General features: G+C 37.7%; 6 protein-coding genes and 1 pseudogene across 15 annotated transcripts; 6 read left to right on the top strand and 1 right to left on the bottom strand.

Annotated features, from left to right (window-relative positions):
* Nucleotides 1-746: 746 nt before the first annotated feature.
* LOC306877847 (G protein-activated inward rectifier potassium channel 4-like) lies at nucleotides 747-10,176 on the top strand (the record flags this gene model as incomplete). The annotated part of the gene is made up of 3 exons (XM_079429840.1): nucleotides 747-824; nucleotides 1,545-2,421; nucleotides 9,833-10,176. 3 exons carry the CDS (start codon nucleotides 747-749, stop codon nucleotides 10,174-10,176), a joined length of 1,299 nt encoding a protein of 432 aa, XP_079285966.1.
* A 4,199-nt stretch (nucleotides 10,177-14,375) lies between these two features.
* Nucleotides 14,376-19,441, top strand: LOC306878110 (rRNA 2'-O-methyltransferase fibrillarin-like). 2 transcript variants are annotated; one of them, XM_079430233.1, is made up of 10 exons: nucleotides 14,458-14,527; nucleotides 15,318-15,335; nucleotides 15,453-15,479; nucleotides 16,718-16,849; nucleotides 16,927-17,021; nucleotides 17,114-17,284; nucleotides 17,866-17,998; nucleotides 18,080-18,192; nucleotides 18,284-18,429; nucleotides 18,623-19,440. In XM_079430233.1, exons 1-10 carry the CDS (start codon nucleotides 14,518-14,520, stop codon nucleotides 18,645-18,647), a joined length of 870 nt encoding a protein of 289 aa, XP_079286359.1. In that variant the 5' UTR covers nucleotides 14,458-14,517; the 3' UTR covers nucleotides 18,648-19,440. The 2 variants fall into 2 exon arrangements, with proteins under 2 accessions (XP_079286358.1, XP_079286359.1); XM_079430232.1 differs by having other exon boundaries at nucleotides 14,376-14,527; nucleotides 15,318-15,479; nucleotides 18,623-19,441.
* On the top strand, nucleotides 19,394-26,292 carry LOC306878109 (tRNA (carboxymethyluridine(34)-5-O)-methyltransferase ALKBH8-like). Of its 2 annotated transcripts, XM_079430231.1 has the most exons (12): nucleotides 19,394-20,049; nucleotides 21,290-21,524; nucleotides 21,610-21,741; nucleotides 21,917-22,012; nucleotides 22,482-22,586; nucleotides 22,664-22,734; nucleotides 23,028-23,134; nucleotides 23,380-23,531; nucleotides 23,870-24,126; nucleotides 24,282-24,431; nucleotides 25,633-25,960; nucleotides 26,065-26,288. In XM_079430231.1, exons 1-12 carry the CDS (start codon nucleotides 19,915-19,917, stop codon nucleotides 26,106-26,108), a joined length of 1,812 nt encoding a protein of 603 aa, XP_079286357.1. In that variant the 5' UTR covers nucleotides 19,394-19,914; the 3' UTR covers nucleotides 26,109-26,288. The 2 variants fall into 2 exon arrangements, with proteins under 2 accessions (XP_079286357.1, XP_079286356.1); XM_079430230.1 differs by having other exon boundaries at nucleotides 25,633-26,292.
* A 2,302-nt stretch (nucleotides 26,293-28,594) lies between these two features.
* On the top strand, nucleotides 28,595-72,898 carry LOC306878164 (dual specificity tyrosine-phosphorylation-regulated kinase 1B-like). Of its 2 annotated transcripts, none has more exons than XM_079430329.1 (11): nucleotides 28,595-29,381; nucleotides 59,416-59,561; nucleotides 62,045-62,164; nucleotides 62,284-62,472; nucleotides 63,217-63,364; nucleotides 63,639-63,925; nucleotides 64,342-64,488; nucleotides 65,565-65,705; nucleotides 68,470-68,773; nucleotides 69,689-69,792; nucleotides 69,875-72,898. In XM_079430329.1, exons 2-11 carry the CDS (start codon nucleotides 59,499-59,501, stop codon nucleotides 70,601-70,603), a joined length of 2,232 nt encoding a protein of 743 aa, XP_079286455.1. In that variant the 5' UTR covers nucleotides 28,595-29,381; nucleotides 59,416-59,498; the 3' UTR covers nucleotides 70,604-72,898. The 2 variants fall into 2 exon arrangements, with proteins under 2 accessions (XP_079286455.1, XP_079286454.1); XM_079430328.1 differs by lacking the exon at nucleotides 28,595-29,381 and adding an exon at nucleotides 47,953-50,031.
* A 1,455-nt stretch (nucleotides 72,899-74,353) lies between these two features.
* LOC306878575 (zona pellucida sperm-binding protein 3-like) lies at nucleotides 74,354-78,724 on the top strand (the record flags this gene model as incomplete). Its single annotated transcript, XM_079431000.1, has 9 exons — nucleotides 74,354-75,000; nucleotides 76,256-76,371; nucleotides 76,451-76,554; nucleotides 76,653-76,827; nucleotides 76,920-77,031; nucleotides 77,562-77,650; nucleotides 77,741-77,811; nucleotides 77,891-78,468; nucleotides 78,716-78,724. Exons 1-9 carry the CDS (start codon nucleotides 74,446-74,448, stop codon nucleotides 78,722-78,724), a joined length of 1,809 nt encoding a protein of 602 aa, XP_079287126.1. The 5' UTR covers nucleotides 74,354-74,445.
* Nucleotides 78,725-98,056: 19,332 nt separating this feature from the next.
* Nucleotides 98,057-101,992, top strand: LOC306878574 (annotated as a pseudogene). The gene is made up of 5 exons: nucleotides 98,057-98,523; nucleotides 99,839-99,954; nucleotides 100,468-100,571; nucleotides 100,653-100,824; nucleotides 101,752-101,992. The product of its transcript is annotated as an uncharacterized misc_RNA (transcript).
* Nucleotides 101,993-102,355: 363 nt separating this feature from the next.
* Nucleotides 102,356-116,099, bottom strand: LOC306877778 (retroviral integration site protein Fli-1 homolog). 6 transcript variants are annotated; one of them, XM_079429741.1, is made up of 10 exons: nucleotides 115,918-116,099; nucleotides 109,649-109,854; nucleotides 108,776-108,945; nucleotides 105,886-106,089; nucleotides 105,612-105,683; nucleotides 104,587-104,655; nucleotides 104,428-104,490; nucleotides 104,287-104,334; nucleotides 103,476-103,559; nucleotides 102,356-103,342 (listed from the first exon to the last, which is right to left on the bottom strand). In XM_079429741.1, the coding sequence occupies exons 1-10, from the start codon at nucleotides 115,933-115,935 to the stop codon at nucleotides 102,819-102,821; spliced, it is 1,458 nt and encodes a 485-aa protein (XP_079285867.1). In that variant the 5' UTR covers nucleotides 115,936-116,099; the 3' UTR covers nucleotides 102,356-102,818. The 6 variants fall into 6 exon arrangements, with proteins under 6 accessions (XP_079285867.1, XP_079285870.1, XP_079285866.1 ...); XM_079429744.1 differs by lacking the exon at nucleotides 115,918-116,099 and adding an exon at nucleotides 115,667-115,833; XM_079429740.1 differs by lacking the exon at nucleotides 115,918-116,099 and adding an exon at nucleotides 115,417-115,789.
* Nucleotides 116,100-117,557: the final 1,458 nt, after the last annotated feature.

Raw genomic sequence — 117,557 nt, 5'->3', positions numbered from 1 at the left:
TGTTTTTTTAAATAAAGCAGATTACTGGAGCATGTTTTAGAAGTAAATAATATTTCAGTCTTTCAAAATACTAACGTATAGCTAATGTTCAGTGAGTTACTTGTCGTTCTTTGTAATTATTTGTAAAATTTATTAACAATTTCTGGGTTTTTTTGTTTGTTTTTTCAGAAAGTAATCTTTTTAGTGTCCTGGTCTTTTATACAAATGTAAATAAAATCCAAATGATAGATTTATTTTATAAATAGGTAATATCTAGCTTTTGAAGTAAAATGTGTGATTAACATTTTTAAGTCAAGGGCTTTTGGTTTATTTGGCTTATTAAAATTATTGCAAACCAATAAAATCATTTTTTATCACGTTTTAATACATTAATTCCAGTTTCTGTGAATTTATACAAATAACAGAGCTGACTAGGGGAAAACTAACTTTTTTAGTGATGACACTTGCCTTTTAATTCATTATGTATTCAGTGCTGTAACAACTGCACTGATTTGTAAAACAGATTCAGAGACTAATTGTGTAAATGTGGTGTGCAGGTAAGCAAACACTGTATAGCAACATAATTTAACACTCTGATTTTAATTAAGACTGCTTGCAGGCACATTTATCTCACTGTTTGTGGTAAATTACTCTCTAAGCTTTGCTCTCCATTATGAGTTTCACCTACTAGCTTTCGTGTGTTTTCTTCTAATAGTTGGAGAGCTCCAGCTACTGTTGGATCAGGCTACATCTACGGCTTCCGGGCCATGAGTAGTTTTAAGGGCCAGGATGTGGAAAAACAAGGCATCAAGCTGCCAAAAAAATGGATTGATTCCAATGAAAAAGTAAGTTTAGTTTCACATTTACTCTTCTTTTATGATTTTTTTTATACATGTATGAATTTTGGAGAAGCTACTTTGCAACTGTAACTTGTTAAGCAACTGCTCGTAGTTTACAATAGATTAGTTGCATTCACGATAACCAGTAAAAAAAGTAGCTAAATACAATGGGGTCAGTAAGATTTTGAAAGAAGTCTCTGCTCACCAAGGCTGTATTTATTTAATTTAAAAAAAGTAAGTAAGTTCAGTAATATTGTGAAATATTATTACAGTTTAATATATTTTTAAATGTAATTTATTCTTGTGATGCAAAGCTGGATTTTCAGAATCTTTTCGCTCTAATCTTCAGTCACATGATCCTTCAGAAACCATTCTAATGTGCTGATTAATATGAATGTTGAAAACAGTTGTGCTGCTTAATACTTTTGTGGAAACAATGATAATTCCTTTTTTTCCAGGATTCTTTGATGAATAGAAAGTTCAAAAGTTTTTATTTTGAATGGAAATCTTTTGTAACATTATAAAATTTAATGGCAAACTTGGAAATATAAATTTAGTGTTTAGTGAAAAGTGTTTGATTATTGCTTCAGCTGCTGGAAAGCTTGTCCTTCTTTTAGTAAGTTTTGTTTACAATAGTGATGATGTTAACTGCTATTGTTTTATGTTTTCTTTTAGCCAAACTTGAAATGTTTCTTTTCTGACTTCTTTTTCCATTCTTGTCGGTAGATCCCCACAGACCGTACGATGGTTGTCAGGGGAGTTGTGGGAAGAGGAGATGCTTTTGATCCCCCAGGAGGTCACTTGAGAAAACGGCGTCAGCGCTATGTGGAAAAGGATGGCAAGTGTAACGTCCACCACGGAAATGTGCGCGAAACCTACCGTTACCTGACGGACATCTTCACCACGCTCGTGGACTTAAAGTGGCGCTTGAATCTGCTGGTTTTCACGCTGGTCTACACCACCACCTGGGTGTTTTTTGGCTTAATTTGGTGGCTCATCGCCTACACCCGTGGAGACCTGGACCACACTGATGACAACGAGTGGACGCCGTGTGTCAATAACCTCAATGGCTTCGTCTCAGCCTTCCTTTTTTCCATTGAGACCGAGACCACCATTGGTTATGGGTACCGTGTCATAACAGACAAATGCCCAGAGGGCATCATCTTGCTTCTGGTGCAGGCCATCTTGGGCTCCATCGTTAATGCCTTCATGGTGGGCTGCATGTTTGTGAAAATCTCACAACCAAATAAACGTGCCGAAACACTCATGTTTTCCAACACAGCTGTGATATCCATACGGGACAGCAAGTTGTGTTTGATGTTCCGCGTTGGTGACTTGCGTAACTCACACATTGTGGAGGCCTCGATCAGGGCAAAGCTCATCCGCTCTAAGCAGACCAAGGAAGGAGAGTTCATCCCTCTAAACCAGACGGACATCAACGTGGGCTTTGACACGGGGGACGATCGACTGTTCCTGGTGTCACCGCTGATCATTTGCCATGAGATCAACAAGAACAGCCCCTTCTGGGACATCTCTCAGGAGCAACTGGCGCGAGAAGAGTTTGAAATAGTGGTCATTCTGGAAGGAATGGTGGAGGCTACAGGTGAGAGTAGATCATGGAGAATGAGTGCTGGGAAATGCCATAATTACACTAGTTATGTTGGCAAAAACATTTCTCCATTGACTGCCATTCAACAGGTGACATATATTTTGGTAAAATAATAATAATTGGTTATTCAAATATATCTTTAACCAATGCTCAGTTTAAAAATGTAAACATAAACTTCTCCCTTGACTGCTATTAAGGGATATTACAGTTACCAAATTTATGTTTATATCCATGTATTTACAAATGTATGTATATTTAGTTAAATAAAAGAGATGTTAACTGAAATAAAATACAATAAAAAACTTATTTCGCCTACTTTCCAAGGCATAGCATTTCTAGTTTTCATATAGTTTAACTTGATGAAATAAAATAACTAAAATTAATAAATATTACCAAAAACTATATAGACATATTTAAAAGCAACAAAAACTAATAAAAATGACAAAAACACACAACAAAATTATTAAAACTTTAACTAAACTTAACATGAAAGCAGGAAATAAAATCTAATTCAGAATATTGACAAAAACTGTAGTAGGATCTCAGTGATACTAAAATAACACTGCTGCCATTCAAAAGTAGACATTTAGTTAGAAAGCAAAACTGTTATCTATCTATCTATATATCTATCTATCTATATATCTATATATATTTTTTTTTTTGCTTATTTCTCACTTAAATGATTCAGATCATCAAAGTCAAACAAATTTCAATATTACACAAAGATAACCCGAGTAAATACAAAATGCAGTTTTGAAATAATGATTTCATTTATCAAGGGAAAAAAGCTGTCCAAACCTGCCTGGCACTACGTGAAAAAGTAATTGCCCCCTAAATCTAATAACTGGTTGTGCCACCCTTTGCAGCAACAACTGCAATCAAGCTTTTGTGATAACTAGCAATGAGTCTTTCACATCGCTGAGGAGGAATTTTGGCCCACTCTTCTTTGCAGAATTGTTTTAATTCAGCCACATTGGAGGGTTTTCGAGCATGAATGAACTGTTTAAGGTCATGCCACAGCATCTCAATCGGATTTAAGTCTGGACTTTGACTTGGCCACTCCAAAACCTTAATTTAGTTTTTCTTGAGCCATTCATAGGTGGACTTGCTGGTGTGTTTGGGATCATTGTCCTGCTGCATAACCCAAGTGCGCTTGAGCTTGAGGTCGCAAACTGATGGCCGGACATTCTCCTTCAGGATTTTCTGATAGAGTGCAGAATTCTTGTTTCCATCAATTATGGCAATTCGTCCAGGTCCTGAAGCTGCAAAGCAGCCCCAGACCATCACACCTCCTCCACCATGTTTGGCTGTAGGTATGATGTTCTTTTTATGAAATGCTGTGGTGGTTTTACGCCAAATGTAACGGGACACACACCTTCCAAAAAGTTAAACTTTTGTTGCATCAGTCCACAGAATATTTGCCCAAAAGCCTTGGGGATAATCAAATGTTGTTGTTTTTTTGGCAAATATGAAACGAGTCTTTGTGTTCTTTTTGGTCAGCAGTGGCTTTTGCCTTGGAACTCTGTGGTAAATCACAGTTATTTCATGATTTAACATTAATTTTTCACGTAGGGCCAGGCAGGTTTGGACAGCTTTTTTCCCTTAATAAATGAAATCATCATTTAAAAACTGCATTTTGTATTTACTTGCATTATCTTTATGTAATATTGAAATTTGTTTTATTGTCTGAATCTTTTAAGGTATATATAGATAGACAGACAGACAAATAGGTAGATAGAAATAGATATAGATATAGATATGTATGTATGAACTCACTGATCTGGTTGCAAAGGTTAAATGCTATCATATAAACTCAGATGACCTGGAATATAGCACACAAGTCACTTTTATGATACTATTACCGTGCTTTTGGGTCTTTCAAACAGCTTGACAGGCCTAGTCCACATTTACTTTCATTATACTGAAAGGGGTTCCCAGAATCTTCTTTAAAAATTCTCATTTTGTATTCCATGGTAGAAAAAAAGGTCATAGAGTTTGGAGCAACATGACTGTGCGTAAATGTTTTCTGAAGTGTTGCTGGATGCACCGGCCAAGTTACTGCCATTGAGATAAATGGGAATGGGCTCTCTCCAGGTATATTAGAGCTCTTTGGATGAGTCAGGAGTATTTAAATGGGTGTTGCCTGCAAGTCAAACATGGAAAGTGACCAGATTTACCACAGTTCCCCTGGTATCTGAATGCTGACAGCAGGGCGTGATGTGGTATTTTCATGGGATTCTCTAATTATATTGACAGTGAATTCATGTGACAGCAATTACACTATGCTAATTAGCTTTTGCATTGTGCTCTGTGTCAGTATAGACAGATATTGCTGCCTGCATGGAGCAGAAGGATGGAGGACTCTTGAGATGTCTCTCAGTAAGACAAGCTCATGGCCTGTCAATAGGACCGCCTCAGGGAAATTAGCGAGCAGAAGACAATTGAAAGAACTATAAAGAAATTCACTCTCACGCACACATAAATACACACACGCAGTCACAAACACACTCTCTCCTACATCTAAAATAATGAATCATTGCTCAGGAGTGGGATGCAGTGAGTAGCTTGATTCAGTCCACAATCATCACTTGTTCAGTGCAGTTATACTTTTTTTTGTCTCACATCTGACTTTCAAGAGCATCCCACTTTCAGTCGATGTAGGTTTAACCAAACTATTATTAGACAAAAAGCAGGATAACAGTAAAAGAATCAGTATCAGAAAAAGATACCAAACTATTCAGGTCAGGATTTTACCTCAAGGCCTAACGAAATTGGAAAATTATATAAGAATAATTATTGATTTACTAAATAAAGTCCTTTTTGGGCCTTTCAAGTGATAAGTAATGGAGGTTTAGGATTGGTAGCTCATGGCCAATCAGAGTAATACCATCAGGGAGACAAGAGTAATGAACAGAGAGTCCAAGTCTAATAACAAATATAATTGTTCTCATAGCAATTCTAGTTTGAGTCTCAACCTGAGCAACAATGGGTTTTTGGTTAAATACTAGAAATGCCAGATATTTTCACATTTTACTCTACAACATAAAAATACAACAGTGAATTTTACAGCTTTTACATGTCTTTAAATAATGTAGTTTCTAACAAGTGGCTGAGCGGGACTACAGAGGTTGTCATGGACATTTAGACATCATCACGCTAAACAGAAAAATATAATCTACTCACTAGTCCACTTTCACATCATCATTGTGGTTATAAACTCCCTCTTGCAAACTATTCTAATTCAAACTTTCAGGAAAAACTGAAGATAGCAATGTGCTGAAACATCTGCTTGCTTGCTCGTGTCCATCTGTTTTTAATTCACATGCACTTTGCACTTTTTGCATGATGCAATTTTTTTAATAAAAAAATATGTTTTTGTAGACTTTTTCAGTCTTGAGTGGGTCAGTGTGCAGTTAGCCACCCTCTTGTTCATTTTCAGGAAAAACGTTTTTAAAATAAAGACAGAAAGAGTTGATGGAAGCTACTGGTGAAGGTGTTGAAGTTGATAGTTTTTTTATAGAGTATGCTTAGGTTTTTACTTCTGCCAATTGTATTTAGGCTTCAAAATTTATAAAAGTTGTGTTCATTTGTGAAGATCATCATAAAAAAATCTGTAAGAATCAAGAACTTTTGTTGGTCACAGAGCTTATTTTATGCAGTAGTCTAAAAGCAGATGGAAAAATCCTATTGGGTTTTTGTCAAAGGAACCAGGGTGATGCTAACTTCTGGTTTAGCCTAAAAATATGCCATCACTATTGCACTGGGACCAAAAGGCTAAAATACACTCTGTTTCCTAAGTAAAACCAAAAACTTAAACATTGTATCTATAAAGTGTGATAAAAGTGCTTATTAATCTTGTCTATGCAAAGTTCCTGTCATGACCAAACAGAAGAAACGACTTAAGTAACCATAGGTTCATCCACCTACAGTCGTGGTCAGAATTATTGGCACCCTTGGTAAATATGATCAAAGAAGGCTCTGAAAATAAACCTGCATTATTAATCCTTTTGATATTTTATTTTTTAAAAATCACAAAAATCTAACCTTTCATTGAACTAAAACAATTAAAAATGGGGGAGAATCTCATTATGAAATAAATGTTTTCCTCAAATACACGTTGGACACAATTATTGGTATCCCTAGAAATTCTTATGAGTAAAATATCTCTGAAGTATATTCCCATTCATATTCACAATTTTGAGCACTCCAGGGTGATTATGAACATGAAATTATCCAGCCATGGCTTCCTGTTTCACAGAAATAATAGGAGGGAAAACAAAGCCTAAATTCCCTTAATCATCCATCACAATGAGATAAACCAAAGAATATTTTTCTGATGTGCAGCAAAAGATAATTGAGCTTCACAAATTAGTGAAGTGGCTTTAAGAAAAGGAAATTTCCATTTCCACCATCAGGGCAATAATTAAGAATTTCCAATCACCATAAAATGTTACGAAACTGCCTGGACGAGGATGTGTGTCTATATCGTTCTAATGCACGGTGAGAAGGAGAGTTTGAGTGGCTAAAGACTCTCCAAGGACCACAGCTGGAGAATTGCAGAAAATAGTTGAGTCTCGGGGTCAGAAAACCTTAAAAAAACTATTGTCAAACAGCACCTACATCACCTCATGTTGTTTGGGAGGGTTTCAAGAAAAATTCTCCTAGCTCATCCAAAAACAAACTCCAGCATATTCAGTTATCAGACACGACTGGAACTTCAAATGGGACTGGCTTCTATGGTCAGATGAAACTAAAAAATGAGCTTTTTAGCAGCAAACACTCAAGATGGGTTTGGTGAACACAGGGATAAAAAGTACCCCATGTGTACAATGAAATATACTGCTGTGTTTTTGATGTTGTGGGCCTATATTTCTGCTGGAGGTCCTGGACATCTTATTTAGACACATGGCATCATGGATTCTGTCAAATACCAACAGATAAAAAAATCAGTAAGTGACTGACTCTGTTAGAAATCTTATAATGGGCCATGTTTGGATCTTCCAACCATACAATAATCCAAACACAAACCTCAAAAACAACACAAAAATGGGTCACTGAGCACAAAACCAAGCTTCTGCTATGGCCATTCCAGTCCTCTGACCTGAACCCTGTAGAAAATGAGTGGGGTAAACTGAAGAGAAGAAGCACAGTCATGGAGCTGGGAATCTAAAGGGTCTGGAGTGATTCTGGATGAAGGAATGGTCTCTGATCTCATGTCAGATGTTCTCTAACCTCATCAGGCATTATAGGAGAAAATTTAGAGCTGTTAAACAAATGGAGGTTTCAAAAAGTATTGAATAAAAGGGTGCCGTTAATTGTGGCCAATGTGTATTAGAGAAATACATTTATTTCATAATGATATTTCCCCCCATTTAAAATTCTTATTATCCAATGAAAGGATAGATTTTTGTGAATTTTTTTAAGTAAAAGATCAAAAGGATTGAAAATTTTCACAGCCTTCTTTGATCATATTTACCAAGGGTGCCAATAATTCTAACCACGACTGTAGAACAATAGTGTCACCACTAAAAAGATGATTCAGACAGCTTTAATAACCTATCTGTATGGAAGAATTAATGTAAGTGCTTTAATAAAAAATTCAAGCTGCACATTTCGGCTTTTAAACCCTGTGGAATTAATTGCACCATAGACTTCCTTTATTTTAAACATGTTTTCTTATAAACTCGCGGAAGACATGATTGTCTGTGGTATTGAATATCATGGCACAGATGCTTAAATAAAGCCGTTTAAACTGCCCACGGGGTACTGCACTTAGCAGGACCTGTTTGGTGCAGCCATCAGAGGCTTTGAGATGTTTTAAAACCTCTTTCCATTAATAAATTAAGGCTTCAGTACCAGTGAGGCTTTGGGTGTTCTTCTGCTTGGGTTCTAGAATACTTTAATGCTTTAGATTTTCCCTGGGTGGCTAACAAAGCATTTTGTTCACAGTGAAATAGTTTTAAATGTACAGTTTAAAATGTCTGTATGGAGGTGTTTAAGTCAATTGCAGAGCGTTATCAGTGAAAGAGAAGCTTCTCTTGCAGTAGCATTCATTGATTATATAGTTCGATGCATACCCTGTGTGGTTATTGAACTACTGTACACTGGGAATCTCATGAATTTTGATGTGTTTGATGAATGATATCTGCTGAGTTTCCTAGATGTCATTTATATTCATTATAACAGCCTCTATATATCACTGTGTGTTTTGTGTGTGTTTGAAAGTGTTTGTAAAAGAGATGCTTGTTGAAAGTGTATTTGTTGCTCTGTTTGTCACTGCACGTCCCTGGAGTAATTGATGCGGTTATTCGAGGTTCACTTAAGCAGATGATGAGAAAGCTTGTATTCTATTTTTAGGCACTGTGCCCATAAATATTCAGCGGTGCATGTGCATGCATGTCTGTGCGTTTCATGGCAAACATGATATTCTTAATTAATTAAGCTTAAGTACATTCCTATTGGCATATTGAAAGGATCATTACTAACTTTCAAAGGTCAAAAGCACAATTAAACAGTGACCTTTAGATATTTGAAAAAGACATAATGGAACAGTTAGTTCTTCAGCAACTTTTATAAAAGTGGTTTTAATATGTAGCCAATACTGAACTAATCAAGATAAAAAACTATGCACTACAGTCTTATCTCTATATTATTAGCTCATACAACTGCCCCAAAAAGTAATTAGAAACTTAAGAATTTTGTACTGAACTCTATCTATCTATATCTATCTATCTATCTATCTATCTATCTATCTATCTATCTATCTATCTATCTATCTACAACTATTTGAAAATCTGAGGATGCAAAAAAAATCTAAATATTGAGAAAATCGCCTTTAAAGTTGTCCAAATGAAGTTCTAGCAATGCATATTGCTAATCAAAAATGTGTAAGTTTTGACATATTTACAGTAGGAAATTTACAAAATATCTTCATGGAACATGATCTTTACTTAATATCCTAATGATTTTTGGCATTAAAGAAAAATCGTTAATTTTGACCCATACAATGTATTTTTGGCTATTGCTGCAAATATACCCCAGCGACTTAAGACTGGTTTTGGGGTCCAGGGTCACATATTTTTAATCTAATACAAAGCTATTTATACATTATACATACATTTATTAGTAGGCCTATGCCTTAAGCATCTCAGTTCGTTTTGGGACCACTATATATTCATGTATCACTCTAAATAATGAACATTCCAACTTTTGCTTTTTGTCCTACTTTGGATTGAATTCATCAAGAGTCCCACTCCTTCATGTCTCTCATTTTTCGTGTCATGCATAAACTATTCATGATTGTTCACACCATAGTCATTTGGAATCAGCCTCCTCTCTTTTCACTGTTATTTTTGTTGACTTTTCTGTGCTCACAACTGCTTTCCTCTGTCTTTTTTCCCCGCAGGAATGACATGTCAAGCCCGCAGCTCATACCTGAACTCAGAGGTGCTTTGGGGAGAACGTTTCACCCCTGTGCTCTCGCTGGAGGAGGGATTTTACGAGGTGGATTATGACACATTCCACGACACCTACCCCACACCAACCCCTTCCTGCTCCGCTAAGGAGCTTGCAGAACTGGCAAAGAAAGGGGAAGCTATCCCTTTGCCCCCTATTTCTCCTCCAGCAACCCTGGGAGAGCCCCCAAGCCCAGAGGAGATGCCTGAGGAGGAGAACAAGGCAGAACAAGAAGACGCAGAAGAGACTGTTAGCAATGGTGATGTGAACAGAATGGAGTGTGTGCAAGAATGAGTTCATGCATTGCAATCTCCAGTCTTTTGCTGCCCCTGTGTGGCAGATGGAAATATACGGAGAGACAAAAACTCACTTCAGCTGCATAAATGCCACATAAACCGAGGAATTGTTACAAATCTATAGGCCTATAGGTCTACATTTTGTCATTGACCCCACACTGGTACTGTTATTAACTGTTTTCAAGAATAGAACAAAGTGCATATGGTAAAGTTTTTGGTAAAACTTTACAATAAGGTTCATTAGTTAACATAAACTAAGAATGAACAATACTTCTACAGCATTTTTTAAATCTTAGTTAATGTTAATTTCAGCATTTACTAAAGCATTATTAAAATCACAAGTTTTGTTTGTTAACATTAGTTAATGCACTGTGAACTAACATGAACAAACAATGAATGAACAACTGTATTTTTATTAACTAACATTAACAAAGATTAATAAAGGGTGTAATAAATGTAGTGTTCGTTGTTTGTTCATGTTAATTAATACATTAACTAATGTTAACAAATGACACCTTATTGTAAAGTGTTAACAAGTTTTAAACTTTAGGCGCAAAAATGCTTAAAACCTATTTCAGCTTTGAATTAATAAGATGTATGTATTTGCAGCTTTGTACTGTGATTGCTTAACCTGCTACTGAGCTTGCATTATTGCTTTTAAGTATTAAGTATTTAAGTATGCATTAAGTATTTCTGAATCCAGTTTATAGAGATTAAGATTTGTTTCAGATGGTGCTTACACTAGCATTTTATGAAAGCTTGTTTCTGCCACAGGATGACAAAAAATGGGGAATTGCGACTTTATCTCACAACTGTTGCAATTCTGAGAAAAAAGTATGAATTGTGAGATTCTGAGGAAATGAAGTAATTAACAATAGTTGCAAATAACTTTATTTTTATTCCGTGAAAAAAAATGTTTGAATGGAAGCTGGTTTCTGCCACGGGAAAGGTAATTGTGACTTTTTATCTCATAATTGTAACTTTTTTCTGACAATACTGAATATAAACTGCGAATTGCAAGAAAAAAGGATCGAGGTGCAATTACATTTTGTATTTTATATTTCATGGTTGAAAAAAAAAACAGAATTGCGAGATGTAAACTCAGAATTGAAAGACATAAACTCTGAATTGCAAGAAAGAAAAAAAAATAATATATATATATATATTGTGACGAGTCGGCTGCCTCCCCCCTTATCATCATCACCACCCCGTCCCGTATTCGCCGCCCTTCACCAGGCTCCCGACGGGAGTGGTGAAGCGCACCTGATGTGAATAGAGCCTCGTCACCGCCGCCGTTTAAATGCCGAGCGCGCCTCTCCTCGGGAGACCGGTCTCTTCCCCGTGCGTGCACGCTGGTGTCCTCGTGGGTCCAGGAAGGGCGCGTCGAGTAGGAGGACTGCCGCACCCGTTAGACGGCTGACTTGGCCAGGATGCCGGGCCGTCGAGTCCCCCAGAAGCTCCGGGGGCCTAGGAGTAGGATGACGCAGCTGGAAGAAGCCGCCGCCACTCGCTCCCGGACTCGATAGGGGAGCGCGTGCGGCCACTCCGCCCCTTCCCTGGACCCTTCCCTCCTGAACACTGCCCTCCTTCACAAGCCCCGTAGCACGACGAGGACACGAGATCCCCCTGTTTATTTTGGGACACTTTTTCCCCTTGAGACACTATTTTTGTTGATTATTGTTTAATAAAAACCTCTCCGAGGCCTGACACCACGCCCACTGTGTCTGTCGTTTGCTCCTCCCGCCACTATATATATATTTATTCATTTCTCACAATTATGACTTTTTCCTCAGAATTCCAAGAAAATAAGTCTAAATTTTGAGATAAAAGCTGCAAGTTCCTGTATTTATTTATTTAGCATTTTTTATCTCATGGCAGAAACAAGCTTCCCTAACATTTCCTGTGTGAAACTGCTGATTAAAAAAACAAACACGTTTTTTATTTCATTAATGAAGGACATTGCATTCCCTATAAAGGGTTGAATATGCATAGAATACGCTTAAAATTCCACATCATGTATGAAACTATACACACATGCTGTATAGAATATAATTTCTCTAACAAGTAGATTTTCTGTGTTAGCCAACAATGACCTCTGAGGTTAGCGGACCTCTCAAACGACCATACAGAATGATTGAGTTTTGCCAAAGGGTTAATGGTGGGAAATAATTATTTAATTTCTTTGAATGACAGATATGTAACACAAACACTAAAAGTTGGATATTAACACCCAACAAACAGAACGCACAATGTAATTGTTGCTTGTTCATTTTATTTGAAATGTAGCTTATAGGCTATTTGGTCATTTGGCTAATTTAGTCATTTTCCATATATTCTGTCTATCATTAATATTTCTGCTTGAGAAACACCCACACTGTTATTTATAGCTCTTCTTTAGTTTTTTTGTTTGTTTTGATCGTTTTTTTTAACACCAGATTTAATAAATAATGTTTTATTTTACAATAAGTGAATAATAAAGTGAGTAAAATAAAAGATTATGCTTCTCGCTATGCGCTGTTCTGAGTTTCTATGAGAATATGAAATAAGAATTATAATGTGAAACAGCATCTACAACCCCTTTGAAAAAAAAGAAGATTTAAACCAGTTTGTCTTAATCCAGCTCTATCTACAATGTATTTTGTCAACTGTTAAACCTGATATTATTATATGCAATGGTATAAGCAACTAAAGCAAGTCCTGTTGGGTTCATTGTTTAATGCAAGACAGAGTATAAACAATGTTTTCTAATCACATCCCCTAGGACTTCCAGAAAAAAAGTTTTGAAGAGTGAGATTAACTGCTCTCCATGGCCTCTAAACTACTAGAACTGAATTTTAAAGGAATAGTGAATAATGCAAAGAACATTCGCCGACATAGTTCCTCCCTCAAACAATTTCCCAGTGACCTTCATGAAAAAACTCAGGAAACGAGAATTTTTCCTGAAAAATTAGTTAATAAGCAACTGCACACATGGGCATAATATTGAAACAAATGTTTCGTTGTCTATTTAATTGCAGAATTCAGCATGAAGTTATAGTCACCACCGTTGCCTTTATTGTATTTCTTTCCTATCGTCCCTCTTTATAAAGTGATTCCTTGTTAATTATGAGTCCTTTGAGTTCTGGTTTAAAGAATGTGGAGACTGACTTGTTCTATTTGTCTGTCCAAAAGCAAAGTATCATTTCAGTTGTAATATGTACATATAGGCTACACTGCCAGTCAAGTTTTTGAACAGTAAGACTTTTAATGTTTTGAAAGAATTCTCTTCTGCTCACCAAGCCTGCATTTATTTGATCCAAAATACAGCAAAATCAGTAATATTGTGAAATATTTTTACTATTTAAAATAACTGCTTTCTATTTGAATATATTTTTTAATGTAATTTATTCCTGTGATCAAAGCTAAATTTTCATCATCGTTGCTCCAGACTTCAGTGGCACATTATCCTTCAGAAATCAGTCTAATATGCTGATTTGCTGATGAAGAAACATTTATTATTATTATCAAAATTTAATACCGTTGAGTACATTTTTGTAAGCTTGGAGTCAGTATATATATATATATATATATTTATTTATTTATTTTTTATTTAAATTTTTTGGGGGGTGGGGGCAATTTAGCAATGCTTTAAATTGATCAAAGGTGATAATAAAGACATTTATAATGTTATAAAAGAGTTCTATATCAGATAAATGCTGTTCTTCTGAACTTTCTATTCATCAAAGAAACCTGAAAAAGTTATACTCAGCTGTTTTCAACATAATAATAATAAAAAATGTTTTTTGGAGCTGCAAATGAGAATATTAGAATGATTTCTGAAGGATCGTGTGAGTAATGATGCTAAGTGGATCGTGTGAGTAATGATGCTAAAAAAAGATCACAGGAATAAATTACATTTTAAAAATTACATTTTAAAATATATTCAAATAGAAATAGTTAAATAGTACAAATATTTCAAAGTTTTTGCAGTACTTTGGATCAAATAAATGCAGGCTTGGTGAGCAGAAGAGACCTCTTTTTAAAAAAATAAAAATAAAAAATCTTACTGTTCAAAAAAAGTCTTGCCTACGCTGTAATAAAGGTATTTTCCTTGAAACACTGCCTGTCACTTGAATGACTAAGTTGCATGATTTTATTGTAGTTGCGGAGTCTCCCACTAGATGGCGGAATAAAGGAGCAAGAGCCACGTTTTTTGGAGGTGCATTATGGGAAAAGACGTTCGACGCACATGTGGCCGCCTGATCAGTGCTGAACGTGTCTGGAGCAAAAGCAGCGGGCTTGTGTTAGTGGCTATTATTTGTATAAGTAAAGCAGGATTAGCCATACATAATAAAGTAAAATGAAACCAGGTAAGTTATTAATAGCATTTTTTAATGCATATAAGGTTGTTTTCATTGTCGGGCGATAAACTATTAATGTTTAGAAGACGTGCTGGTTTTTCTCGCGTGTATGCATGCCACGCGCTTAAACTTTTAATGCACGAAACGCTCTTTCTTTGAAATGTAATGACATTGTTTATTTTATTAATAAGTTATCTTTAAACATATTAGTGTGGTCTTATGAAAACGTTGCTGTGCATAACATTGCGCGTGTTTGAGAACCCGAGCCATGCTGCGCACGCGGAGCGGAAGCCTCTTCACTAGTTAAGCTATTGTTTTTAAAGTCAGACTAGTTTATTAAGTTATTTTTTTTTTCTTTATTGAAATTTCATACACTTGATTTTGTCTGAACATTGTGCACAGGATTGTATTCATAGTCGAGCTTCCATACATTGTTGAGGACCACATGTGTTTAGGAAATTACCTTGTCTGCCGGACCATGTTCACGTGGAAAGCGAATAGTTTTGGTTTAGTTGACAACCTGAAATCAAGAAATATTACTCACACAACCTTCAGTTACCAGTGAATGGATTTGAACTTTGTTTACAGTTAGTTGTGGAGGCTAGTGGTTGAGGATATTTGAACACCAGGGATCTGTTGCTGTCCTTGGTTCTAATAATATGGTCTCTAATGGCACTTTTTGTGAGAACAATCATATCTAAAGGTTTTTCTAATATAAGATGTTAGTTGAAGCCGACTACAGTTTGGAGTTTTACTTTGATCCATTCAGTGAATTAATATATTTGACTCCTTTTGACAGGATTCAGCCCAAGAGGAGGTGAACGAGGAGGAGGCTTTGGAGGAAGAGGAGGAGGCTTTGGAGGAAGAGGAGGCGGCTTTGGAGGAAGAGGAGGATTTGGAGGAAGAGGAGGAGGAGACCGGGGTGGAAGAGGAGGATTTCGAGGGGGCAGAGGTGGTGGCGGTAAGCAAGTTCCTTTATATTATATATATATATATATATATATATATATATATATAATTCTGGTGTTGTATGTTACTGCTTAATGCTGAATAAATAAGCTTTCCATTGATGTTTGGTTTGTTAGGATAGGGCAATATTTGGCTGAGATACAACTATTTGAAAATCTGGAATCTGAGGGTGCAAATAAATCTAAATACTGAGAAAATTGCCTTTAAAGTTGGAGTCCTTCGCAATGCATATTACTAATCAAAAATTACATTTTAATATATTTACAGTAGGAAATTTACAAAATACCTTCATGGAACATGATCTTTTCTTAATATCCTAATGATGTTTGCCATAAAAGAAAAATCTATAATTTTGACCCATACAGTGTATTGTTGGCTATTTCTATAAATATACCCATGCTACTTTTGATTGTTTTTGTGGTGCTGGGTCACATATACACATACATACATACACACTGCCATTGAAAAGTTTAGGATCAGTACGATTTGCAAGGTTTTCTAAAATACTTGTTTTTTTATTTTATTTTAATTTACTTTAAAATATAATGTATTCCTGTGATGCAAAGCTGAATTTTCAGCATCATTATTCCAGTCTTCAGTGTCACATGATCCTTCAGAAATCATTCTAATATGCCGATTTATTTTCAGTATTGGAAACAGTTGTGATGCTTTTTTTCAGGATTCTTTGATGAATAAAAAGATAAAAAATCAGCATTTATTTAAAATAGAAATCTTTTGTAACAATATACAATACTGTTCAAAACTTTGGGGTCATGATTTTTTCCCTTTTTTTTTTTTTTTTAAGAAATAATAAAATACTTTAATTCGGCAAGGATTTGTTAAATTTATACAAAGTATTAGTAAAGACTTATATTGTTAGAAAAGATTTCTGTTTTGAACAAATGCTGTTCTTTGTAACTTCAACAAAAAAAAACCATCCTGAAAAAAGTATCCAAAAAATATGAAGCATCGCAACTGTTTCCAACATTGATAATAAATCGGCACATTTATAATGATTTCTGAAGGATCACGTGACACTGAAGACTGGAGTAATTAATGATAATGACTAGAAAACTAAAGTTTATTTAAAGCACTGAATTATTGACTATACAAATATTTAAATATCATGTGTAGTCAATATTTCAGTGCTTTAATAAACTTTAGTTTTCTCGTTTCATATGCAAGAAAATTTGACACTGTATTTCCATGAATTTTCATTTCTGTATCTAGGATTCAGGTCCCCTGGAGGTGATGGTGGCTTCCGTGGACGAGGGGGCGGACGTGGCACTCCTAGAGGCAGAGGAGGACGAGGAGGGTTCAGAGGGGGCAGACAGGTGACTGTGGAGCCCCATAGACATGAAGGTGGGTCATCAACGTCACATTTTTGAGTTGCTGTTGTTTTTGAGAATGTGTTAACCATGTTCTGTTTAAAAATTCAGGAGTTTTTATCTGCCGTGGTAGAGAGGACGCCCTGGTCACAAAGAACATGGTGATTGGAGACTCTGTGTATGGAGAAAAGAGAATAAATGTTGAGGTGAGCCTATAGAAGCATGTCTTTAATGATCACTAGAGCACTTCTAGAAAGCACTGCATTCATTACGTGTTCTTTTTTTTTTCTAATGTAAGGAGGGAGAAACTAAAATTGAATACAGAGCATGGAATCCTTTCCGGTCGAAGCTGGCCGCAGCCATTTTAGGAGGTGTTGACCAGATCCACATTAAGCCAGGATCAAAGGTCATGTACTTAGGAGCCGCATCAGGAACTACTGTATCTCATGTTTCTGACATTGTTGGACCGGTATGTGTATATCTTTTTATAATTTATAATTTATAATTGTTGGTCTGCACTGAAACATTAAAGTGTGTATTTTCTGCATAATACTGTGTATTGTAATAATGTAGTTGTCTAAATTTAAAGCTGGGGTGGCATTTTACACATTTATCTCAAATAACAGAAGCAATTTACAGTTATTCCAATAACTTGTGTGTGTGTGTGTATGTATATATATATATATATATATATATATATATATATATATATATATATATATATATATATGCTGCTATAGCATTTCATAATATTTTGATATATTATATTTTCAGTTCGTTTTAATTTATTTGAAGTTTGTTTTGTTTTGTCATTTTTGTTCTTTTTTTGTGGTTATTTGGCTTGTATTTATTTTTCCAGTTATAGTTTTGGTAATTTGCATTGACACTTATTTAATTTCAGTTGTAATCTGTTGTATTCTAGCTTTTTCAGTTACTGAATTATTTTGTTTAGTTGACAATGCTGTTTAATAAAGTATTAATTTGAATTAAGTTTAATTTCTGGAAGCATCGATTGACATTTTCTGTTTTTTATTCATTTTCTCCTCGTAGGAGGGATTGGTGTATGCTGTTGAGTTCTCCCACAGATCAGGCAGAGACTTGCTGAATGTGGCGAAAAAGAGAACCAACATTATTCCCATCATTGAAGATGCACGACACCCGCATAAATACCGCATGCTTGTTGGTAAGTTCCTGTGATGTGAACATACAAAAGGTAAAGAATGCACATTGCAAGGCAGTTTGATAAAGCACTGCTTTCTTTCAGGTATGGTGGACGTCATCTTTGCCGACGTTGCTCAGCCTGACCAAACAAGAATAGTCGCCCTCAATGCACACAATTTCCTGAAGAATGGAGGACATTTTGTTATTTCCATCAAGGTAAAATAAGTATAATGCTGCTGTTTACAAATTTTTTCTGCAAGTATTCATGAGTCTTCAGGTGTTAACTTTGTCATCTTTTCTTCCTCAGGCTAACTGCATTGATTCAACAGCCGCTCCAGAGGCAGTGTTTGCATCAGAGGTCAAGAAGATGAGCTCTGAGAACATGAAACCTCAGGAGCAGCTGACACTCGAGCCGTATGAGAGAGATCACGCAGTTGTTGTGGGAATCTACAGGTGAATCTTGATGCATGCACTCAAAAGATCTATGCAGGAACTTTCATAATTCTAGAAAGCATGTTTTGCCCAATCAAGTGGCCGCTGGTTTGTGCAGCTTCTTATTTATGTCTGAATAGCAGCTTCACCTTCTGGTCTGAAATGTTTCTTTTATAACTGAGTTGTGCTAAAAGTTTCTTTTATTTTTTTGCAGACCGCCACCCAAGCAGAAGAAGTGAGGTTTATCACAATTCACATCCTCCTTTCTCCTGAAATGACTGCTTCTGCCACTAGATGGACCCACAGTTTGCAGATGACTAAAGACTGATATAAGTGAACCATTTTCTTGTGTCCACCGGGTTGGGAGTGTATCCCTTTATACCTGATTGGCACAGGCAACATATTCTTTGTTGAGAGTAACCCTGCTCCCGTTTTTTCCTTTGTATGATCATCCTCTGTCATGTAATAATATACTGTACTGAGAGATGAATTTTGTGTTTTGCTTGTAAGAATTATTGGAAGCTAAATGTGTTATGTTAACTAAATCAACAGTTTTCTAAAGCATATGTTTATTGTTTCTTTGAATATTTTTAGTGAATTTAACAATCAATTTTTATTCTTTCTGTATTTTGTTTGTACCTCAAAGAATGTTAATTCAAAACTTCTTGTGACGCTGTTTCAGAAGTATTAGTATAAACCCATATCACCAACTCTAAAAAAAGGCTTTTTATACTAATACTTGTTAAACCAGTCTAAGCTTGTTTGCTGTTGTTTTTTTTCTGGTTTTCTCAGCCTGATCATCTGATAAGTACCCATAACCCCCTTCTGAAACGAGTAGATACTCCAGCAAACTAGTTTATGATGAGTTAAATTCCTTTTTTCTTGCAAGGCGCACCGTGTGAGGCATATCTTTTTTACGGAAATTGTTAGTAATCTGAATGAAAGGTTCAGATGCTTAATTGTCCAGAAGTTCTGTGATCACAAACAGGTCATTTAAAACTTGAACATTTCTGTGAATAAATATTCAAAATCAAGTTTGTTCAGTTCATTGCTTGAAAATGAAGTTTGAAATGTATAGGATTTATCATAATCTCAAATAGAATATAATCTTAATTCCCATGCACATTAATATGCCTGTTGATGGCCAAAATCAAGCTATATCTACACCTCCGTTGATCAAAGGCCTTAAATAATTGTTTACACACTGATAATGCTACATTTAGATTTTACAAAGTCCTGTAAGAATGAAATGGTACATATGGTTTGATATAATCTCTAAAAAATTAGCAAATGGAAACATGAAATTATTCCTCACGTGTTGCAACGTAAAGAAAGACTGATTTTCTGTCGCGTTCTTTTTAAAAGATACGTGTTTATTTTGTGTAGAAATCGTGGCTGCAGAAAGGAAACGACAGAACTAAAATTTCAGAAAAATAATAGGAACCTACGCCTCTAGGAACCAAGTATGAAGATCTGGCGAGAGGGGGACAAATATGCGGTTGCACAATGGAGAGCAGCATGGACGGCACAAGAAGTCTCAGAAGAGCTAAAGAGGAGAAAAAACTGCTTCGAAGGCAGATTAAAGCCAGTCACACATTATTGAAACACGAGGGCATAAGCACAGTTTCGCATCCCACAAAGGTACTTACGAAGCTTCTTTTGATGAATTGTCAGTAGAATATATGGATTGACCAAATGACATGATTGAGTTTGAATAGCCAGTACTGCTGTTTGTTATTTATGTCATCATTATGTTTGTGCATCTGACAGTGTTGGGCTAGTTACTCAAATATATTACTCATTGCTAGTTACTCCTTTCAAAAGTCATATTGTTACTTATTACTTGGCAACAGTAATTATTTACATTGCTCGTTACATTACTGTTTCTTCAGAAGTTGTAACTGTGTATCTTCCACATAAAATTCTTCTAGAATGTTACTAAGAACATATTTCTGCCTCGTCATTTGACCAAAATCCACATTGGATCACAGCCAGAAGTTCAAGATCACTTACATTCAAGTAAAAGTGTTGTATTAATCTAATTAATTGTCATGTGTAAGCCAATTGTAATTTCTCCGATACCCATATACGACTATATTTCATTATGTATTTTATTAAATCACATAAGTTTTTAAAGAAACTGTTTAATTTTCCAAAAAGATTTTTAATTATAGTAAAATAATGTACCACATGCTGATCAGAGGATGTGGGTGGGATGTAATGCCAGAGTAAAGTAAAGCCACAACTTACCCCACAGTGTTCAGATCATCTTTGTTCCTGACAAAATCAATATAATACAATATTTCTATCTGCTGAATGTAAGCTTTTCCCTATTCCAAGCTTGCCTGCTGCACCGGGGACATCACATGCATGTGCGAGTCGTGAAAATTATGAAAATAATTCTAGGAATTATTTGATTGTTGAATTTTAAGGGTTGAGGCATCAAAAGTTGTTTTATGGGTGGTAATTGTAATATTATTACTGAAATATTATTAGTAATTAGTTACACTACTAGTTACTGCAAAAAGTAATATTATTACAGTAAGTTACTAGTAACTAGTTACTGCCCAACACTGGTATCTTAATACTAAATACGCTTATTACAGTATAAGATGCTACTGAATCTACTTACTCTTTTGTAAATAAATGCAATAAAATTGATGGTAAACAGTTATGAAAGATATAAATGATTTGTGGTTTTCCCAGTCCCACCATCAGTAATTGTGAATTAATAATGGATACAGTACCAAGTCTCTTGAAGTTTGTCAAATGTATAAATGCCCCATTCTTTCAAATGGTGAAACATGCAGTTCATTGCTTTGCATAAATAGCTCATAAAAGCAGTCAGTAATGTGTATATTCATGGTTGTCTGTTATGTAGCATCTGGTGGTGTCTAATGGAGGTTTGGGGAATGGAGTGAGCAGAGAGTCGCTGCTGGAGGTTCTTAAAGAGGGAGGAACTGTCGAGTCTCTCCTCACCCCTTCAGCAAAACCATATGCGTTTGTAACATATTCTTCAACTGAAGCAGGCCAGAATGCATATACACTCCTCAATGGACGAGCACTGCAGTGTCACGATCAAAGTGTGGCGCTTTATTTCAGTTATGTTGAGAAAGGTGTGTCACTTGAGTCATATTTATAATCCTATTCAATGAGCCTTAAAACAAAGTGTTTCTAATCGATCTCGACTTTGTTTGTCAGTGGAGAGTGACAGGAGTGTGTCCTGTGCTTTGCCTCCTGGTCTGTCTGTGTTGGAGGATTTTGTGTCTCCAGAGGAGGAGCTGCAGCTGCTGCAGGCTGTTGATTGGACGCCACATACTGATGATGTCACAGGTAAGAAATACTTGACAGCCTCAGTTAGAATTATTTTTTACATACAAAAAAAATATTGTCACATTATTTAATCCTCTTTGTCACATATTCATATATAGCAGACTTATATTAATTTGCTAAAGGCAAACCTTATTTAATAGTAATAATATTAATAATGTTTATTTTTGTATTACAGTGCAGAAAGCTTTAAAACACAGAAGAGTGAAGCATTATGGGTATGAGTTTCGGTACGATAATAATAATGTTGACAAAGACAAGCCCTTACCAGGTGGTAAGTATGAAAATTCCCCATTTTTTGCATCACTTGTTTATGTCTGTCTATGTGTGAGTGTTTTTGAAATCTTTTTAAAGAAGTCTCTATTACTCACTTGTTACTTAATAAAAACACAGTAATATTGTGAAATATAACATGTAATACAACATATATTTTAATGTTTTAAAATGTAATTTATTCATGTAATGTCTGAATTTCTAGTCTCTTATTTATATTTTTATCGATGTTGAAAACAGTTGTGCTGCTTAATATTTTAGTGGAAATCATGGTAAAAAAAAATTCAGGATTCTTTGATTTAAAATAGCAAAATAGTGTCTTTGTTCCTTTTGATCAATATAATGCATCATTGCTGAATAAAAGTAGTAATTTTCTCCAAATATTTGAATGGTAGTGTATATATTTACACATAATCTAAGTATTATGTATCTAATTAATTCTAAAATTGAATAGACACCTGTCATTTCAGGCCTGCCGGCAGAATGTGATGCTTTATTACAAAGATGTTTGGCTGATGGCCACATAAGTGTCCTTCCAGACCAGCTCACTGTAAACCAATACCAAAGTGGACAAGGTAGTACATCATGTTTTTGTGCAGCTGAGGGGAGATTTATGTCTGCTTATAGGACTAAATGTTATTGTCTGGTACAGGGATTCCCCCACATGTGGACACTCACTCTGCCTTTGAGGATACCATCCTTTCCTTGAGTCTCGGAGCAAAGGTATGAATAAATGAAGCACTAAAATGGTTACAATTATGGATTGTAAGAATATGTTTATTTTTTGGGATATGTTTGCAAGGGTATGTTTCTGTTTGCATTTTTCATACATCAGTATAATTAGTGGGTCAGGGTGTTCTGTTTCACCAGACCTGTTTGTAGCCTTATTGATTGGTTATGGTGCAGCAACATTATTGATTATTTGATTTTCCTTGGTTAAAACAAAGATGGAGATGGAAAATGAACCTCATGATTTTCTTATGGATAAATATAAACATCTTGCTAATTTCCTCTAGACAGTAATGGACTTTAAACATCCTGACGGACGTTCTGTCGCTGTAGTGCTGCCAGAGCAGAGTTTGCTAGTGATGAAAGGAGAGAGCCGTTATCTGTGGACTCATGGGTGAGAAACTACCCTTTTTTTTTGTACATATACATTAAATACAATATATGTCCAAACATATGCAGACAACCAAAAGACTAAACACATATATGTTCTTTGGATTTTTGCTTGATTTTGTGTTTCATAATTATAAATATTATTTAATGAATATTATCATTCAAGATGTACGAAAAGTATATTATATTATATTATAAATCCTTTGTTCTAGGGAGAGATAAACATCTTTTGTGTATGTTTCATGTCAGCATAACACCCCGGAAATTTGATGTGGTACCAGTGACGGAGGTTGAAGGTTCAGGGGTCATGACCTCTGACATGAGTAATCTGACCCTGAGCCGGCGTGGTACAAGGACATCGCTGACGTTCCGCAAAATCAGGCATACACCCTGCAACTGTGGTGAGTATTTGAAGTTTCTATGTTCTAATACACATTGGCCATAATTTCTAGGGGTGCCAATAATTGTGTCCAACGTGTATAAGAGAAAAACATTTATTTCATAATGATATTTCCCCCCATTTTAAATGAAAGGTTAGATTTTTGTGAATTTTTTAAATAAAAGATCAAAAGGATGAACAATTCAAATTAATTTTCACAGCCTTCTTTGGTCATATTTACCAAGGGTGCTGATATTTTTGGCCATGACTGTATATTAAGGTCACTCTGCATTTGTGTATTTTTGTAGATATAAAAATGATGTACATTCATGACAAGAATCATTTTATTTCCTGTTGTAGCTTATCCGTCTGTATGTGACAGCCAGCAGCTGCCTTCTCCACCTACTGTGCCTGTTGTTGAAGGCGACGCGTGTCGTTTGGAGGAGCAGTATGTTCATCAGGTCTATGAAGAGATTTCCTCCCACTTCAGCAGCACACGACACTCACCGTGGCCCCACGTGCGAGATTTCCTACTGTCGCTGCCACCTGGAAGTATTCTGGCAGACATCGGATGCGGCAATGGCAAATACCTGGGGATCAACCCTGAAGTTATATCAGTAAGTAATATACCCCAGCAGAGTTTACCCAGAAGTAAGATGGACTTGGTTGGACATGTCATGGTTATTAGTTACAATTATGATGATTTCCATTACTTAAAATCTTTCACTAATGGAGAACTCTGATGTAACCTCTACTGTCTGCCCATTTGTAGGTGGGCTGTGACCGCAGTGCTAATCTGGTGCAGATCTGTGTTGAGCGGGGTTATGAGGCATTTGTGTCAGATGCTCTGTCTGTCCCCCTGCGCAGTGACAGCTGTGATGCCTGCATCTCTATTGCAGTCATACATCATTTCTCCACACAGGTGAGCATACTATGTAATTAAGGGTAAAAAAACTTATTTTAATATTATTTGTGAGCCAGGACCACAAAACCAGTCTTAAGTAGCATGGATATATTTGTAGCAATAGCCAAAAATACATTGTGTGGGTCAAAATATACATTTTTCTTTTATGCCAAAAATCATTAGGATATTAAGTAAAGATCATGTTCCATGAAGATATTTTGTAAATTTCTTACCATAAATATATCAAAACTTAATTTTTGATTAGTAATATGCATTGCTAAGGATTTCATTTGCACAACTTTAAAGGCGATTTTCTCAATATTTAGATTTTTTGCACCCTCAGATTGCAGATTTTCAAATACGTAGTTGTATCAGCCAAATATTGGCCGATCCTAACAAACCAAACATCAATGGAAAGCTTATTTATTCTGCTTCTTATGTATTCTATTCAGATGTATAAATCTCAATTTCTCAAAATTGACCCTTATGACTGGTTTTGTGGTCCAGGGTCACCTTTGAACTTCCTCTGAAGTCCACTTGCACTGTAATAATTTTATTTGTCAAATAACTGTCATAATTTAGTTTTCACAACCATTTTCCACCTACTTTGTGACATGAAACATGCCTTTTTGATGCTGTGAGAGAAATAAGTTATAACACCTTTATTTGGACATTGAGCAGCTGTGCTTTGGTCCACTAACGTAAAGTTTGGCTTTCTGGTCCAAAGGCTATAGCTTATATATAGGCTATATTTTTTTATTATACATTTTTTATACTTTTTTCAGCAAGGATTCAGCATTAAATGGATCAAATGTGACAGTAAAGAGCTGTTACAAAAGATTTCAGTTTCAAATAAATTGTTCTTTTGAACCTTTTTGGAAGAAAAAAAAAACAATGTATCATGATTTCCACAAAAATAAAATATTAATTGAAAAATTAGTTTTCAACATTATAAGAAATGTTTCTTGAGCAGCAAATAAGTGATTTCTGAAAGATAATTTGCCATCACAGAAATACATTTTACATTTTAAAATGTATTCAAATAGAAAAGTTATTTTAAATAGTAATATTTTTATAAAATAGATGCAGTAAGACTTCTTTAAAAAACTAAAAAATCCCCAAACTTTTAAACAGTAGTGTGTGTTTAACAAACTTTACAACTTTTACATTTAATCAGCAAGTCTGTACATGATGCTGAACAAAGTGCATGTGTTCTTAGGAGAGAAGACAGGCTGCTGTCAGAGAGCTGGTCCGGTTATTAAAGGTGGGAGGAAGAGCTCTGATCTACGTTTGGGCCATGGAGCAGGAATACAACAACCAGAAATCAAAATATCTGAAAGAAAGAACAACTGGAGCTAGTGTGGAGAGCAGCGATGAGCTTACAACAGAAGAAAACATGTTCAACCAACAGGAGGAGCATAAGAGTAAAATTAGTTCAGACATGAAATGCACAGAGGAGCAGAATGTGACTCAGCCCAGAATCCACATCCATACTAACCGCACAGCTTTCCTTTCCCAAGATCTCCTGGTGCCGTGGCACTTAAAAGGTAATGCGCATAAGAACAAGGGAGCACGGAGTGGAGGCACAAACGGCCCCTTGGAGAACATGAGTCAGGGGCCTGTATTTCACCGCTATTATCATGTCTTCCAGCAGGGAGAGCTGGAGGAGATGTGTTGTGGTGTGACAGGTGTTAAAGTGCTTAGGAGCTACCATGATCAGGGTAACTGGTGTGTGGAACTGGAGAAGAGACATGGTGACTCTTCATAGAATAGTATTCCATAGGAAAAATAAATTCTAGTTTATTGAATAAATGCAATTTTAAAATAAAATTTTCATGCATGCGGTGAGAGCTAATAAAGCATTGAAGACTCGTCACTGAATATGTTGATTCGTTTTTGTACAAAATGTTGCTTTATATTCTTTCTGGAATTGCTTTTTATATGCCTGGATGGTTTTATCACTTAAGTGAAAGTGACGTGGCCAAGTATGGTGACCCATACTCGGAATTTGTGCTCTGCAATTAACCCATGCAAAGTGCACACACACAGCAGTGAACACACACACACCGTGAACACACACCCGGAGCAGTGGGCAGCCATTTATGCTGCGGCGCCTGAGGAGCAGTTGGGGGTTCGGTGCCTTGCTCAAGGACACCTCAATCGTGGTATTGAAGGTGGAGAAAGCACCTGTACATTCACTCCCCCCACCTACAATTCCTGCCGGACCTGAGACTCGAACTTCACAACCTTTAGGTTACGAGTCCGACTCTAACCATTAGGCCACACTCCCCTTAACAACCTCTACAGTAAAGCAATGTAAGCACCATAAATAGGTATGTCAATACATTAATATGGTACTTTGTGCATGTAATTAGTGCCCAGACTTAAAATGCAACCTTACGATTTTCTGCTAAATGCAAACAGGGGTACCCAGCTCTCTCTCTCAACAGTACTGTTGCATTTTCTTTTATCTTTTTTTATCAAAAAATACAGTGAAATTATTTCAATTTAAAATAACTTTTCTATTTTAATATATTTTAAGTTATTTCAGATGGCAAAGCTGAATTTTCAGCATCATTACTCCAGTCTTCAGTGTCACATGATCCTTCAGAAATCATTCTAATATACTGATTTGGCCCTCAAGAAACATTTCTTCTTATGATCAACGATGAAAACAGATTTTCTGCTTAATATTTTTGTGTTTGAAACAGCAATAATTTTTTTCAGGATTCTTTAATGAATAGAATGTTTTATTGATGCCTTTAAATGTCACTTTTGATCAATTGAACGCATCTTGCTTAATATAAGTATTAATTTCTTCAAAAATAATATATTTACTGGCCGTTTGAACAGTAGTTTACTTGACCTGAAAAGATTGTTTTTGGTTTTGAACGCTGTTGAACTCACTAGTGTTTGTGTGCACCACTAGATGGCGTCGGATAGGAATGTAATGCAGAGGTAAAGGTATGAACTTTCACCTTGAATTTGATGACGAACTTCCTGCATGTTTAAATTTTAGTAACCTAGGTTGACCTGGCGGCCCAATTCATTTATATCCGATTTGAAAATATACTTTTGCGTTTTGTCATAAACTACGGTAGGTCTCAGGCATGAAGAAAGCACAGAGAGAGGGGACGGAAGGGTCAATTCATGACAGACGTGTGAATGTTAAAGCCTACTAGATTATGAACAAAGACAGCTATAAATATGTTTGGTGTGAATGTCTTGCGTGGGGGGAATTGGTCCCATTGGCACATGACACATTAAATGGTGCCCTCGGCCTGGAACAATGAGGAATTCATGTAATGGTGATGAAAGAGGATGTATATGAACTTAATCAGCTTCACATCCACTACACGACCAAGATAAAACTTCCTTGAAGAAGTACCCCATTATTCGGATTAAATGCGCGTTCACGACGCGACTGTTTAGTGACTTGAATCACTAGAAATTAACCAAATATCGCAAAAAGACAATGATTTCATGCAAGAAATTAATTATACAATATATTTGCGGTGGTATAATATGCTTTAGTACGTTTGTTTTATCGGTTATCATCCCGTAAAGCCTCTAACCGAACTTTACAGCAAGTTGTGCTTTGTATCATTCAAAGTATTTAAAAAATATATAACAATATTGGGCACTATTCAACAGAAACATAATAGCTTAACTTAATAGTTTGTAGGTTTAAACTTGTCTCTTGTTACCAAGCTGGTCTGCCTAGTTAAAAAAAGCCCCAAACATCGCTAAAAACCATCGAGATGAATAGTTTTATGGGGTTTTTTTTTTTTGGGGGGGGGGGGGGGGGGGGTGTGTGTAACTTAACGTAATAACCGACGAAAACAACATTTGTGGAAAACTTCCTGAGTAATTAAATCACAGCATTGTCTTGCCCCACATCGGTTGTGCTGAAATATAAACGATGAGCTAAATTAAGATAAAAAGCTTTCTTAGTCATAACCATGTATGGCTGCAGATTAGCTCTCGAAGTAAGCTGCTTCACATCTCCATAGCCTGGGTTTCAAGCTACCTTTCACTTTCTAATAGCTGGAAACGGGCAAAAAGGCACTCCAGCGAGCGTTTTCTAAATCATCGTTCCCGTAAAAGCATCGTTTTCCTCCCCTGCACGGGCAAATGCCGAGGCAAATCGCGCTAACAGCCGCTGGGCGCAGCCCGTTGTAGGGTTTGTTTAGGCGGCCATTTTGTGAACACTGCACACACACCGAGGCGAGCGCGCTTTGTAGCGGGGACGCGCTTTACCGTGCAGACCCTCTCTAAGCGACAAGCAGCCGCGGAGCCGATCCGAGATTAACGGCAGTGAGGGGGGGTCCCTGGCGAATGCACATCGCTAATTGTAGCGGTGCGACGAAGAAACCCCGGTTTTAGTTCACCCGTTTTTCTTTCCTTTTTTTCATTTAATCACTCTTCTTCTCACCCCTCCACCCGTCGCTGCTGCTGCAAACCACCGTGAGCGACGCGCTACTTCACTGCCGCTGCTGGGCGATGTGATCGCGGTTAGCCTGAGCGCTAGCCGCCGAGACCCACAAACCACCACCACCGTTACTACCAGCGATTTTTTTTCCCCACGTCGAAGCGGACTAACGTGGAGCACCGAGAGGCGGTTGTCACGGTTGCATGTGCCGCTGCACACCGGATTGGCGGTTGGCCGCGCCGGGGGTTTGAAGACGCTCCTGCCGCGCTCATTTGTGCTTTTGGGGAACTGAAAAGAAAGACAAATGTGCTGAAAAGGGATTGTAAAGCAACGACAAGACGATAGCCTGCGCGTTTCGTCTTTTTTTCGGGAGACGGTCGCAGAAACCCGTCCGAAGGGGTGGCGGTTCGGGGGGAGGGGGTCGTTTTGCCGGTTTTTCGGTCCGCCCCGGTAACGTTACCTGTGTGGCGGAGGTTCGGACGGTAGAGGGGGAATCCTGGTAATGGCTGCTTCGGGAAGCTGGACACAAAGCTGAGGTAAGACTACAGTTGGTTTCTTAACACGCAAAAACACTACTAGCGTCTGTTTTCCGCAGATGCTCTTAGCCTTTTCCCTCCTTATTCCTCGCAAGACACCGTGTTCCCAAAGATGCCTGATGCACAGGCCAGGGCTTTGGGGAGGGAGTGGGAACATATTCGGTTTGTTACTTCATGTAAACTGGGTCAGATGCAAAAGACCACGAGCAGGTATTTAAACGTTATCCTCCTGTGCAGTCCAGAGAGCAGAGGCTCAACTCACGGCAACCAGGCTGCTTGCTTGTCAGTGGATGTGATTTGCAATGATTAAAACCGTGCAATATATGTTCCCCGATCTCTTTTCAACCATTTCGAGTATAAAACTGCTCATTCTGTGCGATATGTACAAAATAAGCATCAATCAAATCCATTGCATGACTCGCGTTTGCAGCCATGCACCCATGAACATGTTCGATTACGAGACCTTCAATGCATCTTTCGATGATCGCTTTTCATTACTCAGATTGATGAGTCAGGTTAGCCCATCACGTTTGTTTTAGACACCCAGTCGTCATGTAATGGTTGTTAAAAAAAAAGAAATGTAAAATAAAAATCCCAGAGCATCAGCTCGGCCACAATTACATTAATGCAAAACTGCGGTGTTGCATGGGATGCAAATCTTGTGCACAGAATGCCTGAAAGCTATCGAAATTTGACGGATATCTGGTTGGTTTTAACGCATTGGTTAACGTATTTACCGTTTAACAAAACATATGACCGTACTAATGTCACTATTTTGTGAATAAAAGCTCGACTTTATTCCAATGATCTCAATATATAGGGTGACGTTACAATTTTCCTTATAATGTTCATACGTGCACAAGCGTGTTGCTTGGAGGGAAATATATGGCCGATTCTTATTACAATCCACTTCTGTAATGCATTTGGATGTGGCACATTTACCCAGGTCTCTATTTAGCCCAGTGTGTGGATAGATCTAGCTGTGCCTACACCCCTCATCTCCATAGCGTTTTCTGCAAGGCTTCTGCTGTGGTGCTGAAGTAGCAATGCCGGTTCAAAATGGACACACTTCTGCTCTTCTTTTGCATGTTGCCATCTCGATCAGCCTTTATACTGCATCCTTAGACGTTGTCATCTTTAGGAATGGTTTAAACGTGCATCTTGTTGTCACTGTGGTAGTTAGGATTCATGCTTTGGTTATTTTTCAGAACCAACATGGGTGGAATCATTTAGGCTGCTTTGAGGTGGGGAGAAAAAAAAATAATGATAGGAAATTGTCTCTTTTGATACATCTTTTTTGATGCACAGTTCTTTAAGGTGCAATGCAGGAGCCACCTTCCCTTAAAATAGTGACTCTTTTATCTCCCTTTCCCCGAATCATTTAAACTTTTACATGCTTTTTTGTGCTCTTGAGAATGAATTAGTCAACCCTCTCTAGTTTCTTTTTGTGTTTTGGCCACATTATTTTTAATGTGTGACAAGCTCTGTTTTTGGATTTCTTTTGGTGTCCGTGGCAGAGTGACACGGGGCTCTGAATAGACTAACTAACTTCATTGTACGAAATCTTGCGACGACTGTAAATGTACTGTGGGTTATTTTAAAGGGGAATTTTTTTGCCAAAAAGCATTTGTATTAAACTCATTCCATTTAAAGCTATAGCCAGTGATTTTACTTGTAATATTAGGTATTTTGCAAGGTCATGCATGGCTCGTTCTCTTAACTTTTAAACTTTAGAACTACATCAAGCCTCAAACTTAAATTTTACCATGTTACCTCAAATTGCCACAATACTGTACTTTATATAACAAACAACTTTCAGATGTGTATTCTGCGAGAACATCCTAGACAGGATTGTAGTTGCCATTAATTTATTGTAGCTGACATAAATCAAACTGGGATGGACACAAGCTTGTTAGTCTTTTCGAAGACCACCTGCGGCAGTATTCCCCATTCATCTCGCAACATAGGCCTACTACTAAATTTGATTGTTCTGGAAGGAGAGAACACACATGCTCTTACAAATACACAGTTTATCTAGACTTGTTTGAGCGTATTAACCTGCATTTAGGCCTTTCTTGCTCTTCTTTCTGTAAACTCACGATGAAAGCTAGAGTAGAAAGTGCTGTTTTTTTCCCATAGCCCATGTCCCTATCAGGATTTCAGTCCGTCTGTCCCTGTGTGACTTTGCCCTTACTCTATCAGGACAAATCCCATCACTCATCAGATGGCATATAGCCTAACACATCGATTTGGATGTGACTCCTAACAAGCTTTTCCTCTAAAGCATGGCTTGCGTTTGGGGTCAACATGTGGCTCTGTGGATGAAAATAGTTTATAGTGAAGTACGTTCTCCATTGAGATTGTCGAGGCTGTTTTGAAAGTGTTTTGTAAGTTCTTCACATCTTGCTCCTGTTGCCCGTCACCATCTAAACTGCCAGCCGAGCAAAGGGTTTGGTGACCTGGGTCAAGTTTTTTTCATTGACTTGGAATCGAAGACCAGAAGTAGGTTCATTTGAGGAGATCCACAGAAATGTAATTCATTTACATATCAAATTGAGGCATTACAGGGAAATTGCATCGGGAAATGGAGCAGCGTTTACAGCCTCCATCTTAAACGTTAATTGCTTTGTCTTGTAATGGATCATAGTTAAAACCATTTCCCACCGTTTCTGCAAACTCATTCAACCTCTAAGTGTTGTCAGTTTGGTAACCTGTCCATTTGGAAGTAAAGGTCACTTTGAGGTATATTCATTCTTGAATTTAGAAGAAAAAAAAATCACATAGACATGAGCCAGTCCTACATAGGCTGCAAAACCAGTGTGTGTACAAGTTTAATTGGACAGTTTTGGGAATTATATAGACTCTTTAACGTGATTCATGAGTTGTCAGCATAAGTTGAATGGATCTCTCATGGTGTCATTTGCTAACCACATGAGGGATGGATTGATTTTTTTCATGTTTTTAGATTCAACCCTACAGTTCATAGTCACATTGCAGGACCATAATTTAATTCAGGTCTTTGTGACTTTGCGTTTTAGCAAAAAATTTGCCACCCATAAAAAAAATCACACAAAGAGCAGACTTCCGGTCAAGCGCATCTTAGCTGGCTTTCTCCCAGCTTCCTTCCATAAGCTGTTGCCGCCTGTGCCTTCCTAATGTAGTTTTCTTCCAGCTTCCCATTGGCTCATAAATTGGTAATGAAAAGCACACAGTGGCTTTGTAGATGTTGAACTGGCTTGATGGATATCTAGGGTACAAGAGAGGCTAGTAGCTGTAATTTAGCCAGGTGTTGGTGACTTGATGGAGGTAGGGAGAAAGTTAGATCATAAAAGCACAGATGGTACTCTTATGGAAATCACACAGGACATCTCTTGTATCCAGACCAACTTATCTCTTTTGCAACCGTATGGATGATACTTTTTCTCAGTCTGGCTTGGTGCAGGTTGTGATGAGGACATTTTTTCCTGTAGGGAGAGTTTCAGTGTTTATGTCCTTTACTGTCTGTCCGCTCTTTCTTGACCACTGCATGCCCATATCAAAGAGTAGCCTGCCTTGCTGAGGTACACCCCTTAGCAGCAGTAATGTGTGTGTGTGTGTGTGTGTGTGTGTGTGAGAGAGTGTGAGTCATTCTGGTCTAGTCCCCACCTCTACATGATGCAGTCTTGGTCAGTGTTTGAGCCCAGAAACCCTGTAAGTTTCAGCAGTGCACTTCATTGACCAGATGAGTTTTTTTCCATCTAGACTGTGGAGTTAAGCTAATTATTTGTAGAACATAATTAATGGTGCTTGCTAAAGCACAACCCCCTAACAGTAAGTATTACAGTATTGTATGTGCCATGGACATAAATTATTATACCTCACATTATTTGACTTTATGAGATGTATGCTACTATATTTCTAAGTGATTTAAGTTTAGATTTTTACACTAACTGATGTTCTCAAGCTTATCTAGAATGCAGTAGGCCTTATCCACACATGCAGCAAAAATGTTTTTTTAATATTATTTATATATGTGACTCATGTCCATTTTTTGTAACCTTAACAGGACAAAAAATGAACATGAAACCAGACTTTCTCATTCACCTTTGTAAATACATAGTGAATCTAGACTATTTAGTTTTGTCAGTAAGGCCAGGCCTGCTAGCAGTTTGAACAGAAGAACTCAGTTCTAGCCGTATATAGGATGCAGAACTGTCGTAAAAATATATACATCCAACTAATCCTTTTTTTTTTTTTTTTTTGTAGCCTGAATAGAACAAAAATCAAATTATATTTTTCAATTTACCCTTGTAAATGGTAAATCTACACAACTTTGTCTTGTTCGTGAAACATCATTGTGGATGTTCTAGGAAAAACGACTGGTCTGAACAGGGGGAAAGAAAATCAGATTCGTCATGCAATTTGAAATATTTTTTTTTTGTATTGTGAATGGGACAAAAAAAATCATGAAACCTGATTTTCTGATTCACCTTCATAAATGGTCTGTCTACACAATTTCCTGTAAGACAACTAAGAAAGACAACTGCAGTTTGAACAAAAAAATATCAGATATGGCCATGTATGGCCATATATTTAAAAAATCAGGTTTAAGATAAATAAAATCAGATTTCCCCTGCATTGTATGAACAAAGCCATAGAGACTTGTGGGGACTGTTTTGACTCGGGCCTGCAAGTGTGCACCTAGCAACAACTCAGAACACCTTAGCAACTGCATGGCAACATGCTAAAAATGGTTTATAATGCTTTAGCAACTCCCTGGCAAGTTTTGCTCACACCCCTACTGATCTGAGTAGACATCCACAAAAGTTTTCCGACAACATACGTGGGTCCCTTCATATACTATATTGTTCAGAAGAGAGCCGTCCATGCACGGTAGTTGTGGAAGCAAACTTGTAAAAGCTAGACCTTTTTGCTGTAATCTAAGCCTTCAGTTTGCTTTGTGTGGAGATATAAAGTTATTGTGATGCATGTGTGAGTTTGGTCAGAATACATGTATGTTTTAGCATTCTCTGTGCATGTGTGCGATAAGAGGGAGCTGCTCATCTTCGTGGTGGTCTTTTTCCCTCTCAGCATCCCTGCCTTGCTGACCTGCTTAACGCATCTCTGAGATGGAGAGAGAGTGAGGGTGAATGAGTTTAAACGCATGGAGGAGCGAGTCTGGAAGACGGGAAAGGTAAAAAGGAGGTAGAATAAACTGGGAGAGAAAAGATCTCGATAAATCAAGATAAATGGCTCTCCTATTCAGTCGAAAGACTAAAAGGAAAGGTGTAGAGATGGATGTGTGTCAGAGAGAGAGAGCGCAAGAAAGTCATTGGTGGAGCCGGATGGGATAAAGATGTTATGAGCTGCTCCCAAAATAGACTTTTCTTCATCATTTTAGTAATCTTTATCCATCCTGTGCAAATCCCTGCACCATGAGAGAATAGTCATTTAAAGTCAAGTGCGTGACATGACCACAACATAGAATTCATTTGTTAGTTCCCAAGGTGAAAAAGGCATCGTTGTATTGTTGTTGTATATATTAAAACTGAATGTAAACAAACTATTATAACTGTTGGGATGTACTACAATTTCTAGTCTGCTATTGTGAGTTGAATTATATACTGTATGATTCTATGTCTATATATTTTATAGATGGAGAGTTGGAACCGGATGTTTGATTCGAACCAGCATCTTCTGCATGAGCAGCACCATTGCTTAAGATATAGCATTTGTTATATGCTAGGCCTCATCTCCAGCTTCTGTACATTCCAACCTGTTCATGCCCATCAAGTCAATAACAGGTCAAAATATATCTTAAATTTTCATTACCACCTTTACTGTCATCTAGTTTAGAAAGGAGACAACATACTAGCCTGAACTCAGTCTTGATAGACTGATGTACAATCCCTTGGTCAGGTTATTTAGATTATATTCAAAATGATCAGCCAATAACTGTGCCTGATTGGCCAATTAATGTAGCCTAGTATCCACCTCAAAATCAAACAATTATATTCACAAGTTTTTATAGAATTTTGAAAAGATGTTGTAAAATAAATAACTGATTTTATGCACATCTTATCTGCCGTTATTAAATTGCATTATGATTTATCAGCCACTTGCCATTACATATAAATTGACCGCTAATTCATAAGGCAATGAACATACATAAATACGCTACCATTTATTTTATTTTATTTTTTAAAGAAATTAAAAAATTATACAGCAATGATTCATTATATTGATTAAAAAAATTGTTTATAATTGTTTTCATCACTGATAAAAAATAAGAAATGTTTCTTGGGCACCACATGAGCATATTAGAATGATTTCTTAAGGACCATGTGACCCTGAAGACTGGAATAATGGCTGAAATTTCAACTTTGCATCACAGTAATAAATTGTAATATTCTTTCACAATATTGTAGTTTACATAATTTTTTGATGTAATAACTGCAGCCTTACTGAACACGAGGCATCTTATGTATGTTGAAGAATCTTGCTGTTTATTTTGAGTATGTGTGAGAGACGCATGCAGTCCTACTCCTGAATTTCCCCAGTTCAACTTCCTCACATTATTTATCATGTATCTCTAGGCAGATACTAGTTGAAGTGCAAAAAGCCCGTTTGGATAGGAGATGAACTTGGTCATTTGAGCTAGAGCTATATGTAGCTATAGTTTAGTAATAATAGTTATTTTTGTGATGACATCCATGTTTTATCCTGCCACACCCCGGTGCTGTGATTGAATTCACCATGGTATCAGGTTTACTAGTACTGCATTTACTGCAGACTAGACGTTAGAAGTTAAGCTTTCTTGACCAGCTCTATGATGGTCCAACAGCTGTCACTGTAGGGCGTTGTCAAAAAAAATGCTTGTTTTTATATTTAGATACTTTGTTTTATACTTGTGTGTGACATGGTTTACCTCACTATCTATGAACTAATGAGAGAAAATTGCATTTATTATGGCCAGAGTTTTGTGAATAAGTTAAATAAGTAAATCTCACTTGCTCTTCCTCTATCGTATACACAGGCTTTAGAAATGGCATGGCAGCACTCAATAGGCTTGTTTGTCGTGGAATATGGGATGTATTTACATGGCCCATGTCTCTATGGATACGGTGACGTGGGGGTAGTGCGGGGCAGAACAGTATAGGATCCTCATCAGGGACATTGCTGGGTCACTCTCTCTTCAAAGGGAGATGAAAGTGGGTCAGGACTGGGGGAAGAGATGAGAGGAGAAACGAGGAGAAGGAAGGAAATCAGGAGCAACTGAGAACATGCCACACAGTTTTATTTTAGTGTGTTGCACCAGTGTTGATTAGTCAAACTTGTTTAGTGCTTATTCTGTAATTATGGCAGGATGTAGCGTTAGTTGGTTTTATTTGATGGGGTGACAGTAGTCCTGGGCAACACAGTTGAACCACAATTTAAAGGGATAGTTCAACGAAAATTAAAATTTAATAATTTACTCACCTTTATGTCCTTCTAAACTCATTTGACTTACTTTCTTTTGTGGAACACAAAAGAAGATACTTAAAAAGTCAATGGGGTCCAAAAAACATTGGATCCTATCATCATGGTGAGTAAAGGCCCGTTTACACCTAGAAACATAATTGAATTACCATCCACATCAACACATGATATAACGTTCTGTTTATAATAAGCACACACTGCAGATATGTCACCTGCCACTTTAAATGCTTGAGCTCTTTAAAGCTGAATGGATTCTGATTGGCTGTCTTTGAGAGATGAGTTTTTAATCATTCATTAACATGGGAAAAAAATGTTTTGAAAGTGACATTATCTTTCCTTTGTGCCGTTATTGTTATAGTCGTGGTATGGACTCTGCTATTCCTTTAGTTTTAGAACTGTTTTTAAAATGATAACTTTATCGTCATTATAGTTAAGATCCTTAATGTGAGTGGGCCTTAAATCATAACAGAATTTTTATTTTGGGGTGAACTAGCACTTGAATGCTCTTACAGCCTTGTAAATGGAGAAACTTTTAAGACATGTTGTGGTCAGTGATATTTTGGAGTTTATATGCTGTAATAGTTTTTTTTCCCTATTCAGTTCTATTATAGCTGAAGTTTTGTAATTTTGTTATATGCTTTTGTCATTTTTATTATTTTGACATTTCTATTTAGCTTTTTTTTTTCCCAGTTTTAGGAATTTAAGTACTTGAACTTATTTTATATCTATTAGTTACCAAGTCAACTGTTCTAATTTTAATTTAAAAGGATAGTTCACCTAAAAATGAAAATTCTGTCATTAATTACTCGCCCTCATGCCGTTCCTAATCTGTAAGACCTTTGTTCATGTTCAGAACACAATTTAATATATTTTTGATGAAATCTGAGAGCTTTCTGACCCTTCATAGACCGCAATGCAATGGAAACATTCAAGGCCCAGAAAGGTAGTAAGGACAACCATAAAATAGTCCATGTGACATCAGTGGTTCAACCGTAATGTTATGAAGCTACAAGAATACTTTTTGTGCACAAAAACAATTACTTTATTCAACAATTTCTTCTCTTACATGTTAGTCTCCACTGTGAGTACCATGACACATACAGTGGGGGAAGAAATTATTTGATCCCCTGCTGATTTTGTACGTTTGCCCACTGACAAAGAAATTATCCGTCTTTAATTTTAATGGTAGGTTTATTTGAACAGTGAGAGACAGAATAACAACAAAAAAATATAGAAAAATGCATTTCAAAAAAGTTATAAATTGATTTGCATTTTAATGAGTCAATAAGTATTTGATCCCCTATCAATCAGCAATATTTCTGGCTCACAGGTGTCTTTTATACAGGTAAGGAGCTGAGATTAGGAGCACTCTCTTAAAGGGAGTCTCAGCTTGTTACCTGTATAAAAGACAACCTGTCCACAGAAGCAATCAATCAATCAGATTCCAAACTCTCCACCATGGCCAAGACCAAAGAGCTGTCCAAGGATGTCAGGGACAAGATTGTAGACCTACACAAGGCTGAAATGGGCTACAAGACCATCACCAAGCAGCTTGGTGAGAAGGTGACAACAGTTGGTGCGATTATTCACAAAAGGAAGAAACACAAAATAACTGTCAATCTACTTCGGACTGGGGCTCCATGCAAGATCTCACCTCGTGGAGTTTTAATGATCATGAGAACGGTGAGGAAACAGCCCAGAACTACATGGGAGGATCTTGTCAATGATTTCAAGGTAGCTGGGACCATATTCACCAAGAAAACAATTGATAACGCACTACGCTGTGAAGGACCGAAATCCTGCAGCGCCCGCAAGGTCCCCATGTACCATCAGGGCCAGGGCATTGAAGCCAACCATGACAATGATCCAAAACACACGGCCAAGGCAATAAAGGAGTGGCTCAAGAAGCACATTAAGGTCCTGGAGTGGCCTAGCCAATCTCCAGACCGTAAACCTATAGAAAATCTGTGGAGGGAGCTGAAGTTTTGAGTTGCCAAACGTCAGCCTCGAAACCTTGGAGAAGATCTGCAAAGAGGAGTGGGACAAAATCCCTCCTGAGATGTGAGCAAACCTGGTGGCCAACTACAAGAAACGTACAAAATCAGCAAGGCATCAAATATTTTTTTCCCCCACTGTATGTTGAAAACGAGCTGCAGCGCATCCGGGTTTACATCAGAATGCCGGCTCCTGCGTCAGCAGTGCCACACACATGCATCATGGTATTCTCATTAACACTTGCCAGAGACAGACATGGAAGAGAAGAAATTGTTTAAATAAAGTTATTTTTGTTTTCTTTGTGCACAAAGTATTTTAGTAGCTTCATAACATTATGGTTGAACCACTGACGTCACATGGACTATTTTAACAATGTCCTTGCTACCTTTCTAGGCCCTGAACATTTCAGTTGCGTTGCTGTCTATGAAGGGTCAGAAATTTCTCACATTTCATCAAAAATATCTTAATTTGAGTTCCGAAGAGGAACAAAGGTCTTACAGGTTTGGAACATGTGTGGGTATTATACATTTTTTTTAATTGTATTTTTTGTGGTATAATGTTTAGGTTTTATTTTATTTCAGTTAACGAAACTTTTAATAACCGTTTTAGTGGTTAGTTAACAATAAAAACACTAGTCTTGTCCAAAGACAGCTCATGCATGCAATCAGTGTAACGTTTGCCATCAGGTTGAACACCATCTTATGCAAATCTCCAGCTGTCTTTTGGGGCTGCTTTTGCCAATAATAACAATTTTAAATGTTGCAAACATAAAGGTGATTCGGCAATTCAGAAACTCTGTTTATTTTACATTTCAGGAAAGCTGTAGTTGGAAACCCTAACCCCAAGGCAATGGACGTAGAGTTGAGGTGATCGTAGTCTCACATGCTGGCCCACCTATAGACATCCAGCATCCATCCGGATTGCCCTAGATAACCGTACTGCATACATGGGTTCCACAAATTGTCAAATTGAATACAAACAAGCTTGTTAGTCTGCTTCATCACTTGACTGCAAGAGGCTGGCTGGCTGGCTGTGCACATGCATGCATCTCTAGATGTGTGCTTGTGCCTGTCCTTAAATATCTATCTGTATGTGCGTTTTGGTAGCCTTTATTTGAAACATGCCTGTTTCAAAGCCCATGGTTGGTAAACTGCATGTGTCCATGTAAAAGGCTCTGTTGTTACCATGGGAGTGCGAGACTGCTTCATGCACTGACTGTGACAGCCAAAGTGCCTGTCTGTGTGCCTGCATGCCTGCACACACCCCTTGCCAGGCTCCATGACTGCTCTAAGCTGGCACAGCAAGAATTAAATAGCCAGAGCTTCTAGAGATTATGCCTGGCTTAACAGAAGCTTAATCACATCGTATGTGCAGTATAGGAGGAATGGGACAGACAGATGGAAGAGGAAGAAGAGAAGGAGAGGTGGCAGAGGGGCATGTGGACCGAGGTCTGAGGATTGCTGTTTTAACAGTTCAAATGTCATATTTGTCATTTGTCATAGCTGTCAACTTTATGGTCCTTGTATCTTCAGTAGAACTACTTTTGAAAACCACCTGTATGATAACTTTGGAAATCTTAGAACTTGATGTTTTAAATCTTCAGCTACCAATGACTATTCGACTTTGTCTAAATTAATAATACATATATTATGTTTGGATGGATATTACCCAAAACAAGCTATATCCAGACATCATATCCAAGTATAACTCGGCATTTGCAAACAAGTTTACTTGTACAATGTGAATGTAAGTATGATAAAATGCTGCTTAAATGCTATTTGGCTATTGATCAGGATTATTTTATCCACCGATATTAATATTAAGAAAATACCTAGGGTTTAGATTTAATGTATTTTGATACAGGCTGTAATTTGATAACATTACAGTTTAACATATTTTGTAAAGCGTATTCAAATAGTTGTTTTAATCTGAGGGTGAATCAGGTTGGGATGCTCTACAGGACTGTTTGAAATTTGTTTATGCTAATATTTTTGTGTGGATGGTAAGTCATCGGACTAATTGCTAAATCTTTAAAAATAGTATAAAATGTATGTAAAGTATGTAAAACATTTTAGCCTAAATGTTTTTTAGATTATACTGTATATGAGGTAGGGAAAGAAAAATCACAAGGTATTTGGATTCCTTGAATGTTGGGTTTTGGCTGTATTAAAGGAATAGTCCCGCCCAAAATAAAAGTTTGCTGATTATTTACTTGCCCTCAGGCCATACAAGATGTAGATGAGTCTTAATCAGAAAAGATTTGGAGAAGTTTAACATTGCATCACTTGCTCGCCAATGGATCCTCTGCAGTGAATGGGTGCCGTCAAAATGAGTTCAGACATCTCATAAAAACATCACAATAATCCACAAGTTACTCCAGTCCATCAGTTAATATCTTAAGTGAAAAGCCTTGTTTGTAATAACCCATAATATTGCTTTCTCTAGTGCAAAAGTTGCTAGCGGGGGAAGGGAATAATGAAGAACCATTATGATGCATTATGGACTCGTATTTTGGTCAAAAGTGAAATCTAAACATTAAAATGCCTTATGATGGATTTGTTACTTACAAACAGCTTTTCACTTCATAAAACGTTAACTGATGAAGTGGAGTCGTGTGGATTACTTTTGGATTATTGTGATGTTTTTATCAGCTGTTTGGACTCTTATTCTGACGGCACCCATTCACTGCAGAGGATCCATTGGTGAGCAGAAATAAACTAATCTACATCTTGGATAGCATAAGGATGAGTACATTTTAAGCAACTTTTCATTTTTGAGTGAACTATTCCTTTAAAAGGAAAAGATACCTGCAGCATGCATGGACTGCTCCTTATTTTACCATGCACTGTCCTTCTGCTTAGCCGCTACATCTATGAAACAAGACAAATAGCCAACAATGTCCTTTTAACTAGTGTGACTGAAAAAGTATTGACTCAATTGGGCAAGAGAACTTAGAAGAGTAAGAAGTCCCAGAAATCACCCTAGACTTTACAGTGATGTGAGCAATAATAGTTGAAGCTACTGAGTGTAAGCCTTTTCATCAATTACATAATAATTGAACATTGATGTCTTTGTTATGGAGGGTGATGTTGACCCTGTCATCTGTTATTGTTCAGCTGATCAAAGGATATAACATATATGGATGCCACCCTGAAACATGTCAATTAGACACATCAATCACTTTTTGTAACTAGCGGTTTGATTTGCTTTGCAAATTACATTGAATAAATTTGTCAACTCTCAAAGATTTGGCTGCTGACATCTAAACAGAGGTAAAAGACAAAGCAGTTGAACTTTTATAGGTTTTTCGGCAATGTTCACATTGGACATCGTTTCGTCTCAAATTGATTGTCTATAACACTCATGCCTTGTAATGGGGAGATATATTTGACGTGTTTTACATTGATTTGTTTTAATGGTTTGTCCTTCGGCAAGTGCAGTGGCCTTAGTTTATTCCAGTTCTGCCATTAGATCACATTCAACAACTCCTGTGTCTATGTAAAGTGCAAAGCTGGTATTTTTGGTTTTGTAAACCTTTGATGCTACGTAGTCTTGAAAAAAGGTGCCAGATAAAAAAACGACTAGTTTGCACGGCTAGATTACTGCCATAACTTTTTATAAAGAGATTTTAAGTCTGTTTGTAAATGATAGTTCGGTGTACATTTGTTTTCAGGTGATCCAAAGCCTGTCTTGCATTCTCCATCTTAAACTTTGTATTATTAGATATGTATATACTATTACAGTATTTATTAATATTCAGATTTTTTTTAGATTATTAATTCTGTTAGGTGATTTTGTCATTTCTATATTAATATCTCACTATTTCTATTTAACTTTAATATATTTTTATTACAGTTTTAATTTTACTATTGTGTTGCAATAATATATATTACATCAAGACCCACTTTTTACTGCTCATTCCTTCAGTTTTTTCTTTAAAGACTTCTGGAATTCCAAAAAATGAAAGTTTACCAAGAGTTATGTATGTATTGAGGCTGCTATAGCTAGTTGTAAAAATCAGATTTAATAATGCTACATTGAAAACATTGAAGATTTATATATATATATATATATATATATATATATATATATATATATATATATATATATATATATAATTATTATTTTTATTTTATTTTTTTCTTAGAAACAAGGCATCTGGTGAAAAAAATACCCAACCTGTCCTTAATTCACTAGATTCACCAAGTGCTGATATAAAAAGGCTTTTTCTCTCCCACTGACAGAGCTTCTCCATTCCTGCAGTGATTTGGCTTGGCCACTAGAGGCAGTAGAGGAGGGATCACCAGTACCTTCTCAATTATCAGAGCTTTATGCATGCTTTTTTTTCTTTTAATCCCAGGTAAAGCATTAATATCACCATATAGTGTTATAAGTTGTTTTTTGTTTGTTTTAGTATAGTTTATGTAACTTGATTTTTGGTTTGTTTTATTTCTGTGTAAAATTACTGCTTATTGTTATGTCACCCCAAGGCTTCCAGTGGCACCTGTAGGAATGACCCATGAGCAACCGGATCTCTCTTATAAACTCTCCCTGACCTCTTAAGAGAGAAAATAAGCCCTAATCCCTCTATTGTTGCCCATGCCATTATATCTAGAAACCCTAATGCATACATTAATCATTGTAGGTAAAAAATCACCCCAGATAAATAATTGTAGATTAATTGCATCAAAAAGAGGTGACACTGGTGTGGTCTTGATGACAGCGCCCTTGCTGTTTCTCTCATTGACTGTCTGTGTAAGTGTTAGATATGTGGTTTTCAGGTGAAAGGTCGTGCTGCGGAAGGGAGGACAGGGTGGGGGGAAGGCTCATCAGGGATTAACAGTGGGGATTCTCCTGCGTCTCGCTCCACGAAAGGGTCTGGCGTAAGTGCACTGACACGTGTGGACAGATACTGTCAAGCTTTGTCTCTTCCTGATCATCATGTACATGGGTGTATTATTACAGAACATATTTAATTTAGAATGATGTGCCTGTAGTAATCACTTCATCATTATGTCTGTAAATCCATTGAAATAAACTTTTTTTCCACACAAAAAATGAACAGAAAAATGTGCACATCTAACAGGCAAAAAACCTCAATGAGGGTGCTCATTCTGCTCAACTATTGTAAACAATAGGAAAAAAGAAAGGTTGGTACACCACAGCTCCAAAAATGGGAAAATGTTTATTTCATGTTCTCACCACAGGTTATGTTTCGAGCCGTGTGGCTCTTCATCAGACAAACAGAATAAAAGAAAAACTCCCCCCTCCGTTATTCTTACGTTAATTGTGTTAGAATACTATACTGAAGTTGCAACAAACTTTTTGAACTTCAGTAATGCATTATTTTTTGCAGTAATGACTGGTTGATATTTACATTTACATTATCTCTTATTACATAGTTACATTGAAAAATTGGAAAAAGTTGGTGAAATTGTCTCTCAGAAATTGCTTGTAAATTTCAAAATGAATTACAAAGAAACGCCAAATGACACATTGACTTAAACTTGAATTTTTTAATTAGAAAAATGAATGTTTTCCTGTAAAACATATTCCAGTAATCTTTGTTTTATTTACAACTTTGAAAAATTGCTTTTTACAGTGTACTCAAATAAATGCATGAACGGAAATTATTAATTTGAGTTTTAATTATTTTATCTTGTTTGTGAAGAGTGCAGAGAGTCAGTACATTACAACTTTGTAGGAAATTGTTTTTTTTCGGATGACCAATCATTTATACAATGATGCCATGGTTGGAGGCCAATATTCAGAAATATTTGACTGAAATTCTGCGATTGCTCTGTTTTTATTAATGTCTGTCAAATAAAAAGAAATGGAAGATATTGTTTTTGTAGTTACAGAAGTATTTTAATTCCTGCTGTGACTTCATAGAGTGCTGGTACCATGTCCTAAGTGTTGGACATCTTTAGCGTTTGTATCCATAACTGTTCAAGCATGGCACCTCATGCAACCTATTTATGGATGAAACTTCAAACTTCTGTAATGGTAAACTTGACCCTACCCCATCTTAGGTTTCTTGGCAGAACTTCCATGGCACTAGCAACATTGGGCCATTTTTGTCGCAGGTAACTTTAGTGTAATGAGGACAACTGTTCTGTTTGGAAACAAGTTTTTACAGCTTGCACATGTGCTTTCATACCCTGCTATAGAGTGGCATCACTAAACCACTTGTAGGATATCTAAAACTTAGTTTACTGTTAACATAAGGATCCTGAATTAAATGTTTATTTATTGTCAGTGGTCACTTCTTTGCCATTTGAATGTCAGAGAGCACTTTGCGATCCTAGCTAGATGTTCTAAGTGTTCGTTCCATAATTGGCATGTTTTGTTATACTGCTCTTGGATATACAGAATCGACATGGTCCAAAGAAAGCACACACTTTAGGTGGCTATTTTAAATATTTAGGGACTAGGAGGTCAGCTTTACTTAGTTGTAAATATCTCACTGTTGGTGGACAAGCCAGTTGCCAATGGGAAGTGTTTGCTGGGAGTGCTGTGATGTATATCTGGCCGTTCTGCCTGTCAATAAGGAGGTTGGAAATAAAGCACTGAAGAGTATATGATTTGTTTTGGTCAGCATGCTGTCCTCATCTTCTGCTCCTAGTGGAAAGCACATTTTTGTTGCCTTATTTAACTTGCAACAAATGTAACACTGTAATGCACACTTTAAAATGGAGAAAAAACCCATCTCTGGCGTGAGCAGAGCTGAAACACAACCCCGGCAACCTCCCCGCAGTGTAATTGTAATTCGCTGCTGTGTTACCCCGCCGTTCCTTTTGCGCTTGCTAGCTTCTTCAGTGAAGTTCGACCACCGTATCTTCCCACTGCATCATGTTTACCTAGCAACACGCATCACCCGCTGCCGGCCCTCCCATTGGTCATTTCAAAACGCACCCGGGACCAATGGCAGGGCTGTTACCATGGTACAATGTGTAGTTGCCGGGTGGAATTTTGCTGCAAGGCACGTGAGTCCCGGAATCTTCGCCTTGCGTTTTTAATCTCGGGCGTCTGGGAGCTTTGCAAAGGTGATTTATTGGAACCGAGTCACATTTCCTCTCAAGAACCAGCTCACTTATACACGTAGACGTTTATTTGTACATTTGTGCTTTACAAACCAAAATAATAATGTGACATAAGGGGCTGCCGCAGCTGTCAGGCGCACTGCTGTAGCGGGGGAGAGAAAAGAGGAAAGTTGAATTTTCTTCAAGTTTAAATGAAGACAGCAAACTATAATAAAATCCTAAAAACGTTTTTATTTTTTTCAAAAGTATTGCAGTTTTGTATGAATTTAGCAAGCTAATAACGTTAAGAAATAATATTAAAACATATTTTGTTTACACAGAAATGATACATTTAATTCATTAAGTGCTACTTAACAGTTTATTAGCTTAATTTATTATTTGTTCTTTTTTACGAAAATGTATATTACATATGTTGTATATTTTAATACATGATAATTTAATATCTAAAAAGATTATACACTTAAACATGACTTTTTAAAATAGTCATATCCTTCATTTTCAGCGAGAGATAATAGGCGAAAAGATGCATATAAACGGGCTTCTGTGGAGTCATGGAGGATGAATGACGGCATGGTTAACCTCGTTTTGCACCTTATATAATATTTACATGTTTTAATCAAGCATGATTTTTTTTTATCCTCACAAATCCCAATTTAGTACAAATGCGGGCAAACTGAGACTGTAAAGAGTAGCTTAAACAGTATGTGAGGCCATTTTTTACCTTAAAAAGTTTTCTTTATTAGTTTAAGAATTTTTAGACTATTCAGAAGTTATTCCAATTGTTATTAGAGCTTATATACTCTCAACTTCTCGCTGTTGTCTCTCTCTCTCTCTCTCTCCATATCAATCTACCTGAAGTCTTGTGTTATTTCCGCGGGCACGTCATCCTGTTTCCGCGGCGTATTTTGGAGGGGAAAGGGCAGTCTCTCGTCTCTTCTCCGCCCACATACCAAGCTGACCAATAAAAACAGCCACGGGGATCACTTCTGACCAATCGCGTGTAAGCTGCCGCGGCGTCGGATAGCAACAGACCCTACGCACGCGCACACAGGGGGTGGAGAGTGCGCGCGCGCGCGCGAGTAGAAGGAGGGAGGGAGATTTGAGGAGCAGCTCTATGGAAAGGAACATTGCGTGTGCGCGCGCTTTAGCACAGAAAAGTTTGATGAAACTTAAAGGGCACAGAAAAATAACTTATTTATCATGTGCACACAATGTTGCCAAAGCTTTGTTACAAATATATAATTAAATGTTTCAAATCATGTCAGTGACATCAGTCTATGAATTCTAGGTAGGATTTTTTTTTAAACCAGGGCCGACCTTGTCTTGTTTGTAAATGTTCTCAGCGCAAAATATTGCAGTTCGTGAATGTATTATTAAATTACTTTTAAGAAGTCAGCTACTGCTTTGTCAGGAATTTAATGGGCGCAATAAGTTTTTTTTTAGCTATATTAATGATGTTGTTAAACAAACTCTTGTGATATATATACATAGCATAGTAACAGCAGCTTTATCTATATCTATCTATTTCTTTTGGCAAGCTTTTAGTATGTTTTGTGCTTACTAAAACCTATATAAGTTATAGTTATATATAGAAAGATTAGACATAATTTTAAGACCTTGACCCTCTTTTGTTTGACCTCCAATAACTTTGGTTACAGCTGTTTTTGTTTGATATAGCCTACAATTGATCGTGAAAATAAGAGCATTGTAATTGTGTTTAGTGGTTTGCTTCTAATGATTCCAGGGGTCTATATATATATATATATATATATGTATATGTGCGCTGTGTGAATTTCTATATCTGCGGAGCTACTATAAATGGAGAGAAGCGGCTTGGTGGCGCTACTAAACTGGAAAGGGGGATGCTAGGTCTTTTAAATGCTCGTGAACGTGTGTTTTGTGGTGCAGCCTTGTTTGATCTGAGGAAATCTGGGTAAATAAGCACATGCGTCACTCCTTTTGAAACGTGTTTCGTGGTTCTCATGGCAGCCCTCCGCTTTTGGTGTTTAAACATTGGGGAGCTGCGTCAACTGAGCTCCTCCACAGAGCGGCTCTTCTACACCCCCCTGCACTTGAATGTGGATGGAACAGTCCTGATTGCAGGGTGTGGATCCAGCGCCGGCCAGAGAGAGGCTCGACAACAAGGAGTAATAACGGGCAAGCAGAGAGTATGACTTAAGACTGGCTGGAAAATAACGACTTTTCGGAGGAAAATAAAATATCGTGGAGAAGCTTTAAAACGAAAGGAGCGTTACGGTTGAGGGTCGATATCCAAAAGCGGGACTTACGACGGCAAATGAATCTGTGAAAGTGGACGCGGAAGCCCAACTACACTGCACGCGATCGCGGTGACAGCTCAGGATGGAAATAACGTCAAATTGTTCTCCAGCTGATGTTTTTCACGAAAACACTTGCTGACGCTTTGAGATCTATTTTTATGGTCGACGGAAAGTTGAAAATTGTCAGTCGCGAAATAAACGGCGACTTCACCATTATAATCCTAACTTTTGACTGCATTCTCACAGCTTGACCAGACGCTTGGATTGTTTGGACTTATTTCTGGATATCTTTTCGTTTTCTTTTTAAATGCCAAGCACATTCACGCCACCAAAACGTCTCTTTACAGAACTGAAGGTTGTGCGATTGGAAGCGCCGTCTATTCGTTTGACGCTCTCGCGCTATAATTGAGACTAAATTCTATTCTCACCCTCATTGTGTTGTGAAAAAGTATCATAGTGAAAGCGGCAAGTTTTTATTCCCCTCTCCTGTAGTTGTGCATTTTTTTGTGCCTGTAACTTGCACTTCTGCACTTTGACTCGTCGTAGTTGTTTGTGCGTGCATGTGTTTGTTTTGATCCTGCAGCCCATGAAAACATTTATCACAGGCTATAGATTGTTGTCACCCGTGTCTTGAGCTTCTGGCTCCCTCCTCCCCTCTTTTTTTATTTGCCTGCGAATAAGGTCGTCTGTACACCTGCAGACTTTGCCAGTTGCATCCAAGGGGGAAGGGTAACTCGTTTTTTTCCAGAAGGAATTCACTGATACCTTTCTTACCTCGAGCTGCATTTATTCGCTTATCAGGATTCAGATTATAACTGAAGAAAGTGGCAGCACAGCCATTGTTGCCGAGCGCACCTGCCTTCTTTGACTAATTTAAGCTACTGTAGGATACCTAGACAGAATATAAGAAACGCCTGCTATTTTTAGCGAGAGTGATGGGGTAAATGGTGTTGAAAATTGAGACCCCCACCCTTAAGGCTACCAACACTTCCAGGTTTAGCTCTGGTTTCCTTGTCAGCTGCTGAATTATCTGGCTTGGAAAATTGAAGTGGGGGGGTCCTGTCTCAACAAGGATCTCAGTCTTATCCCACTATTTTGAACCGTTTCTCCAAAAATTATTGCAGTTTTGTTCAATGGAATCCACTCAGTATTGTGGGACAATGAATCTAGATAGAGTACAAGTAAAACAAACTTTAGTAACCAAATAAGATCATCCCCGTATAAATAGAGAAATATATCTATGTGTGTGTGTGAGTGTTGCAGAGTGTATATATATAGCTCTATAAAGTATATAAGACATACATAGTTTGAATATGTATATTTTTATGCCAAAAGTGGGCATTGTTGCCTGAAACCCAATCCATTGCCTTAGAATATTATAGTAATAAAGGGAATAGCAAGGACAGAACTGAAACGGTGTTTGAAATAACTTAATGGTGCCTTTTTCGTTCATCAGTTTCTTCTGTCTGTCACTTCAGGATTTCGCAAGTAATTGAAAGATATTTTTGTGCATAAATTTAAATCCTAATCTTTATAACTTGCCTTCACGGTTCAAACTTGAGTTTAGTTACCATTGGATGTACCCTACTGGATTATTTACTGAAATTATAGGCATGTGCGAAGGATTATTCTATACTTGATGTCAGCGACTTTTTCAGTACTTTTTGGGATCCCCAACAAACTTGATTAGAGTCATTCTTTGGATATCACGGGCCAACGCATAAGCATTTCAGATGGTGATCACTTCGTCTGTGGAGGAGAAGCCGCAGCCTTCTAACAGAATGGTCGCAAACTTGCCGACCGAATCCTGGATTGGCAGCCCAGATCAGAATCGGTTCTTACCCCAGTCACACCTGCTACGGAAGCCTGCAAGAAGTTAGTACAACCTCTCTTTGCACCTATAACAAATTTACCACAGTTCATGTGCTGCGCAAGAGAGTGAACATGCACGGATGTTGGGAAATCTGTGTCCCTTCATACATGATTTCATCCTATAGCAATAATGTTCTGTTAAAGGAAGTAAAAAGGAAAGGCATTCATTCAAGTCAGGTCTATTGGGTAATGAAGTCACATACAGTTATTTGTCAAACATTAGTTGCTGTTGAAGTTCATATTTTCCCTTGGCCAATGGTAAACGTTAGAAATCCTAGCTTAAATACAGTTTGTCCTTGACGGCATGAATCCAGTCAACAACACCAAAAACTGCATGGAATGTTGAGGAAAAAGCAAGCGAATTGTGGTGATGACAGGGCTTTGGAATTTGAGGAAGTACATTAGCTTTTAGTTGGGTTTTGAGAATGTAAATACAGTTTGGTCAAAACATTGGAAGCCATCAGTGCTTTTAATTGACTATGTTTTGTCAGTGAAAGTAGTTAAGCCTTGGCACAATGTACATCATTTAATATGATCAACTACTAAAAATCAGTACAATGCTATGTTTATTTATGAATTTTGGGTTATCCAAGGTGGAAAATTAGCCCACCCAGGGACATTTCCCTTTTAGACCGGACATAAATTAGTCAAATGTTTCACACACTTCAGATACCCCTACAGAACTGCACTCCTTTTCCCTATCATTGTTTTAACATAACTTGTTCAAACAATAGTGGGAATAGGCGCATTCTCAAACAATTTCAGAGGCTGCTTGATCTTTGCGTCACTTCTGCGTGGTAATTTGTGCTGTGTGCTATGGGAGCTCTACGTGAGGTGTGAGCTCACAGTGATCGCTCTGTTGCTGGGAATCTTAGAGCTGCAGCAGAATGCTGTTCTGTAGACCAGCATGTACTGTATTGTGCACAACGTATGTCACAAATGGCTTTTCTTGGTTTGTTAGTCATATTTTAAGACCTTATGATAAAGATAAGTGTGACTCTGACTTATGACACAAGAAAAGGCTGTTGTCATGGCAGATTATTTTTATTTCTGCTTTTATTCCACTGGTAGTGGTATCAGTTTGCTGTACTGTAATTTTTTGTTTTGTTCTTTACATGGATTCAGTTTTTCAGAATATGAATTATGTCAAAGACTATTGTTGCATTTGATGATTTTATAGAATAAGGGCTTAATTATCGTCTAGTAAACTATTTTGCTCACATAAAAGCAAACCATATTGAAAATAAAAGAACTCACTGTAAGTGATAATTGGTTGATGAAACAAGATGGCAGTGTTACAGTGGTTCTGAATATTTTTGGAGGTAGGTGCAGTGATCAGCTCATTGTTTGGTTATATACCAGTGTACAGTGGCAGTTGGTTTGTTAGACATAGGCTTGTTTAGCTCAACCTACATTATTTGTCATCCCTCCCATTCTCTGTCAGTTCAGGATTGGAATTAAAGGACTCAATTATCCATCAAGCATTAAGCTGCTTAATGCAGTTACGATATAATTGCTTAATTGGCCCATTTCAAGGAAGTTTCCAAACAAGTAATCTACAGACGCTGCAAAGTACTAACCCCACACCACACAAATTTGGATTTAGCTTCAAACTCCAATGTTCATTTTAAATTTGGGCACAAAGTTGATGCCATGAACCATCCATAAACTGGTCGTTTGATAGCTTTTGAGTCTTGTTATGATAGTGATAAACCATTTTCCACTAAATGACTCAAAACAAGAGTCCAAAAATCCAAAGTTTGCAATGAAAATTCATACACTTGTTGCACAGTAGGCTTGATAGAGACTAAAGATGAATAGTCGTAGAATGTCATGTTTTGCTGCCTCGACTTTAACCTCAATCTCCTTCCAATTGAATGATTGTTTATATGTGTTATTGTTGATGCAATGGTTAAAAGATTTTGGGATGAGCAGTAACAGAATCGTTTGAATGTTAAGAGTGTTTTTGCATTTTCTGTTTTAAAGTTGTATTTTTATCTGTGTATCCAGCTGACTTTTCTCCTGTTGCTATTCCTGTCCCCCCCACCCCAGTCTGGCGTGTCAAGCACTGTGTGTATATCTGCCTTTCAGAAGCCTGAGTAACTCTTTTAAAGATAGATATAACTGCAGGTAACCCATTGGGTTCAGGGAAAGCTGCAGGAATAATTCTGTTCTGTGGATCCACTTATATGAGACAAAGAAAAGAGCTGATAGGTCATCTGAAGACATCATATCAGAAGAGAGTCACAGCCCAGAATCAAGGTGCATGGAGTTTGGACTGTGAAGAGAGAATGACAGTCACAGCATTCACACAAACAACGCGTCCTCTCCTAGCCCTTTGCCCCCTTCCCTCACGCTGCCTTTCATGTTTGTTTGCTCGCTGGTTTTCAGTCTAAAGGTGAAACGCATGATTTTGCCACATGGAATCCATTGAAATCCAGAATTATGTCTTTTGGGTAAATATAAAGTTTCATTAAACACAGAATATAGGATGTTGCTGATAATATCGCATATGGATATAGCAGTTTTTTTTCTGATGTTATAATATTCACGCTCTTAAAAATAAAGGTTACTTAAAGGGGTTTTTGCCTAAAAGGCGATGTCATAGAACAACCATTTTGGGTTCCCCAAAGAATTTTTGTGAACAGTCCTTAAAATAACTATTTTTCGTAGTTTGAACACAATTACAAATCTAAAGAATCTTTTTCCACTATAAAGAACCTTTTGTGGAATGGAAAGGTTGCGTGCATTTCAAAGGTCCTTCATGGAACCAAAGATGCCAATAAAGAAAAGTTTTCCTTTTAAGTTAAATGATAAATTGATTTCTTTTGGTTCTAACAGTATGTATTTGATGAAAACATTTAGATGTTTAGCTCTTGATTCAGATCAGTGAATTTACTTTTCCAGACATCCTCTGAGCATTTAAAGCCGTTTATTTAGCAATACAAACTTACTTTTTTGTGGCTTAATCATAACCACAAATAATTCTACTCAATGCTCCTATTATTCTAGTCTTAGTAAACTCACCTATACTAGTGCACGAGCCATTGTGGAAAAATGTCTGCCTATAGTTTTCATCTTTGTGTGCCGATAAAATCTGTTGTTTCACATATTCAGAGGAAAAAGTGACACATGCCCTTCATGCTCATTGGCACTTCATCTCCCCGTCTCCTGCTGGATTAGCAGTGGGCCTGAATCAGAACAAAAACATGTTATTGTTCACTAGATGCACACACAGTGTACCTGCACGTCCAGAGCAGCAATCCTACCTCATCCATCTACCATCTACCCCCCACACATACAAGTTCAAGTTTATTTGTATAGCGCTTTTTACGATACAAATCGTTGCGAAGCAGCTCTACAGGAAATTAAGTTTCCACAATATATGTATATATTGCAGAACCTTAATATATATAACTTGTGGCAAAATTTGGTAATTCTGTATGTTGTCTGAGCGTTGGCATCCTCTGAGGGGTTGGCATCATCTTTTCTCAGGTGTTCGGTCATCTCAGATCATTTAAGGGTTGGATCCAGACTGAAGCTTCTGTAATTCCTAGTTACCATGGGATGTTAATCCTGTGGCAGAAACAGAAACAAATAGAGACAAAATTAGCATAGCTGCTGGTCCTTCTAAGCAAAAATGATTTGTTCAACCCAAGCTAAAGAATAATAATAATGTACATTTGATCAGATATAACTGCAGTACAAGATTATAAGATGCATTATGTGAATGCTTGGCTAAAGAGATGTCTTTAATCTAGATTTAAACAGACTGTATCTGAACCCCGAACGTTATCAGGAAGGCTATTCCAGAGTTTGGGAGCCAAATGTGAAAAAGCTCTACCTCCTTTAGTGGACTTTGCTATCCTAGGTACTACCAAAAGTCCAGAGTTTTGCGACCTTAGGGAGCGGGTTGGATTGTAGCGTGGTAGAAGACGAGTTAGGTACGCAGGAGCTAAACCATTTAGGGCCTTATAGGCAAGTAATAATATTTTGTAAATGATACGGAACTTAATAGGTAGCCAGTGCAAAGACCGTAAAATTGGGGTAATATGATCATATTTTCTTGACCTGGTAAGAAATCTAGCCGCTGCATTTTGGACTATCTGTAGCTTGTTTATTGAAGATAGAGGACAACCAGCTAGCAGTGCATTACAATAGTATCCTTGAGTTTTAAACACGAGCCACGGGACTCTAAGGAGCTTACGTGCTGATCTATGAGTATGTCATCACACACACCACCACCAGCTCAGCTTCATCAAAGGCAACACATTAAACATTGAAGCAACTTTTCCTTCTGAATGTTCCCAATATCCCTGTTCGTCGATGCTCACATACACTTTTGTTCAGGTATTCACATTTCTGGTTCTGTCTGTATTTGTGTTTCCTGACTCTCACATCATCCTTGCTGTGCTCTTTCCAAGAAAGAAAGTAAACAACATGAATAGGCCTACACTCCTCGCTCTGTGTCAACATCCACCTCCACTGGAGCAAGTGGCTCTTTACTCAAGGGGCGCTTGATTAGTGCTGGTCACTTTAGATTAGCCAGTCTGGTGTTAACGTGAGCTCGCAGTCGCCTTGAGCTGTGAAGGTGCAGTCTCACCGAGAGATCAGCACGTAAGCTCCTTAGAGTCCCGTGGCTCGTGTTTAAAACTCAAGGATAAAGAGGGGTGGAGATTCAGCATTGTTCATGACAGCAGTCGGCGTGCATCTGTTTACGACAAGTGAACTTAAAACTTAATGGTGATAGCAAGAAATGGTAACTTTTTTTTTTTTAAAGATTTTTTTTGGTGCTTTTGCCTTTATTGTGACAGGAAGCGAAGTGGGAGAGAGAGAGGGGGGTGGGATCGGAAAAGGTCCTCGAGCCGGTATTCGAACTCAGGACGCCCATAGCGCAATGGCACTATGTCGGCGCGATGCCCATGAGGCTATTGGTGCCGACAAATTGCAACTTTTTTAGTGGTTGACTGATATAATAGCCTTTCCTTTAATATCATTATTGATTTTTTGGCCATTTTCAGATCACATTTTGACGATAAACATCTCTGATTGGCCAAAAATTTTGACTTCTGCAAAATCTGTTGACGGCCAGATGTGTTTAGTGAATTTAGAAGCAATTGAAAATCCCATGTCAGCATTGGTCGGATATCAACGTTCAGACAGTAATGTGCTCGTTTTAGTGTTGGCTGTTGCTGTGGACAGTCGTCGTACATCTATAGCTATTTTGAGGTGGGGGATTTATTTTATTTTTAATGCCCTGTGTGAGCTCTCAGTTTACCAGTGTCACTGTATGAGGCGTCCACCCAGATGGCTTTTTATTAATAGTGTGGAGTCTGACTCAGCTATGGGGGCCTGACTGTTTAAAGTACTCCGTGGTACTGTTTGGGATTTGGCCGCCAAGGAAAGGTTGGACAGGGTTATATCGCATAACACGGTGAGAGGTGCTGAACTTAGTGGAAAGGTTGAAAATTTTGCAGAAGGCCCACTGAGGATGATGTCCTCTTGCAAATGAGGGAGTTCTGAGAATCAGAAGTGGAGATGACCAGTGGGAGCTTCTGGGAGGTGGCGGCACAAGATCATTCAGTCCTTAAATGAATAATCTTTCGACAAACTTGAATTTGGGAAGACTTAAGTATGACCCCCAGTGCAATCGATGCATGCGTGTTCCTTCCTCCCATGTTTTTTCCTAGTTAAATGTAGTGGTGGGAAGTGATAAGTATCTTTTTAAATGACAGTTGTTTGCACATATGAACGAGATTGCAAACTATCCCATTGAATGTTGGGAGATATGGCCCAGTCAGTAATGTCTGCATAATTTTCTAAAGTTGCAGTCACATTTACCATTGTTTGGCAAATATTTGTTGGTGAAATCCAGTCATTTCAATAGGAACCCACTCGATTTTAAACCTCATTTGAGAGCAAAAGATATCGCAAATGGTCAAGTTCTGCAATATTGACAAAAGAAAAAAAAAATTGCTTGCAAAATGTGACCGCACATTAATTATTTCAGGTTCTGTGAGATAGGAGATCCCATACCTGCTCTCAACTACCCATAATATTGTTGGGCGGAGTTTCAGAGCTTCTGAAACCTGAAGTCCTCTAATGTGGGGCATGACATCCATGTAACCCTGCCATCTGCGGGCACGCAAACACACGTTAGACAGGGGGCATGATGTGACGCACACATCCTTGCCTTATTCACCTCTATGTACTGAATGTCTACAATGTCCTTATTCTGACACTCGCCCAGGCAACACCAGCTTGTTGCTTCATACTAAGGTCAAGTTTTCCCTCCTGCACTGGATACTTGATTTTATGATGCACAGGAATTACGGAGCCTCTCGAGTCACTGTTTACGGTGGTCATTTAAAATGTTTTTCTTTTTTCAGATAATTTGCAGATAATACCCTGAGTTTCCTCCCTGTCCTCTTTTCCCTTCATGCCAATCATGGTGTGTCCAACTTTGGCTCAGTAGCACCAGCGTTCCCATTACCCTAACAGGGAATAAGATAGGGGGTCAGTACGAACATGGGAAGGGTGAGGTGGGAGTGATAGGGAGGGCTGTTCAGCTGTTCGCATGCACACACAACCATCCTCTTCCTGTGCCTTAGAGACAGGGAGTAGGCTGGTCTGTTGCTATGGCGACACTGTGATTGGCAGCTGTGTTTGGTCAGCTGTGGGGATGTGGAATGAGTTGGTGAAGGGGGGGGGGGGGGGGGTTCTTTGCATGGTTAATTGCAGTGGATGATTACTTCATACACCACCCGATATATTTAACTGCTGCGATGTGACACTTGCATATGTGACAATAAATTCTACCCAGGCACCTGTGTGTCTATAGAGGAGCATGTGTCCTGTTATATTTTATTAATATTCGCTCCCTTCGGGGATGGCGTTTATGCGAGCGCTACGGCCAGATCAGTGTAGATTGAGAGCGAGAAGAGGGGAAAAGAAGAGAGGTAACAGGCAGGGAAAGGGAGGGCGAGAGCGGCATTGTGGGAAGGGTTGCTGATACAGCACAAGCTACCAGGTTTATTTATAGAGACCTCGCCGCCCAGCCCTTGGATACCAGCAGCCAATCGGGAAGGAGAGAGGGAGGGGGCATCTGCCAATCAGAGCGGAGGAAGGGGGGTGTCACACTCAGGAAGTTCTCAATGTGTTCATTTCAGCATTTAAAGGCACAGTGTGACATTTTTCCTGGTGCTCAGCAGATCGCGCTCTTTTAGTCATCGTTTCCTTCTTAAAACGAGGAGGAGGAATTGAATTGAAATTAATAAGAGCGTGTTTTTGCAGGGTGTTATAAAAGTGATTTTTACAAAGATAAATCTTTGTGTGGGTTTTTGTTGCACAAGTTGTTTTGTTAGATGAATTGTAAATGTTTTGCAATGCTGGGCTTTGATTGAGTTATCTTGTCACTTGCAACAGGGTCTGAGCAAATAGAAAGCAGTTGGAGATGAGTCACATATGTATATCCAGGCAGGTTTCCTGTCAGTGAGTTGGTGCTGGGACTCCTCCTATGGGCATGTAACAGCAATGCTTGCCGTCACTCCTTGGGATTGATGGTGGTCAGATGTGTCGTTTTGCACTTTGTTTAAGCTACGGCCATTGATCGGCCGGCTATTTCAAGTTGTAATGTGTCATTGATAAATTTCACCCCCATTACTCCTCACCTGTCAGCCCCTGAAAGCAGCAATAAAAGCATTCACTGTGGAATATCTCATCCATTTCATATCCCCCCGTTAGACGTTCACGTCCCTGCTTCCGCACTCAGGAATCTTACTTAATTACTGTACTCGGCACGTTCTCGCCTCTTTCCCGGGATGTCCGTTACTTCCTTTGTGCATTATGAATGTTCAATGTGCTAATGGATTATTGTGTGCAAAAAAATTGCATCCTGCATTTAAAATTTCAGTCCATCAAATTTGGGACAGCATTAATTTTTTATAAGCCTGTAGTTTAGTGCTCCGTTAGTCCCTTGGTCTTTTTGTACTCATAACTAGCTCCAAAAACTTATCTGGCCTACATTGTGAAAGGTTTCATGTTAATATATGAGGTTCATGTACACAGGTTTTATGCTCTGGTCTAGATTTCTTGGTTAGGGGCTCAATATTAATTTATAAGGGTGAATCACACAAAACCGGGCTAGAAAATGTTATAAAAATTAGAAACCATATTTTGCAAATAGACAATTAAGCCTGTTTTTAAGATGTTACATTTTGGATTGTGATATTACTTCCATGAAAACTAAGCACATTTCCCCCCAAAATCTAATTTATTTAATGCAAACAACTTTCTTTCTCATTACATAAATTGCTATAAAGTATTGATTCACTATTGTAATATTCATTTTATTGTATTGCCATTTATATTAAAATTGTAAAATTCTTTAATATAATACAATGTAGATTATTTATATATTATTTTGTGTATGTATATATACACACACACACACACACACACGCCACACACAGTATTGCACTAATAAAATAAGTCACCACTGTAAGTGATGGGAATACACTCAAAAGTAAAAATTTCAGGCCACATTACAGGGGAAATTGTGGTTAATTATTATGAAAATAATGCAAAGTTGAAAAGGCATTATGGACCTAAAAAAATATACAAAATATATTTTCTTATTTTCTTGGGGATTTTGAGTTGAAATATGACATTTTCACCATGATTCACCTGTAATTTGAGGTCAGCACAATAGCAGGCAACCTTATGTGCAGCCTTTATTTGATCGTAATAGCTGCAGCATATTTTTGGCCAACGAGTGGCAGCACAGGACCATGGATAGCTCTGCTTGCCTCCCAGTCACTCCCATCATCCACAGAGATTTTGGTTTGCAATGTTATACGGCAGTTTTTCTTTGTTCCACCGGTTTGGCAGTGACATACAGTACAGTGATTTTCTGGCGTTTGCGTATTGTCCGCCCGTAGCTGTCGGAAAAACACATGCTGCTCAGAAAGTTGAGAGAATTATTCAGATTTGTAAACCATTCTCAGGTCTTTGAAGGTGTATAGCAGTGTATTCCCACCTCCAACGCACACTTGTCATGCTGACCTGAGGAACGGTGCTGTAATTTCTCAGCCAAAATGAACTGGAGTATCTTGAGAGGATAACCGATCATTCTTATCACTATTCCATCTTATTGTAGGAGATTTCAAAGATCTCTTAGCTGGAGGCTCTGAAAATGCCTTCAGTTTGACTTCCAATATGGTGTGTGTGTGTGAGGATGTGTGAGGATGTGTGTTCATATTTCTACTTCCCCCTGCAGTGCAGTGTTTCTCCCCACACCCATGTCAGTATTTGCTTGGCGTGTGTGATGCACTTTAGCAATGTGTCTTCTGAAACCTCTCTCGTTTTTTTTCCCTTTTCTCTATGAAGGTGGAAGCAGCTCAGGATGCAAGCCCCCCTCCTCTACCCTCTGCCAGCCTGCCGCCTTGGGCTTCTCCCCCGCTGAGCCAACCATGTCGAGCCAGCACAGCCACCCCTCCTTCGGTAACATCCACTCCATGGCCGACCAGCAGCAGGTACCAGAAACATCCCTTGCAATTAAATTCTATGATATAACCCATATGCAAAGCATCATTGTTATCGTGTGGTTGGATGTCAATAGTCATAGTTACGAAAAATATGATTTTGTGACTTGTCCTCACCATATTTTATTTAAAAGATTGCGGTCAAATAAACACAATTACATGGTGATTAATCATTCAATTGCAATTGCATACACTGTGTTTAAAAATGTGCTGAGAAAGGCCTCAAATGAAGATGACATTATTGTGTTTGACTACTAAATCATTGCATAGACATTACAACAAGTGACTATAGAAAGCAGTATATGGTTTTATTTCAATAAAATTGCCTGTTACTGGCCTGCAGCCCACCGTTACATTATGCATTTGAGTTTATCTATCTGACTGAGGTAGAGTAATGAATTGTTTACCCAGGACAGGTTCTTATATTCTGGAATGTTTTATTATTAGTCTATGTATACATCCATATTGACGTCATTAGCTATTTCCATCACTATTGCATGGAGGTTGGAGAATCCCTGGTTACAGTTTGCATGTACAGTTCAGGGGGAAGATAAATAATCTGCTGCTTTTTATTGCAATAGTTTATTTATAATTAATCACACTAATTGAATGCATTAAACGAATAGCCCTATTTATTAGTTAACTTTGCATATTTGAATTTACATTCTGAAGATTTTACAAATTTTCATATATATATATATATATATATATATATATATATATATATATATATATATATATATATATATATATATATATATACACACAGACAGTGGTGTGAAAAAGTGTTGGCCCCTTCCTAATTTTATTTTTTTGCATGTTTGTCACACTTTAATGTTTCAGATCATCAAACAAATTTAAATATTAATCAAAAATAACACAAGTAAACACAACATGCCGTTTTTGAATGAAGTTTTTTATTATGAAGGGAAAACAAAATCCAAACCCACATGGCCCTGTGTGAAAAAGTGCTTGCCCCCTAAACCTAATCACTGGTTGGGCCACCCTTAGCAGCAACAACTGCAATCAAGCATTTGCGATAACTTGCAATGAGTCCGTTACAGCGCTGTGGAGGAATTTTGGCCCACTCATCTTGGCAGAATTGTTGTAATTCAGCCACATTGGAGGGTTTTCGAGCATGAACCGCCTTTTTAAGGTCATGCCACAGCATCGCAATAGGATTCAGGTCAGGACTTTGACTAGGCCACTCCAAAGTCTTCATTTTGTTTTTCTTCAGCCATTCAGAGGTGGATTTGCTGGTGTGTTTTGGATCATTGTCCTGCTGCAGAACCCAAGTTTGCTTCAGCTTGAGGTCACGAACAGATGGCCGGGCATTGTCCTTCAGGATTTTTTGGTAGACAGCTGAATTCATGGTTCCATTTATCAGAGCAAGTCTTCCAGGTCCTGAAGCAGCAAAACAGCCCCAGACCATCACACTACCACCACCATATTTTACTGTTGGTATGATATTCTTTTTCTGAAATGCTGTGTTACTTTTACGCCAGATGTAATGGGACACACATCTTCCAAAAAGTTAAACTTTTGTCTCATCAGTCCACAGAGTATTTTCCCAAAAGTCTCGGGGATCATCAAGATGTTTTCTGGCAAAACTGAGACGAGCCTTTATGTTCTTTTTGCTCAGCAGCGGTTTTCGTCTTGGAACTCTGCCATGCAGGCCATTTTTGCCCAGTCTCTTTCTTATGGTGGAGTCATGAACACTGACCTTAACTGAGGCAAGTGAGGCCTGCAGTTCTTTAGATGTTGTTGTGGGGTCTTTTGTGACCCCCTGGATGAGTCGTTGCTGCGCTCTTGGGGTAATTTTGGTCGGCCAGCCACTCCTGGGAAGATTCACCACTGTTCCATGTTTTCGCCATTTGTGGATAATGGCTCTCACTGTGGTTCGCTGGAGTCCCAAAGCTTTAGAAATGGCTTTATAACCTTCTCCGGGCTGATAGATCTCAATTACTTTCTTTCTCATTTGTTCCTGATTTTATTTGAATCTCAACATGATGTGTAGCTTTTGAGGATATTTTGGTCTACTTCTCTTTGTCAGGCAGGTCCTATTTAAGTGATTTCTTGCTTGCGAACAGGTGTGGCAGTAATCAGGCCTGGATGTGGCTAGAGAAACTGAACTCAGGTGTGATAAACCACAGTTATGTTTTAACGTGGGGGGCAAACACTTTTTCACACAGGGCCATGTGGGTTTGGATTTTGTTTTCCCTTCATAAAAAAACAAACCTTCATTTAAAAACTGCATGTTGTGTTTACTTGTGTTATCTTTGATTAATATTTAAATTTGTTTGATGATCTGAAACATTAAAGTGTGACAAACATGCAAAAAAAGGGGGCCAACATTTTTTCACACCACTGTATATATATGTCCTTTAACCTTGTGGTTTTTCTTATGGTGCTTCCTCAGTTGCCCCTCCTTTTTCTTACAGTTGGCTTTGTGCCACTTTCTTTTTTTTTCCCAGGTGCTGTCAGATATGACCATCCTGCAGAGGAGGATTCCCCCGAGTTTTCGAGATCCCGCCAGCGCCCCGCTACGAAAACTCTCAGTCGATCTCATCAAGACATACAAGCACATCAATGAGGTGAGCCAACATGGGCCTTTTCATATTTGCACTCACAATAAGACCAGTCATACAAACTCTCCAGTGATTAGCGAAGTAGCAACAGAGGTGCAAATATTAAGTCTTTGCTTGCCTTCCAGGTATATTATACAAAGAAGAAACGGCGAGCCCAGCAGGTTCCCCCTGAGGACTCTAGCACCAAAAAAGAACGCAAGGTGTACAACGACGGCTACGACGACGACAACTATGACTACATTGTGAAGAACGGGGAGAAGTGGCTGGACCGCTACGAGATCGACTCGCTTATTGGCAAGGGCTCCTTCGGCCAGGTTAGCATAACTCTGAAGATGAGATGAGAATTGGCTAAGGCTGCACGATTTGGTCAAACATCTCATTGCTGCTGCTTAGATATCAAGTCTAAAAGAATACAGGCATAAAATCAAACCGAAACAATGCTGCTCATGTTCAATAGGGTGCATTAAAAACTGCAGACTAGCTAGTGATGTTTTGTCTCCAAACTAACTGGACCCAGAAGTGAACTAAGCGTGACTATTTTGCATTGTATCTGGATTTGAGAGTAGATCTGGGTGGTGTTAGCTGTGCCATCAGTTACTTTTTGCATTCACACAGACAACTCAAGTATGATAATATTGTAATACAATTTTGAGGTATCATTATTTTCATTATTTTAATATTCATTAGTGAAGATTCATCTCTCAGGACTTTTTGGTGGAAAACAGATGATGGATTCTGTATAAATCTCATAAATGTAAGCCCTGGTGATGTTTCGTTACATTAGATTTTAATAGAAAAGAGTGTTAGAATAATGTAATTATTAAAAATAATGTAAGCTGCTTTGTGTTCTTGATTCATGCATTTTTATAAGCAAAACCACACTATAGACTCTAAAGATCTAATAAATGGCAGAATAAGAATTCTTTTACAGTGAATGTGAAGAATTTAAAGCTCTGTACAGAAACTCATGCATTTTTGAAATGTCAAGTTTTATTCATGAAATATGTTGATACGCTCATTTACTGTTGTAAAACCATAACATCGTCCTATGTGTGTAGGTGGTGAAAGCATATGACCACCACGAGCAGGAGTGGGTGGCCATCAAGATTATCAAGAACAAGAAAGCCTTCCTGAACCAGGCCCAGATTGAGCTGCGGCTTCTTGAGCTCATGAACAAACACGACACTGAGATGAAGTACTACATAGGTAAAAACCAGACACAAGAATAAATATAAGCAGCTGTTACTCTACTTTTAGTCTTCTGTAGTAAAACCCTGACCTAATGGCAAGAGAATGTCCTCCCACCATAAAGCAACAAGTAAATAAGACTAAAAGTAGCACATGAGGCTATTTCACAGATAGAAAGCGAAGCATAATGAATGATCTGGATCTCATGGATATCTAGTTGACCTGGCTACAAACTGCCTTTTGCCAACTGCTACAATAATACATCTTCTCTATCTTACTCTTGTTTCCTCAGTCCACTTAAAGAGGCACTTCATGTTCCGTAACCACCTGTGCCTGGTGTTCGAGCTTCTCTCCTACAACCTGTACGACCTCCTGCGTAACACCAACTTCCGCGGCGTCTCGCTCAACCTGACACGCAAGTTCGCTCAGCAGCTGTGCACGGCGCTGCTCTTCCTGGCCACGCCCGAGCTCAGTGTCATCCACTGCGACCTCAAGCCTGAGAACATCCTTCTTTGCAATCCCAAGCGCAGTGCTATCAAGATTGTGGATTTTGGCAGTTCCTGCCAGCTAGGACAGAGGGTGAGATGGCATCTCAGGCCCATTGATGTCATTGTTTGTTAATGGCAGGCTGATATGAGATCACGCTCAGTAGTAATTAGTGAACTTGCATTTAAACAAACCAAATTGACATGCAGTGGTGAACATTTAATGGTTAAATGCATCTGTAAGAGAGAAGAAAACGCAGTGGTCTTAGTTGATGGGATGTGCATTCAGAGCACATTCTAGAGGACTTTCCCACTGCTGAAATGGATTGTACTGCTTGAGATTCCTAGTGGAGGTGCTGCACCCTTCTTAACTTGTAGATTTTGCTGCCCCCTAGTGGGGAAAAGTGTAAATGTACTCAATGGTCACAATGAGAGCTCAGTCTGCTTGGTAGAAACTTGTGCATGCTTTGTTTGTGCATGTCATTCATTCCTGTCTTCTTTCTGTATTAGATTTACCAGTACATCCAGAGTCGGTTTTACCGCTCTCCTGAGGTGTTGCTGGGCATGCCATATGACCTGGCTATAGACATGTGGTCCCTGGGCTGTATCCTGGTGGAGATGCACACGGGCGAACCACTCTTCAGCGGCTCCAATGAGGTACGGCTCGGGGATTAGTCACACAATGACTGTGCAAAGCTTTGTGACGTACTATGTACGTCTTTTTTTGACATTCATCCACTTGTAAGAATTGCACTTTAACAGACATACAAACAGGATATAAGACATTTTATTATTCTCAGGCTTGACAGCATTTATGCACTATTAAAATATTATAATTATTTTAAAGACATTAGCAGATACACTTGCTAATGTAAATATTCCAAATGGGAGATGCTCCAGCTTATTCTGATTGGTCCATCATTTCATTTTTGTTAATTGAACTAAAGCTGAATTTAAATATGAATAACCTAAAAACGAAATGCATTGAAGTACAAAAATCACAAAAAAATTAATTCAAGCTAAACAGTATTTGAAAAATTACTAAAACTTAAAAAACTCTATTTTATTTTTTTATTCTAGTTTATTTTTAACGCCATGTCAGCTTCTGTGGCTGTTTATGGCGAGAGCCAGGTTTAGTTATTCGAAAATAATAAACTGAAATTAAAATGTAAAATGAAATTATGCAAATAAATGATACATAATGCAAAAGTATATAAATAATTATAAATTAACACTGGTCTGGACACAAGATCCCTGTGTATACGGACTTTAATTAACTCCTTTAAGGGGTTAGTTCACCCAAAAATGAAAATTATGTCATTAATTACTCAACCTCAAGTCTTTCGTTCATCTTCAGAACACAAATTAGGATATTTTTGATGAAATTCGAGAGCTTTCTAACCCATCATAGACTGCAACGCAACTGAAACATTCAAGGCCCAGAAAGGTAGTAAGGACATCATTAAAATAGTCCATGTGACATCAGTGGTTCAACCTTAATGTTATGAAGCTACGAAAATACTTTTTGTGCGCAAAGAAACAAAATAACGACTTTATTCAACAATTTCTTCTCTTCTGCATTTGTCATTTTTGGGTGAACTTTAATGCATTTCAAAATGTATTGATCTGTTATATGTATGATATCTAATGAATCAGACACATAGTTGCCAAAATGACAGTTACAGCAAAGTCCATATGGATCTTGTTCTAATGCTGTACTGTATCTTTCTCAGGTGGACCAGATGAATAAAATAGTGGAGGTGCTGGGGGTCCCGCCCAACCATATGCTGGATCAGGCCCCTAAAGCACGCAAGTACTTCGACAAGCTGTCCGACGGCCTGTGGACCGTCAAGAAGAACAAGGACATTAAGAAGGTACTTTATCCTTCGGCCTCTGTGAGTAAAACTCTGCTTCTACTTAACCTTCGCCCTCCTCCCAAAGACCCCCCTCCCTCACAGTCACCTGCTCCGCACCGCCATTCACCTTATCCTCAGGGAGAGGGGATGAGAGAAAACTGGGGCTAAAATGGAGGAGGGTGGAGTGGGTGGAGAAAAAGGTTGGGGATGCAATTGAAGCAAGGCTAATGTGTGCTAGTGAACCTCCTCCTCTCTCCGCTGACCCACCTCTGCTTGCAGAGGCACGAGGTCGATCAAAACCCCAAACTACAGCATCCGTTCTCCTCATCATTGCATCATAACAATCATTTTCACAACCATCCTCATTCTGTCGCTAAGATACTAGGTAGAAACAGGCATGTTAATTGTGCTTATAGTACAGTATACATCAAGATATGCAAAGTAAAAGGCCAACAATATATGGAAACCCATTTTTAAATATTATATACAACAGCATATAATCCTAGAAAACTGGACCACCTAGTGGTTTTGAAATTAAATCCACATTAAGTACACATCCGGATTGGGTGTCCAGATACTTTTGGCCATAAACTACCATTCAAAACTTTGGGGTCGGTATAAATATTTTGTGGAACAAGATAAAACAAATAATACTTTATATTCCGATGCAATATTAATACACTAAAGTGAGAGTGGGCGTACAAAAGATTTTGATTACAAAAATGCTGTTTTATTGAGCTTTTTATTCATCAAAAAATCCTGAAAAATGTATACTTTTCCACAGAAATACTAATTTCTATTTTCAATGTTGATAATAGAAATATTTCTTGAGTACCAAATAAGTATAATAGATTGATTTCTGAAGGATCATGGTGACACTGAAGACTGGAGTAATGGCTGCTGAAAATTATACTAAATTGCATGTTAAAATGTTAAATAAAACATTAAAATAGAAAACAGTAATTTAACATTGTAATATTATTTCATAATATTGAAATACAGTTAATTTAACTGTATTTTTGATCATATAAATGAACCTTTGGTGAACATAAGACATTCAAAAAAGTCTATATCAATATAAAAACATACAAATATCTTACTGACCCAAAAAGATTGAACAATAGTGTAAAAAAAAAGGGGAATTTATAGTGAGGTCCCATTTGTTTAATAATTTGTTAAAGCAATTAGCTAATATGATTTAATAATGAACATTTTTCTACATTTATTAATCTTTGTTAATGTTAATTAAAAGTTAATTTGTGTTAGTTAATAGTGCATCAACTTGCATGTTAACAGATGGAGCCTAATTGTAAAGTGCTGCTAAAATAACAAAGAAGATTTAAAATATAGATGTAATGTTGCATGAAAAGAGTCGCTATATATTGATATGTATATATTGCATTGCTGTTAGCAGCTCTTAGTCTAGTCAGTGACACACATTGGGTCACAGGTTAAGTGAGTGCAGCCAGTAGCTAGAATGACCCTGTTTCCAGTGAAGATAAGTGAAAGTAGCTTCAGGTTAAGACTGTAGAAAGTGTGTGTGGTTAAGGTGATAGTAGGTGGAGGGTAAAAGTCTGGATGAGGTCCTAATGCACTTTGTTTTACAGGATTAATGTCTGGCACTTCCTGCCAACTCATCCAGAGACTAGCCTCAAATGCTCCAGCATGCATTTTGTGTTTCTTTGTGTACAATAGAAAAAAAGGTTAAAACATTTGAAAGCTTTGTACTCTTTTACAGTGGAGGTGCTGGAACATTTAAGTCTTTTTATAGTATTTATGGACCATGATGCAGTGTAAAATGGCACAGATGAGGATCAGTGTCAAAGGGTCTGTACTGTGTTTATGACAGGGTTCAACAATTCAATTTTTTTTTTTTTTTTTGGTCACCAGGACAACAATCTCAATGGACAACGATCCATTGATGTGGATTTTGTCTCACAAAAATGTTTACATTAATATTTCAGGGACAAAAAGAAAATGAGTTTACTACAATAATACATTAGTTATTAAACATTCTATGCTTTTATTTTGCATTAATATCTAGAAATTATGGAGATGTGTGATTGTGTGTAGTTCTTTCAACTAAAATACTTTTGAAAAATCTCATTGTTGAACCCTTTATGACACTGAGAGCTCCTTTGCAACCGTCATTATTCCCTCAAAACCACAAACATCTCTCACTTTCAGCCCCCCTTCACCTGCATTCAGTAATGATTTCTGAGGCTGATTAGTTTCCTATTAAAGTCAACATGAAATCAAAATTGCAATACACGTGTGTGCTCAGTGTATTAATGCACAGAGAGGAAAAATGTTTGTTTTCCTAATTTCAGGAATGTTTTAAGTATGTATGTACTACTACAACTTTCTTCTAGCTAACATGGTAATCTAATGCTGGTTAATGTTAGCGTGAACAAACTTGGATTCACATCATACTCCATTTCGGTATGTAACTTTCATTAAAAATGTGGAACCCACTTTTCATGTTCTAGTCATTTCCCAATGGATGAAAATCAAGCTGAACACTACGTTTTACAAATAAATATTATATAAAAGTTTTTCTCAGAAGTGGGTTGCAAATGTCATTTCATGTTGACTTTATAGTATTAAAGTAATAATATTAGTAGATTTATGTATTTATTAATCCTTAAATTGGTTGTTACTAATGTAATATGTTTCTAGACTGGTAGTTTATCACCCTTTGTCTTTAAATGTTTAAAAATTATACAGTTTGTACTATTATCTGTCTATGATTTATATTATATACTATAATTTGTCCCTCCAGGAATATAAACCACCTGCCACGCGACGACTGCACGAGATCCTGGGGGTGGAGACGGGAGGTCCAGGGGGGAGGCGAGCTGGAGAACAGGGTCACGCACCCTGCGACTACCTGAAGTTCAAGGACCTGATCCTGCGCATGCTGGACTATGATCCCAAGACGCGCATCACGCCCTTTTACGCGCTGCAGCACAACTTCTTCAAGAAGACGACAGATGAGGGCACCAACACCAGCAGCTCCACCTCCACCAGCCCTGCCATGGACCACAGCCACTCCACCTCCACCACTAGCTCCGTCTCCAGCTCTGGTAAGTGTGTGTAATGCGGCGGTCACACTAGAGTTTGATCATGCAAAATTTCTACAAACGCTGCAATGTCACACTCTGTGGCATCTATTATAAAAACATATAATAGGGGTATAACAATTAATTGTCACAATATATTGCAATACAAAAATGCAACAATATCTAGTGCGGATAGCGATTATATGTATTGCATATGGTTCAATCAAAAGTAGAAATATTTCATTTTGCATCAGATATGGTAATGGGACATCAACTAACGTAATCTCAGAAGGTCGCACATTTGAGCTACCATGTTTAGTAATTATTATCAAATGAAAATTTAAACACATTTTGTAAATGTATGTAGTCTGGGAAAAAGTATGTGTAAATATTTAGTCAGAATCATGAATTTTCTGTGCATGGGGGAAAAGGACTATTCATGTCAATTTCTGATATAATACCAAATTTAGCATTTTTATAAGCAGTGCTTTTTACTAACTGTTATAGACATGTATGTCTACCATATGTGTTAGAATACATTTTTAAAATAATATATTTTAAAATATTGTGGATCAAACCGAATCGTGACATGAGTGTAATGTTACACCCCTAAAGCATCCAAAATGTAAAAATATGCAGTCTACGGTTTGCTGCAAAGCTGCAGATTTAAAGTTTACTTTCTTTAAATTCAGCTAAGAGGTCACGCCATGACATATCGGTCTTCTATTGGTCACACTTCTTCATGTGATACAAATTCACCAAACTTGAACTTTGGAACGTAAATTCATATAATCTTGCGTTTCCTGTCTCCTGTATATGCATACATATGAATGGAATGAAAAGTGTAGTGTGATCACACCTTAAACCTGTTACTTAGGGATAGTAAAACCAGAAAAGGACTCGTTTTACATCAGTTCTTTGTCCTTGCTCCCAATCCAGGTGGATCTAGCGGTTCTTCCAATGACAACCGAAATTACCGGTACAGCAACCGGTACTACAACAGCGCAGTCTCTCACACGGACTACGAGATGCAGAGCCCACAAGTAAGAAATCGTTGCAGAGCTCCACACAGCTCCTCGGTATCATGTCGAAATGACTCATGTTGATCGCCTCTTCTCTCTTCAGGCTCCGTCTCAACAGCAGTTGCGCATCTGGCCAGGAGGGGACAGCAGCATGGGTCAGCTGTCCAACAGCGGCAGCAGCGACTCCTACCCGCAGCTGCTGTTGCACAAGCCGGCGGCCACGCAGCACTCGCGCCACTTCCTGGGCAACATGGGGGGCATGATGGAGCCGCACCATCCCCACCCCATCTACGGCAGCCACCACAGCAATGGCAGACAGCTCCGGCAACAGCAGCAGCAGCAGAACCAGCCGCAGGGCCAGGCGCTGATGCCCGTCTCCTCCCCGCAGATGCAGGACAGCATCGAGCTCAGCCTCACCCACCACCACCACCTGGGTCAGTCTTCCATCATGCAGCCGCCCCCGTCGAGCTTGGACTCCAGTCAGTACGGCTCCTCCAACCTCCACCTGGGCCTCTCTGCCTTTCGGACTAGGACAGTCATGGCCCCCCAGCAGCCCCCTTCCGCTTCCCAGCAACAGTTGCCCCAGGCCCCAGCCTCCCAGGACAGCATGGTCGCTGCCTCCGGTTTGGGATACATCCCTCCGTGCTATGCCGGCAGCAACAACAATAACAACCCGCCGCAGGGAAGCGTCGGAGTGGGGGGGATGCTCACTGGGGGGCCTCCGCCCAGAGGAGTCGGGGGAGCTGGGGGGCGCCCGGACTCTGAGGAGTCCGCCATGATGGCAGTGTGTGGCAGCGGGAGTGGGAGCGGTCAGAGTGCAGCCAACTCTTGATAAATCTTGAACAAATTCCAAAAGCCATACGAAAATTTTAACGACAACATAACAGTGACAAAAGCGCCACACGTACACACACACACACGCGACACGTAGTAAACGTACAAAACACATACATGCGCGCGTGGCCACACGTAACAGAATCACAGAGAAATACTTGTGAAATATCACAGTCGGTTTCGTTTTTTCCTTTCGTTGTTTTGGTTTTGCATGGGGACAAGGTCAAGGGAGGGATTTGAAACTATTTTTATCGTTATTTTTCAGTTTGTTTGTTTTTCTTTCATTGAAGGAGAAGGGCGGCAGGCGAAGTAGTTGCAACAGAAGGTTTCAGAACGTTTGTTTTTACCATTCTTATATTGTTATTTGATTTTATGTGATTTCAGGACAGGTTTGCAGCGAGAGATTTTTATTGAGGCGTGGAGAGGAGAGTTTTGGGTTGAAAAAATTGAATGTTTTTGTCCAAATGACAGCAGCAGGAGAGAGTACCTTATGCTTTTTTATTTTTGGTTTGTTTTGTTTTGTTTTTTTCCTGAGGTTTTGCCGTAATTGTATATTTTTAATTTATTAAGAATCACTACATAAGGAGAGAGACAGGAGAGGGGTTAGAAAGAGATCTAAATTGAGAGGTGGGTATTTTGGGGGTTTATTTATTCAATGTTTTATTTATACCGTTTTTTTTTTGTCAGACATGATACTTATGCATAGAAAACAACAAGCAAACAAACAAACTGGGTTTGAGGTTTTTTGTTTTCTTTCTCGGCTTCATTTTGTTGTTTTTGGTTGCTTTTTTCTAGTTGAGCATAACCCACACACACATATAAACAAACACACAGGCAAGACATACACAAACACATTTTTGTTACTTTTTTTTAATGTTTCCAGTCTTTATCTCGCTTGACACACTGGCTTATATATCTCAAACTATGAAACAAATCCTACGAATGAAATAAAGCAAATGACAGACTGTTTTAGTCGCCACACAGTGAGCAACACCAACTAACAACTAGAGGAGGAGGCTGAACCATGAGCCGCTTTCACGAGCAGAGGGAAACGTAACTCGACTTCACATAAAGGAGGAAGTGATACAGGAAAGTCTTGAAAAACAACAAAACATTTTGCCAGAAGGAAAACCAAAATGCTTCCCTGTTGTTCGTTTCAAAAAAATAGTCTGCCTTCTTCACCATCTCACTAGACTCTCTCACCCCTCTCTCTTACTTTGGTTCCTGTCTCTTTCTTTTTTCTAACCTTCTTTGTTTTGGACAGAAAACTATGAAAGCGTTAACACATTTGTATTAACTATGGATATGCTAAGCCAAATCTTGCTGTAGCTCTCTCTCTCTCTCTCTCTTTATTTTCGTACTTACCCCATGTTTCTGTTGGAAGGAAGAGTCTGGGGTGAGATTTAGCAGGAGGGCGGAATACTTCGGTACGAAGGGACACTGTCACGCCCTCCTGACTGCGGCCCCTCCCATGCCCTCCTGACTGCGGCCCCTCCCACTCTGACTTCATTTCCTGCCTCTCATTTTGCTTTCTCTCCTGTCTTTATTCTCCCCTTCCTCCTTCACAACACTCTGTGAGTGCTGTTTGCCATCAAGTCAAAAAAGTGAACTACTTCTCTCTCGGCTGCTATCTCCACTCTCAACCATGTTCGGATTGCTGCTAAAGAAAACAGACAGATAAATAAATAAATGAATAAATAAATAAATAAAAATGAGAACTTTTTAACCCTCCTGCTTCAGAAAAATGAAAAATAAACCACTGCATCTCATGTATTTATTACTATTTAACAAGGAAAAAAGACAAATCTGTTTTCTGCTGTTTTTTTGTTTGCTTTCTTTCTTGGTACAGGTTAAAGCTTGACATTTATATTATGTAACGGAAACATGGTATTAAACAAGTGCCTCGATTTATTGGTCAGCCACTGGACAGAACTGAACAGAAGAGGATTATAGGAGTTTGATCAAGGTTTATTATATGTATAGCTAAAATTCAAGCCTCATGCAACTGTGTAGAAATCCACGACAATTCAAACATCATGTGAGAACTTCATTCAGTATGACTGACCAATACCATATATTTAATTAACTGATGGCATCTTCATCCATTGTAATCTGTGTACATAGCATCCATGCATCATCCAGCTAACATTAAAGCAATGTTAGGGTGAAATGTCATTTTCGAGGTTAATTCTAATGACTGGGATTCGAACCTGCAAACTACCTTATTCTGCTCAGATCAGTGATGATAACTGCTGTCCTTTATGTTCTTAATAACCAGTTAAAACTTGTAATTGGCCTCACTGGCTTCTTTACTTTGTCATTTTTTTCAACACCATCCTTCATGAAAACATAATGTCTGAAGTATTATGATATCATCGGTTTTGGTTTCTCTATTAAAGAGAGAGTTGCCTCTGTAGGTCCTCCAATCTTATGTTTAGCAGACCTTGGTCACCATATAAATGTCACACTCACCATGCACTGATAAACTTTGAAAATGCAGATGTTTCCAAGCTGCTTATAACACAAATACAGATTTTTGTGTCTATTCAGTCATTATTGAAGAGTAGAGGAAATATGTATATCTATCTAGAAAAGGAGGGGTTGCGGGGGACAGTATCCGGGACAAATTGTTGCTCTGTCACCTCTCAATAAATCTTGAAAACCCTCACACAAACAATACCTCTGTTGAAGTGGAGGAGCATCTAAAGGGATATTTTTCACTTTTTTTTTTTTTTTTTTTTTATTGTAATAATCACAAGATCAGCCAGATTATTTTACTTCCATTCCATAGGGAAAGCTAATTCAGATGTTATTGGGAACGTCCTGGTATATATAACCATAATAGCTTATAGTCACAAGCTGGCTAATGCCATTTTTACTGGCTGTACTGCAAGTCAGAAGTTGCACCTGGTCTTTTTTTAATTAATTAGACTTAATGTAAGATATTTTGTTGAAGTAGACTCGTGTATTTCTGGTCTCACAGCAAGAATCGTTGTGTATGGGAAAACAAAAACTATTCTTTTAGTTTAAGTCAGTCAAAAAGTCCCGCAATGCTGTTTAAGATCTTAAATGTGCATGCTTCTAACTAAAGTTATAAACCAAATGTGTTAAATCTGAAAACAATAGCAAACTTTAGCCTAATGCAGGAACCCGAAACTGAATTTATTTAAAGAAACATCAAATGAATTTGAGAGCATACTCGTCTTTTAACAGCGTTCTTTTGTTTTTGTTATTGAGTCGAATCTTTTACTGAATCGAATCTTGCGATTGTCGAATGGAACCGACTCAGTGAATCATAAATTGGTCGTACCGAGGACCGGGCAAAAAGTAAGTTAATTTAACAAATAACAATCGAATAGCAAACATGTAACGGATAAAAACTGTTTTATCCGCTCATATAGGAAATAAACTCGTTTTAAATAAACATCTAGAACAGCCAAATAAAGTTAACGAATTTCAGTATTGTAGGCCTAAATCCATTTTACACAGGCAATATATTTATGAGCTAAATCATGGCGGGTGGTTACACCCTTTTTTTATATATATAGGCCTATTTAATTACAAGTAAACATTTTTCAATTAAAAAGTAATCGATGAAACCACATAATAAGCAGCAATACATGCTTACATAATGAAACATTTCGAGAATATACGTGATGACGTTATTTTATTTTACTTAATTTTATTTTATCCGGTTCATTGACAAGCTATTCAAAAGTACTTAATAATTAGTAGTCGTCACGTCATCAATCAACAGGTGGCTGCGGCGCGCGTCTTGCGTTCTTCTCAGCTGCGTTTTATTCACTTGCTCCATGTAACATTTAAGACTTAATAGTGAGCATGGAGCGAAAGAGTTTGTATTTTTGTTGTTCTTTGTACTTCCTTGGCATGCTGCACATCACCAGAGCGTACACTTATGGGACCGGGGCTCATCTAGAATATAGCAATGTCTTATCCACGGAGCAGAAAGTCCATGACATGCAGGCCATGCCAGGCGCGGTCAGGCCGTGGACAGGAGACGGCGAGTTTATAAGGAACCCTGCGGTTATGCGACCATACCACGTTTTCCCAATGTTCCAGCATGCTCCTGTTCCTCTCGCTGACATGGAGCTGTTCAGACCTGTGTCCGGGAGGAGACAGTTACCAAACCGTTTGACTAGCCTTCTAATTCCTCAAATGACCCCTCAGCTCATCCAGGTGTCTCCAGTGCGTAATGCTCGTGGTGTGGAGGTGTGGTGTGGCTACAGTAAGATCTCCGTGCGCGTTAATACGAGTCTGCTGGGCTTCAGAAGTGCACCGTTTTCATTTCACCTGGGAACATGTCCTGTCTCTCGCTCAGACGAGAACTTTCTGTATTTTCATTACGACCTCAATGACTGCGAGAGCTCGTTAACGGTAAGTAGTTATGTAAGATAAGCCCAGTCTTAAATCAGGGGTTTATCAATTTTCAACCCACCATATTGTCAGATGTATAATAAAATGAAAAGCATAAAACTGTAAAATATTTAAAATTGACTGTAAACTATATTTGATTAATGATTCTTGAAAGGAGAGTGAAATCAGAATTGTATTATTCATTTTAATTTTATTTCTACTGTGAATAAGTTAACCCTGTAAAGTTTAACATGAAATAATAGTCATAGTATATTTTAAGAGTTCAGATGCAAAAGCCTATTAGTGCCATTTGAAATTTTCTTCTAAAATGAGCTTTTTTTTTTTTCTCAGACTTCTGTGTAGGTTCAGTCATTTCACTTTAATGGCAACGAATAGGTTCTTTTCATTGCCATTAAAGTGAAATAACTGAACAGAAACAAAGGAGCCTGAAGAAAAATGCTCATTTTAGAAGAAAATTTCAAATGGCATTAAGAGGCCTGAACTCTTCATTTTTTGAACATTTAACCATTTTTATTTTATTTTTTAGATTATTTATCTTTGGATGATCACATTTGATACATCAGGCTTTATGGCTCCTTAAAAAACCGCTCACTTTTATTTAGAGGCCCAAACTGAGCAAAAATATGCAATTTGTGCAGTTGCTGATATTTGTGGCCAAAAAGGAAGATAAAATTCGAATAGCTTGTAACAGTATAGCAGACGACAATGCATATGCATAGCAGTTATCACTCTATATTTCCCAATAATATATACTAGTAAGGTGATATTTAAATGTTTAGTTATATAATCAAAAGTCTACGGTTATTGTGAGGGCCAAAACATACAGTATAATGCATCTTTTTTTTTTTTTTTTTGATATTTTGATAATCAAGTAAACCTAAGTTGCTTCATTTCACTACATGTTTATCTTTATAAGAATATATTTTATATTTTTAGTAATGGTTACTTCATAAAAATCAGTCACAAAGATTGTCACAGCAAAAATGTATACTAAAAGATCTTTACTTGGTAAAAAGTATAAATTATGAATCACACAACAGAAGGCGTGTAGTAGGTTTATCAGCAAAGAAGCCTTCGAAACTTGTGTATCAAAAATAATTCAGTAGGCTTTAAAGGGGTCGTTCATATCGATAATCCACACATTTTTGGATACCATTATTATCGGCCATCCACTAAAACATGAACAAAATAACTTGGTGCACTTTCAACGTGTTTATATTGATTTTGCTACCATATAACGTTTGATCCTCCTCAGATGATGAAAGGCCAGATCATGTATTCCAACACGTTGCACTATACTCCAGCAGAGCCTCCAGGGACAGTCATCCGAGCTGTGCCCCTTAAATTAAACATCCAGTGCCTATACGATAGGTAAGCCATCAATCTGGACAGGGGTTAGGACTTGAAGATAAAATGCACCTCATCCATTTTTTTTTTTTTTTTTTTCTAGATTTCATTATTCCTACAAAATGGGCTTCCTGCCTGTGGTGAGGGAGCACGTGTTTCACAAGATTTTTGAACGCAGGGTCAAGTTTAGTCTTTATGTGTGTAATGGTAAGCTTGTCCTCTCCTTCTGTGTAATTTCCTGTTTTGTTTGATCTTTCATATGGTGTTGGTGCCCATCGGTCTATTAAATTGTGTGTGAACTCTAGAACGCTGGGAAAGACTCGAGGGAAATGGGAGTTTTGTGCTTGGCGAGCCCATGTATTTTGAAGTCAGTGCTGCTTATATATCCGAGGACGAAAGGATTTTTGTTGACTCCTGCTATGTAACAGCATCAACAGACCCAAAGTCTATTCCACAACATGATGTTATTTGTAATTATGGGTAAGTGGTTTGGAGGACTCTGCTTTTATTAACATGAATACACTTTTGATGGGGAGAAAAACAAATATTAACAGCAAACACTGCAATTGCAGGTGTATGGAGGACAGCAGAAGACAAGCAAGCCTCTCACGCTTTCTCCAAAGACAGTCTAACATCATAAGGTTTTCAGTTGATGCCTTTTTACTCCCCAAAGTTACTGGCACGGTAATGTTTTCATTCTTAAATGTCAATATAAAGGAAAGAACAGGGCTAGTTGTCACATTTTTTTTTTAACTCCCGGAAATATTGGGTGAGTTTGGGTTTGAAGTTGGGTTTACAAAATGTCTTGACTGCACATAACTTGAGGAATATATCATTTTTGCATGGAATAATGAACCTTTCTATAATTAATGCCCTGGGGAAAAAGAAAAAAAAACTATAAAGGGAACCTGCTGTTTATTGACTTCGAGAAAAATAATTTCCAGAATATTTATCTAAAATAAAGCCATCCTCCATAACACATCAGATGATTTAATGACTTTTTATTTTTTTTAAATCGCAACAAAGTGAAATGTTTTAAAAAATGTATGAAACTGCAAAAATGTAGAAGGTAACATACAAAATGATTAAACCACTGCAGAAATAGTTTTTAATGTGTAGAAATGACACGTGACAACGTGACAACCTTCCCCTGTCTAATGTGTTTATATATATTATGCATATGAATGAATGTGTTGATTTATTCATTTCTACAGCACTTTTACCTACATTGCACTGTATCAGTTCACAGTGCCACTACAAGTGCCATAGCAAAGTCATGTACCTATAACAATGTAGAGAGAAGGTAAATTATTGTATTTCACACATATATGCAACATAGTGTGTAAATGCGGAGAAGCTGCATTCACTCCTAGTTCTTATTCTGTACCAACAGGTGGGAGGAACTCTACACCGATGCATCTGTTTGTGCTTGTTGTGATTCCACGTGTGAAATTGAATCATCTTGTAAGTAGAAAATATCAAATGAGACTCAGATGAAAACACTAAGTCACACATCAGTGTTTTGTTCTTGCTTCCATAACAGCTTCTTTGCCCCATGTGACACAATCTATAACAAGCAAACCCTGGATTTTGGACCAAAACGAACAATCTTTAATCCAGACTATGGAAGGGTGGGTCAAAGTTCACGAGGACACAGAAGAGATGAAGTTCAAGAGCACAGAAGGAATCGATGAAGAGGAAGAAGATGGTCACACTGTGGAGATTGTGACTGATACTGAAGAACAAAGAGAAGCAATAGAGAAACATAAAAAGATGCCCATGAATGATTTGGATGAGGATGTTGAAGTAATTGTTGGGACAGTGGAAACAACTGCGACAGAGTTAAAGGATAAAAAGGGTGATCGTTCTGGAAAAGTAATGCTTGTTAGGGAGTGGAAGAACAGGGTTGTAAAGGTTGGAGAGGATGCTGGGAGACGCAAGAGTGCAAGTAGAACTGATATTGTTAAACGGCCTGGTGTTCAGTTGATAGAAGAGCTTTTGGAAGATGTGAATAATGACCAAGCATCCAGAAAGAGTGGAGCACAAGAAATGATTAACATTACCAGAGAAGAACTGTCCGAAGATAAAATACAGCCTGAAGATTCTGAGAAGAACATGCAAGTACAAAGTACAATAGGTCCATCACAAATAGTGATGGATGAAGATCTATTTTTAAATGGCAAACATGAACCAGTGGAGTGGAATAAAGATAAACACTAACTATCCTGATGTGGGAGAAATGGAGGACTGACTTTTGAGATTGTTCCAGGGTCTACAAGGTATGACCGTTTAATTCATTTATAATGAATTTAGCCATCACTTTATAACAGATTCTTTATATTTTCAAGTGTTTTTATTTCTGTTTTAGGTTCCTTGAATGACCTTTTTTGGAGTTGCATCTGTGGGGCAAAAGATCTATCATTCCTTAAGGATTCATATGAATACAACAAAATATAAGTAGTCGCATTTTCTGTATTTGTATTTAAAAGTATGCATTCTTTAAAGTACTGTGCTAACATTCACTGTAATGTCATCAGAATATTAAAACATTTTTGATTGATCATTCGTTTTCTTTTTCTAATGTCCTCTGACCTCATTGATGCCTCAGTGACTGTGAAATGCATAAAGAAAATTCAACTGATTTATGACAATTAAGTGTTGTTTGTTAGTTAGTTATTTGCATCATGATCTTGTCTAAATTTCATAAATCACAGGAATAAAACCTCAACAGAATACCCTGATGAGATTAGACACTTTAAATGAGTCCACCCCCCAAGATTACTGCTATAAAAATGAGCCATGTCCGAAAGGTAAAGGGGGAGGTGTTGCTACAATTTATAGCAATATTCTCAGTATTTCTCAGAGGGCAGGCTTTAAGTATAACTCTTTTGAAGTTATGGTGCTGCGTATAACATTATCTAGAGAAACACGTGTTAGTGATAAATCCCCTGTGATGTTTGTACTGGCTACTGTATACAGGCCACCAGGTCACCACACAGACTTTATTAAAGAATTTGCTGATTTTCTATCTGAGTTAGTTCTGGCTGCAGATAAAGTCTTAATTGTTGGCGATTTTAATATCCATGTCGATAATGAAAAAGATGCATTAGGATCAGCATTCATAGACATTCTGAACTCTATTGGGGTTAGACAACACGTTTCAGGACCTACTCATTGTCGAAATCATACTCTAGATTTAATACTGTCACATGGAATTGATGTTAGTGGTGTTGAAATTCTGCAGCAAAGCGATGATATCTCAGATCATTATCTAGTCTTGTGTAAACTCCATATAGCTAAAACTCTAAATTCTACACCTTGTACCAAAGTATGGTAGAACCATCACCTCTACCACAAAAGACTGCTTTGTAAGTAATCTTCCTGATTTATCTCAATTCCTCAGCATATCCAACAGCGCAGAAAAACTTGATGTAACAGAAACTATGGACACTCTCTTTTCTAGCACTTTAGATACAGTTGCTCCTTTACGCTTAAGGAAGATCAAAGAAAACAGTCCGACTCCGTGGTATAAAGAGCGCACACGCACCTTAAAAAGAGCAGCCCGGAAAATGGAGCGCAGATGGAGGAAAACAAAACTAGAGGTATTTCGTATAGCCTGACGGGAAAATACCCTATCCTACAGAAAAGTATTAAAAACTGCTAGATCTGATTACTTTTTGTCTCTTCTAGAAGAAAACAAACATAACCCCCGGTATTTCTTCAATACAGTCACTAAATTAATGAAAAATAAAGCATCAACAGGTGTTGGCATTTCCCGAAAGCACAGCAGTAATGACTTTATGAACTACTTTACTTCCCAGATCGATTCTATCAGAGATAAAATTGTAACCATGCAGCCGTCAGCTGCAATATCGCATCAGTGCACTATAGATCCCCTGAGGAACAATTCCACTCATTCTCTACTATAGGAGAGGAAGAATTGTATAAATTTGTTAAATCATCTAAACCAACAACACGTATGTTAGACCCTTTAACATCTAAGCTCCTAAAAGAGGACCTTCCAGAAGTCATCCCAGCAGGCACCGGACGTCAATATGACGTCAGATTGACGTTGGACCCCAACGTCGGAGAGACGTTGTATTTTGGTTGAAAGTGAAAATCGGGTTGACGTCAGAACCCAACGTCAGATTGACGTCAGAACCCAACGTCAGATTGACGTCGGAACCCAACGTCAGATTGACGTCGGAACCCAACGTCGGAGAGACGTTGTATTTTGGTTGAAAGTGAAAATCGGGTTGACGTCAGAACCCAACGTCAGATTGACGTCAGAACCCAACGTCGGAGAGACGTTGTATTTTGGTTGAAAGTGAAAATCGGGTTGACGTCAGAACCCAACGTCAAATTGACGTCAGAACCCAACGTCAGATTGACGTCAGAACCCAACGTCAGATTGACGTCGGAACCCAACGTCAGATTGATGTCAATCTCCAACGTTGGACAGACGTTGTATTTTGGTTGAAAGTGAAAATCGGGTTGACGTCAGAACCCAACGTCAGATTGACGTCAGAACCCAACGTCGGAGAGACGTTGTATTTTGGTTGAAAGTGAAAATCGGGTTGACGTCAGAACCCAACGTCAAATTGACGTCGGAACCCAACGTCAGATTGACGTCGGAACCCAACGTCAGATTGACGTCAATCTCCGACGTTGGACAGACGTTGCATTTTGGTTGAAAATGAAAATCGGGTTGACGTCAGAACCCAACGTCAGATTGACGTCAATCTCCGACGTTGGACAGACGTTGCATTTTGGTTGAAAATGAAAATCGGGTTGACGTCACAACCCAACGTCAGAATGATGTCAGAACCCAACGTCAGATTGACGTCAATCTCCAACGTTGGACAGACGTTGTATTTTGGTTGAAAATGAAAATCGGGTTGACGTCAGAACCCAACGTCAGATTGACGTCAATCTCCAACGTTGGACAGACGTTGCATTTTGGTTGAAAATGAAAATCGGGTTGACGTCAGAACCCAACGTCAGGCTGATGTCAGAACCCAACGTCAGATTGACGTCAATCTCCGACGTTGGACAGACGTTGTATTTTGGTTGAAAATGAAAATCGGGTTGACGTCAGAATCCAACGTCAGACTGATGTCAAAACCCAACGTCAATCTCCGACGTTGGACAGACGTTGTATTTTGGTTGAAAATGAAAATCGGGTTGACGTCAGAACCCAACGTCAGATTGATGTCAGAACCCAACGTCAGAACCCAACGTTGGACAGACGTTGTATTTTGGTTGAAAATGAAAATCAGGTTGACGTCAGAACCCAACGTCAGAATGATGTCAGAACCCAACGTCAGATTGACGTCAATCTCCAACGTTGGACAGACGTTGTATTTTGGTTGAAAATGAAAATCGGGTTGACGTCAGAATCCAACGTCAGATTGACGTCAATCTCCAACGTTGGACAGACGTTGCATTTTGGTTGAAAATGAAAATCGGGTTGACGTCAGAACCCAACGTCAGGCTGATGTCAGAACCCAACGTCAGATTGACGTCAATCTCCGACGTTGGACAGACGTTGTATTTTGGTTGAAAATGAAAATTGGGTTGACGTCAGAATCCAACGTCAGACTGATGTCAAAACCCAACGTCAAATTGACGTCAATCTCCGACGTTGGACAGACGTTGTATTTTGGTTGAAAATGAAAATCGGGTTGACGTCAGAACCCAACGTCAGATTGACGTCAGAACCCAACGTTGGACAGACGTTGTATTTTGGTTGAAAATGAAAATCAGGTTGACGTCAGAACCCAACGTCAGATTGACGTCAGAACCCAACGTTGGACAGACGTTGTATTTTGGTTGAAAATGAAAATCAGGTTGACGTCAGAACCCAACGTCAAATTGATGTCAGAACCCAACGTCAGATTGACGTCAGAACCCAACGTTGGACAGATGTTGTATTTTGGGTGAAAATGAAAAATGCAACATCTATCCAACATTAGAGGTTGACGTCAATCTTACATTAAGTTCTGATGTCAACCTGATTTTTGTCAGCCTCCAACAGTGGACAAACACTGCATTACATCCCTATCGAAACTGGCCATTACCACATTTGTTATCAACCTGTGAATACAAAAGGAAGAGGAGTTAAATGTCCAAATAATTAATTATACATAACACATTATGAACCGCTTGTTATAGTTTGTGTTAGGTTTGTCATATCTAATGTAGATGTCACATTGGTTGTACTGTGGTGCTAGATGGAAGATCATGGGCCCACCCAAATTGCTATGCTTTTATCTTCTGAAGACAAAACTGATATTGCGAAACCTAAAACCTTCCTGGTGTTAATGCTAAAAGGCAGTGAGGAAAAATCTCTAATCATTCACTTGGGTCTGTTGTATGTACACAAAAGTGAGAGAACAAACAACTGACTGAGCAAATTATGACTCTTATATGGTACCAAAAGCAATGTTTTGGGATATTTCACAGTATGAGTTCAGTAATATCAGCAGTCTGTCATTATTTTGTAAGTTGGCAATATTAGCACACATTTGCAAACAAGGCTTGACATTAACATAGAATCATCCCGTATTTAAGGCATATGAATGGTATTCCACATTACATCAATATGAGCGTGGTTTGTCCCATTTTTTTATTTACTTCAGTTTTATGTTTTTTGTTTGGCAACCATTACTGCCAGTCATTTGACCGTTTCTTTATTTTTTTAACAGTGTAAAACTTACTTTATGGATTTTTTACTGACCAATTAAATAAAGTGATATCACTAAACCGTGTACAGAGGAACACTGTCCTTTCACAGATTTTCCTAGATTATTATGATCAAACGCATTCAATAAAGTGCTAAAAGTAAAATACTAGCCTAAACGTTCTACAGAGAAACACTTCTTATTTTACAGCTTATTAAAAAACAAAAAATTATAGTGTTAAAGGATGCTGACAATTGTAAATTAATAAAAGTTTTATTTTGAAAGACAAAATACAAAGTCTCTACATATACTGTACAAAACTGAAAATGCAATCATTCAGTTTTTGAAGTAAAACAGTGCAAATTTGAAAGGAAATACATTTCAACATTTAAAATACTGTACCAATTAACAGAACAGTTTGATGAGAAGTTAATGAGTTGAATTAAATATTCTCAGCACAAGAAATACAAAACATCTACAAGTTTCAAACGACTATTAATTCTAAAGGCTGGATTACACTACATGACTTTTCAAATCTGAACAGATTTTTAAAACACTAGGCATCATACATACAGTCAGGTCCATAAATATTGGGACATCGACACAATTCTAACATTTTTGGCTCTATACACCACCACAATGGATTTCAAATGAAACGAACAAGATGTGCTTTAACTGCAGACTGTCAGCTTTAATTTGAGGGTATTTACATCCAAATCAGGTGAACAGTGTAGGAATTACAACAGTTTGCATATGTGCCTCCCACTTGTTAAGGGACCAAAAGTAATGGGACAATTGGCTTCTCAGCTGTTCCATGGCCAGGTGTGTGTTACTCCCTCACTATCCCAATTACAATGAGCAGATAAAATGTCCAGAGTTAATTTCAAGTGTGCTATTTGCATTTGGAATCTGTTGCTGTCAACTGTCAAGATGAGATCCAAAGAGCTGTCACTATCAGTGAAGCAAGCCATCATTAGGCTGAAAAAAACAAAACAAACCCAGAGAGATAGCAAAAACATTAGGCGTGGCCAAAACAACTGTTTGGAACATTCTTAAAAAGAAGGAATGCACCGGTGAGTTCAGCAACACCAAAAGACCCGGAAGACCACGGAAAACAACTGTGGTGGATGACCAAAGAATTCTTTCCCTGGTGAAGAAAACACCCTTCACAACAGTTGGCCAGATCAAGAACACTCTCCAGGAGGTAGGTGTATGTGTGTCAAAGTCAACAATCAAGAGAAGACTTCACCAGAGTGAATACAGAGGGTTCACCACAAGATGTAAACCATTGGTGAGCCTCAAAAACAGGAAGGCCAGATTAGAGTTTGCCAAACGGCATCGAAAAAAGCCTTCACAGTTCTGGAACAACATCCTATGGACAGATGAGACCAAGATCAACTTGTACCAGAGTGATGGGAAGAGAAGAGTATGGAGAAGGAAAGGAACTGCTCATGATCCGAAGCATACCACCTCATCAGTGAAGCATGGTGGTGGTAGTGTCATGGCGTTGGCATGTATGGCTGCCAGTGGAACTGGTTCTCTTGTATTTATTGATGATGTGACTGCTGACAAAAGCAGCAGGATGAATTCTGAAGTGTTTCGGGCAATATTATCTGCTCCTATTCAGCCAAATGCTTCAGAACTCACTGGACGGCGCTTCACAGTGCAGATGGACAATGACCCAAAGCATACTGCAAAAGCAACCAAAGAGTTTTTGAAGGGAAAGAAGTGGACTGTTATGCAATGGCCAAGTCAATCACCTGACCTGAATCCGATTGAGCATCCATTTCACTTGCTGAAGACCAAACTGAAGAGAAAATGCCCCAAGAACAAGCAGGAACTGAAGACGGTTGCAGTAGAGGCCTGGCAGAGCACCACCAGGGATGAAACTCAGCGTCTGGTGATGTCTATGCGTTCCAGACTTCAGGGTGTAATTGACTGCAAAGGATTTGCAACCAAGTATTAAAAAGTGAAAGTTTGATTTGATTATTATTCTGTCCCATTACTTTTGGTCCCTTAACAAGTGGGAGGCACATATACAAACTGTTGTAATTCCTACACCGTTCACCTGATTTGGATGCAAATACCCTCAAATTAAAGCTGACAGTCTGCAGTTAAAGCACATCTTGTTCGTTTCATTTGAAATCCATTGTGGTGGTGTATAGAGCCAAAAATGTTAGAATTGTGTTGATGTCCCAATATTTATGGACCTGGCTATATACTGACTTTGTAAATCGTGACAAAGGAAAACTGGGCATCATACACAACATGACCGAGGATCATACACTACCAGACTTTAAAGTTGTTCAGAGCACAACAAACTCACTCAGAAACATGAGCCTTGGAGACGCGTGACAAATGGAAACAATATACGTTCTAAAATCGGCTGAAAATATCAAACATTTTTGATATCCTCCAACTGGATAGAATCTGAGTCTGAAGCTAAAAAACCGGAGTCTGTGACTATCAAATCTGCAGACTGGCTCTGACTTTCGGCAACTAGTGTCAACTTCTCCAGACTGTAAATTGGCGGAAAATCAGGACAAAAAACGTGTAGTGTATTCCAGGCCTAATTATATATGATGCCCAGCTTTCCTTTGTCATTATTTACAAAATCGGTAAGTGTATGATGCCTGGTGATTTAAAAATCTGTTCAGATTTTTAAAAGTCGTGTAGTGTATTCCAGGCTTAAAGGGATACTCCACCCCAAAATGAAAATTGTCATTAATCACTTACCCCCATGTTGTTCCAAGCATGTAAAAGCTTCATTCATCTTCGGAACACAATTTAAGATATTTTGGATGAAACCCGGGAGGCTTCTGTCTGTCCCATTGACTGCCAAGTAAATTACACTGTCAAGGTCCAGAAAAGTATGAAACACATTGTCAGAATATGTTATGTAATGTTATGAAGCGATAAGAATACTTTTTATATAGAAATACAACAAAAATAATGACTTTATTCAACAATTAGGCACCGTAACGTCTCCTCTGCATCAGCACAGCGCCATTTTGGAGATTATGCCCTGGACGCAAAACACATACACTCTTCTGTATCAGCCTTGACACAGGGATGCGCTGTTTGCGTTCAAATCAAAGCATAAATCAACGCAGAAAACGCATCCCTGTGTCGAGGCTGATACAGAAGAGTGTACACATTTTGTGTCCAGGGCATAATCTCCAAAATGGCGCTACGTTGACACAAACAGTATTCTCGTCACTTCATAACATAATGATTGAACCACTGATGGCAGACGGAGTATTCTGGCGATGTGATTCATACTTTTCTGGACCTTGACTGTGTAATGTACTTGGCAGTCAATGGGACATTGACAAGCCTCCCAGTTTTCATCCAAAATATCTTAAATTGTATTCAGAAGACGAACAAAGCTTTTATGGGTTTGGAACGACATGGTGGTAATTGATTAATGACAAAATTTTCATTTTGGGGTGGAGTATCTCTTTAAAACTGTTTCATTATTCAGATGTAAATTTGTGTAAACAAATTTCCTGAAGAGGAATTCTTGAGAAGCAATTGAAAAAATTAGGGTTAGTATCATAATTTTTTTCTTTGAAAAAGATTGTGCAGGGAACTGTACTTAAAGTCGTGACGTATTGTCAAGTATGGTGACCCATACTCGAAATTGGTGCTCTGCGTTTAACCCATCCAAGTGCACACACACAGCAGTGAGTAGTGAACAAATGCACACACACGCACACACACACACCGTGAACACACACCCGGAGCAGTGGGCAGCCATGCTGCGGCGCCCGGGGAGCAATTGGGGGTTCGGTGCCTTGCTCAAGGGCACCTCAGTCGTGGTATTGAGGGTGGAGAGAGCGCTGGACATTCCCTCCCCCCACCTACAATTCCTGCCAGCCGGGGGCTCGAACTCGCAACCTTTCGATTACGAGTCTGACTCTCTAACCATTAGGCCACGACTTCCCCACATCCACGACTTTATTATCCCAATCAGGTTTATAGTGTTTTTATCAATATTCGATTGACCCTTTTGGGCTCCAATATAGCTCTGATAATATATGTGGAAAAAAATTACATTGTATTTTAATCCTGAATACTAGCTACACAAGTGTAATAAAAAGTAAAATCAAAACATACAAATAAAGGTCCATGATTCTGCACCAGAAGTGACAGACACAGTAGATAAAGAGCAGTCCTCCAAATCTGAAGTAATCAGCTGGATCCTTGCTGCATCTGGGGGTTAAATAAATGCAAAAAAAAAAGACAACAGATTTATTGAAAAGTCCTTAAAAAGGAGGATTCCATTTGTGTACCTTTTCTTTAAACAACATTTGACATTATGAGATATTCTGACTAATTTAATTATTTAGCTGTGACCTAATCGTTAGAGAGGCAGACTTGTAGTCTGAAGGTCATGGGTTCGAGTCTCAGTCCTGGCAGGAAACCCACTAGTGTAAACAGGGCTTGAGGTACCCTTGAGCAATTGAGTAATTATAAAGACATTTACATTTAGCAGACGCTTTTATCCAAAGCGGCTTACATTGCATTCAAGTTACAGTTTCTACATTTTATCAGCTCTTGCTTTCCCTGGGAATCGAACCCATGATCTTGGCGTTGCTAGCGCCATGCTCTACTATTTGAGCTACAGGAAATACAAATAAAGAAATGAGTATTCACAACAAATAACTTTTCCCAGATGTAAAAAATGGCAATTAGTACACTAAAAAAAAAAAAATTATATTTTTATCAATTGCTAAAATGCTAATACCTGTATATTTATAACTAATAAAATTATTAATCTGTTTACACTGCTTTTCTATCACACGTCGGTGATGTCTAACAAATGTACTTGAGGAGATCATTAAATTACTCAAGTATCTTCATACTTCATCCACCTTATTCCTAACCGCAGAAGTAAGCCTATGGGCGAGACTTCAAGTTCATTAGCCTTAAATAACAATAACAACATGCAGTAAATAGTAAAACTGTTTGTATTACAAACCAGTGTGTTCATAATTAAGATAATACACTAAAATAATATGGTATGACAAACCAATTTGCAATATCAAGCAGCAAAACGAGCAGTTCTGTACAGCTAAAAAAGTAAAAATATCTGGAAGCAAGACCCATAAAATCTATAAATGGGCCATTTTTATGTGAAGAATAAGGTGAATATGATGTCATCATTTACTCACTTATGTCTTTTCCAACCTGCATAACTGACTTTTTTTTCTGTGGAACACAAAAGAAGATTAAAAAAGACATGAGGGTTAGAAAATGATGAGGGAGTTTTGATTTTGAGTGAGCTAAACTCAAGAATTAAGTTTGAATCAGAGTGGTGCCTTGGTGCAGAGTTTGCCTGCTTTGCCCATGTTCACATATAACGGCACATGATCATTAAAGTATTATGAATACTCACTTTTACAGAAGATCATATGGCAGAAGATTTTCAATCCCAAAACCTCTGGACCATGAGAGGGGAAACACACACACACACACACACACACACACACACACACACACACGAATATTTAATAGGTTTAATAAAACAATAGTAATTGTTGACTTACTGACAGAGACAGACAGGCTTACAAAAAGTTTGGCTAACGTTACTCACCAGCTTTATAAACACTTAGCAGTAAGTTGGATCCGAAAGCATGGTTTACATAGTATTCTTCAGGTGGTTTCATGATCTCTCTGTTGAACACATGTCAGTTGTTCATGTTCCAGAGTGAGACATTTTATTTGACAATAAAATAACAATATTGTTATTTTTACTATTTCATTCTGTTATTAAAAATAAGATCAGCAAAAGGCGGCCTTCAGTACTTAACTCATATTAAGGTCCAGCTCCCGCTATTTATTCTGTCATTCATGTATATGTATCTATTACATGAACCTCCAGAACTTGTAGTACTAACGCTACGCGGATATATTTACATTTCGCGATATAACAACAACAACAACGAGTCACTTTTAATCATGCCCAAGACATCGTCACACAGCCTTATCTGGACAGTATTAAAACATAATAACAAAACACAGAAACAGATTATGTCATCGCGATTATCATATCACTTTAACAGTAACAAAAAAACAATTATAAGAGGTACTTACCTTCTGTGTTTCCATTATGTGTCCATAGCCATTGTGTCTGTGTTCTCAATCGACACCGCATAACTCAAAATCGGTCAAAATAATAACTCATCTGTCAGATATGAGACAATCATGTGAAAGCCATTCCTAGAGCACTGAACGGAGCAGGACTGCAGATAAACAGAGCTGCAGTAACGACTGAGCTCAATATTCAAATCTGAGCGGGAGGAGGCGTGCCCTGCTGTCATTGGTCAGATTCCTGGATGACATTCAGATTAACCAATCACGAACAAAGCAACATAGAGAGACGTCAAACAACTTTGTAACTGTAGAAAAAAATGTTTTAAACAAAAGATAGCAAATATGTATTGATTTTTTTTTTTTTAGGCTGTTACATGTAAGTAATTGGTAAAATTGTGTTTTCACTTATGCTCACAACCAGGGGCAGGCACATCTGTGCCATTCACTATTCACCTATAATTTCCATATGAATTTATAGTTAAAATAGGGTTGGGTTTAGGAGTACAGAGAAGGTGTGTACATGTCTGGCTATACTTGTAAATTACAGTTTCATTCACATGACCAATGATGACCCTTTTGAACTTTAACAAATCCCTTGCCTCAACTGTATAACCACTCTTATGCCTAAATGCAGCTGTGCCTACAACTGTGGCATTTTCTATATCTGACCCTTTGCTGTAAGTGTTACACCACCTGTTGGTTTAGGTTTATTCCTTTGTCCACAGTAACACTTACTAAAAACACTGTCATAATTGCAACATTTGTCTACAGATTACACTGTTGACTGCAGTGGCAATGCTGTTACAGCATTCGTGGTATGGGAAAATGTAAACTAAATGTTGATGTGCGACTAATTCAACAATAATTGAGGCCTATGATAATGAATGTACTCTTATTCATTTCATCACTGTATTGCTTGCAACAGCAAATGACTCCGTGGTTATGCAGTCACCTCACAGCAAGGTGTTTCCATAACGCAGACATGCACATTTGACAAATTGAGGATTCTACATTTTCCATATTTGAATGAATGTTTTCTACAAATTGCATGGAATGTATGCATTCCAGTCCTCTCAGACCCTTTTCTCTATGCTCTTGTTTTTTTCTCATTTCAAATTTCTCAGTAGGTATAGGGTTTCTCTCACACAAATAACAAATGCATACTCTGATCAGATAACATACCAATATTTTTCGATGGCTGTATGACGTGATTGTGAAGTCAACATCTAATGATGTTAGAGTTTGACACTGAGTGAGCATTACCAATATGATGTCTAGGAGACGTTGGGTTTTGGTTGCCATACCTGACGACTGTATATGAGTATTTGACGTCAATATGAACCTGGCTTTAGATGTTGGCTTGATGTTGGATTTTGGTTATTTTTTGCCACAACCTAATACTAACTATAGATCAACGTCAAATTATGTTATAATTTGACGTTGTGTGGACGTTACCATTATGACGTCTAGGCGACGTTGGGTTTTGGTTGCCATACCTGACGACTCTATATCAGTATTTGACGTCAATATGACGTTGGCTTAAGAAGTTGGCTCGACGTTGGATTTTGGTTAGTTAATGCCACAACCTAAAAACAACGTCAAATGATGTTAGAATCTGACGTTGTGTGGACGTTACATTATGACGTCTAGGTGACGTTGGGTTTTGGTTGCCATACCTGATGACTGTATATCAGTATTTGACGTCCATATGACGTTGGCTTGAGACGTTGGCTCGACGTTGGATTTTGGTTAGTTAATGCCACAACCTAAAAACAACTGAAGATCAACATCAAATGATGTTAGAATCTGACGTTGTGTGGACGTTACCATTATGACGTCTAGGCGACGTTGAGTTTTGGATGCCATACCTGACGACTGTATATCAGTATTTGACGTCAATATGACGTTGGCTTAAGACGTTGGCTCGACGTTGGATTTTGGTTAGTTAATGCCACAACCTAAAAACAACTGAAGATCAACGTCAAATGATTTTATAATCTGACGTTGTCTGGACGTTACCATTATGACGTCTAGCCGACGTTGGGTTTTGGTTGCCATACCTGACCACTGTATATCAGTATTTGACGTCAATATGACGTTGGCTTAAGACGTTGGCTCGACGTTGGATTTTGGTTAGTTAATGCCACAACCTAAAAACAACGTCAAATGATGTTAGAATCTGACGTTGTGTGGACGTTACCATTATGACGTCTAGCCGACGTTGGGTTTTGGTTGCCATACCTGACCACTGTATATCAGTATTTGACGTCAATATGACGTTGGCTTTAGACGTTGGCTCGACGTTGGATTTTGGTTAGTTAATGCCACAACCTAAAAACAACGTCAAATGATGTTAGAATCTGACGTTGTGTGGACGTTACCATTATGACGTCTAGGCGACGTTGGGTTTTGGTTGCCATACCTGACCACTGTATATCAGTATTTGACGTCAATATGACGTTGGCTTTAGACGTTGGCTCGACGTTGGATTTTGGTTAGTTAATGCCACAACCTAAAAACAACGTCAAATGATGTTAGAATCTGACGTTGTGTAGACGTTACCATTATGACGTCTAGCCGACGTTGGGTTTTGGTTGCCATACCTGACCACTGTATATCAGTATTTGACGTCAATATGACGTTGGCTTTAGACGTTGGCTCGACGTTGGATTTTGGTTAGTTAATGCCACAACCTAAAAACAACGTCAAATGATGTTAGAATCTGACGTTGTGTGGACGTTACCATTGTGACGTCTAGACGACGTTGGGTTTTGGTTGCCATAACCGACGACTGTATATCAGTATTTGACGTCAATATGACGTTGGCTTTAGACGTTGGCTCGACGTTGGATTTTGGTTAGTTAATGCCACAACCTTAAAACAACGTCAAATGATGTTAGAATCTGACGTTGTGTGGACGTTACCATTATGACGTCTAGGCGACGTTGGGTTTTGGTTGCCATACCTGACCACTGTATATCAGTATTTGACGTCAATATGACGTTGGCTTTAGACGTTGGCTCGACGTTGGATTTTGGTTAGTTAATGCCACAACCTAAAAACAACGTCAAATGATGTTAGAATCTGACGTTGTGTAGACGTTACCATTATGACGTCTAGCCGACGTTGGGTTTTGGTTGCCATACCTGACCACTGTATATCAGTATTTGACGTCAATATGACGTTGGCTTTAGACGTTGGCTCGACGTTGGATTTTGGTTAGTTAATGCCACAACCTAAAAACAACGTCAAATGATGTTAGAATCTGACGTTGTGTGGACGTTACCATTATGACGTCTAGCCGACGTTGGGTTTTGGTTGCCATACCTGACCACTGTATATCAGTATTTGACGTCAATATGACGTTGGCTTTAGACGTTGGCTCGACGTTGGATTTTGGTTAGTTAATGCCACAACCTAAAAACAACGTCAAATGATGTTAGAATCTGACGTTGTGTGGACGTTACCATTATGACGTCTAGGCGACGTTGGGTTTTGGTTGCCATACCCGACGACTGTATATCAGTATTTGACGTCAATATGACGTTGGCTTTAGACGTTGGCTCGACGTTGGATTTTGGTTAGTTAATGCCACAACCTAAAAACAACGTCAAATGATGTTAGAATCTGACGTTGTGTGGACGTTACCATTATGACGTCTAGGCGACGTTGGGTTTTGGTTGCCATACCCGACGACTGTATATCAGAATTTGACGTCAATATGACGTTGGCTTTAGACGTTGGCTCAACGTTGGATTTTGGTTACTTCCCAACACAACCTGAAAACAACTAAATATCAACGTCAATTGACGTCGGTCTTGGACGTCAAATCAACGTTGTCATTAGACGTTGGCTTGACATTGAATTTTGGTCACCTGACGTCGCGACCTAAATCCAACCTAATATTAACGTCATATGACGTTGTGTGCCTGCTGGGATAGATCCTCTTTTGGCTATTATTAATTCATCATTGTCATTAGGATGTGTCCCCAAAACCTTCAAATTGGCTGTTATTAAGCCTCTCATTAAAAAACCACAACTTGACCCCAAAGATTTAGTTAATTACAGACCGATCTCAAATCTCCCTTTTCTGTCAAAGATACTAGAAAAGTTAGTATCCTTGCAATTATATTCCCCCTTAGAGAAAAATAGTATTTGTGAGGAATTCCAGTCAGGATTTAGACCGTATCATAGTCCTGAGACTGCTCTCATTAGAGTTACAAATGACCTGCTTCTATCATCTGATCGTGGTTGTATCTCTTTATTAGTTCTACTGGATCTTAGCGCTGCGTTCGACACTATCGACCACAACATTCTTTTAAATAGACTAGAACACTTTGTTGGCATTAGTGAAAGTGCATTAGCATGGTTCAAATCGTACTTATCTGAACGCCATCAGTTCGTAGCAGTGAATGAAGAGGTATCATATCGATCACAAGTGCAGTACAGAGTACCTCAAGGCTCAGTACTAGGGCCATTACTTTTCACGCTTTACATGTTACCCTTGGGAGATATTATCAGGAGACATGGTGTTAGTTTTAACTGTTATGCTGATGATACTCAGCTCTATATTTCTTCGCTGCCCAGTGAAACACACTAAATTGAGAAACTAACGGAATGCATAGTCGATATAAAACACTGGATGCCGAGTAACTTCTTACTACTAAATTCTGAAAAAACAGAGGTGTTAATTATCAGACCTAAAAACCCCACATGTAATAACCTAGAACACTAACACTTGATGGGCGGCTGCTTCTTCATCAGTTAGAAACCTAGGTGTGCTGTTTGATAGCAATCTTTCATTTGAAACCATGTTTCTAGCATCTGTAAAACTGCGTTTTTCCATCTCAAAAAAATATCTAAATTGCGACCTATGCTCTCAACGTCAAATGCAGAAATACTAATTCATGCGTTTATGACCTCAAGGTTAGACTATTGTAATGCTTTATTGGGTGGTTGTTCTGCACACTTGATCAACAAATTACAGTTGGTCCAAAATGCAGCAGTTAGAGTCCTTACTAGAACCAGGAAGTACGATGATATTAGCCCGGTTCTGTCAACACTGCACTGGCTCCCCATCAAACATCGTATAGATTTTAAAATCTTGTTAATTACTTATAAAGCCCTGAATGGCTTAGCTCCTCAGTACTTGAGTGAGCTCTTATCACATTATAGACCTCCACGTCTGCTGCGTTCTCAAAACTCTGGTCGTTTGATAATACCTAGAATATCAAAATCAACTGCGGGCGGCAGATCCTTTTCCTATTTAGCACCCAAACTCTGGAACAATCTACCTAACACTGTTCGGGAGGCAGACACACTCTGTCAGTTTAAATCTAGATTAAAGACACATTTCTTTAACCTGGTTTACACATAACACACTAATACACTTCTATTATTCAAATCCGTTAAAGGATTGTTAGGCTGCATTAATTAGATCAACTGGAAAAGGGAACACCCATAACACATGATGTACTCGTTACCTTTATCATAAGAAGAATGGCATCTACGCTAATATTTGTCTGTTTCTATTATGTTTCTCAGTCCGTGTCCGGATCAGATGGTGGATCGGCGCCAGGAGATGATGTATGTGGCCCTGATCGTCGGCGGAGGCCGGACACCTGGATGAGCCCCGGGGACATATCCCCAGTCACCGTAGCCACCAGATCCAGTCTGTATCCAGATCAGATGGTGGATCAGCACCCAGAGACGACCTCTACAGCCCTGAACGTCAGCAGAGACCAAGACACTGAGATGAGCGCCAGAGACAGATCCCCAGTGAGGACCCCGCCACTTAGACAGCCATCGGGAAAGATCACTGGAACCAGTTGAGCCCTTACAATCTGACTTTGCTGCAGTTGGAATTGAACTGCTGGTTCGTTTGGCCAGAGGAGAACTGGCCCCCCGACTGAGCCTGGTTTCTCCCAAGGTTTTTTTCTCCATTCTGTCACCGATGGAGTTTTGGTTCCTTGCCGCTGTCGCCTCTGGCTTGCTTAGTTGGGGACACTTCATTTCCAGCGATATCGTCGAGCTGATTGCAAAGGCACTATTTAAACTGAACTGAGCTGGATGATGACATCACTGAATTCAATAATGAAATGCCTTTAACTGAAAATCTTTTTTTTATCTTTTCATTTTACATTATTGACACACTATTTTCCTTATTTTATATTGTGCAGTTGCTTTGACACAATTTACATTGTTAAAAGCGCTATATAAATAAAGGTTTATATATATCTATATAAATATATAAATATATTAGGTTTATAAAATAAACCCTAACCCTAACCCTAAATAAAATCTGTTACTGATCAGTAACAGATTTTGGCAATCTCTAATGTACTGTCAGATTTGATGGCCATGCTGTATATGTCTGTAGCTGCACACAAATGCATTTTAAAATACAGATAAAAGGTTTAGACATCATTAGGGTCACAGATTTCTGTAACCTACACTGCCTTGTCCAGTTTGGTGAACCTTCTGCATCTGTTCTCATTAGACCAAAATGCTTAAAACCAAGGAGGCCAGACATCAGCAGAGTGAATTTGGGTAAAATTAAAGCCATTCTGTGTAAAAATAAAGAGGGGTAATAGATTTTGGTAACTTTTTAATACTGTGCTGTTGGATGTATGTTGCTGTTCACATTAGAGTAATATGCTTTCTAGGGTATAAAACAGAGGAGATTAGACATCTTTGAGGAGCATTAAAGCCATTCTTTATTAAATAAAGGGTAACAGATTTTGGTAAACTATGCTGCCTTGTCGAATTTGCTTTAGCCCAGTACTCGGAATTCGTGTTCTGCATTTAACCCATCCAAAGTGCACACACACAGCAGTGAACACACACACCGTGAACACACACCCGGAGCAGTGGGCAGCCATTTATGCTGCGGTGCCCGGGGAGCAGTTGGGGGTTCAGTGCCTTGACCTCAGTCGTGGTATTGAGGGTGTACATTCACTCCCCCCACCAACAATCCCTGCTGGACCTGAGACTCAAACTCGCAACCTTTGGATTACGAGTCCGACTCTCTAACCATTAGGCCATGACTCCCCCTTCTATGTCTCCATGTGTTTGCAGCAGATCAAAATGCTTTCTAAATTATGAGAACGCTGAGATTAGATATCACCAAAGTGAATATGGCTACTATGAACGTCAACAAATCTCAACGCATAAATAATCAGAAAGGTGAAACTATTGAAAACAAAAATATTGATATAAAATAATGATAGACCGAGCTATAGAGCTTGGGAAGCTAAAAACATTATTTCTTGGAAAAGGCACGAATTTACTGCACCACTAAAAAGATAATGTATTAGTTGCATGGATGTATGAAGGTTTTTTTTTTTTTTTATATATAAAAGATGACAAATTGTTTCATTGATTTACATTTTCATATGTCTGTTAACCCAATAAATACATAAATAACACTTCTTTCCGTCAGGGATTACGTGATGAAGTGAAATGCGCTGAATCTGTTTTCAGACCTGCTTGAAAGAACAGCATTAAAGTATATCCAGCAATTCTCCAAAGCATCAGGCCTGTTCTTGAACCTCTCAAAGTGTGAACTGATGTCCATCAAAGAATGTAATTTGTCAGAAATTTGTAATATTCAAATCAAAGATCAAGTATCTTATTTAGGTGTTATTATAACAAAAATTATTAGAAAGAAGCTCCTTAAATTTTAATCCATTAATCCCTAATGTTGTTTTTGTAACAATAATATTACAATTTCTGTAACTATAACATCATGAAAATCCCTGTCAAATGATCTTTTTCATAGGTAAATGTTATTAGCTTGGTCCCTCGTTTTTAAACACAATTTTACTCGTATCTAATCTGGAATAACAAGAATCTACTGTATAAACACAAATCTCTTTTTTTGAAAATTGGTTTAAAAATTGTATTATTTTTGTGTCTCAACTTTTCAATCAAAATAGTTCAATCTGTAATTACTCTGAGTTTTTAGCGAAGCATGGAGTTCCTGTTAGTCTGAAAGAGTTTGCAGTTGTTGCTGATGCAGTGTCACATGAGTTCTCATGCTTTTTAGAGCTCTTTCTTTTCCAATCTCATGTCACTCAGTGGATCTTTATAAAAAAATTGTTTGAAAACAGTGCCTTTCGTCCAAGTCAAAAAACTATAAGAAAATTAGAGTTTTGTTTCAGATGGAGTCTATTTCTGAGCCTTATGTAATCTTTTATTGGAATGGTTTCGTAAGGGATATTCCCTGGAAGAAAGTTTGGTCATTATCTCACAAATATTTCATTACTAACAAAATGAGAGAAACTGCATTTAAGTTGATTCATAGAATTTACCCGAATAAGTGCTCTCTTAAAAGACTTAAGAATGATATTAACACCAACTGTTCTTTCTGTTTAGAAAACAATGAAACTTCTTTACATTTATTCTGGAATTGCTCTTACACAACATCATTTTGGTGTGACATTCATGACTTTATCAAATGTTATGTGAATCCTAATTTTGAGTTTACTTATAGAAATGTCATTTTTGGCTTTCGTGAATGTGAAAAAAACGTGATACTTATTTCATAAACCTTATTTTCCTGTTAGCTAAATATATTCATAAATGTAAATGTTCTAAATGCAAACCTCTTTTTGTAAGATTCAAACTTGAAATGAAAATGTATTTTAAAACTTGAAAGCGATAAGAGGACTGAAAAACTGAATGACCCTGGACTGTTGTTGTGATTTGACGATGATTGATTTATTGTTTTTTTCATGCATTCCAAAAAAAAAAAAAAAACCTGCTCGAAAGAACCGATTCGTGGAAATGAGTCGGTCTTCATCACTAGTGAAACAGGCGACAGGTGCATTAATGACCCATTTCAGCTCTGTGAAATATGTCAAGGTTACCAACACTGTTTGAGTAAAATAGCGACTATTACCATTTCTTTGATGCCGTTTAGCGATATGAAGCTTTATTTCCTAGTAATATTTACTTTACTGGTCTTTTCTTCCACATATGTGCACGCGTTACGATCTGCGTCTAAGCACGCGAGCTCAGCACTGGACGATTTCCACAGATCTGCTGTCAAAAGTCTCAGCTCGCCATATTTACAGCTTCCCGTTTTCCAGCATTCAAGAACCCCCCTTTTTGGACAAAAAACAGTTCTCTCCGATGCATGGATCAGGCCGTGAACAACTGCCCGAGGAGACGAAAGAAATCCTCACCTGAGGCGTCGCGTCGCCGCGGGCGATCACACGGAGTAAACGTCGTTTGCCAAATGAAGAAAATGATCGTTAAAGTTCACAAACACATTTTAGGCATCGACGGCCTTCATTCAGAGTTAAAACTGGGAACATGCGACATCAGCAAGACTACAAAACACTATCACGTGTTTATTTACGACATGGACAAGTGTGGAAGTGAGAGAAAGGTGTGCTTAGCTAATATATTTTTTCTTTAGTTTCCTCTTTTTTTCCCCTCCTAAACAACAACGTGCAGTAAACTGTAATGAAAATTATATATAGCCTATATATGTATTTGTACAGCCAGAATGTAGGTTATGTCTGTAATCTATTACTTTGTATAATTTCAAGCAATAGGGGAGAGTGGGGATGGTTGCAACATGGCTTATTGCTTCAATCAGGAATGAGCTATAGTAATGATATTCATACTGCACATGCTAAATCAGCCCCCCATTCTTCCTGGATGAAATTAGGCACGTGACCATTCCTTTTACCAAAAATCATTTTCATGCTAAAAAAGTATTTTTTTTAATTATCAGATTTTTTTGTCATACTGTCTAAGATGTTTGCATGAAGCATTGTAAGAATGTATGATTTATATCTGCGTTTTCTTAGCTTCTTGTGTCAAGCTATTACACGAAGTTTTATCGCAGCCGTCCCAACATGCTGTCCCTTATCACAACATTGATACACTTGGTTAACTGCTAGTTGGTCAAACTAGTTATTAAGACAGTGACTAAGTGCATGCAACTGGCCTTAGTGCAGTAACCTTTCACAGATGTTAACAGAAGTAGGCTATAATTAAATTTTAGTGTCTTGATTCTGATTAAATTAATATTTTGTAATATTTAACCAAGACAAGGTTGTTACATGTTACTTGAATTTTTTTTCTTCCATTTGCTATTCTTTGTTTTTATACAGTCAATTTAACCATGTCTATGCACAAATAAAATAAAGAAACTTTTTTTTTTTTTTTTTTTTTTTAAATTAAATTTTTTTAAATTACATTTTAATGAATGTTACAACTGCCCCTGTGGACTGTTGCAACCATCCCCTGTTGGGGGTCAGTTGCAACATTTGACTTTGTCTATTCAAGTATAAATTGTGTGTATATAATTATATGTGCACGTGTCAAAGCAATGTGGGTGAGTAGCCAACTGATGTTGCTTTATTGTATTCAAATTCTGGCTTTAATGCAAACAATCTCTGAAAAACTAAAGGAAATGCAAAAAGTGTAGCAACCGTCCCCACTCTCCCCTATGTTCATAAGGCTTTGCAAACATTATTTAACCATATATAGATCTTGTAACCAAACCATCATGAAAAAACTTGCTCTCTCTCCACATAGATAGATAGATAAAAAAAAGAATGGTATGAAAAAAATGTCTAAGAATAAAAGGAAGGAGACGCATGCATGATAGTGCTAAGGCTCAAAAATTAATCAACTTGGGGTTTAACTTGATAAACTTTGCTGTGAAATGATCTTTGTCTTTTTGAATGCAGTTAGTAAACAATAGAGTAACATATTCCAACATACTGCGCTACTCTCCAGTGACGGACCTGGGGCCAATCCGCCGTGCCATGCCTTTCTCACTACCTGTTGAGTGTCACTTTTATAGGTAAATCTGTCTTTGGATGTACATATCGATTATGTGTTGATTGCACTGCAAAAAAGGCTTATCTTTCTTAGTATATTGGTCTCATTTCTAGTTGAAATATCAAAAAATTTACTAGATTAGCAAAATTACATAAAATATTTAGTCGCTTCCAGAGGGGAAAAAAAACTAAATTAAGTGCGTTTTGCTTAAAACAAGTAAAATGATCTGCCAGTGAGGTAAGTAAAATATTCTTAAAACGAGTATTCCCACTGGCAGACTGCACTTAATTTAGTTTTTTCCCCCTGGAAACAAGACTTAATATCTAATGCTATTTTGCTTATCTAGTAAATGCATCTTGATTTAAAATTTGTTTAGATATTTTGACTAGAAACAAGACAAAAATATTAAGATATGCCAGTTTTTTTCAGTGTATGTGTGTGACTGTGTTCCACTTGCAGTACCTTTTTGTATTTTGTTCCTGTTAATCGCTGATTTACTTTTTTAACAATCTAACCCCCTTTATTTTTTCTACAGATATCATTACTCATACAAAATTGGTGACATACCACAAGTCAGATATCAGAACTACTTCAAACCCCTGAGAACTGTGGACAGTGTTGTACTCACATCCCGTGATGGTAAAAAATATTAGGCTTGACTAATAAGATGAGTGCTCCATTCTATATCAGTCAATGAATCATCAGCATCCTGTCTTTTAGAGCTGTGGAGAAGGTTATCGCCCACCGAAGAGTGTACCATTGATCACCCCATGTACTTCCAAGCAGGACCCCCTCTTGCTGAGGACGAGAGGCTGTTTGTGGATTCCTGTTTCGTGACTATCAGCAGTTCTTATTTGTTCATGCCACGATTTACGGTCATTGAAAACCATGGGTAATACTTTGTTCATTTCGCCCTTATTGTGCCTATACTGTGTCATTTTTGATAAGCAAATTTCTAAGGCCTTCAAATTGTCAACATAATCCAAATTTGGATGGATAAACTGTTCAGCAATCTACTAACATGCCTTCTGTTGTGTGAATGATAGCTTATACTTTTTATAAATAAAAGGCCTTATAGTGTAATTGCAGAAACATCCAGCTTCAGGTTGTGGTACATGTGTCTGTCATACAAGAATATTTTAAATTTTATTAATATTTAAAGATTAATACTTATAGGGCTGAAGAAACTTAATTTACTTATCAATATCAACTTATTTATAATTTTTTTTTTAATAAAATGTGAATATCAAAGATGATACATCAAGATTTTGAGGAACATTTAATTTTACACTCCTTAAGGTCATTGCACACCGAGTCCGGAAATTTTTGCATGCGTTTTTCAGTTTTTTTGTATTCCTCATCCTTTCCTATCAAAATGCATGCATCGGAAGTTTCAAACCAACATCAAGTGCAAAGTCCTGCACTTACAACCAGTCAATAAAACGGTATATGGCATTTTGGTTGTACCGTGAGTCTTATTTTCAGAACTGAACTAGTACTAATTTGGATAATTTCTTCAGATGGGAAGAGTTATACGGTTCAAATGATGCTTGCCTCTGCTGCGACTCCACATGTTTTTCTTCTGAATCTGACCTGTCTGGTAAGAAATGTCAAGTGATTTTAGGACAATTTGGGGCAGAGTGTGTTGTTTGAATATAGATCTTTTCATAGCACTGCATTGAGAGCAAATGCAATAATGCTTGCTAAGATGTCAGGAGAGTCTTGCCACATGGGGGTTTTATAAGATTTTAGTGAACCTGTTCTCCGACTTTAGAATCTCAGATTTATGTCAAGCCCTATTTTATGAATTCATTTACAGTGTCAGTAAGGTCATCACCAGTGAGCCCTGGATCATGGAGTCTGATTTGGAAATTGTCGAGGAAGAGCAAACATCTCCATTCATGACAGAGGAGGTGGGAAGAGGTTTTGTTGAAGTAATAACCACACAGACAGCTGAGATTGGACCTCGTCATTTTGTGCCAGACCCGGCTGTGATGAAGGAAGTCGACAAATTTGTGGAGCCACGCAGAATATTTGAGGAGGTATTTGGATTGGGTTAAACAAAGACATTTATGATTTTCAGTTAAATTGCACTTGATTTGTTAATAAATACATGATGCACACTTTCGAAATTTGCTCTTTTTTTATTTTTACCCTTTTAGCTTTTTGTAGTCTTTTTTTTTTTATTTATTTTTTTTATAACGTATCACTAAAATATGGTGCGAGACAGTTGTGCCTTCGGAATTACTGTAAATAGATAACAAAGCACCCAATAACTACACTACACTACACTGCAATACACAATGGTCTTTAATAGTGAAAAAAGGTTCTTTAGATGTTATTTTATATTCCCCAAACTAAGAAATAAAATGGTTGAGCACAAACATTTTGAAAGGGATGTTCTTTGTAATGGATAGATTGTTGGTAATGTCTATTTAATTTGTTTTTTAAAAAAGGACAGTAATAAAATTCACAGATGCATTAAGTGAGCTACATGTTTTATTGGTTTGAAATATAATGTTACACTTAGGGGAGTGATGTTATTTGATATAAAAAAAAAGACTGTACAAAGCACATGCTTACAAAGGAATATTACATTTTAAAACAGAAATGAGTATGCATGCTTTTGGGGAATGTCAGAGCAGTGTTTTCAATGCCTTATATGAAACATGCAAGACCTATTTACAATTTAACTCAGAAGACGTACAGCTTTGTTTGATATGCGTTTATATACTGTACAAAAAAATGCAGTGATGTGGAGAACTTGATGTTTGGTATTGCTACAAAGGTTTTTGCATTGGATGAAGATCCCCGAAAAGTCATTTTGTTGTTGCTGTTTTGTTATACTCTGTTGTCATATGAAATCCAGGGCTTTATAATTAGACTTTAGTAATAAGAGTTCAAATGAGAGTGAGTGCTGGGATGTCGTGGCATGGGTGAGCTGGGATAGACCACTCCTGTTGCAGAGTTCCAGTAGGTGGCTGGAGGCCCAAAGAAATTCCCAGTGGAAACAGGCATAGGGGTTGAATGAGTGCTCATGAAGTTCATTTTTGGCTGGTGGCTGTGGTAGCTTTGCACATACGGCACTTCGGCCTGGAATTTGAGCACGCTCCCTTCTGGAGGATGGTTTTGGTGGGCTTGGGAGATACCCTGGAAATCAAATTTGTATGCATAGCGTTTGCCATGCACCTTGGTCATGATGTTCTTGTCATAGTAGTAGCGGAGGGCCCGGCTGAGCTTGTCATAGTTCATGTTAGGCTTGCTCTTTCGCTCCCCCCAGCGCTTGGCTACCTCGTCTGGGTCGGTCATCTTGAATTCACCGTTAGTGCCCTCCCAGGTGATGATGGCGGCATTGTTGCTGTCAGACAGCAGCTCCAACAAGAACTGCCACAGCTGGATCTGACCAGAGCCTGTGTGAAAATAAAGTGTCAAATTTTTAGCAGCGGATGGAAGGGCTTTTTAAGGCAGGTTATTTTCTCCAAATGTGACCTTTTTAATGTATTTTGTACACAGAAACAGAATGTGGGTCGGTCAGACACCTACCCACAGTCCTTTCAGTGCTGGTGACGGGCAGGTTGTTAGAATTGTGTTTGGTCTGTCGGGTCTTGGTGTGGAATGGTTTCGTTTCTGTGTAAAGAAGGTCGGGCAAACATCATACTAATAGTCATACTAATCATGATGTACTTGGTCAGATTTATTTTTATTTTTTACAGGCCTTCAAATCTTTTTGTTTGGGGTTAGTAAGTGTTTTTTTTTTTCTTTTCTTTTTTTATGCACACCAAAGCTGTATTTGTTTGATCAGAAATACAATAAATACAGTAACACATTTTGAAATATTACAATTTAAAATATTGGTTTTCTATTGAAATACATTTTTAAAATGTAATTTTATTTCTGTGATGGCAAAGCTGAATTATTCAGCAGCCATTACTCCAGTCGTCAGTGTCACATGATCCTTCAGAAATGGATGATTTGATGCTTATATTATTATTATTAATATTTGGTGCTTATTTTATATATTGTGGTAATAAAAGTACTAGTTTCTTTAAAAAATAATCTAACTGACCCCAAACTTTTTCATGATAAATGTATGGTATTTAAGTTATTTAATTGTAATGAAAATATTATTTTATTTAGCCTTAGGCATGTTTAATGTCCAGATTATATTAACAACAGGAATTCAGTTATTCAGTTATCATATAACTGATATAACTGAACACATATATGGTCTAATCACATTTATTATTTAATTATAAAAGTCTGTGCATCCAAAGATTACATACCCTAAAAAGGCCACATTTGATGATAATTTGACAATGATGCTTATACAGTTTTCTGATTAGTCACTTCTTACCTGGATTTGCAAGACGACTGCTGATGGGACCTAATGCTTGGTAGGGGTCTGCAAAGATGGAAATGTACAATACTGATCAGATATTTTGAGGTTATTAAAACCAATTTCATAGAGTATTAAATTAAAGGGGCACTTGTTGACCTTGTGGAAGTCTTGGTGGAGGCTCTGTAATTCTGGTGTTGTGCTGATGTTCGATTGGAGAACCTGTGATTTTAAAGAGGTGAGTTTTGGTTTTTTACATTTTTTAATCATGCAATATAATTATGTAACATTATGATGTTTTTGTGAATGTAGATCTACCTTTTGGGACAGCTGGTAAGGCGCTTGAAGACCAACTGTTCCTTCTGCCGATCTCCTCAAAGCTGTTTTCTGTGCCGAGGCAAAGTCAGATAGGAGCAGTTAACAAAAGGGAGATTTTACAGGAAAGGATGGCTTTAAAGAGTAAGGAGAAGGGCAGCCGCAGAAGGAAGGAAGCACTGCATTAAAAATCCCTAAGGAGAAACGCAGGGCAGAACAAAGCCACCAGCAAAACCGTAAGAAGGCTTGAAGATGGCACACAATTCCTCAGGGCGATTGTCCTTTTGTTCTAACTGATTCTCTTTACCACAGAATAGTCAATTGTATCCTAACCTGAGCTCTACACCCCTTACTTCCTGTCCTGATGCAGCTGTTTCCTGTCTGAAAGTGCAACGATTCAGAAACTTTGCAACACTTGGGGCAAAATTCATTGAAGAAACACACTACAGTCCTCATAGGACCTCTCTAGACTCAATCTTAGCCATTGGCATTATATCAGTACAATGACTTATTGGAGTAAGAAAATATTTCCGGTATTTTTTTATTCTATGGCTGTATAATGGGAGATTTAAAGGAATAGTTCACCCAAAAAATGTATTCTCTCATTTACTCAGCCTCAAGTTGTAGTATGGAAAAATACAATGGAAATTTATGGCAACCGGCAACTGTTTGGTTACCAATATTCTTAAAAATATCTTTTAGGGTGAACTACCCCTTTAAGAATTTTAGTAAAGCTAAAAATAACCATGTGACTTATCATCGGGCGGAAACCGCATTATGATCCAATACGTGTTTAGTAAGTAGTTGCGTTGATTAAAATTAATAAGAAGAGTATTATTAGGCACACACTTTCCTATAGTTCACTGGAATAACTTTATGATCATTACAGTTACAAGAAACGTCTCATTTTGGTGCAATAATATAAAATGTGCTGTACATTCAGACAGAAGTTGCTAATTCAGCTCATCCTATCAGAAACAGTCAGAAGAACTTTTATCTTATAAATAGAAGTAAAAAGTTTGACTTACCAGCTTTAACCTGTAGTCTAGGCTGTGGTTGTGTATTGGTAGGGGTTGCGGGGTAGGAAAAAGTGGGGCTACCTGAGTAAACCATAGTAAAGAAAACAAGCCCTCTTAATTTACTGTATATATAAATAGGCACAACGTTTTCCACAATGTACTAACAATGCATTTATAAATTGAAATGATTAAAGTCGCTTTATAATTTTTCCTGATGTTTTCTTGACCAAATTAACAATTAGTAATGGCTTATTCATATGGAGTAACGGGCGAAGTTCCTTACTCTCCCGGAGGTAGTTTAGATGGGAGAGCAGGATGTCTGTATTGTATGCAGTAGTGAGACGCATCATGTCCTCTTTGGTCATTTTGCAGAGCGCTTTTCCATCCAGGGTATGGAAGAGAGACCCGTCCACATCGGATAGGCTATATTCCTTTATTGCCCACTCTACCCACTGCCTCACATGGTCTTGTGTCCATACTTCTGGGTCTAAAACAGGACAGAAGCAAGAAAAAAATGAGGAACAAGTGCTTCAGCTGTGACAGGACTTATCAGAGTTCAAACATGATGTACAAAAAAGTCAGTGCACTCTCTGTTACTGCTCTTAATCTCAGTAAGATAGTGCTGATACATCTTTTTGTACATCAGTAAGGGTTTTGGGTCAAGGGGTCATGGTTTGGTGTATGTATGCGTGTGTGTGTGTGTGTGTGTGTATATATATATATATTTTTTTAATTTTTTTATTTGGGGTGTAATGGTTCACAAAATTCACGATTCGAATAGAAAGTGAAAGTAAAAACGTAATGACGGAGCTTTTGAATCTGACTCCGCTTATTCTCTCAGAGACGAATCTACTTCAACATGCTGATAATGGTATAGCCTATAGCTGTTTTCATTTGTTTCCTTTATATTCCTCTTGTGGTCCACACATACTGAAAAAAAAGATGTATTTCGTGTTAAACAGGTTGTTTTTGAAAGTCGGTGCTTGAAATAAAAGATTTTTATTTCATTGATTTTTATTGATGACTGCAGTGTTAATATTTGAATTATAGGACTATAATTCATTGTAGGTAGCCTATAGCCTTTTTAAAAAATATTTTAATTGAGGAGTAGCCTAAATATAGCCTATAATCTTATCCTCGCAGCGCATCAGTTATGCGTTAAAATTAATTGTACTTTTAATTTAATAATAAAAGTAACTTCATAATAATAATAATAATAATAATAATAATAATAATAGGCCTAATAAAAATAAGAATGTAACATGCCTACATTAATTGGAAATGCCAAATCCTCTTAAGATTGCCAGTAATTGATGTTTTTGACAATATCTCTGGCTATCGTCGATACAAGATCATGTTCCATGAAGATATTTTGTTAATTTCCTACTGTTAATATATCAACTTAATTTTTGATTAGTAATATACATTACTAAGAACTTCATTTGGACAACTTTAAAGGTGATTTTCTCAGTATTTAAATTTTTTCAAATTTAATTTAATCCAGATTTTCAAATAGTTGTATCTCAGCCAAATATTGTCCGATCCTAACAAACCATACATCAATGGAAAGTTTATTTATTCTGCTTTCAGATGATGTAGAAATCTCAATTTCGAAAAAATTGACACTTATGACTGGTTTTGTGGTCCAGGGTCACATATTATCAGAGACGTATTTTCCGAGGAGGCAAGGGAGGCAGTGTCTCCTCAAAATATTAGATAAGAAATAAATTTGTAGTTAAAAAAAAAAAAAAAAAAACACGCCAAAATTACAAAATCTGCTTCTCTCTCGTCTCCCATGCTCCCATTGACTTTTAACAAACCCCCCTAAGCATGTGGATATACATCCGTAATAAAACACACATGTAATAAAAACATATATAAAGAAGGGCTTTTATACACACACACACATACATAAAACCTGTAAAAGCCCTTCTTTATATATGTTTTTATTACATATGTGTGTGCATGTACGTATGTTATCGATCATTGTCATTGTTTATTTGATATTTGAATATTGTTATATATATTATATAATATAAATAATTTAACCATTGCCTGGTTTATTTTTTTAGAGGATTTTTCTCTGCCTTTTTTACGTCACAGCTCAGCTGCATTGAGATGAATGGGAATGCTATCGGAAATGTTTCTCCACATATTATAGACCTCCTGTTGTAAGCCATCATACTCTCTTATTTGTCCTTGAAATATGACGCCATATCCGAGAATTATGAGCATTATAATTGTTTGGTCTGGGTGACTCATGTGGAGGTATCCTATACACTCACTGTCGCACAATGCATGGAGAGACTCCACCGCTCTGCCCTTTTAATAATGTTACGACGACCTTCAAAACGCCTCACTGAAGATAACTCAACTTCCTAATTGGTTTGGGAGTAAAGAGTGATTATCTCTGTTGGAATCTGTGCAGTCATTTGTAGTTTAGTCTGCTGGGTTACTGGGATCTACCAGAAGGAAGCACATCAGTGTTTCTTTTTTTTTTCTTCTTCTTTTACAATGCTTGTATTGCAAACTAGCCTTTTTTCCCACAAAGCACAAGTTCCTAAATGATGCAAGAGCCTGTGGCCACTGCATAATTACCACACATCTTTTAGACATCTATACATCCTCTCGTTTTAGAAATTGGTCAACTGCAGACTAAATCTGTCAGGTGCTAAACTGCTTCCCTTTTTACGAGGCAACATTACAGTCAACAGGTGTTAAGTATCTATATACTGTTGTGTATTTATTCATATATTGAATTGGCTTTTAATTTAATATTTTTAGTTTAAGTACTTTTAATTTAGTTGCCAAGGCAACATTTCTGATTGTCATTAAATTTTCAGCAGCCATTATTTCAGTATTTAATGTCACATGATTCTTCAGAAATCATTCTAATACACAGATTTTTTTCAGGATTCTTTGATGAATAGAAACAAATATAAAATAAATGTTTTGTTATATATGTCTTTACTGTCACTTTTGATTGAATGAATGCATCTGTGCTGAATAAACTGAGTAATTTCTCAGTGTATGTTGCATACAGTATATCTCATTACAAAAATAAAAAGTTTAAATGCATTTTCGTGTTAATACAAAAAAACAAAAACAATCAGATTTTACTTTTCTGTATAAACAACAGTGAAACATTTGATCACTTTTACTACAGATCTCACCCGCTGGTACAATGACCCTCTTCTCCTCTGTGGTGCTGCTGGGTGGGGTGGCAGTCTGTGGGCTGCTCCGTGGCTCTGGGTAAGAGGCCTGGTAGGCCAACGGTCCCCCATCACTGTTACTCATGTGTCGGGTCCTTTTAGTCACACTGCAGTCCACTGGGGACTCACGGCTGTGGCATGCATGAGAGAAAATAAGAAATGGAGAGCTCAAATGTTTTGGTTCTAAATGCTCACGGTTATGATATTGAAAATTCAGATGTCTCCTGGAAATGCATATCGACAGGTTTGATCAGTGATACTAAATGTCACTGGTTTCTTACATGTAATGCAATATGGTGAGTTGTGAATGAGATTATATTTCACAATGCTTGTCACGTATGACCTGTATTGACTAATTTGATGGTGCTTTTCTTGGTGCTTAACGGCATGTGGTCACTGCGTTGTGTGGAAAAGAGCCGCTTGGACATTCTGTGAAACTTCTCCGTTTGTGTTCCACAGAAGAAAGAAAGCCATATGGAGTTGGAATGATATAAAGGTATGTAAATGATTGACAATTTCTTTTTTTTTCTTTTGAGGGAAAGAGTCCTACACTTTTACATATAAAGGTTCCAAAAGGGGATTTTCACAGTGATACCTTTGAAGAACCATTTTTGGATCCTCAAAGAACCTTCCAGTGATCAGTTGTTCTCAAAAGAACCATTTTTTTCTTAATGTGAAGAACATTTTAGAAACTTGGAACCTTTTTACAGTATAAAGAACCTTTTGTGCGTTGAAATGTTGCTTCATGGAACCATAAATACCACTAAAGAACCTTTATTTTTAAGAGTATAAATGGAGACTTGGATCTTCTGACATCAAGGTTTGTTGACCCACCTGGTTCCGTTGATGTGTTCTGCTCTCTTTGCAGGGTTCTGTGTGGCTGATCCGGTCCAGTCTGGCTCAGTGGGTTCTACACTCTCTTCAGAACCCTGTCTGAACACTGCAGGCGAGGTGATCTCTCCCTTCATGTGCATGGCCTGGGGACCACCGAAGGGCGACTCGAATATGGACTGGTTTTCACTCACCACCGATAGAGCTTCCTGTGAAGTATACAACACACACTGGTTATGTAAACAAAACACTTAAAGTCCTTGATTTAAGTGAACAACAAATTATAGTGTAAGAATAGAAATAACACTTAATCATTTAGTCAGTAATTCCAGAACAGGGATGTTACGGGTTTCCGCTACTATCGCTATGCTATGATTTTCTAATCAGCAACTGATTTGGAGCATGAACTTGAGGTTTATCTGGACAATAAAAAAACTCTAGGGAGGAACTACACTAAAATAAAGGTTCTTTATTGGTGTCTATTGCTCCATAAAAAAACTTTAAAAGTCCTTGATGGTGGAAAAAGGTTCTTTTAGGTTATTAAAATATTCTTCACATTAAGAAAATATGGTTCTTTTTAGAAAAGTTCAGTAAAAGATTCTTTGTAGAACCAAAAATGCTGCTTCTGTGGCATCACTGCGAAAACCTCATTTTGGAACCTTTATTTTTAACAGTGTAGAGCTAATAGAAATTACCTTTAATAATTCAGTGTTTGACTAAAAAAAAAAGCTATACTAGCTAGAGTCTGAAACCTTATAAAACTATAAAATTTGCATCAAAATTACTTATATGCTCTCTTATTGTTCAGCTACAGGGGATTTTAATTTTTGAAACTGAAAAATAAGTCTACGTTTAATAGACGTTTAGGGCGTTTTTTTCAACTTCCAGGTAGATATGACTTGGCACAAGAGTCAAATTAGAAATTGAGACATCATCTGTGCCTTTTCTTCCTGTGTTAAGGTAGTCTGCTCTCGAGCACTCTGGTCTAGGTGTGTCCCTTTGAAACTTCAAAAAGATGTTTTAAACATTCAAATGTATGTAAGTGTTTGTGCATGAATAAATGTTTGTGTTATAGTTGAATTCAGGGAGCTTGTTTAGAGGGCTTTAGTATTGTCTTTAGAGCTGAAATACGTCAGCACTGAGCTTTTTCGGTGGCTCACAGGAAATCTGGCCCCCATGTGCAGTGAAACCTTTTGGCATGGGGCATGAGATAGGAAACAGAGGAGTGGTAGAAATGTGGGTCATTTAAAGCTGAAAAACAAATTTGTTCTGAATGCTGTTGAGGGTCACCAAACAGGGAGGAGGCAGCATTGTAGGGTGCATTCACCTGACCTGAAGTCTTGCGAATTTGTTACAAGAATCCGTTTCGGTGTTTAGTTGAAGTGACTGGCATTTACAGATAAAATTGCTTTTTGATGAGATAAAGTTCAAAGGATTTTATATCATGATTTCAGATCAAGACTACCAGGGAAGAATGTTCTCTTATGGCCCAAACAAACACCAACTACTTTGGGTTGTGTTGATAATTCAGAATTAGGAGAGCCTGAATTTGAATTGAACTAGCAGAATAAGAATTTGAATGCAAGGAAGTAGAATTACAGTGACGTGAAATTCAAAGAAATTCACGTGACACATTTTTAACTGGAAAAGCTAAGTCACGACAAACCTGTTGATGAATGTTGGCCTCACTCTGCTTTGTTTGAAAGTTTAAAAAGCTTTGCAGTTTTATAGGGCTTGCGGATGGATGGATTTGTTGTTGCAATGTGAATTGCCAAACCGAGTGACAAATCAATATTACTGGTTTCTCTTAAAATATCTTACATTTCTGCTAGTAATAATTCACTATAAATATACTGCCACAAATTTGAATCATTTCTAGCTCTCCTATTGAACTAGCTGTGAATAGCTCTAGCTATCTCACACACTATTATAAAGGCCATGAAAAGTCCTGCTCTAGTAGAGAAGTGAAAGCGAGCTCAAAACAAGGCCAAGCTGAGAACTCAAACCGTTTTCACTGCCTAGTCTGTGTGCGTTTGCAAGCGTCAGTGTCTTGTGTATACACATACAACAATAAAGTGCAATCCACAGCCTTAATTTATGGCACAGATGAGGCTGAATGTGATGCTGCTCTGAGAGATGACCTGCACTAAGATTGCATTGCATTGTCCAACACCATTTGAACACTCACTTATTTAAAACAATTCATTTGGATCCGTATACAAAAAGCAAATGTGCTAGTTGGATAAATGATGTATTCTGCATCTTCTTTTTTTACAGCAAGCTAAACTGCAGCTAGTGAAACAGTTGGTATTTCATTCTGCAGTTAAAATTATTCTGCACCTTTTAAACCACAACCCCGCACACACAGTACTGCTCTCTCCTCCAAAGTGATGAACATAAACATACTCTACCCTGGCCACCAATGCCACAACTGACTTCCTGTTCAATGAGTTTCATATGCTGTTCTGCTAAGAAACCAAATGCAGTATTTTAGCAAACATAAACTGCATGCTGTGTGCAAAGTGTCAGAGTCGAGGTCAGTGAGATTAATGTGCATCTCACATCAAAAACAACACATAGAGATGCACATAAACAGTCATGCTATTGTTGTGCCGCCCTTCGCACCGCTGGGTGCCTGTGACATTCGTGCAGTGTTTTCAAGTCAATTGCAACAGACCTCCATTTGGTCTTGTGAAAGAAATTCTCATTTTGTCACAACAGAACTTGTGGTAGAGCAACACAGCACAGAAAAAAAAACCTTGGTGCTTTTAGGTTTCAGAGGTTTTGCACAAGAAACTAATCACGCAGTATATAACCCTCAGAGGGCGGAGCTCACTGCAAATTGATTCTGTGATAATCCAACAGATTTACTAGATTACCACTGGTAAATCTAGAAATTAGATGAACATTTTTAAAGCTGTGCAGGTTTGAATCTGATGCATGCTAGTAAAAGAAGCACAGAAGAGCAATGTGGTCAATCTTTGGTAATGAAATCGGGTTATGAAATGTCCCTTTGCTTATTATCATAATGGGACGTTGGGTAATATGGGACACATAGTCTGATCTGCATATTTCTTTCTCTAGCACAATTGGCTTTATCATATTCTAGTTGGTTTCGCTGCTGTGAAGTCTAATTTGTTTATCTGAAGAATTAGTGTAAATCATAGTAAAATTCGGAATCCAGACATGCAAAAAATACTGTTACTGTACAAATTGTGCAGTTCCTTAAATGCATTAACTCAGTATTCTTATGCATTTTATAAAATGTTTAATTTGGACTATTTGCCATATAAACCCATTTAACAACTATATAAAAATAACTGTCATTAAGGCACATTATTAGGGAAGACAGGGTTATTATAATTGTATATTTAGCACTAAATTATAAAAAAATTACTTGCAGAAATATTTCAAATATTAATTAATAGATATGGAAATTTTATAGGTTTGAGATATGATGCCAGAAAAAATATATAATTCATAAAGGTGGACACATATAGTACTCTACTAAGAGAAAAAATAGTACAACATTTTTCTGCAAAATAGTATTAGTTTGGTTTGGTTGTATTTTCTGTTTTTCTTCTAATTTTCTTTTTCTCATTTAACTGTGCAAACCAACCCCACAACCTGGGGATGGTGGACACAACTTCAGTCATGAACGAAAGTTAGAAAATATTTTTACATTTGTTTTGTAGTGTCTGTTTTTAACCCAAGAGTTTCCTCTCCACACGGTTGAGTGATTCTACTGCTTGTTTCGCCAGAGATAGGCTAATCAAGACAGAATGAAAAATGTGCCAACCAACCTCGATCTCACCGATCACTGAGATAATGTGCAATTTTTCCTATTGCTTGTATCTTATTGACTGATAAAACTGCAGTCACTGCATTCTAAGAAACAAAATACAGCTTTGATAGGCCTATTTAACCGCAGGAACTAAGCTGAGGGAATATTTTTTCGTTTGTTCGTTTAATTACTCCTATATTGCTAAATTATTCGTTAGGCTACTACCCAAATTTGTCACTATAATAAAAATAAATTACAAATGATAAAGTGCCTATGTAAATGAATCTACTATAATTGAATCAATATTATCATGTTAATATAAATAGTAATAACACCAGTACTAATGTTAATTTTGAAGATATATTAAAAGCTTTAACGCACGAGAATTCGCGAATGAATCACATTCGAGCTCGAAGTTTCACAGTTATGATGTTAGTCATGTTCAGTTTGCGAGAGTGAAGGAAAGCAGAAGTTGACGTTAAGGCATGCTGATTTTGCAAAGAGACACGCAGCTGCGCTCTGATCTGCAAAAACACTTGTGGTTTTCACAAGTTTTAATCGGCAACATCTTGCAAGTGGAGATGGGGGCGCTTCTCTGAGGAGAGCCTGCGTTAATACAAGACGCAGCAGCGCATGGAGACGCACCACGTTCCAATTCGCTTCAGTTTATTGCCCGGCTAATTTAATTGAAATGTAGAACAATGCATTGGCATTGCACATCTATGGAATCAATTTTGTTTTGTCAGTCTTTGTTGCCTTTTTTTTTTTTTTTGAGGAGGGACTGCGGAAGTGTGTGCGGAAAGTCTGAGGTTTGAGACAGGAAGCCTGCTCAGCTCTGATAACGACACCTGACAAGCGCCCAGCAATTTGCTATAAATTATTCCTTCAAGAACTAAATCAGGCATGGAATAACTACAAACACGACACACAGGAATGCAACTGGCTACCCATCTGCTCTAGTTTACAGAGGGGATGTATAGTGATCATTGCATGAAAGGACAACACAGTTTTTGCAGAATTAACAATAAAAACAACCCCAATGCGTCACATTCAAAGTTGTTCGCCAAATAAAAAAAAAGAACATAGTGAGAAATTAGAATAGGCCTATATTTGAGAAATATTATTCTTGCACGTTAAAGAGCGCTTGTTTGAAGACCATGACTATTTAAAATAAAATATAGTGTTATTTGGATACAGATGAAAATATGGATGCACTTTATTTTAAGGTGTCCTTGTTACAGTGTAATTACACATTTAAGTCTACTGAGTAATACTAGCCTAATTAACTACATGTCCTTACTATATGGTTAGGGTTAGGATTTATCTTATTTTTATGGTTAGGGTTACTTGCATGTAATTATGCATGATTTATTGTTATTATAATAGTAAGTACATGTAACGTGTAACAAGGACACCTTCAAATAAAGTGTTACCGAAAACATTTAGGCTATGTAAATAATACAAATAGCCTATAAGACAACAACTAGTAAACAGTTGACAACAGTATTTAAATAACATCGAAATGAATTTTAGTACGCAGATAATGACTGGGATTTTAGCGATGTTAGTCATTTTATGATTAATTTGTTTGGTTTATTTCGTTTTGTTTTTTAATGAATGTAGCTACAGTTTAAGCTCCCTAAATTATTCGAGGTTCTAGTATAACTAACTAACTAACTAACTAACTAACCTACCACTCGCTTAGCTAATCTTAATCAACATTATGTAGCTTTACTGAAATGTTTTCAGCATGAATAAAACAATTAATGTATTATAATATTAACTGTTGCTTGGCACCATTTTCTGCCATGACGTTACATCCAAATAAAACTAAAGAAATCAGAATATGCAGTTTATCACAGTTGATATGCATTAATAAAGTTCTTGCAAAGTGCCATGTCAGATTTAACCAGTCAAAATTATACAAAACAAAAAATAGACTACTAGATGTTTTCGTTTTGTGATTTTTAAAGTCTCCACAGTATACCTTGTTGTTGGCGCCATAAAGCCACCTGCCTCGAGAGCACCCCGCCATAATTGTGCCATATGTGAAATTCGGTACATTGTTCTCTAGTTTGCATTTGCGTGAGTTTTCGTCGTTCATAAGATAAGTAGAAAGTAGGTTAACTGCATGTACTTAGCTAACTTGGATAGATCATCAAATATGTCATTTTGCCTCCCAGAACGTAACTGTTCAATTTTTTTTAAAACAAATGGAATAACAAATTTGTGCATACCCTCTCGCGCGCGCTGTGGACACCATTTCGTTTTTTATCTGAGTCTAAATGTTGTAGCGGTTTCTTGTGTTATTAAAGAGCCGACATTCAACCACGAACGGGAAGGAAGAGGAAATTTTGTACAAGAAGGAAAGAGTGGGGACCTGCATCACCGCCTTGCCTCTCTCACCAGTAGACGCGCTAACCGTGTGGGTGGTTGCGCACTCGCTACTCATTTTCAGAACAGACAATAAACCAGATCAAACGCCTACCTTAATAGTACAGTCCATTGCAGATTTCTGTGGCGTTCATGAAGAAAATACTTTGGTAAACTTAAGCTATATAAACCCAGGTACTTTGATTACCCAGCTGGAACGCATCGACTTCTGTGCACAGGCGCATTTAGTCATCGGCGCAAACCATACTATTTTCGCTTAGACCATAACCGGATGGCAACGGTTTTTTTTTCTTTTGAGCTCTCCTTTCTAAAATTGGGAAGTGAAGTCACACAAAAGCATCTAGCTCTGTTCCTTATTGGTGAACTCTTATTGCACTAACTCCTCGGAATATTTGTTAAGCCAAAACCTCCTGCTTAAAATTCTCTGATTATAATGAGGTTTTGCAATTGAACTAATTTACTTTTTCCATTTAAGAACAATATAGAACAATTTGTAAAAATTCTTTATTTGCGGTGAAAATCTATTAAACGAAGATCTGCAACCTTGATTTGTAAGCTATGTAAACATTTTACCTTAATCCTTATTTTTACCACTTATTGCAATTTTATGGTGGCCCTATATTTTTTTTCACCCTTTTCTTTGCTTTTTTATTAGCATTTAAGAATAAGAACATAACAGGTATTAATACATAGCCTACGTTTTATGTTATTTACCTTGATTATAGACATTTTACCTTATCTTAAAACAAAACAAGACAAAAAAAAAATGCAGGAAATGGCGCCTTAAGTTAGAATTCTCAAACCACAAGCGAGTGAAACACGGTATCAGTATCCTAAATCAACAGCTGCGTAAAAGCTCTTCAAAACTCTCGGAACTGAAGAGAATCCGTTCCGTTATGCGCATATAGTTTGTGTACCATGTGTCCTTAATTAAGAATAAAAGCAGATGATCAGTAAACATTACTTTATAGTTTAATCATTAATCTTAGTTATTCTGAAAACAAATTTTAGTAACAAGAAGAGATGTTAGTGTTTAAATGTTTTTATAGCCTACTACAAAAAAATAAGTATTTTTTAACATCTCTTCATGTTGAATTTCGAGACAGGGTGTGCGCATGTGGAGGTGCCATGGGAATTTAACACTGATTGTATCCTCTTCAGTGAGCAGGCTCCTTCAATCACGACTCAAGCCTTGCACGATTTGGCAACTTACTTTTTCCAGATGTATTTTTTTCTGCGCGCCGGAGGAAAATGGCCTGAGGTGTTTGTTTATACAAGACCCTTGGGTTGGTCTTATCTGTCCGAAGCACTCACGCCGTGATTCAGGCCTCCTCGACTCGGAATTTTACAGGCCATTGTTCTCTTGAATGGCTTTTAAAGATACGAACTCCATTAAAGTCAAAGTAGCTTGTTCTGATTGATCTTATTTCTAACTTCCAGTTTGAACATTTCTCCTCTCGTCACTTTATAAGAATGTATTTAGATCTGTAAGTGATGTAGACCCCAACATATTAGCATGAACTGTTCTAGTTTCAGCTTAGGCCTGTAGGTGTAGACATTTATTAATGTAATTTATTAGTAGTATATTTCAGACAAATATGGATTTAAGATGTATAATTTGTATAGGCTATATCGTTTCCTAAGATCTAAAAAAAACAAGTTATACGCAAGACAAAGCGAAAACGCGATTTCCTATTTTATAAGTTAACATGATCTGTCAAATCATCATTATAA

The sequence above is a fragment of the Barbus barbus genome, assembly GCF_936440315.1.
Source record: "Barbus barbus genome assembly, chromosome: 12".
In the NCBI taxonomy this organism is placed as follows: Eukaryota; Metazoa; Chordata; class Actinopteri; order Cypriniformes; family Cyprinidae; genus Barbus; species Barbus barbus.
This window is presented reverse-complemented; position numbering and strand designations above follow the sequence as displayed.

Excerpts from the sequence above, each read along its gene's own strand:
- LOC306878110 (XM_079430232.1), top strand. Across the intron at positions 17,285-17,865 it reads TTTCTGACATTGTTGGACCG|GAGGGATTGGTGTATGCTGT; the intron begins GTATGTGTATAT and ends TTCTCCTCGTAG. Across the intron at positions 18,193-18,283 it reads ATTTTGTTATTTCCATCAAG|GCTAACTGCATTGATTCAAC; the intron begins GTAAAATAAGTA and ends TTTCTTCCTCAG.
- LOC306878109 (XM_079430230.1), top strand. The coding sequence starts at position 19,915 with ATGGAGAGCAGCATGGACGGCACAAGAAGTCTCAGAAGAGCTAAAGAG. Across the intron at positions 21,742-21,916 it reads ACATACTGATGATGTCACAG|TGCAGAAAGCTTTAAAACAC; the intron begins GTAAGAAATACT and ends TTTGTATTACAG. Across the intron at positions 23,532-23,869 it reads GCATACACCCTGCAACTGTG|CTTATCCGTCTGTATGTGAC; the intron begins GTGAGTATTTGA and ends TTCCTGTTGTAG.
- LOC306878164 (XM_079430328.1), top strand. The coding sequence starts at position 49,890 with ATGGTGATCACTTCGTCTGTGGAGGAGAAGCCGCAGCCTTCTAACAGA. Across the intron at positions 63,365-63,638 it reads TGAGATGAAGTACTACATAG|TCCACTTAAAGAGGCACTTC; the intron begins GTAAAAACCAGA and ends TTGTTTCCTCAG. Across the intron at positions 69,793-69,874 it reads ACGAGATGCAGAGCCCACAA|GCTCCGTCTCAACAGCAGTT; the intron begins GTAAGAAATCGT and ends TTCTCTCTTCAG.
- LOC306877778 (XM_079429740.1), bottom strand. The coding sequence starts at position 115,533 with ATGAACGACGAAAACTCACGCAAATGCAAACTAGAGAACAATGTACCG. Across the intron at positions 106,090-108,775 it reads GAGGGTCATTGTACCAGCGG|ACCCAGAAGTATGGACACAA; the intron begins GTGAGATCTGTA and ends GTCCTGTTTTAG. Across the intron at positions 104,656-105,611 it reads TAGACTACAGGTTAAAGCTG|AAAACAGCTTTGAGGAGATC; the intron begins GTAAGTCAAACT and ends GCCTCGGCACAG.